Here is a 131,598-nt window from a genome sequence, read left to right on the forward strand (position 1 = left end):
CTGGCTCCGCCCCGGAGCGCCCCGGGCCTCGCGCACCCCCCCCCAAGTGGGGGAAGGGACCCTTAGGTAGGGGACCCCGGAACACAGGTGCGACAGCCGGCCAAGGAGGGGACTGGGGATTCTAACCCCACCCCTGCACTGGAAAGCCGGGGAAACCTGACTTGAACGGAGAGGACGGGTCCCTTGTCGCCCCGTCCCCCAGCAAGCCAAGCACCGGCGCGGTGCGCACAGCACGCGCTCGATGCCTGCTGTAGGTGTCAGGGGAGGCCCGGGCCCAGGGTCGGGGAGACAGGCCTATGTGCAGGGCAAGACACTCTGGAGGCCCCAGGTCAGCGGAGATTTGAGACAGAAGCGGGTGAGATTTAGGAGGGCACGCACCTACAGCGGGGGTGCCCCCCAGCACCGACGCCCAACACCGACACACACACACGGCCCTCTCCGGGGTTATTCGGGGCCCTCCAGAACAGAGAGGGACATTTTGACGGGAATTGCGGCCTCCCAGCCGCGGTATCAAAGAAAAGCCGGTGAGCGCGACGTTCCATCCTGGGGATCCCCTTGTGCTAGCGGCCCGCCCTCGGTCTGCAGCGCGGGGCCAGCCGTGCAGGCCCAATCGGCGGGCTTCGGGCCCTGCGGCGCGGCGACGGCCCAGCCCCTCGGAAAACCCTGGCCTAGCCGCCGGCCCCTCCCCCCGGCCAGCTGGCTTGCGGCAGCTGCGGCTCCCTTATTTAGGCAAGGAGGCCTGAGGATGCTCAAGGGCAGGCAGGGTGTCTGTCTGCCTGTCGCCTGCCCGTTGCCTGCCTGGGTCTGAGTGAGGGTCTCCGGGCGCGGTGTCCCGGGCCTGAGCAGCCAGGCAGGGCCCCGGGAGGGCCAGGGCAGAGCAGCGAGTGTTGACAGCTGAGAGGGCAGCGGGGAGGAGTCGGCAGCTGAGCAGCCGGCGGGGTCCCCTCCCCTGCAGCCGGGATCAGAGACCGGGCTAGATGGATGGAGCCATGTGGGGGCCCCTGAGGGCTTGCAGCTGCCTCTGTCCTAGGAGCTAGGGGGTGGGTCTTGTCACCAGGGAAAACCGTCATGGGATGCGGGGGGAGGGGAGGAACAAAGGGCAAAGGAGGAAGCAGAGTCTGGAAGGAGAAAGGCCTCGAGGAAGAGGTCTCTCACGCAGACTCTCACCTTCCACCCAGGAGCAAAACAGATGCCAACACTGTGGCCAGACAGGGCCGCTGGCCAGCAGGTGACACCCTTCTTCATTTGCTGGTGGGTGGGCAGTGAGTCAGGGAGGCAGCCAGTGGGAGAGAAGGAGGTGGCCCTCCCAGCTGATGCTAAAAAAGACCAGCGGCTCCTGCCGGTATAGTCATCTCATCCCTTCGGCCCTCCCACCTCCGGCAGCTTCCTCCCTTGCATCTTTGCTTGCCCAAGAGTCCCAGAGTCTTCCGTGGCACAGACTCTCCTTCCTCTGTGACCTGCCATCTTGGGTGCTGGGCAAAACGCCCAGTCTGTGGCTGGCCCAGCACCTTCTCCTCCAGAGGCCACTCTCCGGACACCGGGTTGCCTACCCGAAGGCCAGGGCGATTCCCACCTGAGTGGGGCGCCTTCCCCTCCACATTGGAGGGTTTAGGGAGGGAGAAGGGGCCTGTGATAGGAACGGGTGTGGGGAAAGAGGACGAGAAAGAGACGTCTGCAGGCAGCTTCCCCTTCTCTCCAGACCCAGGGTGGGGGAGAGCAGGCGGGGCGGGGCGGGGCGGGGGGAGGGCAGCAGCTATCCCTCTGGCCCGGCCATCAGCTGTCCACACTTCAGTACCCACGTTCCCAGGATAGACCTCTGCTCTCATCCCGTGGGGGTATGAAGGGGTCAGAGGGGCCCTTGGGCCTCCCAAAAGAGAAGAGACAAGGCCCAAAGTAGCCCTCCCCTTGGACATAAAGGCAGGCAGGCAGGCAGGCAGGAGAGCCCGCTCTCTCTCTCTCTCCCTCTCTCTCCGTCTCTTACTTCCTGGAGGCGGAGGGGAGAGCCCGGAGGCAGTTTCCGTGAGCCACCCCCACAACCAAGAACTGGGACAAGGAAGAGAGGCTGTCAGATGGGGACCAGCTCTCCCCAAAGGCATCCTTCCTGGTCCAGTAGGTGCCAGGCACCAAAAGGTAAAGGGCAACAGATGAGCTGAAGCCTCCCTGCCCACCATCTCCCCACGTCCACTCCCCCCAGGCCCAGGGGAAAGAGGCAAGAGCCCAACCCTAATATCCAGCGCAACCGGAGTCCGCTGCACCCCAGCTTCAGCTCACAGAGCTGTCCCCCAGGGAGAGCTGTCCCTGCCCTGCCAGCGGCCGAGGGACCCTCGCTGTATAGACAGTGAGACACTAGTCTCCTCCCAGCTCCCAGAGACAATTTAAGGAGGGAAGTCTATGAAAAACATCCTGCCCACCACACCCCCTGCTCCTGCTCTGTCTGAAGGAGTCAAGCCAGGACACCCTGGGTGGGGGAAAAGAAAGCACAGCCTCCCCGCTGAGAACCCCCGAGGAGCGGGCCAGGCTAGGCAGCCAAAATTGAGCCAGGGGAGCCCAGGGCAACCACAGGGGACAGGGAGGCAGCCTGGGGAGCAACGGCTCCTGGGAAACCCTGGGAAGGAGGAGCCCACTGAAGCCTCCCAAATGCAAAGTGCTCGGGGGTGGGGGGGGGGGTCTCCACTCCAGGGACTCCGGCTACCGAGGCTGAGAGAGGCAATGGGCAGGCAGAGCTGGGCCATCTGAGCTGATGGCCACGGGGTTGCCGGGAGGGGTTGATTATGTTCAGCTAGAGGAGCGTTCGGAGCAGGTCCCCGAAAGTCGAGATGGGGCGGGTCAGAAGCTTGACAGGTGGAGGGGACGCCATGAGCAAAGGTAGAGAGACTGGAGGATGGAGACCAAGTCTGGGGACAAAACAGTCTGGGGTAATGTCTGTGGAGCCATAGGCTGGAGCCATGTGTGAAGGGCTGAGGAGTCTGGTGTTTATTGTGTGCGCAAAGGCACAGTGGCGCCCTGACCGGTGTGGCTCAGTGGGTTGGGCATCGTTCTGCAAAGCCAAAGGTGGCCGGTTCAATTCCTGGTTCATGCCTAGGTTTCGGGTTGGATCCCCACTCAGGGCGCATACAAGAAGCAGCCGATGGGTGTTTCTTTCTCACAACGATGTTGCCTTCCCTCTCTCTCTCCCTCCCTTCCCCTCTCTCTGAAACTAAGTAAGTACACAAATAAATAAATAAAATCAGCCATGCCAAACACCGTGACTTAAATCAGTGGCAGCATTTACTCCGCTCGCAGGTCTGCCATTGGGGAGGGTTCAGCCAGAACCAGTAGCGTCTGCACCACTCAGCTCAGGACTGAAAGGCTCACTCACTCATCCAGTCTGTGCCGGGTGATGCCGGCTGTCAGCTGGGACCGAGCTAGGACGGGGGCCAGAACACCTACACACAGACTTTCCTCGTGGCTGCCCGGCTTCCTCGGGGCAGGGTGGCCAGGTTCCAAGGGCAAGTAATCCCAAGAGAGCTCCAGGCAGCAGCTGCACCACCTTTAATAGCTCAGCCTCGAAAGTCACAGAAAATAACTTCTGCCGCAAGCATGGCCAACCTGATTCGAAGAGGGGAATGCAGACGCCACCTCTCTGTGGAGGAGTGTGACTAACACAGTGTAAGAAATGCACGTGTGAGAGGACCTATTGGGAAAGTATGAGCTGCCGCACGGGGCCATGCAGTTATCCAGGAGAAGGATGCCCAAGTCTCGAACCAGGTCAGAGGTGATGGGAAGGGACCGGCCTTTTGTGCAACTTCATGAGGCTCACTAAACACTTTTCCTTACACCTATAAACTGAGGAGAGCCAACAGGCTGGTCTCTGAGATCCCTCCTAGCCCCAACAGCGAGCGATCTCTGAATGCTCCACAATCACACTCCACGCCCATCAGTGCCTCCCTCAGTGCACATCTCCACCTCCACCTCCGGTCTCCGCTCTGGGATCCTCCTCGGTGCCCGTGAGGCCGGTGGTCACTCCACAGAGAGCACCCTGGTCCAGCCTCCGGGCTGACTTCAGAACTTTAAACGTGGAGTGGGATGAACCTTTAACGCGGGTGAGAAGACCCTCAGACGCAGCCGTCTCCCACTCCACGCTGCTGTCTGCCCATCACTGGAAGAAGACATGTCGCATGGAGTCCACCTGAAAGGGGCCCATAATCAGGCTGGGAAGAGGGAATGGATGGGCATGAAATGTCCCGAGAACAATCTGGCCAGACACCGTGTAACTGACCATCCCGGCAGGGGGTCCAGGGTTGGTGGGGCGCTGGGTGGGTTGGGGCAGCCAGGTTGGCCTCCTGGGAAAGCTGGCCCCTCCTGGGTGGTAAGGGTTTTCTCAGGCACAGAGGAAGGGAGTGAACATCTTCCTAAAGCAAGATCCCCGGGGGTGAGGGAGGGGGTCAGGTGTGGCACCCTCCCACTGACTACCACATACCGCCAAATGAGAAGGTGGGGCAGTTTCAATTTCCTCTTCCCCAGAGCTCAACAGCCACCTGTTCCTTAGGTTTAGGGAAGGGTCTCAGCCTCCTCAGACACAGGAAGGGGCCTAAGTCAGGCTCCAGAACTTCGCTGAAGCCCCAGAATTACTCTGAAGCGGGCACTGATGAGGAGCAGAAACCTGAGTGTAAGGGAGGGTAGAATGCCTCGTGTCAGGGGTTTTTGAGAGTCTGAAAAAATATTAAGGAGAGAACCACGCTTTGGTGCCAACCGCCAGGGAAGCTGGCCCAGAAGGAGATCCCAGGCTCTTGGCCGCTCGGGTCCTGCGGGTCGGGAGCTCCGTCCCTGTCCAAGGTGCTGAAAGCCCTTCTTGCCAAGCTCGGCGGGAAACCAGGAAGAGCAGGCTGCGCCGGTGATCAAGACAGGGGCCGTCCTTGGGACACAATTGCATGAGAGAGCCACTCCAACCCCTGAACATGCTTTTGCCACTGGGCAGTAGCTTCAGGAAGCAGCTTATGACCAAGCAAGGGCTGGCTTTGCCAATCGTCACTAAGAAGCCTAAGGTCTCAATTTTGAATGTCCAGAACGCACCTTCCCCACCACCCGCTCCCAAGTCATCGAGGAAAAGACACGGCTCCTTCTCTGAACTTCGCTCTTGTAAGTCATGGGCTTCCCCTTGGGGGGGGGGTTCTGTTGCTTTATGGGATGGTAAAGCCAGAAGGAAACACTTTCACACACTAGATGAGGGAAAAAGTTTCAGAACCCTGCAGACCCAGAGACCTCTAGATACAGAGGCGGCCCCCACAGCTCCCCAGAACTATGCCTTTCTCGTTCCTCTGAACTCACCAGGCGGAATTCAGAGCCTGCCACAGCCTGGGTTGGGGGGTCACCACCCGACGCTGGTTCCACAGCCAGCAGGCAGCCATCCCACCCCACGATTCACCAGCCAACATGATGAACCAAAAAGGAGAACTGAGGTCCACCCACACGCTGAGTCGATCATCTCCCCAATCTGCTCGCAAACAGTTGCCCATCATCTTCCATGTGCCCCAAGCTGGGTGGGACCCCTGGGGAGGTATAAGGCATACAACTCAGCCCCTGGGCATTAAAAGGTTTTCAATAAGTTGGGAAGAAAAGATGCTCACTCGTGAATAGACAGTATTGCAAGAGCCAGCTATGAGTAATGGCAGCCAAGAGAGAAGTGCCTAAATCCCAAGTACCAAGAAGTGGTGCAGACCATGAATGCTTTGACTTGCAGAGTAGGAAGAAAGATCCTTTCAAGGCTGGAAGGGGTGGCGTCTTTTCAAAGGAGCAGGGTTCAGGGAGAGTTTGGCTGAGAGCAGAGGCCTGGACACCTCACCTCTGTCCCTCTGGAGAACAGCAGCCCAGGCTTGAGCCTTCCCGCAGGAAGGTAAAGGTGGTGAGAGTGTGAAGGTGACAGCAGAAGCCGGTCACCATGTGGGAGCCCAGGATGTCCCGAAAGAGAAGAATCTTTTACCTCTGAAAAAAAGAAGGGTTTGGAGAGCTCCCCCTTCTGGATCCGTGAGGCAGAACACCATCTAAATCAGGATCGTCTAGGAACTGGGGTCCTAGGCTGGGGGTGGAAACCCAGACAACAGAACTGAGGGGAGCCCAGGAAAGGTCAAGATCACCATCAGCAGCAAATATACCAGGGACATCTCACTGGCTGGTCCTTGGGAGTCAAGGGGCTTGTAATCCACCTGGGAGAACAGGGAAAAGGCCACACAATGACTACCATTTTACATCAAGGTTTGGGACTGGGGTCTCCATATCTCACAAACCAGTGCAGGGATCTAAGGGCGTCCCCTCCCACCCTGCTTTGGAGAGGGACTCTCACCCCTCCCAGGGTCCCTAAGAGGCTGGGGGTGGGTGTCTGCCTAGTTGATCCCAGTAATGGTTGCTACGGAATTTCCAGGCCGGGAACACTGGTTGCTCAAAGGCCTGGTTCCCAAGAGACCCAGCAGCCACAGCAGAGGCTGAGCCAGCTGGAGGGGCCGCAACAGAGAAGAGGGGGAGGGGCAGGGAGGAGGGGGCAGGGCCTGTGAGACTGATCCCTGACTGTTGTGGCCTTCTGTGTAGGACCCTTGAAGCCTGAGACAGGGGTCCCCCATGGTCGTCACTCAGGAGACCTTCATCTGACCCTAAACACTCCTTGTTTTCACTCCGGATCCCAGGAGCAAAGGACAATTTCATCTCCCATGGATGTGAAAATACTCATGTCCACACCAGTGTTCTCGGTCCAAATTAGTTTTGGAGGGAAAGCAGGTGAGGAGCCAGGTCAAGGAGTGAGCCCCAGAACACACTGCCCAAGGGCACTTGCGCATGTGTGTTTACACGCACATATGTACTCACACACAAATACATACCTGCACACTCACACATGCATGCATACTGTCACACTCACACATACATATGTATATACTCCAACATACACATAAACACACACCTGTGCACACGCACACACTCCCACCCAGCAGACACAGGGCCCACTCTGGATGCGGTTCAGCAGGCAGAGCCTAACTCTCAGCACCATCGAGACAGGAGACACCGGGTTTCCCTCAGGAAGTCAGTGCAAGCCCCCACGAGCCCCCATGAGCCCCCACAGGTGCAGGCACCGTCATACCCGAGCAAGGAGTAAGGGTCCACCAAGGCCGCTGGGCCCCAGGACTTTCCCACCAGCCTGAGGACCAGGCGGCAGAAGAGTGTCCAGAACAGGGGCCGTCTGTCCTCGGCAGCCGCCCTGTGGGACGAGGGGCCCCTGTTCCCTCCTCCCTGTGCAGCCTCCCCAGCAGCTGCTGCCCTGTGCTGTGTTGGACAGATGCCTTGGGTCCCCCCGGAGTCTTCAGTTCACGCCACCTGCACGGTCTGTGCAGGAGCAGGGGAAGGGGTTGCTCACAGAGTCACCATCAGGAAACCACTTCAGAGACCCGGAGGTCTAGGGTTGACCCACCACCCCACGGGGCTCAGAGGCACACGCGGACCCTCACTCATTCGAGGTCTCCCTGTCTGTCTCTGGGTGTTGGAGCCCAGCCCTCCGCTCCAGTCTCTTCTCTTTGGCTCTCTGCTGCCCCCATGCGGATTCCTCAAGAAAAGCCTGGGCTGCTTGATGGCTACGCAGTGCCAGCCAGAGGGCTGGTGCACCAGTGCAGCCGGTACCTTTCGGAAGGGCAGCGCCTCCCCTGCCTGAGCCATGAACACCCCAGACCCTGCCCGAAGCCCCTCCCCAGCCCTCCTGCCCCGCCTTGCAATCTGGAAGCCGAGCAAACCTCTCCACTCCGACGTGCCAATACAGCATGAGTTATATCCTGAGCAGAAGACGGCTGTTCCCCTCCCTTCTGCCCACTTCCCGCCTTCCTTCCCTCCTGTCCCCTCGGCTCCCCACCCAGGCCTTGCCAGCAGGCAGGAAGGAAGCTCTTCATAGTGGGGAGGGTGGGGCACTTCCAGCTCACACTGAACAACCCCGGGTTGAGCTATAAAGAGTCAGGGCCTTCCGCTCCCGTCACTCACCACCCTCCACCGCCTGGCAGCCCCGCACACACCCCTGGGGCCAAGGCCGCCCTGCCCCCAGGGTCTGGGCAGCCCACCTAAGGCCCTGCACTGCTCTGTGCTCCTGGAGGGAGGCCTGGGCAAGGTTTGCCACCCTCTGGGGGGTGGGGAGGAGCCAGGGGCCAAGCCACTCACCCACAGGAGGGTTTCTCACCCTCACCGACCAGGGCCGATGGGGGCTGGGGTCCAAGCCAATCTCCCAAGCCACTGCCAGGAGCTAAGGGACAAGGCTCCTAATCAGATCCTCTCCAAAGCCCTTGAAATCCCGCCCTTTAAAATCAAAGCTCTGCCGTGGCTGGCGTGGCCCAGTGGATTGAGCTCTGTCCTGCATACCAAAGGGTCACCAGTTTGATTCCCAGTCAGGACACGAGCCTGGGTTGTGGGCCAGGTTCCCATTGTGGGGGAGGAGGTGTGAGAGGCAACCACACGTTGATGTTACTCTCCCTCCCTCTCTCTCTCCCTTCCCCTCTGTCTAAAAGTAAATCGATAAAATCTTAAAAATAAAAATAAAATAAAGTCAACGTTCTCTCCTATTAGTGGGAGGTCAAGTCTGCAGGTGTTGAAGATTTCATTTTTTTCAGAAATTACTCTTTAAAATGCAATTGCCGATAAGACCAGTCAGCCACTGAGATGCAGGAGCCTTGATGCCCCAGCAGGACGGCTGGCAAAGAGCGGGCTGGCAGAGGGCACTGGGCTGGCCGCGAGGGAGGGAAGGCCCGCTTCAGAGGCGGCAGGATCCAAAACTGCCTTTCCGCCCCTGAGCATGCGCAGGACACGTGGGGCGCTGTGGTGCCGGCAGCCGCAGGACCTTGCGGAAAGTAAAAATCCTGGCGGTGAAAACTGCCACGTCCAACTTTCTCCGTCTCCATTTTGACTTTTTCCTCCTCTTCTGAAAACACAGGCTGTGGCTCAGATCAACTCCAGTTCAGGCCCAGCTAGTTCCTGCCATCAGTGTGGCTGTGCTGAATTGTCCCCAGCCTCCCTGTGGCCGGAGAATGCCCCCTCTTTGATCGCTCCCCTTCACCAACCTGACCCCCCCTCTCTGCCCACACAGACCCATCCAGTCTCGGCCAGGTGCCCCCTGTCTGCTGCCTCCAGAACACATGTTTGTGGCAAACCAAGCCAGTGTTCACGAAGCACCTACTCAGTGCAGCATCCTGGGGCTGCGCAAAGTCCCAAGTGAGCAGGGCTTCTTGACCTGTTCTTCCAGAGCACATTCGTTCATTGGGGAGAGAAATCGCAGACATAGAGCAAACTGCCCCAAAACTACCCTAGGAGGAACCAAGTGAGAAATGCTCTGTGGCCTGGGGAGCGTGGAGAAGGGGCACTGAGCGAGGGCCCCCAGGGGAGGCGGGCCGGGGCGTCTGGAAACACACCAAGGAGTTAGAAGCATAACAGACTAACTGGGGTGATGCCTGAGAAAGATACCAGGAGGGCAGGGAAGGCCTCCGGGTCGGAATGCCGGTCTGGCACCGATGAAAGGAGGACGGGAAGGAGGAAGGTCAGGCGGGCGGGGAGAGTCTGAGAAGCTCTCTGCCAGGCCAACAGGAGCCGTGCAGAAAGACTGCTGCAGAGGAGTCCCAGCGGAACAGGCACTGTGAGCCCCTGGGCCTCCCAGGGCTCGGCGACCCTCTGAAGCTGCCTGGGAAGCACGTGTCCTTGGGTTGCACGCTGGGCAGCCTCTGAACGCATTGCAGCTGGGCGGTGTCTGCCACCTGCTGCAACAGGTTCTCTCTTGAAGGGAGAGCTGGGCAGGACACTTCCTGAGTTGCCAAGGCTGAGCCACAAGGAAGGGGAAGAAAGCTTTCCTTTTGTCAGAGGGCAAAGGGGAAGGTCGTTATAGGCAAGGGCCCAGAGGCAGGGAAACACAAGGACTCTTTGAGAATCCGTGAGGAAGCCCATGAGTCTAAAACAGAGGCTATGATTAGCACACTTGCAAAACTGAGGGCCAGGCCAGTGTGTTGGAGTGGCCTCGGCCTTGGATTAAAGAGAGAGCCCAAGGAGGAGGTAAGCCCTGCTTTTGAGATGACTCTGACAGCAGTGTGGCACATGGAGGGGAGGGGAGCCGAAGGTCAGGAGACCACGGGAGGGGCAGTGGTCAGTGGTGCAAGGAGGAGGTCAGGCGTGTGACACTTGTCATCATCTTGTCCCCGAGGAGCCCAGCCACAGCTCCATTAACTGGAGCCTGGAAAAAGTCATGCCACTTAGGTGGTGGATGAATGGGGACAAGAAATGGGGTCTGTTTCCTCAGCCAGCGTGGGTGAAAATGTCAGTGATGTTAGGCCTAGAAGCTATCTCCTGCCTCCAGGGAAAGCGGGCAGAGCAAGGTGGGGCCGCGGAGCCAGCTTGGGGCTGAGCACGGACCTCGCATTTCTGCCTCTCACCTGCCGGTTGGTGGAGAGACCGGCAGCAAAGCATTCTGGGCATCCAGGAGCTCAGGTTTGTCTGTGTCTATAAGGCCCCCCACACCCGCCTCCCTCCACAGACCCTCCCCCCTTGGTGTGACCCCAGAGCTCACAGCACAGCCCATTCCTTCCGCTGATCCACCAGCCACCCCCCACCCAGGCCCACCCCAATCTTATCCTCCGCTGCTTTCCAAAGGAGTCCAGCCAACACAAATCTACTTGTTTGTTTGTCTGCCTGGCTGCCCCTCCTAGTCTCTGCCTGTCCCGTCTCTCAGCTTCCGTTTCTTGCTTGCTGTTTCTCTCGGTCTCTGTGGTCTCAAATCCATGAGGCTTGACCCCTGCAGATCCAGGTGCCCCCCAGCTTGTGGCCTTTCTCCAGCCCCCTAGATGGCTTGGAACTACAAACCCCAGCATGCACTACTCTCTGAGGTGCTGGAAGAGGGCTGGTGAGTGCCACCTGCATTCTGGGAGTCGTAGTTTCCCTATCCCCATGCTCTGGCTGGGGCTCTAAGCTCTCCCCAGTGAGCTATCCCTGCCCCAGCCCTGACTGCCGACCTACCACCCCCAGGGAAGCAGACGTCACTGGATGACAGGATGGGGGGTGGAGGCCCTGGATGACAGCTTCCTGCAATTTTGTATCCCCCACTTGAGTCACAGGGGGTGGGGGTTCCAGGAAATTGGGGCCGGGAAGGGAAGGGATGCCCTAATGCCAGGCTCAAGGACAAAAGGTCACTGCATCCCTGCTGGGCCTGTATCCCTAAGAATCCAAAAGGACTTAAAGGTGGGGTCAGGGGCGCTCAGATGGTGAAGAAGAGCACCTGAGAGGACCCTAGAGGCCCCCGTGGTCACTGAGAGTCTGGGACTCACCTGTTGTCACTGACACAGTGCTCACCTTCCGAAGGACCCTTCAGGGCACAGCCAGCAAGGGCCGGGGGAAGGCCTTCTGTGGTCACACATCACAGAAGGGAATTCGTGGCCCTCCAGGTGTCCACCCTGCCATTCTCCTGCACCCCCCCACACACACCCCAGCTTCTGCACTCTGGCCCCAGAACTCCGCGGGACACCTGGGCTCCCGCTTATCAGCCCTAGTTCTTGGAGCGGAACCCCGGCGTCCGCTCCCCACCCTGTGGGCCTGTGGGCAGGGAGCCGAGGCTTCAGAGCCTCCCAGCAGCCTCGTTCCTGTCCCATTGTGTGTGGGACGGGGCGGGGCGAGGGCCAGCACCGGAGAGCCCCCTCCCCTTCCTAAGGAAAAGGCCGGGCTCTGCTCAGAGCGGCAGAGCTGAAGCCAAGTCGACATGGGCAACTTGAAGAGCGTGGGCCAGGAGCCGGGGCCACCCTGCGGCCTGGGGCTGGGGCTGGGCCTCGGCCTGTGTGGCAAGCAGGGCCCAGCCTCCCCGACCTCTGAGCTCAGCTGGACACCAGCACCTGCACCCGCACCTGCACCCCCGCCTGCGCCAGACCCCAGGTGAGGGCCACAGCAGCTAGGACCAGGTGACCAGAGGGCAGGTGTCCAGGCCTGAAGTCTGGAGCTTGGAAGGGCTGGAGCGGGCAACCCAGCCAGGAGGGCCAGGCTGCCAAGGCAAGAGGGCTGTCAGTATGGACAGGATAGGACAGTCAAGGGGCTCTAACGAGAGACCAGGGTCAGGGCCAGAAGGCAGCAGATGAAAGTCGGAGGTAAGGGTGACAGCTCACCAGGTCTGAATGCTGCTCTGTCGCCAAGAGCTGTTTGACTTTGAGCAAGTTACTTAACCTCTCTGAGCCTTCATTTATATAATATAGGGGCATAGTACACTTACTCCACAGGGTTGTTGTAAGTTTCTAGCTCACATCGAGCCTTCCACAAACAGTGATAACCATTTAACAGAAGAAAGTTGCTGGAGGAGAGTTATGGGCGAGAGAGACGACAGGTCCCATGGAAAGGGGAGAAGCAGGACGCAGGTTGGGAGGGAGGCTGAGAAGACAGAGCCACTGGGCCCCTTCCCCCTGCTCCAGGTCCTTCCTCCCAGTGGCCGCCAACCCAGAACTAGCGGGGCAGCCCCAGCTCCCAGAAAGGCCTCCCTGGGGCAGAGGTCCCTGGGAGAGGAAAGCCGGAGGCCAGGTGGCGTGCCAGGCTGGGAGGGTGGCTGGGGCCGCCGCGGGCAGCTCTGACTCGGGCCAGGCTCCGCACTGGCGCACCCGAGGCCCCAGGCCCTCCCTTCCTCCCGGAGGCCGGCCTGGCGGCTCTGGGAGGAAGTGATAAGGCCTCGGAGGCTTCCCTTCACACGATGGCTCCTGTCAGGAGGGGTGTGAGTGAGGAGGGGAATCAGGGCTGAGAGTTCCTGTGGGCACAGGCCTCTACCCCTCAAGTAGGGCTCATTGAAACCTCGGGGGGCAGGGGTGGGACACCCCATGTCCAGAATAGGCCAGGGGGGCCCAGGGTGGGGATGAAGGCCCAGCCTCGGGCCAAGGGCTTGAGGGCCCAGCGCTGGGGCCCTGCAGCCTGCAGTCAAGGGTGCTGGGTACGGACGCAGCTGGGTGCTGCTCTGCTTGTGGGGCCTCTGCAAAGACGCTTCGCTTCTCTGAGTCTCGGGCCCCTCATCAGTGAAGGGGGTGCAGACACTGTTCATCCCCTAGGGTTTTCAGGAAGGGAGAGAAAATTTAAGGAAGCAGGTGGCAGGCGAGAGGCAAATCCACAGGGCTGGCAGCGCCGTCAGTGGGTTCTCGGGCACATCCGATAAGAAACTCTCCACCTGCTTCCAACAGCCCCCCGCACACCCGGTCCCCGGAGGGGCCCAAGTTCCCTCGAGTGAAGAACTGGGAGGTGGGGAGCATCACCTACGACACCCTGAGTGCCCAGGCGCAGCAGGTAAGGGGGAGCCCCATCCCAAGGCCTAAAGTGGCCAGGAGGCAAGACTGGAAAGGACGAGAGGAGCTAAGGGACAGGCAGGGGACTTTGGTGACTCTCAGCCTCCAGCCCCTGCCCCAACCCACCCAACCTCACCCCAATTTCCAGTCTCAGCCCCGACCTTGAACCTGTACCTCCCTCTGCCACCTCATACCTGACCCCTGCACCCTGACCTGGTCCTGACCCCTCTGCTCCCCGCTCTCTCCACCTCTGCTCCCCACTCTGACCCAGGATGGGCCCTGCACCCCGAGACGCTGCCTGGGCTCCCTGGTATTTCCACGGAAACTGCAGAGCCGGCCAGGCCAGGGCCCCCCAGCCACTGAGCAGCTGCTGAGCCAGGCCAGGGACTTCATCGACCAGTACTACCGCTCCATCAAGAGGTGTGGCCTTGACCCAACACCACCGTCCACCCCATCCTTTCCCAGGGCCCACTCCCATCCCATCCTGATACCACCCACACGAGGCCTGAGCTCAGCACCCACGGGCCTCCCCAATACCCACATGGCCTTGGGCACCCCCCACCCCACTAGACCTCCTTCTGCTCCCCTCTCCTCCGCAGGGGTGACTCCCAGGCCCACAAGCAGAGGCTTCAGGAGGTGGAAGCTGAGGTGGCAGCCACCGGGACCTACCAGCTTCGGGAGAGCGAGCTGGTGTTCGGGGCCAAGCAGGCCTGGCGCAATGCCCCCCGCTGCGTGGGCCGGATCCAGTGGGGGAAGCTGCAGGTGTGTCTGGCCAGCAAGCACCCAGAGTGGGGCCTGAGGGACATAAAATGGGACAGGAGAGGTGCAGGTAGCTCCTGACACTTCCCCAAAAGGTCCCAAGCAGTGGGGAGATCCCTGCCCGCTCCCTCTGAGCCCGGCACCCCTGGGAGCTCTCACCCAGCAGCTAACGCCTGGCTGTGGGGCCCCACAGCGTCGCCAGAGCAGAGAAGCACCCAGACCAACAGTGCAGGTGGGACAGCAGAGCCTCGACCTGTGGGGGGTATTATCAGAGCGAAGTCTTCCAGAAAAGCCCCCGACTGCTTTTTTCGTGTCGGCCTCACTTGCCCAGTCCAGTCCTCTCACCCCAACACCCTGCTCCCTTCCAGCCCCCCCAGTGTCTCAGCCCCCACCCCACCCCCCACCAATCACGGCCCCAGCAGGTGACTCAGAGCCGGCCTGGGCTACCCCGACAGGCCCTGGTACTCAGAGAAGCAAGCTGACCCACAGGGCAACTAAATCCTTGACCTTTGGCCTCCTCACTCTTACTGAGCACAGAAGCATCCGGAACGAAGCCCCGTGCTCAGTCAATCCCGAAGGAGTCTCAGATAAAATAAGAACCATCCTAATACTTGCAGAGCGCTTGAAATCGGTCAACATTCCAGCTCCATTTCGACCCCATCCGAGCTTTTGTATTTGACCCCACTCACGGCTACATCCCTCCCTTGGCCCCAGGCCAGGTCCCTGTCTCTAAGGGACCAGGCTGCAGATGAGATTGCTGCCCCCTCCTCTGCCTCCAAACCCTCTCCTAGGGCTGCCCTCCAGACCGGCTCTCCCTCCTGTCCCCCCCTCCCCCCGCCTCCCCCGCCAGGTATTTGACGCCCGGGACTGCAGCTCTGCCCAGGAGATGTTCACCTACATCTGCAGCCACATCAAGTACGCCACCAACCGCGGCAACCTCCGGTGAGCGCCCGGAGCCGGCCAGGCCCGCCCCTCTCCCCGGCGGCGGGGGAAGCTGGGGCTCTGACCGGCTCTCTCCCACGCCAGCTCGGCCATCACAGTGTTCCCCCAGCGCACCCCGGGCCGCGGAGACTTCCGGATCTGGAACAGCCAACTGGTGCGCTACGCCGGCTACAGGCAGCAGGACGGCTCCGTGCGGGGCGACCCGGCCAACGTGGAGATCACCGAGGTGAGCGCGGAGACGCCATCCAGCGAGGGCTCTGGGGAGACGCGCGGGGGCGCCAAAGAGGAGCCCGTGAAGGAGGGAGGGGACCTCACAGAGTTGAGGGATGAGTGGCGACAAAGGAGGGGCTCCTGGGTGCGCGCGGGGATCCAGCCACTGAGGGGTCCCGGGGCACAGGACAGGAGTTGGCTCATGCGGGGGGGTCCCTGCTCCCACAGCTCTGCATCCAGCACGGCTGGACCCCAGGCAACGGCCGCTTCGACGTTCTGCCCCTGCTGCTCCAGGCCCCAGATGAGCCCCCAGAACTCTTCACTGTGCCCCCCGAGCTAGTCCTCGAGGTGCCGCTGGAGCACCCGACGTGAGCAAGAGAGGGACTGGGTCAGGTGGGGGAGGGGGCTGCCCGGGGGTGGCAAGGCGGGCCAGGCTCCCCCGGGCCCTGACCCATATCCCCCGCCCCCCGCCGCCCCCAGGCTGGAGTGGTTCGCGGCCTTGGGCCTGCGCTGGTACGCCCTCCCCGCCGTGTCCAACATGCTGTTGGAAATTGGGGGCCTGGAGTTCCCTGCGGCCCCTTTCAGCGGCTGGTACATGAGCTCGGAGATCGGCATGCGGAACCTGTGTGACCCTCACCGCTACAACATCCTGGAGGTGAGCTCCTGCGGGCGCAGGGGCGGGAGCCTGGACTCCGAAGCCAGAACTGCGGGAAAGGGCGCGGGAGCCCCAGGGCTGGGCGTGCCCGCGAGCGTGCCGCCCGCGCGCAGGAATATAGCTGATCTTTGAACAGCGAGGGTCAGTGGGGGAAACTCGTGTGTAAGTGGGCGTTTTTTAACTCCTTTTTATTTAAAAAATATTTTATTTTATTTATTTTTAGAGAGAGGGGAAAGGAGGGAGAAAGAGGGAGAGAAACATCAATGTGTGGTGGCCTCTGTGCACCCCCCACTGGGGACCTGGCCCACAACCAAGGCTTGTGCTCTGACTGGAGAACAAACCCTCCACCCTTTGGTTTGCAGGCCTGTGCTCAGTCCACTGAGCCACAACAGCCAGGGCAGCTTTCACCAGATTCTCAAAGTGACCCTTGCCCCCAAAAGTGTTGAGACCCATTCTAGAGATGAGAAGTGAAGGCCCGAGGCAGAGAAGTGACTGGCCCAGGGTCCCTCTGCCCTGCAGTGTGCCCCCCAAGCAAAAACCTGAACCAGCCCCAAACCTGGAGGTCAGGCCACCCACCCACCCTGACTCCTTCCTCCCGTGAGTCCGAGACAAAGATGCTCTCTGACAACTCCCTGCCACCCCGTCCCCACCCGCTCCCAGGACGTGGCCGTCTGCATGGACCTGGACACCCGGACCACCTCGTCCCTGTGGAAGGACAAGGCCGCGGTGGAGATCAACCTCGCTGTGCTGTACAGCTACCAGGTCCGGGACCAGACGGGCCCTGGGGCCGGGGCCTGGGCCGGGAGGGAGGGAGGTGCTTAGAAGCTGGGGCAGGAGTTGGAGACAGCCAGGAGTTCCACAGTTCAAGAGTCATGGAGTGCTCTGCATTTTAGGGACCTAGCACATACTATAGCAGGTGCTGCAAGGTTGGGGGGGCCTGCGCATCCTGGGAGCCTGGCTGACTTGTGCACGCCCCATAATTCTGGTTCCTGGGGCACATTGGGTGTTGAAGTTTGTGGGACCCACTGGATTCTGGAAACTCTAATTCCAGGATCGAGAGCACACTGAGCATTGTGATTTGGGGAGACCAGGACTTGCTGAGTACTTCTCTGGGGTCTCAGAAGTTTAGGATATTGGGGGGCGGGGGCAGGGCTTCTGTTGTTTGCTTCAAGCTCGACCAGGCATGCTGCAGGTAGGGGTCACATGTGGTTGGGGGGACACAGTGTGTGTTAGGTTTGGGGTGACCCAGAGCGCAGTAGGTTTGGGGGTGACAAGGGCTGAGGCCTGCCTGTAGGCGGAGACTGAGCCCGAGCCCATCCCCTCCCTTCCCGCCTCGCCTCAGCTGGCCAAAGTGACCATCGTGGACCACCACGCCGCCACCTCCTCCTTCATGAAGCACCTGGAGAACGAGCAGAAGGCGAGGGGGGGCTGCCCTGCCGACTGGGCCTGGATTGTGCCCCCCATCTCGGGCAGCCTCACCCCTGTCTTCCATCAGGAGATGGTCAACTATTTTCTGTCCCCTGCCTTCCGCTACCAGGTGACCACCCCACTGGCTTTGCCCACCAGGGTGGCTCTAACTAAGCAGCCCCAGGGGCCTCCAAACTTCTGTTTTCTGTACTCACTTTCCCCTCCCCTCCCCCACACCCCTGCAGCCAGACCCCTGGAAGGGGAGTGCAGCCAAAGGCGCCGGCATCACCAGGAAAAAGACCTTTAAGGAAGTGGCCAAGTAGGTGCCCCAGGACCGCTGCCCTTCACCCCACACCTGGGGGCCATCCCAGCAATGCCCTAGGCTCTACCCCCAACCCACCACTCGGTGCCCCCGCGACCTTACTTGGACCGTGTGCCTGGAAGCCCTCACCCCACCCTCCCCCTCAGCGCGGTGAAGATCTCCGCGTCACTCATGGGCACGGTGATGGCCAAGCGCGTGAAGGCGACCATCCTGTACGGCTCCGAGACCGGCCGGGCCCAGGGCTACGCGCAGCAGCTGGGCAGGCTCTTCCGGAAGGCGTTTGACCCCCGGGTAGGACTAAACACAGAGAGGCGGGGATCTGGGAAGGAAGGGGGGATGTGTGCCCGAATCTTCAGCTGTGCCCCGGAGGACAGGAGCGGGTGACAAGCCAGGGCCCATGCAGCTCCTGGGGATCCACCAGGAATCGGGGCCTGAGTCTTGTCCTGCCACAGGGAGGACCAGAGTGGGAAGGACCGGGCAGCGATGACATCTGTCTTCTCCTCACCCACAGGTCCTGTGCATGGATGAGTACGACGTGGTGTCCCTCGAGCACGAGGCACTGGTATTGGTGGTGACCAGCACATTTGGGAACGGGGATCCCCCAGAGAATGGAGAGGTGAGGCCTGCAGGCAAAGGGGCCCTGGGCACGAGGGGAGAGCCCGTGCTGGAGCCAGGGTGGGAAGGGGGGCAGGCTCTGCCCCATGATGTCAAGTGGGCAGGCGCGACAGTCCCCCAAGTCCCCGGCCCATCCCGAGCTGCCCGACACACGCTGTCTCACTGTGCCCCCAAGTCCTTTCCACTCCTAGTATGAGCACGGAACACGCTACAGTCACTCCTATTGGACAGGCACTCGGGGACACTGACAAATGAGAAAAACAGGAATTCGCCACTTAATACGCAACTTCAGCTTTTTCTCTTAACCAACGGAAAGAGCGGTGCTCAGATGTCCACAGAGATTAGGCACCTTCACTTTCTGAACAAATGTTAGAAGAAACAAACAGACCTGAGCACCGCCATTCAGTCCTTCCTGGTGAGCTGTTATCTTCAAGCTCCTCCGGCTCCATCGGCTCCCTGAGCCCCGGGGGCTCGGCTTCCAGGGATTAAAGGCCCTGCCGCACCCGCAGCGTGAGGCAGACCTCAACTTCTCCCCACCTCGCTGCCCGTTTTTAGCCTTTTGAAAGAAAAATAGACTCGCTGACTTTTGCTAGTGTAGAAGAATGCACACCCCTGCGACCTAAAAAGCCCTCGGAAGATCTAGATCATGTGTGTCACCCTAGAAAGTCCCCTGGTCAATCGCCCCCATCCACAGCCTCCCATGTCACTCTCCCCTCCAGAGGCAGCTGCTGTGCTGCCCTGTGTGTCCGGTGTTAGTTTCACACACTCTAGGGAGGCACAGGAAGGGGGACATATGGTGTCCTGGCTTCTGTCACTAGCCCACTTCCAAGGGTCATCTCGAGGTTGGGTGGCTCAGTCGTACGCTCCTGTCCACGGCTGAGCAGCCTCGCCGTGGGAATCCACTCCCCTGTGGACGGACACTTGGGCCGCTTCCAGGGTTTGGCTATTATGAATAAAGCTGTTATAAACATTCTTATGGGAGGCTTTTGTGGGCCGATGTTTTTGTTTCTCTTAGAAAAACACCTCGGAGTGGAAATGCTGAGCCATTGGGTAGATGTATGTTTAACTTTTGTGGGGGGTTTTTGGGTTTTTTTCAAAGATTTTATTTATTTATTTCCAGAGAGGGAGAGGGAGGGAGAAAGGGAGAGAGAGAGACATCAATATGTGGTTGACTCTCACGCCCCCTACTGGGGACCTGGCCTGCAACCCAGTCATGTGCCCTGACTGGGAATCGAACTTGCTGCTCTGTAGTTTGCAGGCTTGCGCTCAACACACTGAGCCACACCAGCCAGGGCTAACTCTTGTTTTTTTTTTTAAGTGGCCAAACAACCAAACAGATTATTGAACTGCACCCTTAAGCTCTGTGCATTTCAATGTATGCAAAGTTTACCCCAAATTTTTAAAAATGGAGCAAACCCAGGAATATATCCCATGGGAAATGGCATATACTCACTAAAAGCATGAATGAGAATATTTTTAACAGCCTTGTTCATAACACCCCCCACTGGCAACAACCGCAGTGACTACCAACGGGAGACTGGAGAGATAATCACGGTATATTCCAACGCCACAGGGTGACGAGGCTGCACCCGTTACAACTGCACAGCCTGAGAGATGAGACTCAGAACATAATGTGGAGGGAAAGAAGCCAGGCGCAAAAGAACACGCACTGTGGGGTTCACTTAGTATGAAGTTCAGAAGGAGGCAGAAATGGATCCATGGTGTTTTAATCAGGAGAGCGGTTGGCACAAGTGTTTGGTTCCCGAAAACCTGGAAAACTGCATGTTTCTGACGTGGGCTTGTCTGTCTGTGCATTATACTTCAGCAAAATGTTTCAGAAATAAACTTAAGGTAGGACACGCTAGCTCTGGCGAACCTGGAAGACCCACTGCCCAAGTGCATCCCCAGTTAACGCTGCAATGCGATGGCCTGGCCGCATCCCGGTGTTTCCGGTGTGAAGGTTGCTCCGTGTGGTTCCCAGCGGTTTTCACGGCAGCGCCGGCAGTGATCAGGGCAGTGCAGGGGGACTGGGCACTGTTCTGCCTACCCGGCTGGTGGCGCAGTGCTGATCGCAGTGCCGAGCGCTGCTCTGTCCTGGTGCAGGGAGACCCCCCCACCCCCACCCCCAACCACCCCAGCAGAGCGGACAGGCGCAGCGGATGTCTGAGCCTCCGCCATGGACCACCCAGGCGCGCTCGGTGGGAGGGGAGACTCGCATGTGAGACGTAGTTCGTACGGGGGGAGACTGCGTAGCCGTCCAGTCTCTGTGTGCTGACCTGGGGGCGGGGTCAATGACAATAGTGATAAAAAGCAGGTAAATATAGTGTAGTCCCGTGTTTACTTTTTTAAAAAAAGATTTTATTCATTTACATTTTTTTGAGAGAGAGAGGAAGGTTGGGAGAGGGAGAGGAACATCAATCTGTGGTTGCTTCTCGTGAGCCCCCTACTGGGGGCCTGGCCCGCAACCCAGACACATGCCCTGACTGGAAATCGAACCCAGGACCCTTTGGTTCACAGGCCGGCGTTCAATCCACTGAGCCACACCAGCCAGGGCTCATGTCTACTTTAAAAAAAGCAACTATAAATGTAGATCTGTGTGTAAGGACAATGGAAAAGGACCAGAGTCAAGCCCCTGTCACTAGGACCCAGGCCTCATGGGTGAGACTGGCGGGTAGATACAAGCAAGTTTTCTCTTTTATTACCTTACGTGCTTCTGGAATGTTTCCAAAAAGCCAACCTGAGATTTTCAGAGAACACTAAAGTGAAAAGTTCCATGCAATAAGAAGGTCCAGCCTTCGGTACACTTTGAAATAAACCAAAGCTAACCGTGGCACCGGTACTTCCCTTGGCAGAGCTTTGCGGCGGCCCTGATGGAGATGTCCGGCCCCTACAACAGCTCCCCCCGGCCCGAGCAGCACAAGTGAGTGGGAAGGAGTTTGGGAGACACGTGGGCCGAAAGATGCTGGGAGACAGAGAAAAGGAGGGCGGATGGAGGAGGCGGGGGCCCATCACAGCCTCACACTGTCCTCCTTCCTGTGACCTGCCTGCCCACTGGCGGTCCCCTGACCTCTGAGAGGCCTGTCCATCCTGAGGTCTCCATCGGGTGAGGGGTGGGGTCAGGGGGTGGCAGAGCAGAGCCCCCAGGCCCAGAGACCCCTGGGATGCTGTCCCTCAGCCGCCATCCCAACACAGCTCCCCAGAGCAAAGCTTAGCCCAAGGCTGGGCCCTTCCTGTCCCCAGTGCGGAGACCCTGAAGCTGTCCCCTGGCCGTGCCGGGGCCTTAGCCTTGTCTCCAGTCCCCTGTGTCACCCTCGCTTTTGTCCTCTCCTGCCAGGAGCTACAAAATCCGCTTCAACAGCATTTCGTGCTCAGACCCACTGGTGTCCTCCTGGCGGCGGAAGAGGAAGGAGTCCAGCAACACAGACAGCGCGGGGGCCCTGGGGACTCTCAGGTCTGGGGGCCTCAGTGTGGGGAGGCCTGCGGGAGGGCTGGCTGCCTGGGCACAGGGGCCGGGCGGGCTGGGCTCCCGTGACGGCTCCCCACCCCCAGGTTCTGTGTGTTCGGGCTGGGCTCCCGGGCGTACCCCCACTTCTGCGCCTTTGCTCGTGCGGTGGACACACGGCTGGAGGAGCTGGGCGGGGAGCGGCTCCTGCCCCTGGGCCAGGGCGACGAGCTCTGCGGCCAGGAGGAGGCCTTCCGAGGCTGGGCCAAGGCTGCCTTCCAGGTGAGCCCCTGGGCTGTCCGGACGCCCACGCTGCTCCGGCCCCAGCTCTGATTCACTCTGGCCTGGGCATTTCCTCCCAAAAGCCACCCTCACTTTGGCTCAGTCCTGAGTGGTGGACACTGCAGACCATGCAGAAGACAATAGACAGGCCCTGGTGGGCTGGGCCTCAGTAGGTGCCCAAGGGCGGGGATCCAGGGCGGGCAAGGTGGAGGGACCCGAGGGGAAGCCAGAGGCCCGGCAGGCTTGTGGCAGCACCAGGGGTGGCTGCCAGGCCTGGGACTCTCCAAGCCGGGCTTCCTGCAGAGGCAGCTCTGCCTGGTCTGGGGATCCTGCCTGGGCCTGAAGGGGGCCCTTCCCAGTCCCAACAGGGTTCTGGGCAGTCCTGGCCCTGCCGGGGTTTCCCGGCTTGAGCTCGGCAGCTGTGGGCTGATGGAGAGAGAGCAGGGGGCACCCAGGTGGTGGGCTGGGGAAGCCACCTGGCTCAGGTGGGGGGGTGTGCTGGGGAGCAAGTCAAGCTGGAGAAACGGCTCAGACTGGAGGAGAGGCGGGGAACGGAGCAGGAGACAAAAGAATCCTGACGTAGGAAAGCGGCTGCCAGTCAGGAACGGGCTGGGAGAAGGAAGGGGCACGCACGAAGTTTCGGGGCCTCAGCTACAGGCACAGGGTCAGCTGGAAGCAGGAAGGCTCCGAGCTAACTGGGGTGGTAGCAGTGCGGGGTGGGGGGAGAGGAAGGAAGGGAGGGGGCCGAGGAAGGAAGGAAGAGATATAAGACCTCACACACACAAAAGAAAGATTAGCAGCACTGGCAACGTGGGGTGAGAGGGGAGGGAGAGACCCAGCTGGATGAGCCCGAGGTTCCAAGCCAGAGACTGGCCCTTCGGTTTGCCGGGCTTGGGCCTGAGCAGAAACAAGTGAAATCCGCACCCTCCCAGGGCTGGGCCGCAGGGACCCCCACCGGCCCCCATGTGCAGCACAGGGGAGGTCAGGCCCACCAGAGACCCCTCCACATCCCACGCCGGCATCTCCTAAGGGCATTACATAAAGTATTTCCTCTTTGGGGGACCTAATGAGGTGTAAAGACAGGGAAGCTGAGGCAGTTCGCGATGAGGGTGGGAGCAAGTCTGGACGCAGGGATCACTGGGTCCCTGCGGTTGCCATGCCCCAGCCACTGTCCTCCTTGGCACTCGAGGCTAAAACTGCAGGTTAAGAACCTAGCGGCTGTGACCTAAATCCGAGCACCGGCGCAGCTAGCACAGCAGCCGAGGCAGGACACGGGCTGAGGAACAAGGGGCCCAGCCCCAGCCTCCGTTTCAGGCCTGGTCTCCCTCCTGTCACCATGGCTGCCAACCCCACAGTCCTCTGTGAGCCTCAGACGGCACCTCCCGCTCCCGGGCCCCCTTTGCTCGCACAGTCCCAGGCAGGTGGCCCCTGGGGACCCAACAGGCCAGCTCCGCCTCCCTCATCAGCCCTCGACACCTTGGCCCTCAGGCCTCCTGTGAAACCTTCTGCGTGGGGGAGGATGCCAAGGCCGCCACCCGGGACATCTTCAGCCCCAAACGGAGCTGGAAGCGCCAGAGGTACCGGCTGAGTGTGCAGGCCGAGGGCCTCCAGCTGCTGCCAGGTGCGCCCTGACTCCCCCCCAGCCCGACCCTGCTGGCCCTCCAGACTCTCCAGGGGCCTGGGACTAACTCTCAGGCCCTGTCTCACGTGTGTCCCCCCCCCCGCCAGGCCTGATGCATGTGCACAGGAGAAAGATGTTCCAGGCCACAGTCCTCTCGGTGGAAAACCTGCAAAGCAGCAAGTCCACGTGAGGAAGACCCCCCTCAATGCCTGTCCCAGCCCCTCCTTCCCGGGACCCTGGCACCTTCCTCCTCCTCCTCCTCCCCCCACATTCTGCCTCCCACCCCCTGTAACTGCCCCCTCTCCTCACCTTCAGCCGGGCTACGATCCTGGTGCGCCTGGACACTGGAGGCCAGGAGGGGCTCCAGTATCAGCCAGGGGACCACATAGGCGTCTGCCCACCCAACCGGCCCGACCTTGTGGAGAAGCTGCTGAGCCGTGTGGAGGACCCGCCACCGCCGGGCGAGCCGGTGGCGGTGGAGCAGCTGGAGAAGGGCAGCCCTGGTGAGGGGGTGTGGTCTGAGGCATGACACGGAGAGCTTGCCCCGTCTCCATAGCCCCAGGGTCCCCTGGCAGAGGGTGGCCACATCCGCTCAGCTGGGCAGTCCACAGAGTGTGGCTCGTTTCTCTGAACCTGCCCCCGCCAAAGGGCTGTCTCCTTCCTGTGGGTGCCGCCTCAAAGGCTAACCCTGGCCACCCAGCCTGCTCTGCAGCCGGCGTGGGGTCTACCTTCTGCCTCACCAGAGCCGGGGGTGAAAACAGAGGAGCCCAGACCAACCCAACCCAACCGGGGGCCCTGAAAGAGACGAGCATGTACAGATAGGCCAGCCCTGCTGCTCAAGGGCAAGGTCACCGATAAAACAAGCTGTGGTCAGTCCCCGTGTACTCTCCAAGAAGCAGCCTTCACCCCAGACAGTGCAGTTCTGGCTTGGCCCCTTCCTCAAAGGCCCCCCTGTGCACCACCCCCAGGTGGCCCTCCCCCCGGCTGGGTCCGGGACCCCCGGCTGCCCCCCTGCACGCTGCGCCAGGCCCTCACCTTCTTCCTGGACATCACTTCCCCACCCAGCCCTCAGCTCCTTCGACTGCTCAGCACCCTGGCTGAAGAGCCCAGTGAACAGCAGGAGCTCGAGACCCTCAGCCAGGTTGGGGGCCACCCAGGGTGGGGAGCAGGGGCTACTGAGGCCGGCTGGCCTGGAAGTGGGGAGCCCGCCTGGCCAGCGGGACTTTACGACCCAGCTCCAGACTTGCTAATTCATCGCAGAATTCTCAAGGTCTGGGAGAGCTGGGCACCGAGAGAGCTGTGCTCCAGAAGACTGGGCTCGGGTGGGGTTGGGAAGGGAGCTGAGGGTGCAGGGCTGGGAGGTTCCACGAGCACCGCACCCTGACCCCACCCCCTGCAGGACCCCCGGCGCTACGAGGAGTGGAAGTGGTTCCGCTGCCCCACGCTGCTGGAGGTGCTGGAGCAGTTTCCATCGGTGGCGCTGCCCGCCCCCCTGCTCCTCACCCAGCTGCCCCTGCTCCAGCCCCGGTACTACTCGGTCAGCTCAGCACCCAGCGCCCACCCGGGGGAGATCCACCTCACGGTGGCCGTGCTGGCATACAGGACCCAGGGTGAGGCTGGGGAGGTGGGGCAGGGCGAGGGCCACGTAGTGACCCCAGAATGGGCCCCTCACTGGCCTCTTCTCCTCCCGCACTAGATGGGCTAGGTCCCCTGCACTACGGAGTCTGCTCCACATGGCTGAGCCAGCTCAAGGCCGGGAACCCTGTACCCTGCTTCATCCGAGGGTAAGTGAGCACTTGGGGGCCAAGAAAGTGACACTCTGATGGCTGGGACAGATGGAGGACTCTGGCAGTTGCACGGGGTGAGGGTGAAGTTCTGGTGAGAGATGGGCTTGGAAGCAGGGAAGACCCTCTTCACATATCAGGGGAATGCATGTCCAGTGAAGCCACAGCAGAACTGGGCCAAGCTGAGGGCCTTTCGCCGGGTTGGATGTAGGGCCCTTCACTGGAACCGCGGCTCCCAGACATGGGGCTGGGGTCCACCAGCAGGCCCTGTTGCTTTTAGAAGGTGTGCTGTGCCCCTTGCTGCATCTGTGGGGTCTGTCTGATGTTGGAAGGCGTGGCACCTAGGAACTGGGCCCAGTCAAGCACAAGCCCCCACTCAGCTGGGAGAAACTGGTCAGGGTACCATGGGGTCGATGAGGACTCAGCATACCCTTCCCTTGTGCTGTGTTCCGAGGCCTTGCCCCATCCAGCAGCCAGGAGCTGAAAGTCTCAGCCAGGGGGGTGGGAGCGTGGTGATGAAGAGTCCCCAGGATGGCACCAGCCAGGCCCAGTGACCCCGCCCATCCAGGGGCTAACTTCCAAATCAGCTGAATGAGTACAAACCACACACCAATACGAAGGCTATGATTTAAAATAAACACACTCAGTGAATTCGTTAGAAACCAAGAGACTGCCCTTGCCTTCCCCTCATTTCTACATTTCCTCAACTGAGACAGCAAACTGTTCTGCAGTTCAGATTTGAACCGTGTGTCCTTTGCCCCGTCTTCTAGAAACCAGAGGCCCCGGGCACTTCTGCCTGCTGGCAGAGTTCTTTTCATAGCCACGGTGTCCTTACTGTGAACTAGCCAAGTGCTTACTGTCATAAGCATTTGAAGGGACAGAAGCTGAGTTCTCCTCTCTCCACCCCTCCAGGGGTTGGGAAGAGCGGAAGCCGGGGAAGCAGAGGGGGCCTGAGCAGGTGTCTCTCTGCCCTAGGGCGCCCTCCTTCCGGCTGCCGCCCGACCCCAGCCTGCCCTGCATCCTGGTGGGCCCGGGCACCGGCATTGCCCCCTTCCGGGGCTTTTGGCAAGAGCGGCTGCACAACATTGAGAGCAAAGGTGAGGCTGGGGGCCAAGGGAAGGACTGGAAGGCAGGAGGGAGTCACACCATCTAGGGACAGACGGGTGGGGGCTGGAATGCAGGAACCAGGTAGGAAAGAGGGCAAGGAACGGGCCACAAAGGTGAAGAGAAGCTCATCAGACTGAGGGGAGAGGGGGGCCGGGAGGCCAGGGCAGTGCCCTGCAGGCCTGGCTTCCTGGTGCTGGGCACAAAGTCGGGGTTGCACTGGATGAAGGACAAAGGGAAGTGGAAGTCCGGAGGGATGGGGATGAGGCTCGGAAGGCAGAAATGCCTCAGGAAGACTCTGGTCGGTGCCAGAGCTCCCCTATGTGGGTCCAGGACCCCGAGCCTCACGTGTTCAGGCTGGGCACAGGGTGCCCAGGGTCGCTGGTAAGTCACAGGAAGAGGGGGGCGGTGACTGAGAGGGAGGCAGGAACTGTGGGAGGTGAAGGTGCCTAGAATATGGGGTTGGAGGAGGGAAGGAGCCAGAGAGTCCCAGAGCTGAGCGACAGACGGTGCAAAGGCAATTCTGAGTCGGAAGCCCCGTGTTCTAGCGCCACCACCTGCCGGTCCACGAGGAAAGGTACCACCGGCTGTGAGCTCAGGCTTCTCCCGAGTCCTGATCGAGTACCCTCCTAGAGGCTGCGCAGCGGAGAGTGGTTGTTTCTGCCCAGAGGGCGCAGGACGTCCGCCTGGGCAGAGCAGACGATAGGAGGGCCTCTCCCAAACCGCCGTCCTGCTTGCAGGGCTGCAGCCCGCCCCCATGACCTTGGTGTTTGGCTGCCGGTGCTCCCAGCTCGATCATCTCTACCGCGACGAGGTGCAAGATGCCCAGCAGCGCGGGGTGTTTGGCTGCGTCCTCACCGCCTTCTCCCGGGAACCCGACAGCCCTAAGGTGCGGGACCCTAAGGGCACAGGATAACCTGAACCTTGGGGCTTGGGAAGGACCCATGCGCACTCCGGCGGTGGACACTGGCCCAGGCCCCAGCCTCCGCCCATCCGTCGGCTCCCACCCGGCCCTACGGTGTGCCCAATGCCCCTTTGAGTCTCACCCGCCCTCGCCCCAGCCCCGCCCCTGATTCATGCACCTCTCTAGACCCCTCCCCCGCTCACTGTGGTCCCTTTGGCTCTCCCGAAACTCTACCCGCCCGCAGACCTACGTGCAGGACATCCTTCGGACGGAGCTGGCTGCTGAGGTGCACCGCGTGCTGTGCCTGGAACGGGGCCACATGTTTGTCTGCGGCGATGTCACCATGGCAACCAGCGTCCTGCAGACGGTGCAGCGCATCCTGGCGACAGAGGGCAACATGGAGCTGGAGGAGGCGGGCGACGTCATTGGCGTGCTGCGGGTGCCCAGGGGCGGGACCTTGGCGGGGCGGGGCAGGGCGGGGCCCTGGAGGGGCGCGGTCCCCCGGCAGCTGCCCCGCAGAACAGAGTACACGTAGGGGCGGGGCACGCTCTGGTGTTGATCTCCCGCTCGGGTTCCAATCTGGTTTTTTTTCACTGCAGGATCAGCAACGCTATCATGAGGACATTTTCGGGCTCACGCTGCGCACCCAGGAGGTGACAAGCCGCATACGCACCCAGAGCTTTTCCTTGCAGGAGCGGCATCTGCGGGGCGCCGTGCCCTGGGCTTTCGACAGGCCCGGCTCAGACACCCCCGCTCCCTGAGTGCCCTTTTCCTGTCTTTCCACCTGGAGAGGGGCCGTCAGTCCACACTGGTGCTGCCGCTCTCCTGCCGGCCTGCCCGGGACCAGCCACCTCTCCCTCCCCTCCCGAGGTGCCTTCCTTCCACGTCTGTCTGCGTCTCGCTTAACTCTGGGGAAGGAGGAGCGAGGTATCCTCTCCCCCGGCCTGGTTCCCAGCCCGGGTCTAAATCTGGAAGGCCCCTCCCAACAACGGCATTCCAGGACCTCCTGTCACCCCTTCCGTGTTCTCTAGGTGAATTTCAGATTCCCCTTAACTCTCTTAGGAGTATCTCATCTTGAAACCTAATCTCCAAATCATTCAAATATTTATTATTGAAGGTTCACCGTAAGAGACTGGACCAGGTGTTGTGAGAGCTACTGAGAGGCCTAAGCCAGCCCCGTGCATTAAAGTAACAGCACGACACACTCTCTGTCCTTTCATGTGCGCAGCTGTGGGGTGGCAGCCCTCTGAGAGGAGTCTGTCCCACGCACTCCACTCGGACCCCGCACTCCAGTAAAGTGGCGCCGGGCCAGCCGCAGGCAGTTCTGCGGCGCGGCTCCCTGGCTCTGGGTGGAGCACCAAGTACTGCCCTCTGCTGCCAGGAATGGGGATGGCCGAGACCCGGGTCACAAAGATGGTGGTGCAAAGCGGCCGGGAGCAAGCTTTACTGCTTGTTTCAGACAGGATGAGGAGCCACACCCACTTCCTCCGACGTCACGCCGATGCCGAACTCCAAAAACATCAGCCCCACGTTAATCTTTCCACTCCCAAGTCCCCAGGGCCCCCCTCCACCAATCCCAGGGGGACCCGGAGAACCAACTGCCGCTCAGTCGCCTTCCTCACTGTTTCCCTTACACTTAGCTTGGCCTCCGCCCTGGCCCTGGTTCCCCACCCCCATCTTGAAGATACTCGGGGACTTCTTCCCAGGCAAACGGCTCCAGAACAGCTAGTTGTTGGAGGGTGTGTGTGTGGGGGGGGGGAGTGTGTCCCCTTCTCCCCTCCGTGTGGGGATTGTCTCTCAGACTTGTTTCCAGACACTTTTGCGTCTGCTCTGCTAGCACTTCTCTGCTCTCTGGGGCGAGTTCGTCTGTCCTTAACCCTCAGATCTTGCCCAACTAAAGCATCTGTGGGGCGGTCCCTCAAAAGGACTCGGCTCGTGCTTCTACTCCACCTCTTCCGATCTCCTGGGGAATCTAAGGGAGAAAAAGGCCCTTGGCAAGCAGCCCAGGGGGTCAGGTTCCAGAGATGACCATCACACACACACACACACACACACACACACACACACCTCAAATGCCCCCACAGTCTTCATCCCTCTGGCTTCACCTAATCTCTCAGGCAGCCCCTCCCCACCCCCACCGCAGTGAGACAGCACTGACCCTAAGGAGGCCCCTCAGTCAGTGCCAGGGGCCTGGCCAGGCTCCTTTGGAGCCTCCGCGGTTTGCTGGAAGCCTCCAAGGAAGAGAGGCTGGGTCCTCTGGGGTCTCCACTGCTGCCTGGGGCTGGAGGCAGGGCTGGAGCCTGAGTAGAAGAGCGGTCAGTGGGACGGTGCCCTGCGCCTGCTACCCCGCCCGCCCCGCCCCCAGGGCCGTCTCATCACCACTCGACCAGGATGGCTTCTCCTCATCAGGCGAGAGTGTCTGCGAGGGGCTGGACCAGGGCCTGGACAGCGGGGAGGCTGAGGCCTCGCCCCACGGTTCCTGCTGCTGCTGTTGCTGCTGGTGGAGCTAAAGGGAAGGGAGAGGAATGAGGGTCCCCTCCTGCCCCGCAGCACAAGGCTCCGGCCCTGGGCTGGGTGCAGAGGGCTTTGAGGCCTCCTCCCCAGCTCCTGTCGGGTGCGTCCCTCCCTCTCCTCTGCTCTGCAAAAGGGCAGGTGTTTTCTCCCCACTTGTCTCTCCCCCCCACCCCGCACCTTTCTACTCACCTGGTGCAGGTAGATGGCATGGAGACTCATCTCAGCAGAGGCAAGCTCAGGTAGCTGGGCCACCTTCTGGCCCCCAATGCCTCCTGGGGACACACAGCTGGAACAGAGGATTCGGTAGATCAAAGACAAGCCCTTCCCCCTGCAGCCCCCAGGGAGGGCCAGGCTCGACCTCCCTTTCCTAATCACGCCTGGTGGCCCTACCCTCCTGGAGGGTCTGCCCCACCACCCCTGCTCCCCTGCACCTCAGGCCCCCACCCCTCACCTGGGGTCCTGGGCCATTCTAGAAATGGAGGCCAGGAGGCTGGCAGTGGCTGCAGCTGGGCAGGGGGCTGTGGGGCTCAGGTCCCTCGGGGGCAGAAGGGGGTGCACCAGGAGGTTGGCCAGGAAGGTCTCCGGCTGGGAGCAAGAGAAGACACAGATCAAAAGAGCACAGAAGGGGAGCGGGGAGGTCTCGTCAAGGCAGGGGAGAAGACTGAACCAGTGAGCAAGCAGGTTCACTCAAAAGGTGAGGTGGAGGGAAGAGAAAGGGGCAGGGTCACTGGTGAAGGCAGGGGCTGGCCAGGCTGGGGCTCACCAGAGGCGAGGAAGAGTCGCTGAGCACCCTGGAGGTGGGGGGGCTGCGAACCGAGGCAGCACCCAACGTGGCTGCATCCTGTTGTACCCGGCCGCGGAGCTGCCCCAGGAACTTGGAGCTGTGCCCTGGGGGGCGCCATTGTGGGTGCACCAGGGAGAACCTCATCAGGGAGAGCTCGGTCTTTCCATCCTCCGCGCGCTGAGACTGTGAAGCCTCTGTGTGTCCTGCCGAGAGCCACTGAGGAAAAAAAGTCAAAAGCTCCAGACACTGCTTTTAGGGCCTCAGTGGGAGCCTGGTGGGGTTGGCGGGACAGGAAATATGAGCCCCAGTCTCCAGGTGGAAGAAGGAGGCCACGACGGGCACTTGCTCGGGGTCACCCCCAAAACAGGGCAGCAGGGCAGGACCTGGGCCCAGGCCCAGCACTAGAAGCAGGCAGGGGCTCTGTGCTTTGCCAGACTGCTCACACCAGACACTGAGGTTGGCCTTAGGTCTTGCTGGGGGAGGCAGGTCTACTTCAGCCCCATGCACCTTCCCGCCCATCCCTCAGCCTCCCTGGTGGTCTTCACTCCATTTACTGGTGCTGTGTGATTATACACATGTCGTGTCGAGTAACCGCACACGGCCCTGTGTTGGCTACAGTCATTGTCCTGAAGGACACTAAGGCTCAGGGAAGGGAAGTGGTGAGCTCAAGGTCACAGGTGGCAACCAAGGGAGCTGCAAGGCACACCCCTTTCTAACTACCACCACGCACACATCCAGGGAAGGATTCTAACCTGAGGGTGGCCGTGGCGCTTCACATCCATAAGAGCAAAGGAACAGATGTCACCAACCCCAGCCACATCCACAGTGAAATGACGAAAAAAGTCAATAATCTCCAGGGCGCGAGGGCGAAACCAAAAGAGCAGAAACAGCGGGGCGAATAGAGGTGACAGGAGCTCCTCCAGGAGGGAGACCTGGGGAGGCAGGGGCGAGGCTGAGGGGCTGCTGAGGGCGAACAGGACCAAGAGGCCCCCGGGGATGCTGGCCAGGGCAGGGAACCTCCAACCCAGTCATTCCCCGACTGCCAGGGTGGCCAGCCCTGCGTCCACTTGTTCCACGCCCTTTCCCAGACCAGGAGGCTGCACAGGTTCCCGCGGGAACAGCCCCGCCCCCGACTCGACCCTCACCGCTCTGTATTGCAACAGCCGCGCCATCTGCTGGTAAGCGCTGGCCCTACTGGCAGCACCCGGCTCCTCCGGGAGGTAATGCATGTGGGCCAAGGCCGACTGCAACAGGAGCTGCGGTGAGCGGCCCTGGCTCTGCTCTTCCGGAATGAAAGACCTGGTGGGCAGGACAGGGTAAGGCAGGTGCCCGTGGTTAGAAGGACCTGCGGATGCCGGAGGCAGGGCTGGGAGAGGCTGGCGGTGAGAGGGGTCGGGGATAAGGGTGGAACTCAGCCCCAGGTCGGAGGAATGACCCGCTCCCTGGGCAGCTCCCCTCGCACCTGGCCACGGTAGCCGTGACCCCGAGCGCGGTCATGGCGGTGAGCACGTGCTCTACGGCGAGCACGTCCTCGTCATAGACGGTGAGTGCGAGCAGCGCGGCAAAGAGCGCGCCGGCAAAGAAGACCAGCTGGCGGGCCAGCAGCGCGAATACGGGCGCGGGGGGTGCTGCGGCGCGCAGGAAAGCAGTGGCGGGGCGGTAGGCGCGGGCCAGGCGCGCGCGCAGCTCGTGCGGCAGTTCGTTGAAGTGGCGCAGCTGCAGGCGGGCCAGGCGGGACCAGCGGCGCGCCCCCAGCGAGCCCGGCTCTCGCCGCAGCAGCTCGACGTGGCTGTAGAAGGCGTGCAGCACCTGCCAGGCCAGCACCAGCGGGCTCAGTGCCAGGTTCACGACGGCCAGCAGCAGTACCGTGCGCCGCCAGCGCGCGGCCAGGGCGCCCCGCTGGTCATTGCGCTTGTAGGCGTCTGGCAGCTCCCAGCCGCCGCGGAAGAGCGAGAAGGGCCCTCGGAAGAGAAGCAGGTCGACGTTGAGAGCCAGGCCGCGGCTGAGGAAGGCCATACTGCCCCCGCAGGGCAGCGAGCAGCGGGCCGGCAGCAGGCCCTTGTTGGCCAGCGCCACCTGGTAGTTGGTGTAGCGCAGGATGCGGTGGTGCACGTCCAGCTCCGTCAGCGGCCGCGGCTGCACGCACAGTCCCCCGCTCCGCTGCAGCGCCAGGAGGCGCGACTGCACCTCCGCCCAGGGCACCGAGCTGAGCTCCTCCTGAGGACACAGGATGCGTGAGCGCCAGCAACCCGGGCTCCCCTGCACCGCGGTGCCCAAATGCACCGCGGCCAGAGAGCTACATCCCTAGCGCCTTCTCCCCACTCTCCTTACCAGTGTCCCTTAGGTGGGAAACCTGTCACCACTTTCTGTCCTCCTCGTCCTTCCCTAACCGTGTCACAAACAGGGGCACTTCCTGCTTCCTTTCATCTCTCCTGAATTGTTCCTCCTGGCCGGCCATTCCTGAGGCCATGAGTCATGTGCTTCCCAGCGACACCTCGTAAGTTAAATTCTTCAGATATTTTACCTCAGCTCCTTCAGAGCAGAGTTTCCTGAGCCACCCGCAGTCCCACACGCAGAAGACACTGAGCGGCCGCAGTTCCTAGGGTGCCTGACAGCGTGGGTCCAGGAGCCTCATGGCCTCTCACCCCCTCAGGCTGAGATGGCCATCCCCCGCAGTGATCTTACTAAGACACTGGCTGAGTGCACGGCTGGGGTGGGGTGTCAGATCTCAGGCGGATCTGCCCTGCAAGCCTCATTTTAGCCCAGTTTCACCCCGCTGCCCCAGTCCAGCCCAGTCACGTCCCTCTGGGTCTGTCTCTGCAGGCCGTCCCAGGGTCTCCCCTTCCCCTGGAGGGAACGAGGAGGGAAGTGAAAGGAGAAGGAGGATGAGGAGGGCAAGCAGCCTCCTGAAGAGCCTGCTCTACGCTGCCTCTGCTTCCCTGGCCTCCCAGATCTGTCCTGTGCTGTGCCCAGTGTTCCCCTCAAGGTGACTTTCCAGAACCTCTCCCTGGGCTGTGCAGGAGGACATGCCAAAGGCTCTCGACTTCTAAGGGGAGTAAGGGGAGCCAGCTGCAGAAGGTGCCGTGTTTGCCTGTGTATAATGCCCACCCGCAGTTTGTCCGCATTATACACGGGATTACTCTGCCCGCCTATAGTGCACATCCTTATTTTCCTGTCAAAAACTTGGGCAAAAAATGCATGTTATACACAGCAAAATACATTAGCCTTGGAGCAGTGCCTTAAAGGATGGACTTAGATACAGAGCAAGGAGCATGAGCAAGATGGGGAGGGAGGAAAGGGCAAAGCAGGACCTGGGGACAGGGAAGAGGTCCATGCAGTGGCTGACTGCCATAGGGGCAAAGCCAGGAAGGGAAGTGGGGTCACCCAGTGAGGCCTCCGCACTGAGTCGTGGGCCGTTGGGTCGACCTCCTCCCACAGATGATCACTGACTCCCTGTTTCCTCAGCTCCGGTCCTTCCCAGCCCCACCCCAGGTTCTCCTCCGTAAAGCTAGGGGACCCCCCTCCTCTTCTGTAACCCGTCTAAACCCACTGAGCCCCACTAGGATGAGGACCATGTGGTATACGTGGTGGTACCTCCTGACATTACTCGGGGCCCAGGGTGGCTGTCAGTGCGGACTCTGCCTGCTCCCCAGTGGGCCCTTCCGTCTGTACAGCCCCCACGCCTCCCCTGTTCTCTGCCGCCCGACACGGTGCCGCTCCACACAGCCACACCCACCCAGCTCACCGGGGGGATGTGCAGGGCCTCCCTGTAAAACGCCTGGATGTCCCAGTAGCTGAAGAGGTTGCAGACTGAGCGAAGCAGCTGGATCAGCCAGAAGGCTGCCGCCAGGATCAGAAGGAAGACCAGCAGGGGGCTGGAGCGGATCCTGGGGGCGGAGGTCAGGGAGCGAGACAATGGGACCCCCACGGAGAGGGAGACAGCACTTGGGGAGTGATGGTCAGATCGTGGCGAGGATCTAGCAAGACCAGCAGTTCTCGAAGTGTGGGGTGTCTGGGGGTCCTCAAGACCCTTGCAGGTGTCTGCAAGGTCAAAACTTTTCTTTCACGTAATACTAATGCTTCTGCCGTTTTTATTCTCATTCTCTCGTGGACGTACAGTTGAGTGGTCCGGAGGCCACGTGATGTCACGTTGACAGTGGACGGAATGTGCACTCTCGGGTCTTCCCGCTGCCCTGTGCTTTACTCTCCGATAAGGTAAGATTCTCATGAGCAAAAGCTCTTGGGTTCTCAAGCAATTTTAAGTGTGTGAAAGCTGTCCGGAGACCCAACCCTCGGAGAACCGATGATCTAGCCCAGGGACAAAAGGTGGGCGGCTCTTGTCTGCTAGTCTCCCCCACCAGCTCTGCTCCCCCCACCAGTTGTCACTCACCGCTGGGCACACTGGGAAGACGACAGGATGGCGTCTGACAGCGTCACTTTGCTGTGCGGCAGCCCAGGTCTTGTCCGGTTATTTGGTTGGTTGGCAAAGAGAATGTCGTAATCCACGCAGCGAAGGAGGAAGGTCGTGAAGGTGATGATGAAAACAAATTGTCTGGCGAGCCGGGAGTTCAGGGATCAGGTCTGAGAGCTGGGAGGGCTGCCGCCCGGCCTCCAGGCCAGCTCCGTCCTCCTCCCCACCCAGGGAGCCCCTGGCTGCCTGGCTGGACTAGGAGCAGCAGGCACCGCCAGGACAAGCATCTCACCCCAGCTGGAAGACGCCCTCCAGCAGGATACAGGCAAAGCCGTTCTGCTGGTGGTAGCTGTAGATGTAGCGGGTGCGTCAAGAAATAAACCTGGGCAGGACGGACCTTTCATAAGCATGCCGCCCCTCACTCCACCGACACCTCCCCTGACGCCACTGCATCCTCAGAGGCACCCCTGCCGTGAATAATGCCAGCCCAAGGGGCCCTCCTGTGCCACTGCCGCCAGGCACAGCACAAAGGATATCTTGGTGAAGAAGCTGTCCAGGTTCTGGATGTGGTGCCAGGAGCCTGGGCACAGAAGGGAGAGTGGGGACTCAGCTGTCGTCAGCGCGAGCTCTCCATGCCCTCAACCTGCTGCCGCAGCCCCTGGCGCTCCCCCGTGGGTCCACACCCACGCGCTTACCTCGGAGCCCTTCGGGCACATGGAGCAGGGGCTGCTGTTCCTCCCCGTGGAGGGCTGAATCTTGGGACCCCTCAGGGTCACAGTCCTCCAGCCGCTCATAACCCTGCTCAGGGATCAGAGGGCCTATCCGCAGCCCAGGACTGCCCTGGGGGCATCGTCGTGAAGGAGGGGGAGTCACTGAGGCCAGGGGTGGGGTGGAATGGGAACCCCCGGAGCGGGGAGCAGAGATGGGTGTCATCACAGGCCCTACCTGTTTTGGGGGTGTGGCTGGGGTGGGGAGGGCACTGTGTCGAGGCTGAGAAGCCCCGGAGGCCTGCACAGCTGGGCAGGGGGGCCCCGGAGCCGAAGGAGGAAGTAAGGAAGGCATACTTCTTGTGCGAGGGGCAGGGGACAGAGAGAAGACAGAGACCCTCCCTCCCCCAGGCCCCCGACATGGAGGAGGCAGGAGAGGAGGCAGTGGCATGGGGAGGAGGGGCACTGATCCAGGCCCCAGGTCTCCCCACCGCCCCAGCTGCCCTCTGCTCCCCCCCCAGCCCGTTCGCCTCACCATCAGGTTGGCGGCTTCTCCTGAGAGTTTGGAAGGTCGGGAGTTTGCGGCTGTTTCCCCAGAGGTTCAAGGCGCTGAGCAGGGACTTCGACAGAACAGTGACAACAACAACACCGTGACTCAGTTGGGGCAGGCCCCAGGCGTCCCAGCTCCCGGTCCGTCACCTGTCTAAGCACGCACGCCCCTTTCCCGGGCAACCTGCAGCCAAAGCTCTCAGGCCCCTCCCCCTCGCCTGGGAGGGGTGCCAACAGGAGAGGCAGAAGCTGAAGAACAGACCAGAGGAGACACCTATCGTTCCATCGGCAGCCCTCGAGTGGATCTGAAGGGGAGCCAGGAGACTAGTAGCCAAAATAACAAAAGCCAAAAGAAAACTCTGTCAAAGGATTGTAGGACTATGGCCCAAGATGTTACCTCTTTGATTTCTTATAATCTTGTCTTCCCTACACACACACACACACACACACACACACACACGCACACACACACACAGAATCATCAACGGAGAAATGCTTTAAGACCAAAAACAGGAGGAGAAAGAAAGAAAGGGAGAGGCTGTTCATTTTGTCTGTCTGGCAGTACTCAAGAGGGCAGGCGGGGAGACGGGGAGCGGAAGGAAGAGAAGAAAGGAGAGCCCGTTCTCTTGGATGTGAAATGTGGGGTATGGAGCTTCCAGTAGAAAAACAGGGTTCCCTGGATATTCCTTTATGGTTACTTCCTTGTCTTCCTGAACCCTGAAACCCTGTCCCGCAAGTCCTGATCGAGCCTTTGGAGGCCACTCAGAAGCATCGGGACTGAATCAGCAGAGAGCAGCTGGGGGTCAGAGGGACTGAATGATCCTTTCAGTGGCCAGAGGTGAACTGACTGAGTTGAGTTCCTTGTTGTCACATCAATGAGGAGGAGGAGGAGGCCCAGGCAGCAGGTCCAGTGGCTTGTCTGACACCATTCCTGAGGCTCTGATTCACCAGGTTTCCTGTTGAAGGCCATGCCACCCAGGTGTCAGGCCTCCTGGGCTTTGGCCAAGGGCTCAGGTAGGGGCCAGTATCCATAAACTGAAGAGAGGAACAGAGTGCTTCCTAGATTGGCCACTGGAGGAATGTGGAGGCCATCACAGAATTGCCCACAAAACCTGGGTCTGGATATGCCTGTATCTCTCCTCCTTCCTGGGAGGAGAACTGCCAGCCTAGCTGAGGACTCGCATAGTTTTGTCCCTGATGGGAGGCAGAGCAATGAAAACAAGACTCGTCCCTTCTAGACACGTCACTCTTGTGCCCAAAGTGGAATGCCGCATTGTAGAGGGGCTAGGAATTTCTCACGAACTCTCTCCGGGTGGGTTAGGTGGGGTTTCGTCTGGTCTCTCCTCAGTCTCACTCGCCTCAATATTCTACCTCACTTTGGGACCCCTCCCACCCTCCCCTCCCGTATACCCAGCCCAACCTCAAACTGATCCTGCCATCCTTCCTCGCCCATTTCCACCCCCACATACAGTCATTTTCGGCCTCCCTAACACCAACCCCAGTTCAAGTCAATTTATTATAAAGGACACTTTTTCCTGCCAGGCATTTGAAGGGATGGGGAACAGATGGATGAGATAGAGCCACTACCTGAAAAAGAAGTTGGGGCCCCAGCTGAGGAGGCAGCTCCGCAAACAATTGCAGGGACGGGGTAAGCGCTGAGCAGAGGGGTAAGCTGTGCTAAGGTGAGAGTCTTAGTCAGTCTGCGGATGGGTCTGAGGTCGAAGTGATGAGCTACTACTGGACCTCTATTCTGTATCAGTGGGTGAGTGCTGGCAGCATATCGCAATCACCTAGGGAGGTTTTTAAAACTTTTAAAAAAAGATTTATTTATTTATTAGAGTTAGAAAGGAAGAGAGGGAGAGAAACATCAATGTGTGGTTGCCTCTCACACGCCCCCTACTGGGGACCTGGCTTGTAACCCAGGCTTGTGCACTGACTGGGAATCAAACCCAGGGCCCTTTAGTTTACAGGCCAGTGCTCAATCCACTGAGCCACACCAGCCAAGTCAGTTATACGTGGTTGCCGTCCCGGAACGCTGACCCGCTTGTAGAGCGGGGTGAGTAGCAAGGTATGGGCACTTTTAAAAAAACAAAAAACGCCGCAGCCGATTTTGTCCATTCTTTCCCCAGAACCAGCGCTCTACACTCCCTGGAGACCCCGGGACCTCTAGAGTCCGCCAGTAGCACCGATAGAGCTGCAGGGAGGTCCACGGCGTTACTATGGATGCCCCGGGGTAGGGGTCGGACTTTGCACATGCAAAACGTCCACTCAGAGCCAGGTCAAGCAGCGGCCGCAGGTCACTGCCCGGTCCTGCTCGGCAGCACCCAGAGCCCGGGCAGATGGGCAGGTGGCTCTCTCCAATCACAGTTCCTGAGGGGGGAGCGTGGGCAAGGTTTTCTCCAATCACAACCTGCAGGATGTTCAAGAGCCTTTCCTCCAATCCTCGCCGAGGCGCGAAGGGGTTGTCGGGATGTGGGCCAGAGCCAACATGGAACCCTCAATGGGATAAGGGTGAAACTCCCGGTGCCGGCTGTTCCTTTCTCCCGCCCAGTCATGTTGGTGCACTTATTTCGGGTCGGGATTCGGGGAAGCTCTGTCCCAAGCAGACCGCTACTCCCCCTCAGCTTCCAGACATTCTCGGCTGTCAGGTAAAAAGGGACAAATAAACTGCGAGCGCAGGGCCATTTGACCGGCTAGCCTGGCGTGGGGACCGCTGGGAGATGGAGTCCGGGGCTAGCGCGAGGCCTGCTGGGAGTTGTAGGCCGACCGACGTCGGGGGTGGAATGTCACTCCCCCGGCAATTGGCCTCAATTATTTATAGCGAAGAGCCAGGTGCCAGCAGGAGGCTCCGAGTACCTGTGTGGGCTTGTGGGTGGGCTGAAGGAAAGCTGTGGGTGGGTGACCACGCCTGGTCCGTACTCCTTCCCCACCAGGGGGCGTCGAGTCCCATAGGCTTCCTCCCTTCGGTCGTAGTTCCGGCCCCATCCTCTCTCTTGGAATTGGTCTGGCGATTTGGATAAAAATTATTCGTGTCCAGAGATACTTAGTGTTAGTTGTGCTCCCAGGATTCCAAATGAGCTGAACAAAAATGGTTCCTAGATAGGAATATTTTGAGCAGAGATAGTCAATCTAGTAAATTGCCCGTGTGTGTTCCGTGTTCACGTTGCGCACGTTGGTGTTTAGAGTGGGAGCGGGGCGGGGAATGGGTGGGAAACGAAGGGGACTCGGAACTGAGACTTCAGTATAAATGCTTTATGAGAAGGTACTGACTCCCTACTGATCTTGGGTTGAATGACCTGAGGGCCAGGCAGGCAACAGATTCGGAGGGTGGGTGGATTGGGCTTGTGTCATTTGGAAGGTTCATCTGATTGATAGAGGGCAAGAGCTGGGTGGACCTGGAGCCGAAGTACCGGTGCTGGGAAGTAATCCACCAATTCTTCGCAGTGAGCTAGCCCTGCTTGAGCCTCAGTTGGGAGAAGATGAGAAAAGATGGAAAGTGTCCATGCTAAATTATTTAAAAGTTCGAACAGTCCTCAGGAAAAGAGTAAGGGTGTTAATATTATTTACACCAGAAAGAAACCCAAGGAAAGAAATCCAATAATATTCAAGTATTTGTGTGTTCATTTGTGCAGTTTTTCAGATGTTCAAGTCATAGCACAATAGGTCATAAAATGAACTTGTGGGTTGGGACCATTTAAAAATTAATATAACAGTGCCCTGGTCGGTGTGGCTCAGTTGGTTGAAGTACAGTCCCATAAACTAAAAGGTTGTGGGTTCAGTTCCTGGTCAGGGCACATGCCTGAGTTGCAGTTTGGTCCCATGTCGTGCATATCAGGCAGCCAGTCGATGTTTCCCTCTCTCTCTGCCTCTCTCAAAAATTAGCAAGCATCTCCTCAGGTGGGGATTAAAAAATAAATAAATCATTTTCAAAAGTGAATGTAATTAAAAAAATAGAATACACATTTAAAAATAGAGAAAGTATCATCTTGTGAAGGCTCTCAACTTTGTGTGCCGTACATATATGTTCCTCGTACTGGGTTACAATGTACAAATGTATTCTTTACTATTGGCCTCAGGAAATTCAAAACTTTGCAGACACCGCAGCAGTGTGTCAGTTCAGATTGTTCTGCATTTCTCATGCGGGCGTGCACTGAGCAAACATCATCATTTTTTAAATGTGTTATAGTCCAGAGCACTGCTGAGCACTGAGGATACAATGGTGAGCGAGATAGAATTTCCTGCTCTTAAGGAACAGATGGTCTCATGGGGAAGTTGGGCAGTTACACAGGGCAGAAGGAGTCAGCTTCTCTATTTGAAACTATGTGTTTTAGGACAGACGTAAAGTATACAGTGGAAAACACGACAAAAACCAGGCATGTGGCCCTGACTGCTGTGGCTCCGTGCGTTAGGCAATCCTCCCGCAGACCAAAGGGTCACCGGTTCAGTTCCCAGTCAGGGCACATACCTGGGTTGCAGGCCAGGTCCCTGGTTGGGGGCGTGCGAGAGGCAACTGATGAATGTTTCTCTTGAACATCCATGCTTCTCTCTTTTTTCCTTCCTTCCCCCCTCTCTAAAAATAAATAATTTTTAAAAATATTTTTTTAAATAATGTTGTCCAGGCATAACATAGAGGGGGCAAGAAACACGGTCCCCCTGAAAGAAGGGAAGGATGAGGTGAAGCCTGCGGTTAGGAGGGCCAGGGAGTGTAAAACACCATCACAGTAAAGCAAGAACCTCTCGCTAATTTCATTCTTTCTTTAAAAGCCTTTCCCCATCAAGACTCTCCTTTGGATCTGTGAGCATCCCGCCATGTACTCTAGGCTGGATAACTTCTCCTAATGGGCCTCTGTAGCCAGTCTTGACCTCTTCCGGTCACTCCCCTCTGCTGTGACCTTTAACATGCAAAGCTGGCCCTGGCTGGTGTGGCTCAGTGGACTGAGTGCCAGGCCTGCGAATGGAAAGATCACCTGTTTGATAAAATCTTTTAAAAAGAAAGAAAATGCAAATCTGATTATGTGACACCCCAGCCTAAAAACCAGAAACGGTCTTTCTTGCCCTCCCAAGTCCAACTGTTTTGTAAGGATTGTGATGAATCGCCCCCCCACCCCCGTCACCCCTCCTGATCCCCTGAGACAGAGGAGGGGGAGCCCCTGCGCTGCTCTCCGAGGCCGTGGCTCCCCTATCCCCACACTCTGCAAGCTTTGTCATGAGCTGTTGGTCACCCGCCACTGAAGTGCGAGCACCAGGAGGGTGTTTATTTGGCCTGTTCAGCTCCTGCTCCCTGTGCCGCGCAGTAGGCACACAGCCCTCCGTTGCTGTCTGTAGGCCTGGACACTGCAGGAAAGAGGGGCAGTCGTGATTTATCTGAGATGACGAGATATGCTACTTGGATGTCTACTTCATTTCCTTCCTTCAGCTCGTGGAGAAGGAGCGTGTCACCCTTCGCCTCCGTACATTGTCACGTGTGCACTTGAGACCTGGGAGGAGCTGGGTGATGGGGGGCCATAAGCACCAACCGTAGTCAGAAGACCTGGGCCCTGGCCCTGCCACGCATGACCCTGGGCACATCGCACAGGGCAGAGTGGAACGAGCCAGCATTCTGGATGCACACACGTGTCAGGATTCCCTTCCGGTCTCAGTGCTGCTGCCTGGGAACAAACGATTAGCTCTCCAAGCCCCACACGAGTTTGCCAACAGGCCAGTGAGAAAAAAAACAGCATCTCCCTCCCAGGGGTTCGGGATCAAACTTGCAGAACATTAACGCTCCGCGTGCCGGCCCCTCCTCTCTGAGCCGTGTGCACACAGGACTGCTCCGTCCTCAACTGGAAGGGAGTGATGCGGACTAACTGCCATGCAGGGCACCCTCCAGTTCCGACGTCCTGGGATCCCAGCCTGTGGGTTGGGGCTGGCCACTAGCCCAGAGGGGCCTCCCTGGGCAGAGAGGGCCTGGCTGGCTGAGTGACCGCCCAGGGAACACCTATAAGACTTATTACATGCACCCGTGTCATTCCTCAGCTGCTTTGCAAGTGTGTGTTTCTCTCAGAAACTGAGGATGCTAACTGAAAGGTCGCCGGTTTGATTCCCAGTCAGGGCACGTGCCCGGGTTGCAGGCCAGGTTCCCCAGTTGGGGGGCGCACAAGAGGCAACCGATCGCAGTATCTCACACATCGGCGTTTCTCTCCCTCTCTTTCTCTGTCCCTTCCCCTTTCCCTAAAAAGTAAATAAATAAAATCTTTTTAAAAATGAATGAAAGCCTGTTTTAAAAAGAAACAGGATGCTTAAGAGCAGCCTGAGCTAGGCATGGACCAGCCTGGCAGGAGGGAAGTGCTCCCCCCAGAGGGCCCCCCTCAGGGCTCGCCTGCTTCATGGTCGGCTGAAGGACAGCCGCGCCAGGAGCCTGCCAACCCGACTCTCTCCCTGCAGGCACTCCGATGTCCGCCACGGCTCCCACCTCCTCAGGGCCGCGGCTCAGCTGCGGTGTCAGCTCCGGGCTCGCCTCTTTCGAGCACCCCCAGCTCCCCGCCGAAGCCCCTCTGCCTGGCACTGGGTTGGGGGAGCCCTGCTGGGCCCCGTGGTACTGAGTAAGTGCCCCCGCCTCTGCCTCGTGGCCCTGTGTGAGGCAGAAGAGGCCCCTCCTGCCTGCCCCAGGCCCTATGTTACGGAGTCCCACTTTAACTGGAAGCTCTTCTGGCAGTTTCTGCGCCCCCACCTGCTGGTCCTGGGGGCAGCGATCCTGGTGAGATCTTCCCCCGCACCCCTAAAACCAGGGATAGGGAAAGGCCCAGCCAGAGCTGTGCAGGGACAGCCTGCCTGCCTCGTGGAGCCTTCGAGGGGACTTTAGGAAGCGGCAAGGGCTGGCCTGAGGGCAGGGCCAAGGGATACCCGGAGGGCCTGTGCAGGGGGGCTGGGTGTGCAGGGCTCAGAGGTCCCCAGGGCCAGGTAGCCTGAGCTCTAACTCAGAGGCACCGGAGCAGCCAAAGCACGGGCAGCGGCCAGAGAGGAAGGGCCAGGGTCAGGGGTGAAGGTGGGGAAGATGGCCCCCTCTAAATGTCTGTGTGCCCCCCTCCAAGCTGGCACTGGGTGCGGCTCTGGTGAATGTGCGGATCCCCCTGCTCCTGGGCCAGCTGGTGGAGATCGTGGCCAAGTACACGAGGGACCACGTGGGGAGCTTCCTGCATGAGTCCCGGAACCTCAGCACCCACCTGCTCATCCTGTATGGCCTCCAGGTACAGCAGGTGGGAGGGCCTGGGGCAGACAGAGGGGCTGCCCGGGCCCTGCTGAGTGCCCGGCCTCTCTCCCAGGGACTGCTGACCTTCGGGTACCTGGTGCTGCTGTCCCGCATCGGCGAGCGCATGGCCGTGGACATGCGGAAGGCCCTCTTCAGCAGCCTGCTCCAGTACGCCAGCCACAGGGGGCGGGCTGCGGGCAGGGGTGGCTAACGGGCCCCACAGGGGTGCAGGTGAGCGTCTGGGGGTGGGCCATCATCCTGAAGTAACGTCTCCCTCCTTCCCCAAACCGTGGCCCTGTGTCCCACGCCAGACAAGACATTGCTTTCTTTGATGTGAAGAGGACGGGACAGCTGGTAAGCCGGTTGACGGCCGATGTGCAGGAGTTCAAGTCATCCTTCAAACTTGTCATCTCTCAGGTCAGTGCCCCAGGCTCCCCCACCCACCCACCCACACACCCCCTGACCCCCCCATGCCCTCCAGATTAGCCACACAGGGCCAGCCCCGCCCTGCCTGTGGGGCCCCAAGCCTGGCAAGGGTGTGGGTGAAGGACGGGGAAAGTTCACAGAAGGGAGGCGCCAGGGCAGTGTCCAAGGTCAGGATAAGCTGTTTCTCTCCTGTCCTGAAATCCTACCTCCCCAGAAAACCTTCCCAAGGACTCAGGCAAGAGCCTTTCCGGGCCCGCTTGCCAAGAGCAGAATCACCCTGGCCTGCCTTGCCCCCAGAACGCCTGGCACGCTGACAAGCGTGAGGAGGAGCTGTGGTTTGTCCTGTGTCACCGCGGGCCTCTCCTCGTCCACCCTGTCGGCCCCGTGGCTGCTGGGTCACAGCGGACAGCAGCCCACAGCACCCACCCGTGACTTTTTGCTCAGTGTGTGAAGCAGAGAGAGAAGCAAACTGGGATCTCTTGGGAAGGCTGCCACGTCCACAGACGCTCCATCTGGTCCCTTCTGCCGGCTGGGCCATAGAGGGTGGTGTCTGCCCCGGCCGCCGCGGCTCAGTGGCGAACTGAAAGGTCACCGGTTCGATTCCCTGTCAGGGCACAGGCCCCAGGCCCCAGGTTGCCGGCGTGCAAGAGGCAACTGATCAGTGTTTCTCATCGAACACTGATGTTCTCTTTCACTTTTTCTCCCTCCTTTCCCCTCTCTCTCAAAGAAAATAAATATTAAGAAAAAGAAACAGAAAGAAAAGAAAGTGTAGACGGCACCTGCCCACCCGCCTCCCCGCCTTTCCTCTCCCCAGGGGCTGCGGAGCTGCACCCAGGTGGCCGGCTGCCTCGTGTCCTTGTCCATGCTGTCCCCGCGCCTCACCCTGCTGCTGACGGTGGCCACGCCCATCCTGATGGCAGTGGGCACCCTGATGGGCTCAGCTCTCCGAAAATTGTCACGCCAGTGTCAGGAGCAGGTCGCAGAACTCCTGCCCATCCTCCTCACCCCCACCCCGCACCCCTGTTCTCTCCACCCTGTCATTCCGCCCCACCCCCAGCCTGACTCCCGTTCGTTCTCCTGGACACCTTGCAGGTCGCCAGGGCGACAGGTGTGGCTGATGAGGCCCTGAGTAATGTCCGGACTGTGAGAGCTTTCGCCATGGAGCAGCGGGAGGAGGAGTGAGTCCTGGGCGGGGGGCGGAACCCAAAGCCAGGGGGCTCCCCAGGGCACTCCCCCCACACCCACCCTGCACCCTGGCTGGGCTGCGTCCTGAGGGCTGGCCTCGGCCTCTGTCCCCAGACGCTACGGAGCAGAGCTGGAGAAGTCCCGCCATAAGGCGGAGACCCTGGGCAGAGGCATCGCCTTGTTCCAGGGGCTCTCCAACATCGCCTTCAACTGTGAGTGAGCAGAGGCCTGGGTAGGGGGGGGGGAGCGCAGGACAGGCCCCGGCAGGGCCGCTCTCGCCGTTTGATGTCCTTCGGTGCCAGGAGCCCCCATCACTGCAGTGATGCGGGCAGGCTGTGGGCAGGTGGGCTGATGTCACCGCTGAGGTACGTGTAGCATGTTGCCTGCTGCCCAGGAGGAAGCCATGTGGGTGGCCCCTCCCCACACTTGTTTCCAAAAGAGGAAACAAAGACAGACCGTGCAGGTGACTCACTGAAGTTTCAAGTCGGTCTCGGTCAGAGGCAGGGCAGGGTCAGAGGCAGGGCAGGGCCGGGCAGGCCCAGCTCTCTCCTCACTTCCAGCCGCCCCCTCCCTCACCACCTGTCTCTCTGCCCTGCAGGCATGGTGCTGGGCACCCTGTTCATCGGGGGTTCCCTCGTGGCAGGCCAGCAGCTGAGAGGGGGAGACCTCATGTCCTTCCTGGTGGCCTCCCAGACCGTGCAGAGGTGAGTGTGGGACGGTCCCAGTCCCTCAGGAGCCCTGGGGGCTGAAGGACCGGGTGCCAGCCTGCGAGCACAGTGAAGCCCCTCGCTGGGGAGCGGGCCCGTGCCCCCTCGAGGCCCCCTGGCCTGATCCGCTGCCGGAACTCAGAATTGCAGCGGTCAGTTCAGCTGTAGCGGAACACACGTAGCGTGAAATGGACCGTCCTAACCGGGCTGCGGGCTGCACTCGGGCAGCATTACACACGCTCACTGCACCGTGCGGCTGCCACCACGGTCGTCCCCTGAGCTTCCTCACCGTGCATCCTTCGCAGATGCCCCTGGCCCCGAGAAACAGTGACCCCCGCCCCCACCACCCGCCACGCCCCCTTCTGTCTCTGAATCCCGCTGCTCTGGGCACCCCTGGAAGTGGGGTCATAGAGTGTTTGTCCTTTGTCGCTGGCTCGTCTCACTCGGCACAACGTCGTCCAGGTTCAGTGTACGTCAGAGTTCCTTCCTCTTTAGGGCTGCGTAAGACTCTGGGTACGGAGACACCATCTTTGCCCCTCTCTCTAAGAGCTGGCCCACCATCCCCCGCCTCCACCCTGGGGCCTCCTCGTGCTAATTGCTCTGAAATACACCCACTGCTCTGGGCCCCGCCTGCCCACGGGCAGCCCAGAGCTCGGCCAGCTTTGCCACAGACGGCCGGACGGGACCAGGCCCCCCGGCAGACTCCTGCAGTGCCTCCTGCCGCCCCTCCTCACCTTGTCTCCCCCACCACGCACAGCCTGTGGACACTAAAGTGCACGAGACATAAATACACGTTACAGGACGTAATGGAAGAGCGATATGCTCTTAAGTTGTGAAGAGAGGCCTGTGTTACCACCAGCCACAGAAAGAAGCAGAGCACCACCCCGCTGATCCCCGCACCCTGTGTCCCTCCCCACTGCTCCCCTGTCTGATGGCACTGGGGGCCTGGCTTTGCTGTATGTCTTCCCACCCCTTGCCCATAGAATCCCCCGCCATCGGCCCCATCAGGCGGGTGGGAAAGACTCCCACCCTCAGCGCCGTGTCTGCCTGCTGCTTCCTGGCCCGGGGTGGCCTCATCCTTCCTCCATCCCAGGGGTGTGGGGGCAGGGCCTCTGACCATCACAGCGAAGGGACGAGGCCTCCCCCAGCCCACCTTTGGCTTCGTTTCAGTTCTGAGGACCCTTAGGAACCCACCAGCTCCCTTTGCGCCGGCACTCTCGGCCTTCCATGGGCAACAGCAGGGAAGTCTTGTGGGGGGCAGCTGTGCCCCCCCCCTTTCAGCCTGAGTACAGACCCTCTCAGACTCTCCTCCCCCCACCTGTCCGCAGCGTTCAGGACAGACACTGCGTCCACCAGCTCCTGCAGCCACAGGCCCTGGGCCTGTTCTGTTGGGCACCCCTCACCTCGTGGGGATATTTCACCGCCCGGCCGTGGAGGAATTGGGTCTCCTACTAAAAAAAGCTGGTGCGCTTCCTCCTGGGGCCCAGCAGAGGGGAGGGGATGTGCTGCCCCTCCTCCGCAGCCCCAGCCTTTGGGCCCCACCCCAGTGCTCTTCTGTGGCGGCACTGGGGCCCCTGGGGAGACAGGGCGGCGCCTGGACAGACCTGGTCGGCCTGGCCCCTTGGTCCACGTCCCGGCCTGGGCCCTCCCGGGAGTGCGCCCTGCCAGGCAGGCCTCCGGGGAGAGCCGGGGCAGCCTTCCGAGCCACCTCTGAGAGCAGGGCCGGCGCTCACCAGCAGGTCATGTGCATTTGGTTTTCGGTTGCTCCCTGGCGCCTCTGCCAGGCACTAATGGCTTCCAGATCTCCCTCCGCATCCACAAATAACCGCTGCCCTGGCACTCCCTTGCTCCTTGCTCCCCGCTCCCTGCACCCTGCGCCTGCCACAGCCACTTCCCCACAGGCCCCCGCCCGCCCCCTCGGTTCTGGAAGACGTGGATTCCTCTCCTCAGGAAGGCTCTGCGCCCAGCCAGACTCCCGAACTGTCACGGCCGAGGGTCGGAACCCAGTGACTAAGGAGCAGTGACTCACCCTCCCCCCAAGCCAGCTGCCCCACCTGGTGGAGGTGACCAGCTGTCTAGACAGATGCGGACTTGCGACATACCCCTCGCAGAGGGTAAATGTCTCCAGGGGCTTTGGAGACATTTGCCTCAGGGGCGTCCCCAGAGTCTCCCCTGTGGTCCAGTGTCTCGTGCGTTCTTTCTCTGAGAGGACTAACACCCATTTCCCCCCTTAATTAGCCCTTGCTTCCCCCTTGGTGGACAGCACTAGGTCTGACCCACCCTGGGGGCCTCACCACCCTGACCGTGGTTGCTGGCGTCGGAGCCACCCCTGCTTGGGAGCCAGCCTCTGCCCCGCAGCCGGCAGGCCCTCGCAGGGTCCAGCCCCCAGAGCCCTGGAACGCTCAGTGCTGAGGCAGATGGTTGTCCGGCTCCTCCCACCGAGGAGAGGATGCGTCTTCAGAAGGAGGAGTGCCCTGCCCTGTGACCTGTCCAGGCCCAGGAGTGTCCTCTGCATTCGGCTCCAGGCCATCTGTGTCCTCAGCCCAGGTGCCCGACACACCTGAGCCCCAGGCCTGCCCCCTGGGGCTGGCTTCCTCTCAGCCTTTCTCTTCTACTCCTCACAGGTCCATGGCCAACCTCTCTGTCCTGTTTGGTCAGGTGAGTGCCAGAGTCGGGTCTGGGTCTGCTCAGCCACCAAGGTCACCTGTATGCTTCAGGAACCAGGTGCTGGGTGGAGGGGATGCCGTACCTGCCCGTGCGTGGGGGTCCAGGCCACGCGGCTGTCGGGCCCACTGTGCCCAGGCCCACCCCCACCACCATGTACTGAACCCTTCCAGGTGGTTCGGGGGCTCAGCGCGGGCGCCCGGGTGTTCGAGTACATGACCCTGAGCCCCTGCATCCCGCTTTCCGGGGGCTGCTGCGTGCCCAGGGAGCAGCTGTGCGGGTCCATCACGTTCCACAACGTCAGCTTCAGGTCAGTGTCGGCAGGTGGGCTCAGAGGTCACGCCTCTGGGCTGGGGGCCGGCAGGCCCAAACCCGCTCTCAACGAGGCCCGTCAGGGGTGCAGTGGGACGGCATGGGGGACCAGGAGCCTGGTCTCACTGAGAGTGTCCTGGCCCCCCAGTTACCCCGGCCGCCCTGGCTTCCCGGTGCTCGAGGACTTCAACCTCACACTGCCCCCTGGCAGGATCGTGGCCCTGGTGGGCCAGTCGGGTGGAGGTGAGAGGAACCCACCCCCACCGGGACGTCCCCCCTTGGTGGTGGTCACTTAGTGGAGCCCCTTCCCTGCCACCATGGCCCCTCTCCTGGCCCCATCCCCAGAAACCTGGACCCTCCCTGACGGCCCCATCTCCCCAACCCCACATCCCAGGAAAGACCACCGTGGCTTCCCTGCTGGAGCGCTTCTACGACCCCACGGCAGGCACAGTGACCCTGGACGGGCGGGACCTGCGCACCCTCGACCCCTCCTGGCTCCGGGGCCAGGTCATCGGCTTCATCAGCCAGGTGTGGAGAGGAGAGGCTTTCCTCACCCCCGGGGCACCAGGAAAGGGCGTTTCTGATGCCCAGCCCATCTCCTTCCTCCCGCGGCCCTGCCCTGGGGGTCGCTGGCCTCCTTCCCTCGTTCCCTGGCATTCCCTGGGGTCCCACACTCTTCGGTCCTGGGCCACCGCAGCCTGCCCTCTCTCACTGGGGCAGGACGGCTGCTCCTCCATGAAAGCTGACCGGCCAGGTGGGGCTGGGATGGCTGTTTCAGGACCCCTGGGCTCTGCGACAGGTCCCTGGTGTCTGGGGTCTAGAGACAGCCACATGGTGCAGCTGGGGACTGCTGGCCACCACTTACCCGCTACTCGAGGGCCTGACACTGCCTTCGCATGGGGCGGTGCTGCCCAGGGAAGGTCCACCTTCCTGCTGGTTTTTACTGAAGGGCACCTGCTGACCCGGGGGCTGCCCCATGGCTACACCCCTTCCCCCATCCCTCCAGAGAGGCAGGGGCTCTGCTGGGTGCTCAGCCTCCCCCCATTAGAGGGGCCTGTTCTCATTTGACCCGAGAGTGAACTGTCCCTGCCTCCCGTGCAAGGCATCCTGGTTTGACCAAAATAGCCTCTTCTGACAAAGCCCTCCAGGGTTTGGGGCAAAGTCTGAGCATTTCCTGTGGGCCGCCCCCCACGTCACCCCACCGCAGGAGCCGGTCCTCTTTGGAACGACAATCATGGAGAACATCCGTTTTGGGAAGCCGGGTGCCTCGGACGAAGAGGTGTATGCCGCTGCCCGGGAGGCCAACGCGCATGCGTTCATCTCCCGATTCCCTGACGGCTACAACACCATCGTCGGTGAGTACCCGGGACAACGTCACGCCGGGGTCTGCAGGGCCCTCGTGAGAGGCTGGGACCAGGGCACAGGGGTGCCGGCGTTGCATCGGGACGACCAGCCCAGAACTGGGCTGTGGGGACGGGGCAGACTGGGCACAAGCAGGCCCCAGGGACAGACACACAGCAGGCCCACAGCCCCAGTCTGGGCTGCGTGACGACATTCCCGTCGATGAGGGGCTACACGCAGGAAGGGACGGCGGCGCATGCGTAGCCTCAGCGAGTCTCGGATGGAACGGTCAGTGAGCGCACAGTGCCGCACTTCTTGCAGTGTATTCTGTCGTCTTGTAATGTGTGAGTGTACAGGTGCGGCCAGGGACACAGTGACCCGGGTGTTGGGGACCCACAGAGCTCACCAGGGGCCTCTGCGTCCTGAGGCCCAGCCAGAAGCAATGGGTAGGGTCTGCACATAGTCGTCCATCTTCCCAGCTCCTGTGCAGTTCCTGCCCTGCTCTTTAACTTACAGAGGTTTCCTGGCCATCCTGGCGTTGAGGGAGGTTTGCAGGTCTCTGTCTGCCCCGCCCAGGAGGGGCTCTGGTGGTCCTGGAAGGCCCACCAGGCTGGCACCGTGCGGCACAGCCTGCTGCATGTTCATCCCGGAGGTCTCTCCAACCTCTGGGGCCATGTTTACCGCCCAGCCTCTGGGCTCTGTTGCTGATGTCCCCACACACCACCGCAAGGCACAGGCATCGCTGGGGCTCTCAACCGCTCTGGACCTTTGGCCTCAGTCTGGCTGGGCTTCCTCCCACCTCCCGAGTGGTGCCCCCGTCTGTAGCCACCCTGACCCAGCTGGCCGACTCACTGCTCGCTCTCCAGAGCTCTCTTGGGGGGCACTTGCCTTGCTCCTCTGACCCAGTGCGCTTCCGGGCTTCCCTGGGCCTTCAGTCTGCCCCTCCCTGCCGTGTGACTGTCATCACTTTGAGACGCTTTTTGGCTCCTAGGCTGCCACCCCTGCAGCTCTCCCCAAATGTCTCCCTAGAATGCCTGGGTGATGGGCTTCAAATCCCGCTCTGCCTGCACACCCTGGGACCATGCACCTGAGCCCTGGGTGTCCCAGCTCTAATACCCCGAACCCCACCACGCACACTGTGCACACGTGTGTGTGCATGTGCCTGGGGACGTGGCAGCTGATGCGGACGGGTGCTGACCAGTACCGCCCTTGCAGAGGCCAAGGGAGGACCCCGAGGGGCCGACAGGACATCCCCAGTAGGCCCAGTGCCCTTTTGCAGGGCCTCTGCAGTGCAGAGCTGAGGGGTGCTTCCTCCCCAGGGGAGCGGGGCGCCACCCTGTCCGGCGGCCAGAAGCAGCGCCTGGCCATCGCCCGCGCCCTCATCAAGCAGCCCGCGGTGCTGATCCTGGACGAGGCAACCAGCGCCCTGGACGCGGAGTCCGAGCGGGTCGTGCAGGAGGCCCTGGACCGTGCCAGCGCGGGCCGCACCGTGCTGGTCATCGCCCACCGGCTCAGCACCGTGCGCGGGGCCCACCACATCGTGGTCATGGCCCACGGCCGTGTCTGTGAGGTCAGCCTGGGCCCGGGGCTGGCGGGGTGGCTTAGACAGCTTGAGCCACAGACACAGTGGAACTCTGTGCCGGGCTGGGGGAGGGTCTGGCCTGGCCCTGGGGGCTGGGGGCCACCTGCTGGAAGCAGCACCCCCTGCAGATGCAGGACTTTCCGCCCTTAGATAGGACCTAGCCTCTCAAGACCCCAGCGTCCCCTGTTCTCTGGGGCAGTGGAGCCCCAGGGCCACGGGGGGTATAGTGTGACGGGTTAGCAGGGGGCGGTGGGGCCTGGCTCCAAGCCCCCAGCCACCTGTTTGGGCAAAAGCTGAAGGGTTTGTGAGGGACACCGGGGCCTGTGGCTGTGTAAAGGGGTCAGAGAACAGCAGGGAGGTGGTATTTGCAAACACAGATGTGCCAGCGGCTGTAACCCGTTGTGCTTTGGTTTCATAGGGTCCCCGGCAGGGACACTGGCTTTGGTGACAGTGAGCCTGATGGCTAATATGAAGCCAGCTCCCCTAGGGCCCCGAACTCTGAGCTGGGCTGGGTGGCCATCTGCCCCTCCTCCCTCTCCAGGCAGGGACCCATGATGAGCTCCTGAAGAAAGGCGGGCTCTACGCAGACCTCATCCGGAGACAGGCGCTGGCCTCCCCGCCCCCCGAGGTGCCCAGGGGCCCTGAGTCCTGAGAGTGCTGCCCAGCACAGCCCCCAGGGCTGAGGACTGAGCCCCAGAGGGCCAGTGTGCTGGCCGCAGGCTGCCCCCCATGCACAGCGAAACCCAGAACAGGCCCGGGGCTGGGGGGAGCCTGGGCCCCAGCTCTAAGGAAACCACGGGCAGGGTCAGGGAGTGGCAGAGAGTTCACACCGGGCCCGGCCCTGCCCAGGCCAGACCTCACCTGCCTCAGCTGACTCCCTATGGCCCTTAGTCCCCACCACCTCCCGGGGCCTGGGGAGGAGGCCCCCCACCCTGCTCCCCAGCCAACCCTTTGACCCCGCAGTCCTCACTTCTAAAGCTTGCCCTTCCCCATCTGAATGGGGCAGGGGCCCGACAGGCCCTTGGGAGGCAGGGGAGGCAGTCTTGGACCAGCCTGGCCAGGCCCGCCTCCAATCTTTCACCTGGTGAGACTGTGGACAGCCCCCTCTACCTGAGGACACCAGCTTGGAAGGGGACAGAGCAGGAGCCGACACACCCGGAACTGCAGTCGGGGACACGTAGCACCAGCTGCCACCAACCATGAGGGCCACGGTGATGCTGAGCCCTTGAGCTGACAGATACAAAACCTGGCTGGGGAGGGGCAGCCCCCGCCAAACCAGGCGAAGACAAGACTGGAGCCCCCCCTCAGAAAAGGACTGTCCAAGCCCCTGCGCGCCTGGGCCTGTGGCCCTGCAGCTGTGAGTGAGGACCTACGAGTGGCCACTATCTCCCAGCCGCCCTCCTGACTGGCTCTGCCCTCATCACCCCCACCAGGCACACCTCCCCCTTCACGGAGCTCCCCACGGAGCCCTGCCCTTGATCGGGCAGGGGAATTGCCTGTGCCAGGCCTCCCAGGCTGACCGGGCATTTCAGGGGTCTTCTGTGGACTGGACGGCAAGGCCACGGAGCAGGGGCAGCAGCAGTGACAGGAGGCGCAGAGCTGCCTACTTCTGGAGGCCAGCCCAGAAGAGGCAGCAGTGGCTCGGGGTGCGTGCAGGAGCCGAGTGAGAGACTCCACAGCCTCTTCCAGGTGTGACTCAGGACCAGACACCACCCCAGACGTCCCAGGGCCACAGCTGTCCTGCTTTGCTGCTCCGGTGGGTGAGAGGTCACATCCCAGGGCAGCCTCGGCCCAGGACATGGAGCGTGGGGCTGGCTGTGGGTTGTTTCACCGTTCAATGGCCAGTACAGCGAGAGCAGGTGCACTGCTCCAACCCACTGGCAGGTGGCTCAGTGGGTCAGAGCATCGTCCTGACACCTCAAGGTGCCAAGTGCAGTCCCAGGTCGGCACATCCAAGAAACAACCAATGAATGAATAAGCAGAACGACAAATCAATGTTTCTCCGTCTCTCTCTAAAGCCAGTTTAAGAAAACTTTTTTTAAAAGTTAGAGTGGGGTAATCTCTGGTAAACTACGAAAAACCCACAATGCTGCGGCCTCCAAACGAGGTCACGTTGGGGCAATAAACCACGTCACCCACTCACTCTCCGAAAAGTGTTCGTTAAGCGCCCATGGTGTCCTGCATCCCTGACGGGCTGGGTAGTCCCTGCGTCCTGCCTGATAAAGCCTGCCGTCTCACCTGGATGGACAGGTGGCTGTCGCACAGCATCATTGTGCTGTGTCTTCTGCTCCTGGCCAGGAACCCACCAGCATGAGCCCTGCGGCCTCAAGTGCTTTGTGGAAAGAGATGGAGCAGAAGTTGAGTCAGTCAGTGGAGACCATCCCTTTCTCTCAGGCCCACAGTGCAGTGTCTGTCTGCATTCTGCTGCCCCGGAGGGGAGTGGGGGGGCCGGGTCCCGACACCACCCGTCACGGGCTGTCCGGGCCGGCTCCTGTGCCCCCCAGCTGCCCGGCCCTCCTGCTGCTGTCCCTTGTCCCCTGCACCTGGAGTCCACAAGACTCCCTCATCCCTCCCCAGAGGCACCTGCTCCAGCTGCTGGGAGGCACCCCCAGGGCCCCACCACAGCCAGGGGCACCCAGCAGGCACAGTGTCTTCCTTTTCAAAAGCCCCTCACAGAACAGACACACTCCTGTGTTACCGCTGGGAACACACAGTGTCACCTTTACGACCGGGGATTTTGTGGCACCAAATGACCCGGCCACACACTGCCATCCATAATGGAAGACTGGAAACCCCCAGGGTTCCTCAGGGGCCTGGTGACATGCACGAGGGTGTGTCCACAGAACAGCAGGGCATGCAGCCGATCAAACGTGGGGAAGTTTCCCAGCTGCTGGGAACTGCATGCGTATGTTAGTAAAACAAGATGTGATATCATAGGGCACCCAGGGTGGACTATGGAAGCTGGACTATGTTACCTGGGAGGGGAGAGCATGAGCCCGCCATCTTTGTGGTGGGGGCCAACTTCCCAGACAGGAGGGCCTGAAGAGGGGGTTGCTCAGGAGACAGCCCCCCAGGACATGGGCCCTGCAGAGGCCCCAGCCAGGCTATCCCAAGTGGCTGGAACGCCGAGGGACTCAGCAGGAGGAGGCAGCCGACGCCAGGCACCCCACCACCCTCCAGCCTGGTCAACAGCCAGCTCCACTCCAATGATGAGGTTAGTTTAGTGGGAAGAGAGGAGACAGGGAGGAGCCAGGCCTAGGGATAGTGACTGACTCTCAGCCCCACATACAGGGACTGCAGCTGGGACACCAGAGACCCCAAGGGCTCCCTGACTACCTCTGGGCTCCCCGACTACCTCTGGGATCCCCTCAGGCCCAAGCAGAGTCGCTGTGGTTTCCAGCTGGCGCCTCTGGCTTCCCCAGCCACGGTGCCCCCCCACCACCACGCTGCACTAATGGCTCAGCCTGGGGCCCCAGGGACCTCCCCGCCCCCCAGGCTGCTCTGCCAGGCCCCTTGCCCCCTCACTGCTGAAACCCAATCCTTTGCAGCAGCCCTGGCTCAGCAGAGCTGCAAACCAGCCCTGCTTGCCACACCGGCTGGGCTGCGCCCTACCTGCTCTCTGCCTTTGCCCGGCCCAGCGCTGAGTCTGAGGAGCCGCAGCCTGCTCCTGGGCAAGGCCAGCTGGACCCGCTAGGTCACCACATCCAACCCAGCCAGGCCAGTGCCCCCCTGCCTCACTCTCGGCCTCGACGCCTCGCCTGCACTCTCCGCTGCCTGGCCAGCCCCCCTGTTCTCGAACTGACCCTCTCTTCCTTCCAAGCCTCTGTAGCCTGGTCACCAGCCCTCTCCGTCCCCTCTCCGTGACTCCTGCCATGAAGCCCCCCTCAGGGCTGGAGGAGGCTCGGCGGCCGGCCTCGGACATCCGCGTGTTCGCCAGCAGCTGCACGCTGCACGGGCTGGGCCACGTCTTCGGCCCCGGGAGGCTGACCCCTCGCCGGGGGCTGTGGGCCCTGGCCATTCTCCTGTCGCTGGCCACCTTCCTCTACCAGGTGGCAGAGAGGGTGCGCTACTATGGTGAGTTCCACCACGAGACGGCCCTGGACGAGCGCGAAAGCCACCGGCTCACCTTCCCAGCCGTCACCCTGTGCAACATCAACCCCCTGCGACGCTCGCGCCTCACACCCAACGACCTGCACTGGGCCGGGCCGGCGCTGCTGGGCCTGGAGCCCTCCGAGCACGCGGCCTTCCTGCGCACCCTGGGTCGGCCCCCCGCGCCGCCCGGCTTCATGCCCAGTCCCACCTTCGACATGGCCCGACTCTACGCCCGGGCCGGGCACTCCCTGGAGGACATGCTGCTGGACTGTCGCTACTGTGGCCAACCGTGCGGGCCTGAGAACTTCACTTCGGTGAGCTGGCCACCCGACCTGTCCTGCCAGAGACCTAGGAGTGCCGGCCATCCCAGCCTTGGCAGGCAGACTCCCCCAAAGCTAGGGGACCTTAACACCCACGATCTGGGACCCTCTGGTTCCCAGCCAGGCTGCAGTGCCTTTCTGTTCAGCCCAGGAAGCTGTCCTCCGTGGGGCCCCCTCTGTCACTCAGCTGGACCGCAGTGTGCAAGGTCACACCTCCCAGCTTGGGACCTCGCCCCAGCTGGCTCTGGGCCCAGCTCTGGTCTGCGGAGACCCTGCTCCTGGGGGTGGGGGACCACAAGTGGGACTGCTCCAGGGCTGGAGACCCCGCTCGCGGCCGAGGGAGGGGCTGGCATTCCCTCTGCCTCCTCAAAGTTCTGCCGGCCCCGGAGGAGGGCAGCGGGGACCCCCTGCCCTGTGGCCTGTGTGCTTGGCTGGGGATAGAGGGGTGAGGAGGAGGTGAAGCGATGGAAGCGTGTGAGGGTCTGACTACATGTGCCTGTGAGAGGGAGGGGCTGGGGGTTCCCAGAAGACACCAAGTAGAGGACGGGGAGGGGAGTGGTCCCTCGGCCCTGCATGGGCCTGGCCGGGCCTCTTGCACCACAGTGAAGTCCTCCCCGGGGTGCCCACCTCCAGATCTTCACCCGGATGGGTCAGTGCTACACCTTCAACTCTGGTGCAGACGGGGCAGAGCTTCTCACCACCCCCAAGGGCGGCGCGGGCAGTGGGCTGGAGGTCATGCTGGACGTGCAGCAGGATGAGTACCTGCCCGTGTGGAAGGACGTGGGTGCGGGAGCCTGCGCGAATGAGGCTGGGGGCACAGGGCTGGGGTGCGACAGCTCTGGGAAGGCGAGGAGGAGGAGGGGGCGGGCAGGGGGGGGCCCACCACAGCCCAGGGGAGAAAGGGCTGCAGCCAGGGTCTCCCGGAACCCAGGCCTCAGCGCCCCTTCCCCCACAGAGGAGACCCCGTTTGAGGCGGGGGTCCGAGTGCAGATTCACACACAGGAGGAGCCGCCCATCATCGACCAGCTGGGCTTTGGCGCCGCCCCCGGCTACCAGGTGTTCGTGTCTTGCCAGCAGCAGCAAGTATCCTCCCCGGAGCCTCCCAGCCCCTCCCCTGCCAAAGCCCCAGACCTCAGCCCCCACCCCGCCACTCTTCAGACAAGTCCCTGGGGCCTCGGCCACCCCCGCCCCGCCCCAGTGCCTGCGGCTCGCATTCTCCCGGGGTGTTCTCCTCTCCCCAAACCCTCCTTAACCAGTGTCTTTGCAGCTGAGCTTCTTGCCCCCGCCCTGGGGTGACTGCAGCTCAGTATCTCTAGACCCTGACTTTGAGCCGGAACCCTCTGGTCCCCTGGGTCCCCCCAGCCCCAGTCCAGGTCCCAGCCTTCCCTATAGTCTAACGGGCTGTCGCCTGGCCTGTGAGACCCGCTATGTGGCTCGGAAGTGCGGCTGCCGAATGATGCATATGCCTGGTGAGGGGCTGGAGAGCAGAGGAGGGGTCCAGTGGGGAGGGGCCGGAGCCTGGGGTGGGGGTGGGGCGTCCTGAAGCTGTCACTCATACACAAACACCCCTCACCCGCCCCACCTCCCGCCAGGTGGCGCACCGGTGTGCAGCCCCCAGCAGTACAAAGACTGCGCCAACCCGACGCTGGGTAAGGGGCACACATCCCCGCCACCCGTCCCTACCCCGCTCGGCTTGGGACCCCCACCCCACAGCGGGGGTCAGGGACGGCCGTGATCCAGATCTCTGTGGCCCGCAGACGCCATGCTGCGGAAGGACGCGTGCGTCTGCCCCAACCCTTGCGCCACCACGCGCTACGCCAAGGAGCTCTCCATGGTGCGGATGCCCAGCCGCGCCGCTGCCCGCTACCTGGCCCGAAAACACAACCGCAGCGAAGCATACATCGCGTGAGCCCGCGGAGCCGGGGACAGGGGGCGTGGGACCTGAGAGGGGCAGGTGCCCTCCTCCAGCTAAGGGCGCACATCCGGGTGGGACACCAGTTTGCATGTCATCAAGGGGCTCCGGGACTCTGGAGAAGCTGCCTAACCTTTCTGCCACTGCGCCTTCTGCAAACGGGGGCGGTGCCGCCCCTCTCCGGCCTCTTCAAAGGAGTCATTGACCTGAGAACGTGCACCTGTTTCTTGTCAGCAAGGGGGTGCGCAGCGAACATTCCCGCCTCTTTTCCTCCAGGGAGAACGTGCTGGTGCTGGACATCTTCTTCGAGGCCCTCAACTACGAGACGGTGGAGCAGAAGAAGGCCTATGAGGTGTCGGAGCTGCTCGGTATGTGCGCGGTGCCTGGGGGTGGCGCTCGGGAGGGCCGGGTAGGACAGGTAGCTGTGAGCTGACCAGCGACCCGGTCTCCGCAGGTGACATTGGGGGCCAGATGGGGCTGTTCATCGGAGCCAGCCTGCTCACCATCCTGGAGATCCTGGACTACCTCTGTGAGGTGGGCGTGGGACCCCGGCTCAGGGAGAGGGAAGGAAGCAAGCTGAGGGACACAGGTGAGGGCGTGCGCGGGCCACCTTCCCCCTGCTTGCCCCCAGGTGTTCCGAGACAGGGTCCTGGGGTACTTCCGGAACCAGAAGCGCTCCCCAAAGCACTCCGCCACCAACCTGGTAAACAGCCTCCTCCTCCCCCTCCCTGACACCTCTGCCTGGATTCTCTGCCTGTCCCTGAACCCTGGAACGCCCTCCCTTCCCAGCTGGGCAGAAACAGGGGCAGGGAGGGGCATGCAGTGGCCCGGGCTGGGAGGACCCCTCCCCTCCTCTGACCCTCTCCCTCCTCCCACAGCTTCGGGAAGGGCTGGGCGGCCATGGAAACCAAGTGTCCCATCTCAGCTTGGGCCCCAGGTAACAGGAAATGTCCCTGCAAGGTCAAGGGAGGAGGGACAGATGCAGTCTAGAACACAGGTGGCACACACAAGGCCTGTGGGCCCGGCCCGGCACCGTGTTTCCGCCCAGTGACAGCACGGACCTCTCGCTTAACTGTTAAGGAGTAGTTATATTTACACAATCCTAAAATTACATTCGGCCCTTCGAAGGCAACTGCGAGGCTGATGTGGTCCCCGGTGAAAATGAGTTTGACACCCCTGCTCTAGAAGGTGAAGTTCAGGCCCAGAAGGGCAGGAGCAGGGTGGCGGCTTCGAGGCCTCCCACCCTAGCACCGCAATCCGTGTCTCCACAGGTCTCCCACCCCTCCCTGTGCCGTCACCAGGACGCTTTCCGCCTCCCACCGCACCTGCTACCTCGTCACACGGCTCTAGACCCGGTGCCTGTGTCATCTGAGCTGAGCCCTGACATCTCGGACAAGCTCCTGCCTGCATATCGCTGTCATTTCATCCCAAATAAAGTTCTAGTGCATCGGCCTGAGCTGCTCCTCCTACAGACAGGCTGGTTAGGCCAAGGTCAGCCAGCCGTCCTCAGTCACGAGACCTCTGCCAGCCACCATCTAGAGGACACGTGGCGGGTGGGGGGCTTCCCAATTAACCTCCAGAAGCCTCTCTGGGACAGAAGAGTGAGGTGTCATCCATGTGCACCTCGGAGGGAATGAGTTTGTCAGGGTGCCACCTCAGAGACAACGGTCCCCCGGTTCAGGGGACTGTGAGGGAGTGGCTGGGACAGGGCTCTGACCGGGAGCCTGGTGAGAAGTGGGGAGCAGGCAGGGAGAAGACAGAGACTCCCCCACTTTTAAGAACTCAGGCCCCAGACTAGACTCTTGTTCTCACGTCCAGGACCGAGCTCCAGCATGTGCCGTCGCCATGGGAACAGCTCTTGCTTCCCCCAAATCCCCACAACTGCAGAGCCCCCAGCTTGAGATGGTGAGGGGGTCCCCCTCCCCACTTCTACCAGTAAGGGCACGCCCAGGCCCCAGCCCACTCTCCCTGTTCTCTGCCTCTATACCCCAAATATTATGACAGTTAAGGGGGCACAGAGGGGTGTCCCTGATCCGACCACGTCTTTGGGTCTTTCCGGTCCCAGCCTGCAGGCCTAGGAATGGGGAGGATGAGGACAGAAGGGACAGGGAGAACCACAAGGAAGCGCCGGCCCTTTTCTCCTGTTCAGATCCCGGCCGCCTGTTCCCTCAGGAGAGTCTCAGGCCCTCGTGGGCAGAGAGAGGGGTGTGCATGGCACATAAGCACGTGTGTGGGCACAGCACTGCCCTGAGCCCGGCCTTATGGGGTGGGGGTCAGAGCCGCCGGCCCCCAGCCTCAGGCCACAGCGGGATGGGACGACTGGGCAGCATCCCAGCCGGAAGCGGCGTTGCACGGGGCCGTGGAGCACAGACCCTGGCCCAAGCCCACCGCCCCTCAGAGCCACCCACGACCACACCAGCCAGACTGTGGGAAAGGAGCCAATTTATGAAATTAAATAAAGTCTGTGGAGGGAGACCGAACCCAGGTAAGGGCGCCTCCACCCCAGTGGGCCCAGCACAGCTGGGGCTCAGCGCACCGTGTGTCCTTGCTTCTCTGCCCCTCCGGGAAGGGGGCTGAAAGAGGCCAGGCACTGGCCTGGTGGCCAGGGTCCGGGAGCCTAGGGCGGGCAGAAGTCAGAGAAGTAGGGGTGCTGCAGGGCCTCCTCTGCCGAGATGCGCTGGACGGGGTTGCACTTCAGCAGGTTCTGGAGCAGGGAAGGAAGGCGGGCCAGGGTCAGGCAGGGCCAGGCAGGGCCAGCTGCCTGAGTCCCACCCTCCCCCAGGCCCTCCCCCTGCCCTTGGTCACCTGCAGCAGGTCCCTGCCTGTGGCGTTGAGCTTGGGAACGACGTTCACCAGAGACGTTGTGGCTGGGTACATCGGGTAGGGCTGTGAGGACAGAGCCAGTCAGACCGGGGGTGTGCAGCAGGGGGGCTGTTAGGGCTGAGAAGTAAGAGGGTCTGCCAATGAGTGTGAGCCCCCCATGCCCGTCACACCTTATAGTCCGGCAGCTTGGTCATGGCGGGCCACTGCTCCTCCGTGGGTGTCCCCAGCAGTGTGTCCAGAGGGTCAAGGGTCACTCAGTAGTGCAAAGGGTCAGGGGGAGGGGCTCTTCTCCCAGGAAGGAGTCCTCAGTTTATCCCCCAGGTCCCAACAGAAGCAGCCCCAGCACAGGGGACCCTCCTTTGCAGTCCCACCAGCGTGGCGTTAACCACAGGTGCCGCGCTACAGACACACCCGTGAACTGCAGTGGCCTATACCGTAATGTCTGTGGCCTGAAGGGCTGGCCAGCCTTCCTCGACCCCCACAGATCCTCCCGCTGACCCTTTTGGCTCCTTGCTCCTAAGGAGTCACCTCCCGGCTGGAGGAGCACCCTCTTGGCTTCTTCCCCAAGGGGTCCCTCCTTGTCCACATGTCACACACTCCCCAGCCTGCTGCCGCACTGCAACAACCAGGGGTATCCGCCCCCCTCTGCCCTCCGCCCCCTGACCCTCAGAAGCTTGCCACAGCCCCTCACGTGCTGGCCCAGCCCCTCGCCACCCTTCCTTCCTGCACTCTGAGCGCCTTCAGGGCTCATGACTCCCCTTGCAGAGGACTCGAGGCAAAGGATATCGGAAGATCCTCTTCAACTGGTCGTCTACGTCATTGCCAGGGAACAGGGGCCGCCCCGCGTTGGCCAGCTCTGGGTGGGAGAAAGAGGAGGGGGAGAGGAGCTGATGCGTGAAGAACCCCTCATTCCAGCAACACCCCATCCCTCAGGGCCCGGCTCCTTGCCCTGGAGGGGACCCTCCCGACCCTATCTGTCAGCTCAAATGGGAGGGAAGGTCCTCTGCCGACCCCCAGCACGTCACCTGCAAAGATGCAGCCGGCTGACCACATGTCAATGGACGTGGAGTACAGCTTGGCCCCAAAGAGGACGTCTGGTGGGCGGTACCACAGTGTGACCACCTGGAAGAGACCCCACCCGCAGGGACCCCCCACTTAGAGGGCTGGGAGGAGGAGGCTCAGAGAGGAGAATAGAATGTTCTGGGTCCTGCAGTAGGAGCTGAGAGATGCTCACTGGGGGTGTCCCCCTCACTCCAATACCCCCCCACCCCCAACTTACCTCAGCCGAGTAACAGCGGACAGGGATCCCGAAGGCTCGAGCCAGCCCAAAATCAGCCAGTTTCAGCTCCCCGTTCTGCAGGGGATGGAAGAGACAGTGTGAGGGCTGGCTCCACGCACCCACGTTCCCACCCAGCACCCGCATCGTTCGGCTGATGGCCCAGCCTCCCCCGTCTCCCTCCTTCTCCCTGAGAAGTACCCTGTTTATGAGCAGGTTCTGAGGCTTCAGGTCCCTGTGCAACACGTTGCGGCTATGACAGAATCCCAGGCCTTTCAGCAGCTGGAAGAGGAATGACTGGGGGGGGGGCGTCAGACCGAGGGATCGTCAGCTGTGCCCAGCCGTGGCTCACACTCCCCTCTTCACCTTCTGCTTTGCCTCGCACCCACCTGTCTTTCAGCACCTAGCTCCGAGATACATCCTTTGTGAATTATCAAGAACTTAGTCTATATTATGCTAGGTATGAGAAGTGACCAGTGAATGGGAGTCCTGGTCCCCCACCTTTCTGGAACTTGTATTAGAAGTGACCAGTGAATGGGGGTCCTGGTCCCTACCTTTCTGGAACGTATGACCTACTGGGCCTTCCTACCTTCCCAGCCCACACTGACCTCCCCTCTACCTGGCTTCATTTGAACACACATCAAACCGTCCACATGCACCTATATCATGCTGTATTATCATTTAGCATTTTTTTCCCCTGGAACCTGGGACAAGGCGCTTGGTCTCGGGCCCAGAACAGCGCGTGGTGCCCAGCAAAGCATTCAGTAAATATTTGTTGAGTGAGTAACCTATCTCTCCAAATCTCCTTTTCTCATCTCTCAAGCGTAAGTCATTATCGCTGGGACCAGAACATTGCCGTCAGGTCAGAGAGATCACGGGCAAATGCTTCTGGAGAGCAGAAGCGGGACTCTCTCAGTCCCGACACCCAGTGCGTCCCTGTTCAGGCCTGCCCTTGGTACCCAGAGAGCAGACGCGCTGGGCACAGGCTGCAACCCCGGCCTCAGTGGGGCCCCCAAGCTCCAGTCTCCTCACCTTCACAATTTCAGGGTCTAGGTCACCATTGCAGCTGTCAAAGTATTTCTTAAGGTCCTAAAAAAGTGATGGGGGTGGGGGAATGAGGCAGAGTTTAACCTCAGTCTGGGCCCCTCCCATGCCCACCTAAGGCAACTGTCCCCAGGGTCCTCCTTGTACCTGGTCACAGAACTCAAAAACCAAAGTCAGCTTCTTGTCGCTATGCAGGACGTCATGAAGCCTAGGGGAAAGGGAGGGCTTAGCCAGGCAGACCCACAGGTGTGCTCCTAATATCCACTGTCAGCCCAGCCCACCTCGGGGCCCCCGCCTCCTCCAACTGGCCACCTAAGCAAGGAGGACCCTGCCCATCGTCTACACACCTGACGATGTTCTTGTGCTTCAGCTCTTTGAGTAGGCAGATTTCCCGCAGGGCAGAACTCGGCACTCCCTGCACGTGGGAGGGGGCCGGGTGGGCAACAGTCACATCCCACCCAGGCTGGGCCCTCACTCACCCCCCCACCCCCAGATGCCCCAGTCCTACCTCATCATCGTCATCCAGCCTCACTCGTTTCAGAGCCACTATCTCATGAGTCTCCCGGTTTTTGGCCTTGAACACTGTCCCATAGGTACCTGGGAAGAGGAGGTTACAGGTGACAGAAAGGATGGGGAACCCTTCCCCCCCCCCTCCCAAGAAGCCCTTCCCCGAGGGGAGGCATCATGGGAGTGCATTATTTCTGATTCCTGGAGAAGTAAGGGAAGAGGATCAGGGTAAAGGCCGGGTGTGGCAGAGCTTTGTGGATGGGGATGTGGCAGAGAAAGGGGCCTGCAGAGGCGTAAGGGGGTCGCCAGCAGGGAGAGACTGTGGCTGCCAGGTAGGATCTAAAACGAGGGCGGTGCTTTGCGGGGCCGGGAATAGTGAGCAGGGGTCTCGGAAAGGGATGAGGACTGGCAGGAATGTTGAGGTTGGACGTCTGCTGCCAGAACCGAGGCTGGGGGTGGCTGGGGTTCTGCAAGCGGTGATGAGGCTGGGGGCAGGGCATGCAGGAAGTGCTGCGGTTCAGAGATCGGGCCTACAGGGAGTGCTAAGTCTGGGAGGGGACTCTGCAGGAAATGCTAATGGCAGGATTGGTGTCAGCACCGGGTGCTGAGCTCGGGGCGGGGGCCGTAGCAAGTGCTGAGGTCGGAGTCTGTGGGCATTGCTGATGGTAGAGGAGCCAGAGATACAAGGAATGCAAAAGAAGATCTTGCAAGAACATCTCGTGGTCCCATTACCTTCCCCAATCTTCTCCAGTTTCTCGTATTTCTGCATCGCAGCAGCCGCGGGGACCCCTGCGGGCCCTCCGTTCTAATACTCTGGCCCCGGAGATGCAGAGGAGGCGGCACCCCAGCTCCGGCCCTGCCCCGCCCTCCTGCCTGCGCATGAGCTTCTGGAGCTTGTAGTCCTGAGACTCCCAGGTTTCCCGATAATGCCTGGGACCCTAGACAACAAGAGGACTACAACGCCCAGCAGGCTGCGCTCAGGCTCTCTGCAGCAGTCGCTTCCCGGGACTCCGGTTCCACCACGGAGGCAAACCCTGGACTTCAAGTCCCAGGAAGCATCACGTGTCCGCTTTCTGGGCGCCGGGGCTTGGCGCCAGGGCTCCCAGTGTGCTCCGCTCTGATTACTTTCTTTGACCACCACCTTCTTATGAAAAAGGCCCCTCCAGGACTACACATTCCAGATTGCGGCAGGGGTGGGGGTTGGGCGCTCTCTCAGGTTTGGGATTAGGTGGCCTACATCCTGGGCCCAGGTGGCGGCTCTGACCAGGTTGATGGTGTTGAGGCCCCAACGACCCCCTGACACTCTCAGAACGGCTCTCTAGCCCTCCCCAGGCTGACCCCAGGGTTGATTAGGGAATGACTCCGGGCCATGTCTTCCTGATAATGACTTTTACGGGGACCAGCTGAACACAAGGCTGGGCAGGGAGGCAGGTGCTCTGTTTGAAACTGTATTTAACACATGCCAGAGACCATTCTTTTCTCTGGGCCCCGTTTGTCGGCTTGGACGCTCCAGTGGCTGGCTTCACTCTGACATCCTGAGGAAAAGTGGCCACAGCGCTGTGAGTCGCACCCCCCCCCCCCCCCCGCCCCTGGCCCCACAATCCCAGGCCAGTCTCCAGAATCCAAGCCTACTAGAGCCAGGGTGTGGCCGAGGGCTGGCAGGTTGGTTACCGCCCTTAGCAGACAGAAGCACAGACAGATGGCTACACTTGCAGCAGCCTTGACCTCATCCCTTAAGGAGTTGATTATAGATTTGCTTGCACTGCTCTCTAATTGTCTTATGATTGCATTTCTGAGGGCTGTGAAGTGGACGAAAAACGGTCCCAAACAGCACATGGCGCAGGAAGCAGAGTTGATGCTAACTATTTGTTAATCAACTCCTTGATACCTGAACGTTTTCTGCGTTCACAATTCTGTCCTTCACCCAATGGCAGACGATAGAAAAGAAGGGAAAAGGCCCTGGCTGATGTAGCTCAGTGGATTGAGCGCGGGCCTGTGAACCAGACAATCATGGTTCCATTCCCAGTCAGGGCCCATACTGGGGTTGCAGGCAGGTTCCCTGCAGGCCAGTTCCCAGCAGGGGACGCATGAAAGGCAACCATACATTGATGTTTCTCTCCCTCTCTCCTTCCCTTCCCCTCTAAAGATAAATAAATAAAATCTTTAAAAAAAAAAAAGAAGGGAAAAGTATTATCCTTATCCAGAAGAATTCATATTTTAGTTGGGAAAACCAGAAATGCACAGATTTTTTAATGACAGGTGATGACAATGAGTCGGGTTCAAGGAGAGAGGGAGGTCACCGCAGGAATCTTACTGAGGCAGAAGTACCCCCTCACCCCATGACCCCCGCCACATTTGGCAAGTCGAGGTCAGCTCAGGGTAGTGGGCACCCAACCTCCAGCCAGCATCACCTCTCACTGTCCCCCTAGGCAAAGACGGGCTTTTTTGGAGGTACCGGGGTTATTGGAGAGGGTGGGGACTGGGGGCAAAAGAGAATCCTGTCCCCTGCGAACCAAAGGGTCGCCAGTTCCATTCCCAGTCAGGGCACCTGCCTGGGTTGTGGGCCAGGTCCCCAGAGGGGGCACATGAGAGGCAACCACACATTGATGTTTCTCCCCTCTCTTCTACCCTTTCCCCTCTGTAAAAATAAAGACATAAAATCTTTTAAAAAGAGAGAATATTGTTCCTGATACATTTGTATTTCAACTTCCTCCGTCCAGAATTTTCTGATCATCTCTGAGCCTCCGTTTTTTATTCCTGGGATTCCCCCCAGGGTAAGTTGGGCTCATTTCCGCCCAGAGGTGCCTAAATGGGCCAAGAGACAGCGTCCCCGGGGCGCCCGAGTCCCATGCGGGGAAGCCAGGGCGGCGGCTACTCCGGAGACCAGGGGCTGCCTCCTGGACCGGGGCGCTGGTGCCTGGCGGTGCCTGGAAACGCGCTTCCGCTCGCGGGTCTGGGCCGCGGCTCCCCGCCTCCCCACCCTCCGGGGCCGCGCACGGTGCGCCCGGGGGGCGCGCACGCAGGGGGCTGGCCTGCCCGCGGCGCGGGGGAAAGTTGAGTTGGGAGAAGTTGGGAGCGGCGGGGGCGCGCCCCGAGGTGGGCACTGGGGAGTCGTCGGGAGCGCACAAAGGCGCCGCAGAAGGGGGAGAAACCCCAAGACCCCCGGGACACGAAGTCTAGAGCAAGCGGGTGAGCGGGGAGGGCCAGGGCCGCGGAGGGAGGAAGGGAGGGGAAAGGAGGGGGGAACGCGGGACTTGGTGTCGGGAGGGAGTGGAAGTGGAGGGAAGGGCGGAGACTGGGGCTCGGGAAAGCGAGATCTAGGGGAAAGGATGGGGAAGCAAGGGAAGTACTGGTCCGGAGCGGAATCCAGGGTCTGCTTCTTAGAATTCCCTAAAGCGAGGGTGCCGCGCCCCCTGCCACCAGGAGGGGGTAGTCTCCGGAGGCGCCGCGGGCCCTCCCAACTCCTGAGCGGGCACCAAACGGCACCTCTTCCTGTGCTGGGCGTCCAGCCTGGGGGTTGCCCGGGGCCTTCTCCGCCCACCTCCGGGTTGGGAGGAAGAGCGGAGCAGGGGGTTGGGTGGCGAGTCAGGTAAGGACAAGGGGTCGGGCAGAAGAGGGAGCAGCTCGGTGGGTGTGGAGAGAGGAGCCCTGAAAGTTGGACCTGACTCCTGGGGGGCTGGCTTCTTTGGGAGGGGAGTTCCGTGCGGGGGGGGGGGGGGGGGCGGGGGCGGGCGGTGCTGCCTGAAATCCAGGGTCCACTTGCGCTGTCTCCTTCCGCGCTTCACTGCAGCCTACCCCACCGCGAAGAGCTGTGGAATGTGCTACTGCACTTGGTGAATGCCCAAGTGGCGGTCCGGGGGGCTAATCCCTTGGGCAGGGGGAAAGATGCTAATCCCCCGGGCCGGTCGGGGCTGGTCCCCGGAATGTATTCCCACCCCGGATTATCGGCACCGATGCTCTGGACAGAAGCTGCTTTGTGTTCTAGGATGGCGGGGGAGGGGGCGCGGGGGGGGGGGTTAAAGTGAAGATGGGGGAACACACGCAGGGCTCAGCCCCGCACAGCCCGGAGGCAAAAGCCCACACCTGCAGGCTCTCTGGGCACTTCGCAGGCTTTCCATACCAGGGTCCCACCCCCAGGGCCCTCCTCTCCCCCACGCTGGACATACCCTGGCTGAAAGGCCTGCTGGGGGATGTGAAGGGAGACGTCAGCCGAGTTGGAGAGCTTGCCAGGAATGTGTCGCTCCAGGCTCCCCCATCTTGGACTGTCCCCTACCCCCAGAACTATATCGGTTGCCCTTCCACTGGCTTGTCTTACTCTCAAGGTAGCCCTAAGTCGGGCAAGCGTGTGTCCCTCCCAACCACACACTGGGGAGTTTCAGTACTTTTACCTTCGGAGAGCTTTGGGTGCCCCCCAGTGCTTCCCCCACTGTTAATGGGCACCCCGATTTGCACTGTTTAGGTTCTGTAACTGCAACTCACCCACCAGACACCCCGTGTTTCCCCCCAGACACCCCTATAGTCACAGTCAGGCGGGCGTCAGCTCAGCCACTCAGATTTTCCTGGTCCAAGGGGAGGGGAGGGGTCAGGCTGCCCCTCAAGGCAGAACCTCAGGGTTTGTGTGCTCAGCCTCCAAGTTCGCCACGAGCCCCTCCCCCATTATAAAGCTGTGCCCAGCCTGTGCCCGGAGTCCTCATTCCCTCCGGTCCACTGAGTGAGTGGAGCTGGGCTCCTGCCCCTCCCCCAGGGAGCCTGCATTCTCCCCCCCAGCCCCCAAGCACCGCCCCCAGCCCCTGCCGGGGGAGGGAGTGCCGTCATGCTCCCCTCCCTGTCCTGGTCCGTCTCCTCTGACTCCTTTGCTGGCCCTGTTGGACTCTCTCCAGAGTTCTTCTCTCTCCCTTCCTTCCTCCCCACGTCCCTGCTCCAGAGGGCATCTCACTCCCCCCAGCACACCCCTCCCCGGTCTCAGCCCACCACTCGGTCACTGCTCCTGTTTCTGGCTCAGCCTCTCCTTCCCCTCTCCCCCTCCTCTATCTACCCGCCCCACCCGCGCGCGCGCGCGCACACACACATCCACCTTGCAGCTTTCTCTCCAGGTCTGAGCCCCTCCTCCTCCTCTTGCTGCCTCTCCGTAGTCCCTTGGCCCTGTGTGGCCCCAGTCCTCACTGGTCTTTCTCTTTATTCATCTCCTTTCTTCCTATAAATAACTTCTCTTTGGTCTTGGCGCCTCTACGGGCCACCCTGAGGCCCTTCATCTGGGCCGGAGGGTCCTGCGCTGCTGGGAGACTCCTGGTGGCCAGCCGGCGGAACGCCCCGCATCCTGTCTTCCCCTGGGCTAGGTGAAGGGCTGCAAAATGCCCCGGGCGCCCCCACTGGCCTGGCCCTGCTCTCACCGGTGATCGGCCCTCTCCCCTGCTCAGGTTATGCCGCCGCCTTGTTGTCCTGAAAGCCGCAGCGACAGTGAAAAGGGCTAAGATTTGGCCATGACCAGCGCCCCCCGACGCCCGGCCTCGGGCGCAGATTCCTTCCGAACTGTGAGTATTGTCAGCGAGGCGGCCGCCCTCTGTCCCTCTTCACGCCACAGGTGCTCTGAGGATTCCCTCATGGGTGTGTGCGTGTGTGTCTGTGTGTATGTGTGCGCGCACGCCTGCAGAGGCTTGGGAACGAGGGGAACCTGCGAGGTATCCCCGAGGAGCGCTGCCATCCCTATCCTGGCCTTGCCTGGCTCCAGGGGTCTGAGACAGGTATTGGTAGTGGCGGTGAGCAGTTCGTCGGGCTTCTAGCTCCAGGGACGGAGTTGAGGCTGTTTTACTGAAGACCTGGTGGTAGCCTAAGTGAAAGAGGAACTTGGGGACTCTAGATCTCCCACCTGGCGGTGCCCACCCTCCATCCTCCACCCCCGGATTTAGACACAGCGTCAGTCTGTGCTCAGTGGCTCTGGGCGGAGCTCGCTAGCCAGAGACCACCCCCAGCCCCGCCCCTCACCCCACGTGCTCCTCAGGTTCGCCCCTCCCACCCCCACGTGGTTTCTACCCCACGTGGCCCCCTCCGGATTTTCCTGGGAAGTGTAATGATTAACCCCGAGTGCCACAATCAGCCCGTTATTGGTCACTTAGGCCCAGTGGGCACGTGACTGAGAAGGGGCGCCGGCCGGTCCCTTCCCCCTCCTTCCCAAGTTCACCCCTGCCTGCCATGGACTTCCTCCTGCGCCCTCAGGTGCGAGAGGTTCTTGATCGCCCCCTTCCAGGCTACCTCCCCGCTCTCCGTCTCGCTTCAGCACCTCCCTCTGCCTTCCTCCCTGCCAGCCAGCGAGCTCATTCTGGTGGGGGAGGGCAAGCGCTTGGGGGTTGAGGGGCTAGAGCTGCAGAGATGGGCTGGGAGGAAGCAACCCCTGACCCCTGTCTCTCTTCGTATCCAGTGTTCCTGCCACCCCAGCGGCTCCTGTCCCCACCTCGGGGTCTCCCCGGCACCTGCCCTTCTTCCCAGCTCCCTCTTGCTCTTCCTCGTTCTTTCTTGCTCTAGCCGTGCGCTAGCACCGGTGCCGCCACGGAGGGGACTCCATACTCCGCCCTTTGAAATCTTGATGCCCTTCAGGTCCAGAAGCTCTTGAGCAAATATTTGGCGCGCTTGGAGCGGAGACCAGCAGGGGGTGGGTGGGGGGCTGGACCAAGGCCACTGGCTAGAGCAGGCCGTTAGCTGAGCGCTCCAAAACACCACCGCAGTCTGGGCTGCTCGGCTCCCGCAGCATGACTCAGGTGGGGGGTGGGGTGGGGGTGGGGCCAGGAAGCCGCGCGGGGGACCCCAGGGCTGCGGAGGGGTGGTGAGTGGGGGGCTCCCCTGAGGAGGCGAGGCCACCGCATTCCTTTCCAGGGGCTGGTTTCCATGTGACTCAGACTCCAGTCCAGGTCAGTTAGTTCGGGCGCCTCCAGAAGTTACTTTTCAGGCTGGTCTCTACCAAGCGGAAGTGTGTGTTCCCTCTCAGCCACATGAGCTTCCCAGTTCACACACCGGGCAGGCGGGCTGGACGCACGGGGTTTGTGTCCAGACTTCCCGAGCCCCCCTTTTCCCCCGCCCTAGCTGGGCCGGTGGGCACAGCCAGGTTCCAGATCCCTCCCCACCCCCACCTAGGGGATGGGCTGCTGGGTGCCGGGCGAGGCCCCAGCGTTTGCGCGGGCAGGCTTCTGGGGGTACCTCTCTCTCCAGTACTGGGCAGGGTGGCGTTTCGGGGTGAGCTCCTAGTGAGCCGCTGTGTCTTCTCTCTACTCCTTCCTCCTCACAGCCAGAGCCAGAGCGCTTGGGCCCCGCGGCCCCTGGCTTCCCCGAGCAGGAGGAAGACGAACTTCACCGGACCCTGGGTGTGGAGCGGTTCGAGGAGATCCTTCAGGAGGCAGGGTCTCGAGGAGGGGAGGAGCCCAGCCGAAGCTATGGGGAGGAAGACTTTGAATGTGAGGGGGAGACCCTGAGGAGGGGGCGGGGTCCTTCTGGCTGGACTGCCCAGCAGGGAAGGGGCAGGAGCTGGGGCCCGGGGGCCCGGAGCGAGGCTGTGCCTGCCAGCCACGGTGTCCTCTTCTCCCTGCAGACCACCGCCAGTCCTCCCACCATATCCATCACCCGCTGTCCACCCACCTGCCTCCAGACACCCGCCGCCGCAAGACTCCCCAGGGCCCCGGACGGAAGCCTCGGAGGCGCCCTGGGGCCACCCCCACTGGGGAGACCCCCACCATTGAGGAGGGGGAGGAAGATGAGGATGAGACCGGTGAGGCTGAGGGTGCCCGGGCCACCCAGCCGTCTCCTGCCTCCACTCCCTCTTCTGTGCAGGTGCGTGGGGACAGGGTTCCTGGGGGACCCCCCCTCCCCGGAAGTCCTGGCCTGGCCTCATCTGCCTACGTGGGTCCCTTTTCCAGTTCTTTCTTCAGGAGGATGAAGTTACTGACAGGAAGGCAGAAAGGACCAGTCCCTCCCCCCCTCCGCCGCTGCCCCACCAGGAGGCAGCTCCCCAGGCCACCAAAGGGGCCCAGGCTGGGTGAGTGTCCCCAGGCGGGGATCCTCCCTGCTGGTATCGTGTGTCGGGCGGGAAAAGCAGCAGAGCCTCCGGGTCTTCAGGTCCCAGTCCTGCTCCTCACTAGCTCTCGGGGCGAGGAACCTCCCTGAGCCTGCTTTCCCATCTGTAAGCCAAGAATAATACAACCTTTCTTCAGGGCGGTTGAAGGGATTAAGGGGTGAGGGAGTTAAGGTTTGGGAACGGTTTAGCCTGGCGCGGAACAGATGTGACATCGAAGCCGCCCCCCGTCCCAGTCCCCCTGCCACATCCCCTCTCCCCAGGCTTCAGATGGAAGCATCAGGCCCTGGGTCAGGGGCCGGTCTAGTGACCCCCAAGCACCCCTGGGGCCCTCTGGGCACGAGAGAAATAGAAGACCTCCCCCTTTCACTTGGGGAGCTGCCAGCCCCCCCTGGTTGTTGCGTCAGAACAAGTTACTAAGCCAGGTAGCTTGGTACCAGACTGGCAGGCGGTCAGAGTTTGGGGGTGTTAGCCAGGGAAGGCTACGGAGAGGAAATCACTTTGAATGAGTTCTCAAGGTCACTACTATCACGGACTTGTTTTGTGGGTGCCAGGCAGTGTGAAGGGCTGCGGGGAAGTGAAGGGCGCGGCGCCCCTCCAGGGCGCATACAGGCTCGCACCCTGGGGAGACAGGTGGGTTGTGTGAGTGGCACTGGTCCCCAGCTGCGTCTAGGGTGTGGACACGCGCCTGCGGGCAGCTGGATGGCCAGTAGCAGCTGGGGGAGCCTCAGAGAAAGCCTGGCCTTGGAAAAGTGGGTCCGATTGTGAGCAAGGGTGCGAAGCAGAACCAAGGGCACTGAGGGTAGGGATAGGCTGAGAAAGTCTGGTGGGGGGGTTTGTGGTCATGGCCTTGACTCAATGCGAGGTGCTAGACAGCAGGACGTGATGGGGACCAGGACACACAAGCAATGGCAAGAGAGAAAGGAGACACCGGGTTGGAGGACAGGAATGGGAGTTGGAACCTGTGCAGGTTAGGGGTCACGTGTTCCTCGTGACCTCAGGGGGCTGTCTGCGGTCTCAAAGCCCAGGTCCATGTCCTTCACCCTGCTGGGTCAGAAACGGGGGACCCTGCGGTCCTGGGAGGGCAGAAGGCGACTGGTGCTGCTCAGAGTGGCGGCTGCAGGCATCCCCCGCCCCCCGCCCCGGGAGCAGCCTGCCCTCAGCCCAGCTGCACTGCCGGGAAGTTTGTCGTGAACGAGCTGGCTGATGTGATGCTCCTGGACACCGTCGCAGAGGGGAGGGCAGGTTTAAACACCTGCGTCTGGAGTGGGGTGATCAGAGCGTGTGGTCCTCTTGCGTGGCTCCTGGCTGAGGAGGGGCCCCGCCTCCCCAGGCTCACGCCGGCTCTGTCCCTCCATCCAGAGCCGCCGTGGAGCAGGCAGTGGCCGTGGCCTGTGGCGCAGCGGGAGGTGACGATGGTGGCGCCTCGGGGCGCCCCCTGAGCAAAGCGCAGCCCGGGCACCGCAGCTACAACCTGCAGGAGCGGAGGCGCATCGGGAGCATGACGGGGGTGGAGCAGGCCCTGTTGCCCCGCGTCCCCACGGACGAGAGCGAGGCCCAGACGCTGGCCACCGCGGACCTGGACCTCATGAAGAGTGAGTGCTGGGCCTGGGGCCGGGGTGGGGAACGGGGCTGGGAGAAAGGGGGAGCCTGATGCTGCCCTTCCCCCTCCCAGGTCACCGGTTTGAGGATGTCCCTGGGGTGCGGCGGCACCTGGTGCGGAAGAATGCCAAATCTGGGCAGAGTGGCCGGGAGGGACGAGAGCCTGGCCCCACGCCTCGGGCTCGGCCCCGGGTCCCCCACAAGCCCCACGAGGTATGTTTGTTCCTCAGCTTCTCACGCTTCCTTCCTCTCCCCGTGGCCGCCTCCCCTGCCACGGGGGCCAGCGGTGACCTCCCTGAGCCCCAGGGGCACCACCCGTGGTTACGAACATCCTCTCCAGTGTCGGCGCCTGGCATGGCCATTGTCTGGCAGCTGGCAGTGGGGTATCTGTGGACCCTAGAGGCAGCTCTGCAGAGCCATGAACTTCATTTTCCGGAATCTGGTTACCTCTGACTCATGTGATCCTCCCACAGCCTGTGGAGATGATGGCCCAGCTGTGAATCAGGGACGGTGACCAGCCAAGGTCGCTCAGTGACTTAGTTATTTTGCCCCTCTTAGGCTCCAAGGCTCTGGTCTTGAACCCTGACCCTTGCTGTGGGTTTTTAAAACTCTTCTAGTGAGGTCTAATAGGCATACGGTGAAGTGCACTTGGGCCGAGTGCTTAGCGGCTCTGGGCACAGCCGGATGGCCCTGTGAGACACGAGCCATTTCCTGCTCAGAAGGTGCCTCAGCCCAGTCGGCACCCTCAGAGGCACCTGCCCTTCTATTCTCAGTCCTGCCCAATTGTGTGTGTGCGCAGCAACTGCTCATCAAGGACTCGCTGCAAGCCCTGTATGGGGCTGTGTTTGGGTGCTTCTCCTTTCAGTCCCCTCCAAGGGCTCTGGGAGGTGGATGGCATTGCTCCCATTTTACAGACGAGGAAAAGAAAGTCTCCGATTTAGTCACGACTCACCCGGACTCTATGCCTGTGCCCCGTGCTGTCCAGAGGCACATGCCCCAACCTCGACACCGCTCGAGCAGTCCCTGGGAACCCCTGGTGGCTCTGACCCTGTCCTGCCCTCTCACCTCTCCCCCAGGTGTTTGTGGAGCTGAATGAGCTCCTGCTGGACAAAAACCAGGAGCCTCAGTGGCGAGAGACAGCGCGCTGGATCAAATTTGAAGAGGACGTGGAGGAGGAGACCGAGCGTTGGGGGAAGCCCCACGTGGCCTCCCTGTCTTTCCGCAGCCTCCTGGAGCTCCGCCGGACCCTGGCCCACGGTAACCTCTTCTCTCCCCGACCCCCCCATTCTGGCCCCAGGACACAGCCTTCTCTTGAGCCACTTCTCTGAGGGCAAAATAGCCCCCACGTGTGTCTTGGGCAACACTGGGATCAAGGTCACTGGAGCCTGTGGGAAGCCTCTTCTCGTGATCCTTGGGATCACCTCTCTCCCTGGGTGGTGGCAGGAAACGACGCTGCTTTGTCTAAGGGACATTTTTAAAGAACCGAAGCTGGCGCATTTGGGGACTGACGTGGTTTTAGACAGTTTTGCTGGGAAGCTCCCTGAACTGGTCCCACCTGCAGGACTGGGTGGACCTCCCCGAGTGTCCGCAGGTGCAGGCCCCTCGAGCTCTGTGTGTGATGTTTCTGCTCGGTCGTTGCGTGTTTCCTCCTTCCTGCCGGAGGAGGGGGGGGGCGTCACGCCCAGCGGTTGTCAGGAGGCCTGTTTCCGAGCTGCCGAGGACGGAGGCACCTGCTGGCAGAATCGTTTCCGAACTCGGAGTAAATGGGCCGTGAGTGAGGCTCGAGGGCTTTGGGTGAGGCGCCAAAGGGCGGGCGCTTCAGCGCCAGGCTTTGCCAGCTCTGTTTTCGTCACTTGGGGGTTTTTGGTTCTGTTTGTTCTTAGTTCTGTGTTTTGAAAGTTGCCCTTGACAGAAAAATGACCTGATGACTCTTGAAAGAACTTTTATTTCCCGAACAGTCACTTGTGGGGAGAGGTCTGGAGAGTGTCTTGTGAGCTCCAGCCAGTGTGGCTTGCTTAGTGGGGCATCGCCCCGCAAGCTGAGGGGTCGCAGGTTCGATGACTGGTTCAGAGCACATGCCTGGGTTGTGGGTTCGGTCCCAGGTTGGGGTACAGAAGTTGACCAATCAGTGTTTCTCTTCTGCATTGATATTTCTCTCACTCTCTTTCTCCTTCCCTTCCCCTCTTCCTAAAAATAAGTAAAGTGTTTAGCCCTGGCTGCTGTGGCTCAGTGGATTGAGTGCTGGCCTGCGAACCAAAAGGTTGCCAGTTGGATTCCCAGTCGGGCCACAGGCCTGGGTTGTGGGCTGTTGGGGGTGTGCAAAAGGCAATTGATCAATGTATCTCTCACGTGGATGTTTCTCTCCCTCTTTTATTTTTCCTTCCTTTCCCCTGTCTCTAAAAATAAATGAATTAATTGAAGACAAACAAAAAGAAAGCGCCCCTGCTGTATGTAGGGAAGCGGAGCCGGGTTGAGGGGGAGGTTTGCGGATGGACGAGGGCCCCCCCAGCACCGTCCTGCTGCAGAGGCGGAGCTCAAACCCCGGGGCAGATGTTGGGAGGCACCATGCCACTCGCTGAGAGGGACTTTCTAACAACGGAGAGCGGCTCTGCCCGAGTGTGCGGCCGGGGCCCCCAGCGGAGGCTGCCTGCTTCCTGCAGGGTGTGTCCGGCCACTTCCCGGCCCCAGCGCCCACTGGGGCCTCTAATGGCCAGTTCTGCAGCCTCTGATGAGCCCCGCAATATTCCTGCAGGGAGGGGGTGGGGAGGAAGAGGACCTAGAGGCAATGGGACTCGGGTCTCAGGCCCTGCTTGCTGCCCCCTGTACTGGCCTCGCCCGGCTGCGCCCTCATCTGCAGCTCTTGTCTGGCCCTGCACTTTCTGGCCTGGGGATGAGGGTCCCCCTAAGTCCTCCTCCTTCCAGGGGCGGTGCTCTTGGACCTGGACCAGCAGACACTGCCCGGCGTGGCCCACCAGGTGGTGGAGCAGATGGTCATCTCCGACCAGATCAAGGCCGAGGACAGAGCCAATGTGCTGCGGGCCCTACTGCTGAAACACAGGTGAGGCGCCGCCCGCAGCTCCTGGACCGCCTGTCCCTAGTCCCTGTCATCACCCTTCTTACACGCCGCCCTCTGCCCCACCAGCCACCCGAGTGATGAGAAGGAATTCTCCTTCCCCCGGAATATCTCCGCCGGCTCCCTGGGCTCCCTGCTGGGGCATCACCACGGCCAGGGGGCGGAGAGCGACCCCCACGTCACCGAGCCTCTCATCGGCGGAGTTCCGGAGACCAGGCTGGATGTGGAGCGAGAGGTGAGCGGAGAAGGCAGCCTGGACTGGGTCGGGGCTGGCGCGGCGGCGTGGCTGCGGCGTGGCTGTGAGTGGCCGGGCTGAGCTCCACCCTCTCCCACCCGCAGCGCGAGCTGCCGCCCCCAGCCCCGCCGGCAGGCATCACTCGCTCCAAGTCCAAGCACGAGCTGAAGCTGCTGGAGAAGATCCCGGAGAACGCAGAGGCTACCGTGGTCCTTGTGGGTACGTGGGGGGGCGGGGCACGTCTTGGGGGCGGGGGTCCCGGTGGCCGGTGCTGCCCCCGGGCTGGGGGATGGGTGGCGGCTGGTGCCCTGTTCTCGCCCACAACGGCCACGCGCCCCCAGGCTGCGTGGAGTTCCTCTCCCGGCCCACCATGGCTTTCGTGCGGCTGCGGGAGGCGGTGGAGCTGGACGCGGTGCTGGAGGTGCCCGTGCCCGTGCGCTTCCTCTTCCTGCTGCTGGGCCCGAGCAGCGCCAACATGGACTACCACGAGATCGGCCGCTCGATCTCCACCCTCATGTCCGACAAGGTCAGCCCCGGTGCGGAGCCCAGCCCGGCCCCAGGCCCCAGGCCCCTTGGCCTGTGTCCTCACCGGCCCCGCTTCTGCTCCGGCAGCAATTCCACGAGGCAGCCTACCTGGCGGACGAGAGGGAGGACCTGCTGACCGCCATCAACGCCTTCCTGGACTGCAGCGTGGTGCTGCCACCCTCCGAGGTGCAGGGCGAGGAGCTGCTGCGGTCCGTCGCGCACTTCCAGCGCCAGATGCTCAAGAAGCGGGAGGAGCAGGGCCGGCTGCTGCCCCCAGGGGCAGGGCTAGAGCCCAAGTCGGCCCAAGACAAGGGTACGGGCCAGTGCAGGCGGGGCTGCCTGGGGCAGGAGTCGGGCGGTCTGTAACTGTTCCTGGGAGAGCAGGGTGGGCGGGGCGCCGTGGCGGGCGCCCTGACGGAGGCCTGGGTTGCAGCGCTCCTGCAGATGGTAGAGGCAACGGGGGCAGTGGAAGACGATCCCCTCCGGCGGACCGGCCGGCCCTTCGGGGGGCTGATCCGCGACGTGCGGCGCCGCTACCCCCACTACCTGAGTGACTTCCGGGATGCGCTCAACCCCCAGTGCCTGGCCGCGGTCATCTTCATCTACTTCGCAGCCCTGTCGCCGGCCATCACTTTCGGGGGGCTGCTGGGTAAGGAGAGGCTCCAGGGTAGGGGAGGGCGGGGAGCCCACGAGGCCCGGCTGCCAGCCCCTGAGCCGCTGCCGCCCCAGGAGAGAAGACGGAGAACCTCATCGGGGTGTCGGAGCTGATCGTGTCCACGGCGCTCCAGGGCATGCTCTTTTGCCTGCTGGGCGCCCAGCCGCTGCTGGTGATCGGCTTCTCGGGGCCCCTGCTGGTGTTCGAGGAGGCCTTCTTCTCGGTGAGGGTCCACAGGCCCCCTGGGGTGCCCCTCCTCTCCTTGGAGCAACCCCACCCAGTCAGCCCGAGCTCTCTGGGCCTGACTGGACCTTTCTCCACCCCCGCCCCTCAGTTCTGCCAGCACAACGGGCTGGAGTACCTGGTGGGCCGGGTGTGGATCGGCTTCTGGCTGGTGCTTCTGGCCCTGCTCATGGTGGCCCTGGAGGGGAGCTTCCTGGTGCGTTTCGTTTCCCGTTTCACCCAGGAGATCTTTGCCTTCCTCATCTCTCTCATCTTCATCTACGAGACCTTCTACAAGTTGGTTAAGGTGAGCAGGTCACTCAGAGCACTGGGCTGGGAGGGGGTGAGGCTGTGGGCCGGGGGCAGTGTGCCCCTCTCTTGCTCTCTCCCCTGGGTAGGAAGCCAGGCTGGCCCTGAGATGCCCGCCGCCCCCTCCACTCCCCTTATAGACCATGTATCCTACAGAGAGCGGGCAGGTTCTTCCTCCTGCCTCCCCACCCCCTAACCCTGCCAGGTCAACCGGGGCTTGAAAACATACTTTTAATAGCAAGGGTAATACACTTTTGTTAAAGTGGCAAATGACCCAGAGATGTAGAAAGGAGAAGACTTGCGAGGGGCAGGCGCAGCCACAGCTGGCACATGTGCCCCACGCTCCAGGCCCGGCTCCCCACCCCCTTCCTCGGGAAGACCAGCCTCCCTGCTCATCCTCAGTTGCCCTGCGCTCACACCTGGTCCTCTGGGTCCTTTTCTTTCTTTCTTTCTTTTTTTTTTTTTTTTTAAGATTTTATTTGTTTAGAGAGGGAGGGAAAGGAGGGAGCCAGGAGGCAAAGAGACACTGACGTGTAAGAAATATCGATTGGTTGCCTCTTGCATGCCCCCAACCCAGGCATGTGCCCTGACTGGGAATGGAACCTGTGACCTTTCGGTTCACAGGCCCGCACTCAGTCCACTGAGCCACACCAGTCAAGGCTGGGTCATTTTCTTAATCCACAAGAGAAGCTCTTTGTGGCCACCCCCGCCCCACCTGTCCCGTTCAGAGTCCCCTGAGCCTGGAAGTCACACCTGTCTTGCTGATGGAACACTCTGTCCTCTCCTCAGATTTTCCAGGAACATCCCCTCCATGGCTGTTCTGTCGCCAACAACTCTGAGCCAGCCCGTGATGAGGCAGATGGTGGCGAGAATACCACGTGGGCTGGGGCGAGGGCCACGCCAGGGCCGGGGAACATGAGTGTGGCCGAGCCCCCTGTGCAGGGAAGGCCCCGGGGCCAGCCCAATACGGCCCTGCTCTCCCTGGTGCTCATGGCCGGCACCTTCTTCATTGCCTTCTTCCTGCGCAAATTCAAGAACAGCCGATTCTTCCCTGGCCGGGTGTGTGGGGTGAAGGCCTCAGGGAGGCGGAAGCTGCGGATGATGAACAGTCGGGTCTGGAGCAGGGCAGGGGCCTCCGGTCTGAGCATGCTGCTTGCCCATAGGTTCGGCGGGTGATTGGGGACTTCGGGGTGCCTATCGCGATCCTCGTCATGGTGCTTGTGGATTACAGTATCGAGGACACCTATACCCAGGTAAGGCCAATTACACGCAGCAGCAAGAGCGCGCTGCCTGGCATCAGACTCCAGATGGTCCTCTGCCACAGAGGCTCCAGAGCCGCCTCTTTGGAGCGGGCGAGGGCCTTTTCCCCAGCACACCCTTAGCACTCGCCCCACCTGGGGCAGCTAGGGGCTCCCCCTCCAAGTCCCACCCGTCCGGCCCTCTGCTCTGCAGAAGCTGAATGTGCCCAGTGGATTCTCCGTGACGGCCCCTGACAAGCGGGGCTGGGTCATCAACCCTCTGGGCGAGAAAAGCGCCTTCCCCGTGTGGATGATGGTGGCCAGTCTGCTGCCTGCCCTCCTGGTCTTCATCCTCATCTTCATGGAGACGCAAATCACCACGTGAGTGGTCCTAGCCGAGGGGGTTGCTGTGCAGATGGGTGGGTCAGAGCTCGGCCAGGGGCGGCATCAGGTGTTGGAGTGCAGCATGCCAAACTTGGCCGCTGGAGTTTACTTTGTAGGCAGAAGGAGATCCCTGTGATGTTTGCTGGGGGGGAGGAGCCCAGTGCAAGCTGGGAGCTGACCTAGAGGGCGGGAGGCAGAGCTTTATCATGGAACTCTCATTTTGGTTGGAATGGGTCAGGACCAAATTCAGGTTCCAAATACAGAGGCCACAAGCGGGGCGCCCTGGAGAGCCCAGGAAAGACCCGGCTGTCTGCCGAGCTGGCCCGAGGCCTCAGTGAGCCCTGTCCCCGTGCAGGCTGATCATCTCCAAGAAGGAGCGCATGCTGCAGAAGGGCTCCGGCTTCCACCTGGACCTGCTGCTCATTGTGGGCATGGGCGGCATCTGTGCCCTCTTCGGCCTGCCCTGGCTGGCTGCTGCCACTGTCCGCTCTGTCACACATGCCAATGCGCTCACCGTCATGAGCAAGGCTGTGGCACCCGGGGACAAGCCCAAGATCCAGGAGGTCAAGGAGCAGCGGGTGACAGGGCTGCTGGTTGCCCTGCTTGTGGGTACGTTCGCCCCCCCCCCCACTCGTCCGGGCTGGGTGTCAGAGTGGGCAGCCCTGGAGACGACCACTTCTCCCCCTGCCCCCCAGGCCTCTCCATCGTGATCGGGGACCTGCTCCGGCAGATACCCCTGGCCGTGCTCTTTGGGATTTTCCTGTACATGGGAGTCACCTCCCTGAACGGGATCCAGTTCTACGAGCGGCTGCACCTGCTGCTCATGCCTCCCAAGCACCACCCGGACGTCACCTATGTCAAGAAGGTGAGATGCCACCCGGAAGGGCCCCATGCCCCTGCCCCTCCTGGGCTGCATGGGTCACCTGCCAGCCCCCACCCCCAACCCCTGGACCTACTCTGGCCAGTTCAGTCTGTGTAGACCTGGCTGTGGTGAGCATGGAGAAGGCACCTCTGTCCTCACCCCCACGGAGGGGAAAGGCGTCGTCGGTCCTCCGTGGCTGGGGAGAAGCCTGGGCTCCCCATCTCACCCCACCCCACCCGCCTTCAGGTCCGGACCCTGCGGATGCACCTATTCACAGCCCTGCAGCTGCTCTGCCTGGCCCTGCTGTGGGCTGTCATGTCCACAGCCGCCTCCCTGGCCTTCCCCTTCATCCTCATCCTCACAGTGCCGCTGCGCATGGTGGTGCTCACCCGCATCTTCACCGAGCGAGAGATGAAATGCGTAAGGCTGCCCGCCCTCTCCCCTCAGCAACCCCACCCGGCCCTGTGTTGTGCCTGCCCAAGTCCTGGTCGGCCCGCCCTCCTGACCCCTGCCTCCCCCACAGCTGGATGCCAACGAGGCGGAGCCTGTGTTCGACGAGAGGGAGGGCGTGGATGAGTACAATGAGATGCCCATGCCTGTGTAGCTGCTGCTGGCCGGACAGAGGGGACGGGCTGGGGGTGCCCTCCCATCCCCTTCCCTCCTCATTTTTATTTAAGTGAATAATTTAATGGCCCCTTCCCTCTACCCCCGCAGTAAAGCGCTTCTGCTCCCACCTGCCCTGGCCTCCTGTATCTCTGAGGTGGTGGGGCATGGATGGGAGGGAGGTGAGCAGCCCAGAAACAAGAAACGAGATGTGTGATGGGGAAGAAAGGGACTTTAATGAAAAATAAAACAGGGTGGAGCCAAAGTGCAAGTCGCCCACCCCCTACAGGGGGGCCATCATGAACCCCACGTGCACCCCTCAGCCTCCTTCAGGCCCCCAACGCAGACCCAAGGCTTGGAGCTTCTGCCTCAGGTAGCTCTTGAGCTGGGGCAGGCCTCTCTGTGACTCCAGTTCCTCAAAGGACAGCTGTGAGCACAGGGCAGCGGATCACCCACCAGCCTGGGGGTTGGGGTGGGGGTACACACAGAGTCTCTCTCACCAGGGGCGGGGGAGGCTCTCACCGGCAGGAGCTGGTAGCCCATCAGGCCCAGGTGCCGCTCCCGCAGGGCCCTCGAGCCCAGCAGCACCCTGCCATCCCGGCAGAAATGCCAGCGCTCACGCAGCATCAGCACCACCCTGGATGACAGAATGGACCATGGCTCAGGGTCGCTGTCTGAGAAGGCAGGGAGGCCTTCCCACCATCCTTCCTTACCTTTGGGCAGTGTCTCCGGTAGTGGGCTGAGAGGCAGCCCGGCCCTGGGGAGGGGACCTGGGGGGGTACGGTAGGAAGGGGTCTTGGGTCCTCACGGGAAGCACAGCACCAGAGCTGCTGACACACAGCAGGAAGTCTGGAAGGGGTTGGGGGTAGAGAGAGGGCCGCTGGCTTTTAGCCAAGGCTCCATGTAACCCAGCGCAGTGCGGGCCCACCCACCTGGAGCTCACCTGTGCAGTAGCCTGGAGGCACGGTCAGGTCCTGGCGGTACTTGTCTTCCCCCAGCAGCTGGCGTAGCCCCTCTGCCACTATATCCTTGTGACTGGAAGGGGAGAGGAACACTGCTGGAGGGAAGGCCCAGGAGTCTCCTCCCAGCTGCGTGACCCTTGGCAAATGCCTTCACTGCCTGTGTGGTGGTGTTTTTTTTTTAAGATTTACTTATTTTCAGAGACAGGGCAATGGAGAAACAAACATCAATGTGTGGTTGCCTCTCATGTGCCTCCTGCTGGGGACCTGGGCCACAGCCCAGGCAAGTGCCCTTACTGGGAATCACACTGGTGACCCTTTGGTTCACAGGCTGCACTCAATCCACTGAGCCACACCAGCCAGAGCTCAAGGCCCATTTCTTTGACTCCTGACAGTGCATCAAGCTTAAACAGGTCCAGGTTCTTTAGCTTTTCTACTCTTCTTCCAGGCTGCTCCCCTCCCTCCCCAAGATGCCCCATCCACCTGTACTTGCAGCGGGCACGGTCAGTGATGAGTGGCTGGGGGAAGATGGGCACTTGCAGCCTCCGGGGAAGGCGGGGACCCCGGTATCCTGGGAGCTCCAACTCCACGGCTGTGTCCAGCAGGGAGAGGTAGCGCCGCACAATCAGGGCATGAGGGGTGCCTGTGGGCAAGGGGACTGACTCACGGGGCTGCAGAGCCCCACCCCGCTCTCCCCTGCCTGCCAGCCCTCAGGGACCCAGCCAGCCTTCCCATCTGCGCACCACTGATGTGGTTGATGAAACCTGGGGAAAAGACAAAGTGCAGGGCTCGGAAGGGCAGGTACTGCAGCTGGCACAGTGACATCAGGATGTTGACAGTGGCTAGGGGGGCCACCCCTGCTTCCCGAGCCAGGATCCTTTCAAGGCAGGGCATAAACTGTTGTTCCAGGGGGAAGTAGTTCAGCCGCCCAAAGGGCAGGACCAACTTCTGTACTGCCTGTGGAGGGAGAGCAGCCATCACCTGGCACGAAACAGTGCTCCAGAACCCTTGGCCTGAAGGCTTAGAACGTCATCACAGAGGCAGAACCATCCCTCTACCTGACACACACCAGGACGCCATGGCATAAGCAGTGTCCTGAGCCCCATGCAATCAATCACCAAACAAGTGGAGGCAGTGCCGTGGGACCTGGCCCTGAGGGCCAAGAGGAGTGGGATCAGTGACGCTAATGGCTGAGTGCTTGGGGAACTGCACAGGACCATGAGTGTGCTGGGGCTGGAAAAGCCAGGGCACAAGGCCCGGCTGAGCGGTTCGCTCGAGGATGCGGCAATCAAGCAGGACAGGGGCTGGGCCTGATGGGTGGCTGAGAAACGTGGGAGGCAATCCCACCTTGCTGTTGAGCTGGCCTTCCTGGACCACCAGGAAGTGGGCAATGGCTTCCAAAAGCCGAGGCTCCCGCAATCGGTGTCGTGCCAGGTGCTGGGCCAGGAGCACCATCACGTGGGGTGTCAGTTCCTCTGGCCTGGCCTCTGTGAAGGACAGCCTATCACACTGGACCCTCGGGCCCGATCTCCATGGTACACACCTTAGCCATTCCCCACCACCTGCCTCAACAACCCCTGACCTCCAAGCTGCCTTTAACCCCCTCCAGCACCTGTCAGGCTCCGGATGAGGTGCTGCTGTGGATGCTGCAGGAAGTGGGGGCAGCTCAGAGCAGCTTCCAACCTTTGCCCACCTCGAAGAACAGGTTGTAGAGGGGGAGGCGGCTTCGGAGGGAGGCGGAACCTTCGCTCCCGCTCCAGGGCACACACCAGGGGCCCGTCTGATGGGAAGCCTGGGAGAGAGAAGGCCAGAGGAGGCAGTTCTGGTAACAGGGAGCTGCTCTGCTCTGCTCCAGTGTTGGGGCTGTTAGTGGGTCCCCAACCTTTCTCATTTGTCTTCTGGGTTGGAAGGTTTGCTGTAGTGTAGTGTGAAGTACCATGTCAACTGGGGGATCAGAACAGCCTGTGGGGAAGATCTTAAAAAAAATGGCAAATACGTTCTCATCTCGTGCAAATGGTGACAAATTGTAGTGGCTCCCATTGCACTGAGGTAGCAGCAACCTGGGGTAGCACCCTAGCTCAGCGGCAACAAATGCTGCTTGACTCCTGATGTTGGGGGTGGATGTGGGGGAGCAGCAGTGTCTCGGGGTATGGCCATGCGTGGCAAGGCCTGAGAGGTGAATTCTATCAGTGATCTTGGGTCCTCCACTGCTCTTCTCTATTCTGTTAACACCCATCCCCCAGGCACCCTCCTCACCAAGTAAGACTGCAAGGTGCAGACATGCGTGGATGGTGTGAACGTCAAAGGAGGGGCAGTTTCGGATGATGAGCTGACTCAAGTCCTGCAGCGTGGCCTGCTCCACAGAAGGGGGCTGTGGCCGAGGCCCCAGGAGCTGGCCCAGACGACGTAGTGCCACGGGGTAGTGGTGGGCGCGCACCTTGTTAGGGTTCTGGCCCAGCCAGCGCAGCAGCTCCCCAGGGCTCCTCGCCTGTTCCAGAAGCCGCTGCAGCCCCTGCACGGGAGCTGCAGGGGGGGCTCCTCCCGGAAGCCGGTCCCCCCACTTGCTGGGCCCCAGACAGAAGGGCTGCACAGGTGGGAGCAGCAGCAGGCCAGACAGCCTCGCAGCAGAGGCCTGGGCAGAGAGCAGGACTCGAAGCATGGAGTTGGGTGATGGAGACCCTGAGGGGCGGCCCAGAAAAGGGGGTGAGGTTTTCTCCAAAGGGGAGAAAAGCTTGCTCTCTACTCCTCACCTCAACTCCCCATCCAGAGGGGCCTGGGATCAGAGCAAGCCAGAGTCACGTTCACCCTTCTTTGGGACTGCTCTGCTCTGGTCCTCTTCCCCACCAGCCCCCTTCTCTGCCTCCTTCCACACTTTGACACCCCGATCAATCCTTCAGTGGTCTCAGCGCAGGAATATTTACAAAGCAATTCCACATGCATTATCTCCTCTGATCTTCCTTACACGCCTATGAGGACGTAGGCAAGGCTTGGCATTACCTCGACTTCACAGGTGTAAAAACCAAAACCCAGAGAGATGAAGGGGTAAACTTAAGCCCGAGGTCACGAATCTGGTTAGTGGTCGCGCCCAGCCTGGAGCCCAGCTCGGCCCGGCGACACGCTCCCCACCCCTGACCACCTCCCGCTCCCGCAGGAGGAGGCGGCGGCGGCACGGGGGGGGGGGGCGGCACGGGGGCTCCGCAGCCGGACGGTCCTGGGTTCCATGCTGGGTGCTCCCACTTACCAGCTGCGTGACCTTGGACCAGTGGCTTCGTCTCTCTGCCTAAGCCTCCTCGCCTGTGAAACAAGAACGCAGCGCCCACCTCGGAAGGCGCCCGTGGAAGCCGAGGGCGCAGGGGGAAAGCGGCAGCGCGGAGTCGGCGATATCAGAGGCCCCCACACCCACCCAGCCCGGGGACGCTGGGAGACCGTGGTCACAGTCGCCAACACCAACTCCCACCACCCTCCCGCGGCCCGCTCCGCAGATGCCCGCCCCCTACATGACTCCCCAGGCCCCGCGCAGATCGCTCCCTCAGTGGGTCTCGGGGCCCGGAGGCCGGGCTCCCCCCGCGGCCTCCTCATCCGCCGGCCACCGAGTCCGCCATCTTCCCAGCAGCCCCCGGACGCCAATCGCCTCCCAGCCCAGGGCCAGCAGAGACGTGGCTCCCGTCAACCCCCGCGCGCTGGGGAGCCGCAAGCCCCGCCCCTGGCTTTCGGATAGCACGCACGCGCGCCGGCGACGCAGGGGGCGGGGCCGAGGATCCGGGCGAGAGGCGGAGGAAAGGTGAGGGCGGTTCGGGCTTGGCCCCGGAGGGATGCGCCCGGCAGAGGGCCCGGCCGGTGCCCCGCGCTTCTTCTCTTCCAGTCGGCAAGGGCTCCGTGCCCCCGTGGGGCTGCATGCTCAGACACACACCAGAAGTGAAAACTTCACAGTTGTTTAATCTGCACAAGTTCCAGGGGACGCCCTCGGCCCCTCCCACCTCGCCACGGTCCTTAGGTCCCCAAATCTGCATGAGGCGAAATTAGGGACTAGAGGTGGTTGGGTCCTCAGGCAGAAGAACGCTAAGCCGGGCCCAGGGGCGTGGCCCCGCTCTGTCCAGGGCCAAGGCAGCGACAGCAGCTGGTTGACCCGGAGGAGCTGACTGTCAGGGGCGGCTGAGGGCCAGCAGCCCCGGGAGACGGCTCGGAGCCGCAGAGGTCGCAGGGCGGGGCCTCCACCTGCCCCCGGAGGGCTCTGCGGCGCAGAGCTGGGCTCCAGGGTAGCGGGAAGAGGCAGGCCCAGGCCGGAGAGGGGGGCCTGGGCAGACAGCAGCTCCTGCCCTGTGGTCGGGAGCCAGGTCCGGAGGCGCCAGCCACACCGCTGAGAGCCCGTGGAGGCACTACGGGCGGTACATGGCAAAAGCCAGGAGACTGAGGAGCAGGGTGAAGCCGGCCAGACCCAGAGTGGCCGTCAGGGGAAAGAAAGGCCGGTACTGGATCTGGCAGTACCAGAGCAGCAGCAGAAGTAGAAGAAGCAGGGGTAGTAGCAGGCTGCCTATTTCCAGCCCGGAGGGGCCTGGCTCTGACCCCGGTGGGCAGGGCGGGTGCGGGGGACCGACCCGCGTGGACACGTGGCAGTGGAGAACGCAGTTGGGAGGGAGGTGAAGGCTGCCCAGCGTCTGGGCGTCGTCTCCCAGCAGCTGCCCTTGGTAGATGAGCCGTACTTGCTGCTCCCGGCCGGGAAACTGGCTCCTGAGGAGAGAGGGACCTGGGTAATAGAGCAGGCCTCAGGCAATCCTCGTCCCTTGCCCAGAACAATGCTCCCACCCTTCAGCGGTGCCCTCCCGCCACCCCGACCCAGGTCACGGCCCCAAAGGAGGTCCCTCCTGCTACAGGGGAACAATATACGGTGTGTGACTGGGGCATCTCAGTGCCCTCATCTGTAAAATGAGGGGTGAGCCTCAGGTGTCTGCGGTGGCTTTTCCGGGTCTGTGATCACTCCCACCCGCTCCTTAGCATTTCATTCCTTCCCTCATCCCAATTTACCTTTTCAGGGAGCCAATGGTGTCGTGGGGCCAGGCCCTGGCCACCTGCTCTGAGTCGTTGAGGAATTTCAGCCGGAGGACTAGAGGCTCCTGGGTGGAGTCCAGGGGTGGCGGCGTTGCTGGGAGCCCGGTGCCAGGCTCTGGGTGCGCGGCCTGACCTCGATGCCTCAGGCTGGGGGTCTCAGCTTCTAGGGCCTCCCCTCGGACACTTTCGGTGACTGCCATGGCTTCACTGGGCTGCGCTGGCGCTGGGGTCCCTGACGGCTGGGGCAGTGGGTCAGCGCCCTCCGATGTGTGTGTTGAGACCCAGGCGAGAGCCAGCACCAGAAGGCAGGCAAGCACCGCGAAAAGGACAGTCACCTCATCACCCACCCCTTCAATCAGGGCCATGGCACCTGCCTTGCCCGCCGCGCTACTGAGCTGGAGAGGCACAAAGAACCCATGAGGGGTTGAGGGGCTGGCTCTCAGGGGCCAACAGCTCTCTGAACTTCAGCAGGCTCCTGAGCCCTCTGACCCCTGACCCAAGCCCCAGCCCAGGGCACAGACTGCCAACTCTTAGTTGCCCCAAACTTGCCCTGAGTGCCCTTCCCATCACCAAATTCCAAGTCCTAACTTTTGTAACTTGAATTCTAGACCTTCAGCCAGCTCCTCACTTCCCTGAACCCTATCCCCCGATAAGGGCCTTGACCTTCTGAGCAACCTCTCCCCTAAAGTCGGCCCCACCAAGTTTCACCCTAAAGCCTACCTATTCTTCCGTCTACTTCATCCCGAAGTTTATGCCTTCACCAATCCCACCCCAAAGCTGCTTGGCTACCCCAAAGCTTATCTCCTTCTCCGTCGCTAAAGTTTCTCTGAGGGGGAAGAAAAGGGCCTCTATGCCGCCCCCCTACCCCTTACCATCCACCCAAACCCCACCCGCCCACACGGACGGCTTTCCAAGGCTTCCCTAAGATCAAACGTCAAACTCCGCCCTTTGACAACCTGGAATCTCCTAGTGTTGCTGCCCCGCACCCCACTCGGCCCCACCCCGCGGCGGCCTGACCCCGCGCCTCCTCTGGAAGCCTCTCCAAACCCAGCGTCCGGCTAGACCCCAGGATCCGCCCGGGAAGCCGGGACTTCGTCCTCCCTATCTCCAACTCCTCCATCACCCCTCCCATCTTCCCGCCCCCCCCCTACGTGGGAGGGCACGGGAGGTTCCGGGACAGGGTGAGCGGTGACCGCCAGGGCTCGGGGAGGCGGGGTGGGCGCGGTCACGGCGCGGGGACTCACCGCCGGGCTCCGCCAGCTCCATAGCGGACCCTCGGGCACTTCCGGGCGGGAGGCGCCGAGGTCGCAGACACCTGAGGGCACCCCTCCTTCGCCGCCGCTGTCCAGAGCATTGTGGGACTTGTAGTCCGGGCCAGACACAGTCCCCTCCCTCAGCCCTGCGGACCCACGTGCGGGGTTCCGCGAACTGGTTCCGGAGCTCTAGGGTTCCAGAGGGTCGGGCGGGGCAGATTTGGAAGTTGTGACAGCCCTCAAAGTCTGGGCTGCAGCAGGATCCGTCCCCCCTACCGCCCCCTCCCTGGGCCTGCAGCCAGGGCACCTGTCACTGCAGAAACCAACGTCAGCTGGAGCACGTCAGAGCACCCGTGTTTCCAGACGCGGGCTCTGATGAACTCGGGTGGCTCTTTCAACTCCTACGTCAGGTGAACGCCAGAAGGCACCTTGGGTCCCCCAAGTTGACTCTGCAGCCCGGAGCCCAGTTGCCACGGGCCGCACTATCAGTCTGGCCGAGTGTACTCCTCCTCTCCAGGGCTGGTCATGGTGCCCTGGGCTGTCCTTGTTCCTTGGTCCCCTCTCCCACCTTGATCCCGCAAGACTGTGTGGAAAGCATCGACTTTGGAACCTGACACAATGCTGATCCCTTATCCCTTAATGACCTTAAGTTCGTAGGTAGTTGAACTTCTTTGAATCTAAATTTCTTCATTCCTAAGACCTCCCTCAGAAGGAAGAAATAGGTGTTTTGTTAAATAAGTGTGAAAACTATGTACTGTTGAGATATTTGCTCACCTAGCATTAGCACACTCCCTCCCCTCGAATCTGCACTTGGAAACTGGGTCCTTGGCATGTCATTGTGTAGAGGATGTTGATTTGAGCCCCAGCCGGCCTCAGCCAGCTCATTTCTGTGGGTTTTCCCTCCTTCCTCTGGGTTCCCATAGCCACAGAGATCTCACATTCTGGATTTCACAGGCCAATCTTGATTTATAAAGTAAGGTACCCGTGTGTTCCTATAGCACATGCCTACTTGTCGGAGCAAGCATTCAAGTGTTGCCTTGGCCTTTCAGTTTAGGTTTATAACACACAGGACCAACTTATCTCTAGCTTCCTCCCTCCTTCCAATTAGTTCACCGACTCTACAAACACGTGTTAAATGTGTACTATATCCCGGGCATGTGTAAGATGCTGTCCCTTGCCCTCAAGGGGCTTACACACTACAGCAAGACACGCATGCAAAAACACACCTGTGCCACAGCAGGTGCGTGCGGGCTGTGGGGAACCCACTGCAAAAGCCCTGCAGCCTCAGTGTCTCCTGTGGGAGCTACCTGGTCACAACTTTGTGCTGTGGATTCTAATTAAGCATCTAAACGAGATATTAGATAATGCTTTTAAAATTATAGGTGCTCTGTCCAAACACTATATTTTGCAGACGATGACCAGAGAGTGTAGAAGACATTCTGAAGGTCAAACAGGTAGATGGAATGCACCTGTTTCCAAATCTCTCAGGAGCTGGGGAGACCCCCCCCCCAGCTGCACCCGGTTCTTTGGAAGGTACATGAAATGGAGGGATGGTGATCAGGTCGGTGCTGGGACAGTTGTGTGGGGAGACAAGTGGAGAGCGCCTTTACACTGGGAAAAGACCCCGCTGGACCTGGGGAGTGGAAGTGTGCACCAAAAGGATGGCATGTGTCAACTGCGCCAGAGGACATGGGGGGAGGCAGCCCTGGCAGGCTGGCTGGCTGGGCCAGGGTCCTGGGTCCACTGCCTCGTGTGGGTGTCAGGGAAGGTTGATGAGATAGATGGGTGGCTGGCAGAACTGCAGACAGCTTTGACAGTGGGTATGCAGAGGACTGGGACAGTGAAGGGAGCTCTCTGATCCTCAGAGGAGTGGACGGGAACACTGGATGAACTAAGGGGTAAGGACAAGGAGGACTGAGACAGTTATGTGGGTTCTGGTGTCTCTTGAATGGGGTAAGTTGAGGAAGAAGATGTAATATTTGATTCCTCCCTCTTCCTTCTATGTACCTGTGGGGTCTGGTCATGGTCAGCAAGCCTTCCCCAGTTCGGCAGAAGGGTCTTTAAGGGGAAGCTGGAAGATGGAGTGGGAATGTTTGTTGTTCTAAGTGCCATTTCCAAGGCCGCTTGTCAATGAAGCTCTCAAAGAGAACTGGAAAATTGCAGCCTCTGTGCTGCAGCTGGCCCTGGAGAGTTCAGGGGAGGCTAGAGAGAAAACCCCAGGGGAGGGGTGGTCTCTAGGGATGACCTCGAGGTCGGCACAGGGGCTCCTGTGCCACACTGAAGGCAGGGCCATGGAAGGGAGGCGCAGCAGGGCCTGGGCTGGTGGCCCTCTTTGGCCAATCAACCGCATTCATCAGCACCCACAGGCATAGGACAGTGTTGGGGCAGTGCCCGGAGATCGTACACCCCACCCAGACCAGCGGAGAGGCGAAAATGACAGCGGGGCCGGAGGAGGTCAGGGCCACTGTCCCCACCGAGCGGTGGCCCCACGGCGGTGGGGGCAGGAGAAGAGACGGAAGGGCCGAGGCGAGGTGGGAGGGGCCGGAGCGCCAAGGCTGGGGCGCGCGGCTCGGGGGTGGAGGCTGCAGAGCCTACGAGCGAGGGGCGGGGGCGCTGGCGCCCGCACGCAGGAGGGGCGGGGGCGGCTGCGAGGGGGGCTTGGGCTGCGTGTGCCGGGGCCGGCGGGGGCGGCGGTGCGTGCGCATGACGCGGGGGGAGGGCCAGGGCCGCGCGCTCCCGGTCCCGTTGTTGTTGCCGCTGGAGGCAGTTCCGAGGCAGCGGGATCGCGGCGCTGGGAAGCGCCCGGCAGCGGCGGCCACAGCGTGCGCGGCGGCGCCTCTCGGCCCCCGGCCCCATGCACTAGCCCCGCGCCGCCGGCTCTGTACTCCTAGCCCGGCCAGCCCCGCGCGGCCGCCCGTCGCCGCCGCCCCTGCAGCGCCGCCCCGGCCTCGGCCGGGCCCGCCTCGGGCCCCGCGATCCCGGAGCCATGAACTTCCAGGCGGGCGGGGGGCAGAGCCCGCAACAGCAGCCGAGCCTGGCGGCGCCGGGGGGCGGTGGCGGCGGCGGCGGAGGCGCGGGGGGCGGCGGGCAGTTCGGCGGCGCGGGGCCGGGGTCCGGGGGCGGCGGCCCCTCGCCCCAGCTGGCCGGCGGGCCCCCCCAGCAGTTCGCGCTATCCAACTCGGCGGCCATCCGGGCCGAGATCCAGCGCTTTGAGTCCGTGCATCCCAATATCTACGCCATCTACGACCTGATCGAGCGCATGGAGGACTTGGCGCTGCAGAACCAGATCCGGGAGCACGTCATCTCCATCGAGGGTGAGCAGAGCTGGGGCTGCGGGAGCCGGGGGGCGGCGGCCCCTTCAGCGACGGCTGCCGGGGACTCTGCGAGTCCGGCCTGGCCACGCTATCCCCGTCTGAGGTCCCTGCGCGCCTCAGTCTGGGCCACGCGGTTTGTTGAACGCCCGCGCTGCAGAGCCGGCGTCCAGGCTTCGCCATATCTTGTCTGGGGACACTCTGGGGCTGAGGGCCGGTCCCGTGCTTGTGGGTATATGTTTTCTGCCCTTAATGCTGCAGGGCTCGAGGGTAGTGTCTCTCTGGGGAGGGGACGCTCGGAGTAGCTGAGATTCCTGGGGGGCTGGGCCAGATCTGGTCTGGCAGGACCCCGGAGGGTGGGCGCGGCGGAGGGCCTTCGCGGTCTGGGAGGTGGGGCCGCTGCGAGAGAGGCGTCTAAGCCGCTGCCCGAGCTCTGCCCCGCGGCGGGGCGGGGGAATCGGAGCCTCCCGTTAGTGGATGGCACCTTTCCCGGTCGGTCCCAGCGCCATTGGGCTGGGGAGGGTGGCGCTCACCGCGGCGCCCTCTCCCGACGCACATCCCGCCTGCTGCCGAGGCCCCGGCGGGCCAGGCCTGGCTCGGGGCTTGGGCAATGCGACCGCATTGGAGGCGCTGGACGGTCCATCCCCGCCTTCGCTGGGGTCCCACGCGAGCTGGACCCGCCACGGCTTTCTAGGGAGCCTCTTGCGAGGTGGGCGGGGGACTGTGGGGCGCTGATCGACTTCCAGGGACATGGTGCCGGCGTCAGGAACTGAAACCCCGCGCCCCTGCACTGCTCGGTGCTACTTTCTCTAGGCTCTTGGGCCCTGGGCTTCAGCTACCGAGGGGCAGAGGAAGCGGGCGGGCGCAAACTGCTGGCAGATGCCCCTCCTTCCACCTCTGGTGCGGTGGGGGGCAGGCACCGCCCACAGGCATCCCTGCGGCATGGTGACCTTTGAGTGCCCAGTGGGCAGATGGGCCTCGCCCTGGGCCATCTGCTTCCTCCTCTGGTTTCGTTTGAAGGGGGACGCCCACCAGCAGGTGGTGGGTTCAGCCTCCGTGGAAATGCAGGGAGATGGCACGGTCTCTGGCTGAGGACACAGAATGGTGGGCAGAGGCCTGTCCACTACTTGAGCCTCACAGTTAGGGCCCCACTCTCACGATCACCTCTTTGCACGTGGCTCTGGGGGCTCCTCACCTGAAAACCCCTTTTCTGCTTTCAGAGGCCCCTGTAGCTGGGGAGGAGCACCCCGTCTTCTGGGAGTGAAGGACCCCATTAGACCTGGGGTCCTGCCCTTTTGTTGTGACACCCTTTCCGTCCTTTTCTCCAGCCCTCTCCTGTTCCTTTCCTCTCAGGGCTGAGTTCATTTTGAACTAATTAGGTGACAGGGAAAAAAAAATTCATTAATATGGATCTGAGTAAATGGCCTGAATCACTGTTGTGGCTGGGGACCTGGAGGTGGCATTTGTGTGGGTCTGGAACCCCAAAGCAGGGACATGACCAATTTCTTCTCCTGGAGCTGAAGGGGGTGGGCAGGGCAGGGCAGGGCAGGGCAGGGCGGGAAGAACAGCCATTCCCTGCAGCTGCAGTGTCCGCAGGAGGAAGTAAGAGAAATCCCAGATCAGCTCCAAGATCCCACCCCACCCCCGCCCCTCTTGGTGTAGAGACTTGGAGGGGTAACCACAGAAGCGGTGAGGGAAGACATCTGTCGCAGAGCCTTTCCCAGAGCAGGGAGAGCAGGAATCTCGGCTTCCTCTAACGTGATGAGCCCTCCCCCACCCCCCAGCCCAGGAAGCCTCTGGCCGCTTCTCCTTGTGGTGTGAAGGCCCTGATTACCGGAAGCACTTGGGCTTTCTCAGCCTTATGGTTCAGCACAACAAGCAGGTCCCCTGTGGCCAGCTTCTCCCCTGTGGTTGGGAAGTGCCCCATGTTCCTGCTTAGCCTGGGAGCTTGGTGTCGCCCCTGTGAACCCTGGGACCCGATGTCTCATTGTCACCCGGCCCAGCCACTCCTCACACCCGCTCCCAGCTCTTCTGGTCTCTGCCTCCCTGTTCTTTCTTGGCAGGGCCTCCCAGCTTTCTTTCTCCCCTCTTTTTTCCACCCTCTTTCCAGGAACCCATCTTTCTTCTCCACTTCACCTCAGCTTTCCCACTCCTATCTCCCCAGCTTTTCTGCTGTAGGCAGGCATCAAAAAAAAAAAAAAAGAGAGAGAGAGAGAGAGAAAGAAAGAAAAAGAAAACTCCTTCTCCAATTTCTGCCCTGTATCCTTCCTCTCCCCATCTGCCAAACCATATTGTTGCTGTCCTGCAAAGCAGCATCTCCACTTTCTGTCTTGGTGGAGGGAGGGGGCAGCTTCTTGGGGGGGTTCCCTGCTCACTCTGGGCCTGACTGGTGCCCCCCCCCCCCCCAGGGCCCAGCAGACCTGGGTTGCGGCTGTTACATAAACACACTCCTGGCCTGGGAAGCAGATGCTGTGTTTACTAGGGATGAGCCTCAGAGTGGGAAGGGATGGCATTTTCCTGGTGTGTGATCAGCCTCGCTCCGGTAACACACGGGTGAAGGTGACCCGAGAGACGCAGTTGGGAGCTGTCTGCGACTGAGGCAGCGCAGTGGCCTCTCGCCCTCTTGTCTTCTCTCTGCTTCTTCTCTTGGTCAACTCTGACCCCTTGGTTGGGGCAGGAGGAAGCCGAGGAACATTCAGCTTTGCGGGGTTTCAGAGGGACAGCATTGGAGGGGAGATGGGTTGTTTTGAAAAGTTCCTTTTCCCACCAAAGGCCAAAGAGAGAAAGCACGTCTACTCCAGGGTCTTAAGGATGGAAAGAAGTATAACTCGGAGCTGGGACGGGCTGGAAGGCTCACCTTGTACAGGATCTCTGAGCTGCTCTCACCTCCCCGCTGGGGAAACTGAGGCCCAGGGAAGCGAGGGATCCAAGCTGATCTGCCAGGGATTGGGCTGGGCCTGAGAGGGGGCCTTCGTCTGGACCCTGCAGGGAAAGGAGCTCCAGGGGCTTGCTTGGGTCCCCTGCTGTGCCTTAGCAGGCTGCGGAGGACCTGGGCCCCAGGCCACATGGGGTTGGCCTCGGCGCCTGGAAGGAGGGGAGCAGGAGCCCCGTGAGCTCCTGGGAGAAGCAGCCCTCGGGGTCCGAGCAGGTGGCCTGGAAAGGCAGGCGTGACCCTGAGAAGATGTGTCCCTCCACCCCAGACTCGCCTGAGTGTAGGGCAAGCGGGCGTGGGCTCTGCAGGTCCCCAGGGAGGGGCTGGAGGTGGGCTGTGGCCAGGGGTGTGTCCCGCAACTGCTACTGCAAAACCAGGCTTTGTCAACTGGGGGACTGGTGTCTGTTCACCTTGTTTCCCCCTAGGTGTTTTGGTTTGGTTTGGTTTGGGTTTTTTCGGGGACCAGGGGAAGGGAGGGAGAAAGTGAGGAAGAGAAACATCAGTGTGTGGTTGCTTCTGGTGCTGCTCCTCCTGCAGACCTGGCCCGCAGCCCAGGCATGTGCCCGGACTGGGAATCGAACCGGCGACCCTTGAGTTCGCAGACTGGCACTCAATTCACAGAGCCACGCCAGCCAGGGCCAGGGTATTTTTTTTTACGTAAAGTTCCTTGGAGCGTTCCAGAGACAGGCTGGCTTGTTCTTGGTGTTTCGGGCACTTTCTTTCAGCCTCCGTGGGCTCAGGCCTGGTTCCATTCTAAAGAAGGTTTCCTGGTTGGTTCGTACTGGAGGGGGCAGCACTGAGCTGTGGCCGAGCACTTTGGGGTAGGGGCTCATGGGGGGCTCAGCAGCCACACTCTTCCCAGAAGCCCTGCTTGGGGCTTTAGAGTTTGTCCCCTGACCCTCTGTGTCCTGTCACTAGGTCCCGGCAGGAGCCCTGTGATGCAGAGAGAACCGCATCCATTTGGGAGACAGAGACCCTGTTTCCTGGGTGCTGGTCCTGGGTGGGGGGGTGTCCTCTACCCTGGCACAGATGCTCACTTGTGGGACCCACTAAGTGCAGATTTCTGAGGCTCCTCCAAGGCACAAGGCACGTGGTTTGGATGTTGGGGGTCGGAATCTTCACTTGGAACTTCTCAGGGCCGTCCCAGTAATTAGCTGGTAGAGGGAGGGTGTGCCTGGTGGGGGGCCAGCTGCCTATTTAGGACGTGACACAAAGGAGATCTAGGAATTCTGAAAAAGAGAATGCCCGTGTGGGTGCTGGTGGCCCGGGAGAGCCGCACTTGTTCCAGATACATTTAGTTACTCAGGTAGCTCCTACTGTGTGGCCCAGTTGCACCTAACTACCTGGAAGGCAGAAAGGGGGGGGAGGAAGGGAAGGGAGGGCTGTGGTTTCTCTCTCCACTTGTGGGTGAATGGATTGGCCTATAGGAGGGGCCAGACGGCATTGGGAGCGGCAGGAATAAGCTCAGATTAAAAAAAAAAATCAGGGTGAAAGTTAGAGACTGGAGAAGACTCCTCAAGACCCCTTTCTTTAAGGTCAGGAGAGAGGGAAGGAAAACCTGCCTCAGCCTGACCTCAGGCGGCAGGGAGGGGCCCCCCCCCTTTGTTGCCAAGTGGGAGACACCATCCTGATAAGGCGGCCCTTCGCTCTTGAGTACCCAGTGGGAGGCGGGCGGGGGGGGGGCGCCCAGAGAAGGAACGGGTTTGCAGAGGTGGCAGGGGAGGGTGCGCGTACAACGTGGTGTCCAAGGAGCCGTCGTCCGGGGCACCGAGTCCATGGGGGACGGGCAGGAGGGCCCTGGCTTGGGAGCTGGAATACCTTATCCTGTGTTATCCGTTTGCACCGTGTCCGTTCCAGGAGGACACTTGAGATGGCACTTAATCCTGCAGGATATGGGCCGTCCCGGGAGCGCTGGATTGGAGAGCATGCACTCTTGGCCACAGCCTGCTGGGCTGGGCTGGGCTGGATCAGGCAGAGTTAGAAGCAATTAGTGGGCTCTTAATGCCTTCACCGTGCTTTTGCACTGTGAGCCCTCAGAACCTCAGGAGGGGAGGAAGCAAAGGTGCCCTTCCTGAGAAGCTGGACTTGCTCTGGGGAGCTGAGCCCGGGGGAGGGGAAGGTGGACAGGGCCCTGAGAGGTTCTGGGAGGCTGTTCAGCATCTCCCAAACACCCACCTGGACTTTCTGCCTGGTCCTCGTTTTCTTTTTACTGTACAGGTGACTCAGAATCAGTTTAACCTGATTGCAATCCTCCTGACCCTAGCTGACCTGCTCTGTGCAGGCCAGGGGGTCAGGCACGGACAGCTGGTTGTGGAGCATGGGGCTGAGCACCAGCCTGTGGAAGTGGGGAAGGGAGGTGGCCTGGGACACCTGCTTGGCGGATGGAGACATTGCTCGGTGTGGAATCACACTGATTAGCATTCTTCCGCCCGTTTGCCTGCCAGAGGTCATCATGAGGCCTTTGCAGCATTGCTGGTGACGATTTCTTCTCCCATAGACTCTTGAAGTGTGCCTGCGTCACCCCCACTTTGCAAACGAGGTAGCCTAGGTCTCGGGGACCTCTGCCAGGCCAGACGAGGAGCGGCAGAACCGGGGGCTTCCCCTGGGTTTCCAGCCCCGGGTCTCACGCTCTTCCCCTTCTCAGATGGACCAATGAGCTTTGGGGGGCCGTGCGGACCCTGGCCAGCCCTTTTTAGGTGGCTCTCAAAGATGCTTTTGACCTTGAGTTTACCTTTTGGGAACGTTTAGACTATAACTCCAGGACGGTTCTTTCCTCCTGTAACTGTCAGCTGAGGTCTCCATTCCCCAACAGGTCGGTGACTCTGGGAGCAGCCACTCCCTTCCCTGCGCGCTCATAGGGGACGCTTGATTAAGGAACACTTCAAAGTATTTAAACATTGTTAGAGTGTAAATGTATGTTCAAATGACCAGAATAATGCATGCTTGTCGTAACAGATTCACATGTACAGGGAAAGAGAGGAAATGTGTGTGTGCCCCGCCCCCCTCCAGGGGTCCCGCGCTGGCTGCCATGTGCCTGCTCCCCGTAATCGACCTGAGGTTGCTGGCGGTTCACAGGAAGAGGGGTGCGGGTTTGTGGAAAGCGCTGGCCAGAGATGGGGAACCAGAGAACCACAGGTTCGTGAGAGGCTGATGGGGAGTCAGGATTCCTGCGTTCTCGCTTCTGTTCTGCCGTTGACCGACTGCGAGAACCTGGGCAAGACGCGCATGTGCATGCGCACGTCAGCCTCTGACCCGTCTTCCTCAATGAGCCTTCTGGTCCTACCTGCGCAGCTGCGGGTCACCCGGCCCTGCCCCACAGCGCCCGAATCGGCTCAGTTTCTCTCTGCTCTTGGCTCCCCCTTGTCCAGGGAGCGCATGCTCCCATCACTACCATGTTCTGCGCCTGGCTTCTTGCACGGAGCCTGGCTTTTGTGACACGTGCGGCCTGGGGTCCCTCAAAGAGTAGAGAGGGGACAGCTCCTGTGCCCCAGTTTCCTCATATGAGAAAGAGGGGTAATAACGTCACCTATCTGTGGGGTGTGCCCAGGTGTGTGGGGGTCATGCATGCCAGGGACTCCCAGCAGCACCTGGTGAATGAATGCTCGTCATTTTGGGAGGCTGCGTGGTGCCCTGTGTCAGGGATTGGCACGCATCTCCTTGGACACAGATCTTCCCACACTCGTCCAGTTATTTCCTTCGGACAGAGTCCCAGGAAGAAGAAAACCGTGCGACTTTCCGCTGTGCCCGTTCTGAGGGCCACACTGCCCTCCTGGAAGTCCCTCCCGGTTCCAGGGGGCGGAGACCCCCTGTGGTCTGCCTTTTTGTTGAATTTTGTTTATGTTCTTTGTTCATGGTTTGTTCCCCTTTTTCTTATTATGAGTGAAGCAGTTTGAATCTCCCAGGATTGATTTTTCTAAAGCCTACATTTCTGTGTGTTGGAGGGAAGTGCCGGCTTGGGTGGCTCTTCTCCGGGCCCCACCCCGCCCGGTCCCAGAGGGAGGGGCCTGTGCTGGTTCTTGGCCCGTTTACAGTGTGTGTCTTTATTCCTCTTGCTTTTCTGTCTGCGCCCGTCTTTGCCACCGTAGGTGTGCCTGCTGCCTACAGCAGTTTCTCTTTTGCTTGTAATTCGGTGTTTTGCTGGCTTGCACGCCTGGAGGCAAAGCTCTGGAGTGGGATGTGAGTCCAACCACAGCCTCTCGGGTGCGAGTGTGTGTGCACATGTTGGGGGCCGGGGCTCCTGCGTGCTCCTGGGGCTGCCGCCAGCCCTCCTCTGCCTGGCCTCTTCCAGAGAGGGACTTGTGAGGATTGACTTTTTGTTGTTAAATTGCCCCTAAGGAAGTCACAAAAGCCTTTGGTTAAAAGCTGTGAAGGTTTGGCGCCTTTCTGTCACTCCAAAGCCCAGCCTCTCCCCCACCATCTGCTTGGTGGTTGCTTCTGGACTATTCTAGACGGTTCTACATTGGGTGCTGTGGTGGAACGCAGTTTGGGCATCGTTCGTCCTCTGTCGGAGCCTGCGTGGGGTCGTGGTCACAGTCCCAGCTCTGGAGCCAGGCTCCCTGGGTCTGAACTCCAGCTCTACCGCTTGGAGCAACATGTTGGACCCTAGCCTCTCTGTGTCTTGGCTTCCTGGTTGCTAAAATGAGGTTCACAAGCACTCCTTTCGTGGTGTAGATGAGAGAAGGAAGGAAGTTAATGCTCCCCTAAGCCTATACACCAGCGCCAGCCCTTAGGAAGTGCTCACAGGTGGCAGCTGTGGTTTCCCATTCATAAACTAGCTGCCCTTGCAGCTTGCCGGATGGCAGGGAGCACACAGTGAGGGCGCATGCGCGGGGGCAGGGGGTGGGGGGCGGTGCCTCGTGTGGGTGGCTCCTCCTCGGAGCTTCAGCTGTTTCCTGAACCCCGGCCAGCACCCCGGCGGGCACCCGGGGCGGGCAGAGTTTGGGGTCAGTTGGCATAGCGCGGCAGGCCCCAGGACAGGAGTGCCAAGTCAGGAATTGCCCCAGGTTTCAGCTGATGGGCTGGACCCTGAACCACGCGGTGTCATCAGGGTGTGTCACACACGGGTGTGTCTCACAGACACCAGGAGTGCCTTAATTAGATCGCTTGCCTGTTGATTAAAATGTTTCCTCTCAGCACAGACAGGGCGGGGCAAAAGTAGGTTTACAGTTGTTCCTGCGGAAAATAGTGCAGTAGTTAATAAGTAATAATACAGGAATAAACCGTGTCGTGTACTCACAACTGTAAGGGCAAATTTAAATGTTTAAAGAGCCACATGAACAAATTTTTTAAAAGGTGACATTGATTTTTTTAATATATATTTTTAAAGATTTTATTTATTTTTAGACAGAGGGGAAGGGAGAGAGACCGAGGGAGAGTAACATCAGTGTGTGGTTGCCTCTCGCGCGCCCCCCACTGGGGACCCGGCCTGGCCCACAACCCCGGCGTGTGCCCTCACTGGAAATCGAATCGGTGACCCTTTGGTTGTCAGGTTAGTGCTCAATCCACTGAGCTACACCAGCCAGAGCAAATGCACTTTCTTAAAGGTTTTATTTATTTATTTTAGAGAGACAGGAAGGGAGAGAGAGAGGGAGAGACACACGGATGTGTGAGATATACATAGATTAGTTGCCTCTTGCACACCCCCAACTGGGGATGTGGCCCACAACCGTGGCATGTGCTCTGACTGGGAATCGAACTGGTGACCCTTTGGTTCGCCAGCACTTAGTTCACTGAACCACACCAGCCAGGGCTGATTTTAATATTGTATTTTATTTAATCCATGTACCTGACATACTATTTCTGCATGTAATCAACACAAACATTTTTGATGAGATATTTTACCTTTTTTTTCATACAAAGTCTTCCAGTTCCTCCCTGGGTTTCACACCCGAACACCTCTCCACTTGGAGTGTCTGCGTTGCAGCTGCCCAGGAGCCCCCGTGGCCATGGCCGTGACATTGGAGGAGCAGCTCTCGTCCTGGCCCTGTAACAGGAGAGGACCTGTTTGTTGCTAAACTAGATACAGGAGTATTCGCCTCTTGGACTCAGCTTTCTAGAGTAGTGTATTTAAAAGACTGTGCCTTCCACAGTGTGCTGCCATTTTCTTTTCCTTCCTTTTAAAAATATTTAATTTCTTTTTAGAGAGAGGGGAAGGGAGGGAGAAAGAGAGGGAGAGAAATATCAACGTGTGGTTGCCTCGCACATGCCCCCACCCCCACAAGGAACCTGGTCTGCAACCCAGGCATGTGCCCTGACTGGGAATCGAACCTGCGACCCTTTGGTCTATAGGCTGGGACTCAACCCACTGAGCTACACCAGCCAGGGCATGAACCTGTGTTAATAGGCTCTCTCATCCCTTCCTGGTTGCCCATCCCCCTACTGGCTATGGCCCTTGGGCCCTGCACATCTCTCCATGGGCCCTGAGATACTCTGCAAGCTGGGATCGGAACCTGGCTCTGTTTGGCTCCAGTACCCACCTGTCCGGTTCAAAGCTCTGGTCTGTTGGGTGCTCCCTACCCCAGCCTTCCCTGGCCTGGTACCTCGTGGGGTCTGGAGCAGGCTGTGCTCTTGCCCCAGCTAGCATTTGTCATGGGCTGGTGTCTGCTTTACTCACTGCTTCTGCTCTGGATGCTGAGCCCAAGGCCCCAGCCCAGGCCCAGCCTGGCAGGTGAAGCCTGATCGATGGTGGAGGGGTCTGTCTGCTCTGCACCCAGCCCTGCTGGGGACTGGTGGTCACTCAGAGAGCCTCCCTGCTCATATCATGGTGCTGTGTCCTGCTCCAGGGCCACAGTGCCGCCACAGGGGCCCCCTCCCAGCCAGGGGAGGGGCCCCTGCCTTCGCAGAGGAGGAGGGGGCAGGTAGGGCTGTAGGCTGTCAGAGGAGCTTTGCGTCCCGCCAGCACAGGTGCTCCTGGGCCGCAGGTGCTTCTGGGCCACAGGTGCTCCTGGGCCGGCGGGGAGGCCGTTCACAGTGGGGCCAGATGCTCCTTGTGAGCCCGTGTCTTCCCTCTGGCGGGAGGGTGGGGAGGTGCCTCCTGCCTGAGTCTCCGAAACAGGCTGGCTCTCTGTCTGGCTCGGGCCCAGCTGCTGGCACTGGAAGCGGGTGGCAGCGTGTCAAGTTCTCTGTCCTCCCAGTCGGAGTTCCCATTGCTCCTCGAGGGGTCAGAGCCGGGTCAGAGCCGGGCACTCACCGAAAACACGGGGAGTCCTGCTTTTTGGCTCAGGCTTCTGACAGGTCAGCTGGCTCCAGCCTTAAAAACCACTGCCTGTCTGCTGAGCAGGCTTCCCTGGGCAGCGTGCACGGCCTTCCCTCTGCCAGGGCCTGGGGAGATGGGCGAAGGTTCTGGTCCAAACTGTGCGGCCTTGGCCATGGGGGTGGGACAAGAGGGGGACGGTGGGTGTCAGGATCCGAGGGAGCCTTCCCGCCTCTCTGTGTAGGGCAGGGAGGTACAGGCCCCTTGCTGGCTGGTGGTGGTCAGTTGAGTCCGGGTTGGGGACAACAGTGGCCTGGGTACAGCGACCCTGACCCAAGTCTAAAGAGTGTAACAGAGACCCACCGAGGGGCCAAGGAGCAGCTGTCCGTTAGACATGCCCTGTGTGTGGTACTGTCTTCCCCAAAGATGTGCGGGGAAAACAAACAGATTTCCTCGTGATGGTAAAAGAAAACCCGTCCGCACTTGAGTGAGGGGCTGGGACACGCCGGTCCTTTTGTCTTGAAAGTGAGGGTGGACTGGGTGTGGTCCAGGTAGAGGGAGCTGAGTGTCCTCACCTAAGGGCACGTTTTCACTTTTAGAGGGAGGAAGGGAGAGAAAGAAGCATCAATGCCAGAGAGGAGCATTTGATTGTACGCTCTCGGTCCTGGATCGAACCTGGAACCCTTTGGTTATGGGCAGTGCTCTAACGAACTGAGTCACACCGGCCAGGGCAGGCGAGGCCCTTCTAAATTCTGGTCACAGAATTCCGGGGGCAGTGGTCACAACCGGGCTTGCTACAGCCTGCTGCAAGCCTTTCCTTCCCTGGTTGCTCCCAAAACTTGATCAAGGGTAGATTGATTTCTGCTGTGAGGGCCTGGAGTCACAGCACTGCCGGATGCAGCGGAGGGCCCAGAGGTGTGGCCCCTCTCTCTGAGCAGGAGACCCAGGACTGGGTAACATTGAGCTGATACCAAAGAAACACCACACTGACCGAAAGAGCATGTCGGGAACCAGGGGCCAAAGTCTGGCTCACGCACGCTGACCCAGTGTGGCCGCCGGCCGTGGGAAGGAACGCTCGGCGGCTTTGACGGGCCTGTGAGACGCCGCTTTACTGGAGTTGTGATTTCATTATGGAAATTGCCGGCATAGTGTGTTTTTAAACTCTGCAAATGTGCCACCCCACACTCTAGTACTTGGTGTTTGTGCTGCAAATGTCACCAGCTCTTGATTGACAGCTCTTGCAGTGACAGGGCTCTGAGCTGAGGGTGCCGGGGGGGGGGGGGGGGGGCAGGATCAGATTTGGAACCGCAGAAAGAAGAGTACTGAAAAGAGGCGCTTCCGGTCGGTGCTCCTCCGCGCTGGGCCCTGCCTTGCGTGCTTGCCTGTAACTCACAGGACTTGCCTGCAGGGGGAGTGTTGTCCCATTTTGCAGATGAGGAGACTGAGGTATGGACATGTAAAGGTGTTGCCCAAGCTGCCCGCTAGTTGTGCCAGAGGCAGGACCTGAACCCATAAGTCTGGTCTCAGAGCCCATGTTCTCAGCTGGCATGTACTATTGGACTAGGAAAAAAAAAAAGAATTCTTTTCTAAAGATTTATTTATTTTTTAGAGAGAAGAAGGAAGAGGGGAAAGAGGGAGAGAAACATCAATGTGTGTTTGCCTCTCCTACGCCCCCTACTGGGGATCTAGATGGCTGGCAACCCAGGCATGTGCCCTGACTTGGGACCAGGCCGGCGCTCAACCCGCTGAGCCACACCATCCAGGGAGGTTTTATTTCTTAAGTGCACATGTCCCGTGGGCCCCACTGCTGGTCCCTCCTTGCAGCCGTGGCGTGAGAGTGGGGGACGGACTGTGGTGGCTGGAGTCCTGGCAGGACAGGCATTTAGAAGGTTTCTGCCCCTCTTTGACTGTGCTCCTTGAAAGGCGTGCTGGGGAAACTGTAACCAAACATTCCCAGCTCCTTCCCATAGGCAACCATACATTGATGTTTCTCTCCCTCTCTCCTTCCCTTCCCCTCTAAAGATAAATAAATAAAGGGGGAATGATGCTTCCAGAAAAATCTCAAACAAAAGTATTGCAAGGCAACTGTAAAAGCTGGTGGGTTGAGGTCCAGGGGAACGGGTGGAGAGATTCAACCAGTCAGCATGAAAATTGTGGGTAAAGTTCTTCCAGAATGGGGAGGAACCCAAGCGGTTCTAGACGACAAGGGTTGTTATTTTATTTAGAGATGGTGCCATTCTTGGAAAGTATGTGGACTGAAGGAAATCGCTATTGAAATGGCATCGTGTGATGCAGTCTGTTCCTTTGAAGTACTGAAATCTTTCGTCATGTAAATAATTTCCATGTCTCTTTTATAATAAACTAATGACACCCCCCAAAAATAAATTAAAAAGGAGTTTATTTCTTTATTTTTAGAGGGGAAGGAGAAAGAGGGAAACACCAATGTGTGGTTGCTCTTGTGCGCCCCCTACTGGGGACGTGGCCTGCATGTCAGGCATGTGCCCTGACTGGGGATCCAATGGCAACCCTTTGGTTTGCAGGCCTGCACTCAATCCACTGAGCCACACCAGCCAGGATAAAAAACAAAAAAACTTTTTAAAATATGAGGAGGAAATTAGAAGAATATATTTTTAAAAGATTTTACTTATTTTTAGACACAGGAGAAGGGAGGACAGAGGGAGAGAAACATCAATGTGTGGTTGCCTCTCCAGCGCCCTCTACTGGGGACTTGGCCTGTAAGCCAGGCACGTGCCCTAGACTGGGAATTGAACCGGCAGCAACACTCTGGTTTGGAGGCCAGCACACAATCCACAGAGCCACGCCTGCCAGGGCTAGAAGAATATCAGCAGCTGTAGACACGGAGCTCTTCCCCCTGAGCACTTTGGGAGGCGTTTCCAAAGAACAGGCGCCCGCCTTCTGCACAACATAATTCCAGTATCACACCTAAGAAAATGAACAGGATCTGTCACCTGGGGGGCCCGGCACACGTCAGTTTCTGTTGGCAGGAGATTGTGCAGGTGAACCAGCCGCACCTGCGGTAGCCCTGTGCCCTGGAGGGCTCAGCTAAGCTCCCCCCCCCCCCCCGCCCCAGTCCTTTGTGTCCTCAATTCAGGAGGGTGGTCTGACTTGTCCATGCCTCCCCTCCCTGACTGGGGGCCTGCCCTGCGTGCTCTGTGGCTCTGTCTACGTGGCGTGAACCCATCAGCCCCTCGATAGGTCGGTCCCTTGCGCTAACAGAGGTAGTCTTTGAGGCTGCTTTCTCCTTTGGGAGGGCTGCAGCTGCCTGGGTGGGTAGCCTGGACCTGTGTGAAACCCCGTACTGATGTGGGCCTGAGAAAGCAGGGCTGGGGGCAGGAGTTTGGAAGGTGGGTGAGGAGGAACCCTGGGGAAGGTATTTTTGGAAGGAGGGCCCCTGCTGGGCAGGCCATCTGGGCTGCCCCGGTGTGGGTACCAGGGAAAGGAAGACAGGTGGGGGCCTTCTGCAGGATGGCATTTGGGCTGCCCTGTGTCAGCAGGAGCCTTGCCAGGCCAGGGAGGCCCCAGGGCTCGGGGCCAGCCAGGCAGCCTCGCTTGGAAGGCAGCTTCTGCCACTTACTAGCTGGAGACTTGAGGCAATTTACGTGGTGTCTCTGCTTCGGTTTCCTCATCCGTAAAATGGGTTATTCTGAGGGTCAGTGGGTCAGTATGTGTTGTAAAGTGCCCAGCATGGGGCCTGTTGTGTTCAGGAAGTGGCTGTTACTCTCAGGTGACCAGCAGTGTCCCATGTGGCCGCCGCCTTGGTTGTGTGGGCACCAGACGGGGCCCTGCTTTCCTTGGGGATGCTGGAGGTGGCTCCGAGCAGCAGGGGCAGGTGTCTGGTGTCCTGCGTGCACCCAGGCACCTGGACAGGGGAGAGCAGACTCGATCATAGCTTCTACAGCAAAGATAAGAGGAGGCTGGCAGGTTTGAGAGACCCCGTCTGCCCTGCCCCCCGCCCCCGGGGACTTTGCTTGGATCTCAGGCAGAAGCCAGGGCTGACCGAGGATTGCTGCAGAGCCGCCAGGGCAAGGGGAGGCGGCCTCCCAGGCCTGGGTCTGCGGGTGGGACGCTGGTGGCAGCGGGTAGGCTTGGGCCCGATGGTGGCCTCTCCCGCTGGGGAAATGGCTGCCTGTTTCCAAAATCTGTAGTGAGAGTTCAGACGATTTTAAACTCTCGTGCATTAAGACTCTCAACCCCCCTGAATCTTTTATTTGTAATTGTGTGCACTGACCTCCGGCCCCCTTTACGTGAGACCCTAGCGTGAGCGTCTGTACTTGAGCTCTCGTGGGAGGGGGTGGGGGGGCACCTGGCAGCAGCTTCACTGCTGTAGCAACTCTGTCCCCAAGCAAAATTAGTGCAATTATTTGATTCAAATAGTTTACTTTTGTAAAAACAGGATGAAAATAAATGAGAGCACTGATATAGGGCTGAGGAATGAAGATCCATCCCAGGGCTGGAGAAGCAGATTTGTAGCTCATAGGACGTAAGACCATTTAAAAATGTGACGTGCAGGAAACGTGTCAAAATTGGGGTGAAGAGGCAGAGTACCCACTCTTTACACTGAGTCTGCCCCCCCCCCGAGGGCGGCAGTGTACAGCCTCACCCCGCTGTGCCCTTCGGGGTCACAGAGGATGTGCACACACCGGCTTCCTTTCCTCTTGGGGACAGACAGTTGAAAAGTGGTGGACTTTCTGGTGGAGTCCGGCAGGCGCAGGGCCTGAGGTCCTCAGGGGGCCCTGTGTACGGTTTCCGGTCGAGGCAGGGAGCAGTGTGTCAGTGTGGATCGAGGTCAGGAGGCCAGTGGAGACGCACAGAGGGAGGGACTGAGTCTTCCTCTGGGACGGTCTTGTTCTGTCCACCAACGTACTAACAGAGTTTGTGGACAGAAAGAAAAACGAGACTGTTAGTAGCTAGTTCCGGGGCAGAAGGCTATTTCTGGGTTGGGGTGACGCGGCTTCCTCCCTTTGTCCGCTCCCCACCTGGCCTCCTGGACTCCCTCAGCTGTGCTGAGGGAGGGGGGCGGGGGAGCTCCCTGACCCTCTGAGCTTGGGAGATGAAGGGCAGAATTCCCAGCTCCTCTGAGCGGCCCTGGGGGATGATCTGGGGTGGGGTTTGGGGCTGTGGTTTCTGCATAGTCATACCTGCTGGCCCCCCGGGAGCCCACCCCCTCGAGTCTATAGTAGCTTCTGTGCATTTCTGTGCAAGACGAGGTAGGGTGTCTTAAAACAACAGAAATCGATGCTCTGGAGCCTGAAAGTCTGAAGGTCAGGTGTCTGCAGGGCAAGCCGCCTCTGAGGGCTGTGAGGGAGGGTCTGTCCCGGGCCTCTGTCCTTGGCTTGTAGACAGCCACCTTTCCTCTGCGTGTGGTGGTCTCAGTGTCCAAATTGCTCCTTTGTATGAGGACACCCATCAAGGGATTCGGGATCCACCCTAGTTCGGTGAATTCCATTTGCAGCCATGCTCTTTCCAAGTGAGGCCACATTCTAAGGCCCCCAGGGGTCTTAGGACTTCACGAGAGGAAGGCGTGCTCTATGGGGCCCCGGGGACTCTGAGGCCCAGCCCTGCAGTCCCTTGGGGAAGAGACAGAGGGACCAGCCGCTGAAAGGCCTGAGCAGACGTGCACGTGCTGAGGGGTCTACTTGATGTCTGATTTAAAGAGTGCTGGCACTGGTGTGACTTTGTGTCCCTGACACTTTCTTGCCCAGCGGCAGTGGCTCCTTTGATTGATCATCTGCTGTGGGCTGGACCTGTCTGTGGCTGTGTGGCTTCAGCAGGCAAAATTTACAGGCTGACCCCAGGCCTCAGTGGGGCAAAGGCGACCACCCCAGGATTGGCGCCCAGCTGGCAGGGCCTGGGTCGAGCTTGAAGCTCTCGGTCTCAAGTCCAGAGCACGCGGGCATCTCTCCTGCACCGCTGCGCCTCTTGACTCGGGGTCTGTGCCGATGGTGTTGCCCGTGGTTTTTATCCTCAACAGACTGTCTCAACCAGGGCCCATCTGTCTGGAGCCTGCCTCCCTGCCCGCAAGGAGAACAAAAACCTGGGTGCACAGTTCACGCTCAGCAGAGATACTCATTCACTCACACACGGGGAATCCTTACACGTCTCCCGTGAGCCCAGCAGGGTCCAGAGGGGAGCACAAAGCAGCAGAACGATACTCGAGAGTGATGAGTGTTAGGTGACCGTGGCAATGGAGAGTGGCCAGGCAGGAGGGGGTTCGGATGAGCTGAAGCACCGGCCAGCGTGGAGGCTCCGTGGCTGGCAGAGGTGGGGAGGAGGCGAGTTCCAGGAGGTGAGCTCACAGAGGCGAGGCGGCCGGGGCATTCAAAGGTGGAAAGGAGTTTGGTGTGGCTCTGTGCCAAGGGGACACTTGGAGGCGAGAGTGTGGGATGTGCCCAGGTCACTTCCGGATTGGCAGTGGGTGCTTCGGGCGGGGAGGGTGGCGGCTCGCCTAGGCCGTACAAAGGAGGGGGTGTACAGAGTGGACTTGGGACACACTGAGGACTTGGAGCCAACGGCACTGACCTCGGATTGGAGGGATTGGGTGTGGGGGCGTGGTGAGGAGGGGGCAATGGAGGCTCTCACCTGGAGGGTTCCTGGCTGTGCAGTAGTTAAGACGGAGAACATGGGGTGAGTGATTTGGGGGATGGAATTTGGAGGTTTGCTGCTGCTGCTGCTTCTGCATCAAACCGTCTTGTTCGGCAGCTCCTGACACTTTAAAGACTCAAGGATCTCGCAGGCCTCCAGTGTGCGTGGCTTTGCGGAGGCTTTGGGCCTTCGGAAGTGGGGTGGGGCAGCCCAGGGGCTCCGCTCTCTTCTTGGACCACAGACCTGCTGCTGGGGTCCCCTGCTTCCGCTGCCTCGGTGGCCAGGGCTGCAGGAAGATGCTTTGCTGCCACCTTGTGGGCAAGAGGAACCTGTGCGATGTCGGGGCCCCATGTACCTCAGGGACCATCCCTGCTGCAGGGAGAAGGGTAAAGCCTTTCCCTGCCCTGCCCACATACACCTCGGGATCAGCAGGAGGCCAGCCCTCCCCATGTTGGAGAAGGTCACCCGCAGCTCCCTGTGGGTTGTGTGACCTCAGCTGGGCACACCTCACCTTATCAACGGATCGTCCAGCAAATACGTGAGTGGAGACACCAGGGCAGGTTCTGCTGGATTCCTGGGCCCGAGGCCTCCTCTGCTCTGCTTGGGGCCAGCGTTCTGTTCCCGCGGTGCCTGCATGGCGTGGCAGGCCCTCGTACCCAGGCTGCCCTGATGCAGTCAGCAGTGCCTTCCTGCTGTCCCCAGACACACAGTGACGCACCCGAACAGGATGGCTTTGACCTAGAGTAGAGTCTTCCCAGTCGCCGGCACTCAGAGCAGAGGGGCTGCACGCACAGTGCTCCGTCCTCACCCGAGACGCGCGCCTCAGGCTTTGCGATATGTTGCATCTGAGTCCCTCAGAAACGTCGGCACCCACGCTTGCCTCCAGCCAGTGGGTGTAGCTTGGGGATTCTGATGACCGACCGTGGACTGCCGTGTTCAGTGGAACGGTGTCGGCTGCTTCTCTTTGCAGCAGTGTTGTCCTGCAGAACTGAGACCCCGTCCCCAACGGGGGCTGCTGCAAGTGAGGAGGCACTGTGCGTCTGCCCTGCTCTCCTTTCCTGGCTCGATGTCCTGGGACATTGGTGGGCACGTGGGCTGGTGCCCTCCTCCACGCCTGTCTGCCCCCCAGGAGTGGTTTCTGGGAAGCAGGGGTGGGCAGGGGGCAGCTCGCTGAGGAAGAGAAAGCCGTCGGGTTTGGCGACTGGCCAGTGGGCCTGGGCCGACCCCACAGTGGGAGTGGGAGCGCGGAGCTGGTGTGTTCTCTGAGAACGGGGACATCCTTTCGTGCTGGGACCGGGCACTGCCACCTGTCTTCCCTGCACCGGCAAGGGTGCACGCCCTGGGGGTGGGGGAGGCTTCCCCCTCCAGGCTCATCCTGCCACCCCCACCCAGAGAGCCAGTTGGAGTCCCCTCTTGGGCACCTTGTTCCCGATCCCCCCTCTGTCCCGGAGGGCTCCCAGACTGCCGTCCTGGGCTTGCGTTTTCACTGGCTTGAGAAAAGGGTCGGCGATGAGCAGTTTTATCCTTGGGGGGATTCCCTGGGTGTGTGAGAGACAGACACACAGATGTGCCGATAGGGAAGTCGAGTGTGGGAGTTTTAAACTTGGAACCGTGAGTCAGGATTCCCGGGTTGAGTTTTAGTCTCCGCGCCTGAAGGTGCTCGGGAAAGGCCCTTCAGCGGAAACACCTGCTATGAGACCACGCACCGAGAGAGGAAGCCGGGGTGTCACTGTTCACAATGAGTCCCGAGAGAACACTTTGCCACCCCCAGGGTCTCTTCCGTGATCCGGCCCGGGATTCGGCAGCGCAGAGGATGGAGAGGCCCTGCCCTCCTCAGGCACTGCCCCACTCCAGCCCCCTCTGGAATGTGCTGCTGTCCCCTTGCGCTTTGCATCTGGCCAGGAGCGTGGGGTTCTGAAGCTGAGAGGGAGGTCGGGAGTAGGGTTGGACTGGGGGTGGAGGAAACCTGGGAGCATTGTCTCTTTAAAGGAAAGTACAAGCCCCTCATGCTGGCCGCTACCACAGCTGGCTTCTCCTGCTCTGCCCAGGGTCCTTGTGGATTGGGGTGACCTGGCCCTGGCTCCTGTCCAGGGCCTTAGGGGAGGACCGGGGAGAACCCTGCATTTAGTGACTGTCTGGTGCAGCCCTCACTGGTGAAATTCCAAGGGGCCTGAAGAGAGTGAGCGCCAGACTCCAGCCGGTACCGCAAGCTAACACTTCACCTCTGCGCGGCCAGTCAGCCTCCGGACACCTCTGCACAGGAGGCGAGACCCGAGAGCAGCGGACCAGGGGCTTCAGGGACTCCCAAGTTCAGTCTCTTACCCAGAACTGTATGGTCCAGGTCCAGGGCTTGCCTTTGGCTTTTCTGCTGCCCAGAGGAAGGACAACACTTTACCCAGTCTAGAGGACTTTACAATCAAGGACGAAGGCCTCAGTCATCAGCACAACAGCCGGCTCCCCTATAGCATCCAGCAACCCCCCGTTTTTTGAGCGTCCCAGCCTCAGGACGCCTGAGCCTCAGTAAAACCAAGACAGGACCGCCCTGCTCAGGCTACCCATTTTACAGATTAGAAGACCGAGGCCCAGAGAGGGCGATGAGTTACCTTCTGATTCCTAGTTTACACTTTCATTGATTCCGGTCCCGGGGTTCCCCCTTCGGTTCCTTCCTTTGGAGAGAGCCCACTTCTGTCCAAAGCTGGCCCCAGCGTGTGGCGTGCGGAGAACTGTTATTTATTTGGCCTGCTCTTAATGACGGCGCCTCACCTACCTGCCCCAATCCGAGGAGGAGCCCTGGGCTGGAATTTCCTGTTTTCTGAGGGTTCTGGGGGCTGCCCCAGCAGGCTGGTTCCCTGGCGCCGCCGTTCCTGGGTGTTCCAGGCCAGGCTTGCTGCCTCTCTCTCCTTGCTGGGCTGGCTTCCCGGCCTCTCCAGGTCTGGGCTTGCCCCTGCGCCGCGGAGGAGTTGTGCGACTCAGTCGACTGACGCCAGGTGCTCAGAGGCCCAGAGGCCGGAGGTCCGTGCGCTCCGGCCGCGGCCCCGGCCCGGGCCCCGCCCCGCGCCCCTCGCCATGGGCCTGGCCCTTGCCCGCGGGCCCTGACCATGGAGCAGGGCTGGCCGCTGGGGGACACCTACAGCCGGGAGCGGCCCGCCGTATGCCGCCGCGCCCTCAGCGTCTGCGACTCACTGGACCTGCAAGGCGCCCCGGCCAGCCGCGCCGCCCCCGCCCTGCAGGCTGCCGTGTATGCGGGGCGCGAGCAGACTGCAAGGCCGCGGAGCGTGTGTTCGGGAGGCCCGGCGCCTCCGCCCACCGGCGCCCGCAGCCTGCTGCTTGGCTTCCTGCGCCCGCGCCTCGGCCGCCGGGGCCCCTCCGACGGCCGTCCACCGGCCCCTGGGCCTGCACCCTCGGAGCGCCTGGGCTCGGCTGCACCCAGCCCTGTGCCCAGCCCCAAGCCGGCCCTGCGCGGCCACTCCCGGGGCAGCCAGGCGCCGCGGCCACGGCCCACGAGCATGACGTTCCTGGAGGTGAACCGCCTGGAGCTGGCCGAGGCCGAGGCCGCGGGCGCCGGGCTGGGCCGCGCTGGCAGCGCCGGCTTCCTGCGGGGCGCCTCCTTGTGGAGCAGCCAGCGCTGGCAGGTGCTGCGCGGCGGTAGCGGGCGCGCCACCCCGGGCCCCCGGCGCGGCCTGTCGGCCCTGAGGAAGAGCTTCAGCTTCCGCCTGCGCCGCGGCCAGGAGATCAGGCGCGCGGAGTCCGGGCTGCTGCCCCGGGCGCGCACCCGCAGCGACGGCGACGCCAGCTCCCTGGGCACCTTCCCCAGCCGCCGCGACTTGCTGCTGGGCGCCGAGGCCCCTCGCGGCGCCCCAGAGTCCGGCCGACCTCGCTCCGCCGCGGGCCTCTGGAAGCTGCTCACCAGCCGCTTCCGCCGGAGGGACCCCCCGCCGGAGCCCGCACCCGCAGAGCCGTTGTGGAGCCGCCGGGCGGCCATGGCCCCTGGGCTCCTGGGCGCGCCAAGCGGTAAGGGAACCAGTCCGGCCTGGGGATCCTTTCTGGTTGGAGTCTGCGCTGAGAGCTGGTGGGAAATCTGGAACCCACCTGGGAGAGGTGGGCGTGCGGTGGGGTCAAGGGGACAGCAGGGCTGCCCAAGTAAGGTTGGTGATGCGTCCTGGAGGGTGGCCGTGGCAGAGGGAGGGCTTGCAGGTGGTCCCTGTGCTTGCCCTGCCCCGGGGCCTGGAGGAATGGGAGGATGGAGCGGAAGGCCTCTCTCTGGCTTTTGGCACATGCAGCACGGAGGCCTGGGGGGTGAGGCTGCAGGCGCAGGCTGGCTCTAGGTGGGGCTGCGACTCATTTCTAGCTCCCGGGCGGCCCGAGCCCTCCTCTCTAGCCGTGAGCTTAGTAACTTCTTGTGGACCTGGTCCCTCTGTGTGCTAACATCTTGGGGACAGCCTGGGGTCGGGAAGAAGGATGGCCCGGCCAGTGTGTGGGATGGCTGTCACAACCTAGACATAAGGAAGGTGGTGCAGGCCCTCAGAGGGCTTGGGTGGCATGGAGCTCCCCATCTTGGGGACAGTGCCAGGGTCAGACCAGCTGCCCTGGTTTGAGAGCAGACTGAGCAGCAGGGAGCCTGGGAGGCGGGTCTCTGGGGAAGAAAGGGTGGCGACCTCCCAACAGGGAGGAGCTGAGGGCGGAGTGCCAGTTGGGTGGGGCAGATATCTCCCCATTGGACCCACCTCCCCGGCCCAGAACCCGGCAGGTGAGGGCTCCTCCCTCTTCACCCTGGCAGGAATGTGGTGGGTGGCCCCACCCTGCACAGGGCAGCTGTCCCTACTTGCTGTAGGAGGTTGGCCCCCCAGCTGCCAAACGCCCAGCCTGGCTTGGGACTGGGCTGAGACCTGCCGGGACTGCCTCTCCTCTGGGGCTGCCGTCCGGGCCCAGAGGGTGCCAGGCCGGGTCTGGCTCTAGGTGGGAGCTCCTTAGCTCACTGGGGCAGTGAGAGGAGGGACCCAGGTCCAGGCCAGGGGAACGAGCCTGCGTCTCTCAGGGACCTCTTCCTGAGACCATCTTCACTCCGTTCCACTTTCCTGCTGCTCCCTGGGGGACAAGGGGTGAGAGTCGGGGTCCCCTCAGGACAGCACTGTCCTCTGGCCTTGGCCTAGGAAGGGGCAGTGTAGCAGACAGCTGGTCGCAGATGGCACAGGTTCGGGGGCCACCCAGCCCTGATAGGCAGCCTTCTATCCCACAGACTCGTTTGTGAACAGCCAGGAGTGGACCCTGAGCCGCTCGGTGCCGGAGCTTAAAGTGGTGAGTGAGGCAGAAGAGGGCCGCCCCAGCCCCCTCTCTCCTCCGGGCCTCCCCCGGCAGCCCTCCTGCTGGTCCTTCTCAGTCCTTGCTGGGTTTTTTTTGCCTTTCCTGCCCCATCACCTCTCTGGTGCCCTCTGACCATGCTGTCGCCCCTCCTCTCCCGCAGGGCATTGTGGGGAACCTGTCTAGTGGGAAGTCGGCCCTTGTGCACCGCTACCTGACAGGGACCTATGTGCAGGAGGAGTCCCCCGAAGGTGAGCGTCACAGGCCGGCCGCCGCTCTCCTTCCCTCCTGTCCTCTGTGCGCTGTGCACAGGGCTCCAGCCCCTCTCCCGGCTCTGTCCCGGCCCCCCCCTGGGAGGCTGTGCCTGCCCTGTCTGCGAAGCCCCGCAGGCGTTTCCCCGCTGTGGGCCTGACCGCTCACTCTGTCCTAGGGGGTCGGTTTAAGAAGGAGATTGTGGTGGATGGCCAGAGCTACCTGCTGCTGATCCGAGATGAAGGCGGCCCGCCTGAGCTCCAGGTGAGGCCCCCGCCCAGCCCTGGCCCTTCGCGTGTGTTGGGAGAGAGGCGCGGAGCTCCCCCGTGACCAGGCGAGGCTAGTCATTGTGCGCGGTTCCCCCTAGTTTGCCGCCTGGGTGGACGCGGTGGTGTTTGTGTTCAGCCTGGAGGATGAGATCAGCTTCCAGACCGTGTACAACTACTTCCTGCGCCTCTGCAGCTTCCGCAATGCCAGCGAGGTGCCCATGGTGCTGGTGGGCACGCAGGGTGAGTGGGCTTGTGGGGCTGGAACCCCCGAGGGCAGGTCTGAGGAAGCCCCGCCCCCTTCCCCCCTTTCCTGGCGCCACACCCACCGCTCTTCCCCAGTTACTTCCTGCCATCCACGTGATGATCGGTCCGCGTTTTTGAGATGAATTAGCTGAGAGTCTGGCTGGTTCTCACTCAGTGAGTCGGGGCAGAGCTGGAACAAGGCAAACGCCCGTGTCCTCGGGCTCCCTGCCCTCTGCCTAGAGGGCCTCCCGCCCGGCGCCCTGACGGCTCTCAGGGCTCGGCTCTCAGGGCTCCGGGGGCCGTGTCGACCACCCCCTCCCGCCTCCACAGACGCCATCAGCGCCGCCAACCCTCGGGTCATCGACGACAGCAGGGCCCGCAAGCTGTCCACCGACCTGAAACGCTGCACCTACTACGAGACGTGCGCGACCTACGGGCTCAATGTGGAGCGCGTCTTCCAGGACGGTAACTCGGGCGCCAGGCGGGCCCTCTGGCCAGCGAGTGGAGCTTTGTGCTCTGGGGAGGGTGGCCCCGCGCGGGGCCTCTCCGTCCTCCCCAGAGGGGTGACTGACTCTGCTGTCCCCTGCAGTGGCCCAGAAGGTAGTGGCTTTGCGGAAGAAGCAGCAGCTGGCCATCGGGCCCTGCAAGTCACTGCCCAACTCCCCCAGCCACTCGGCAGTGTCCGCCGCCTCCATTCCCGCCGTGCACATTAACCAGGTGCGGCCCGCCTCCCCGCTCCCCGCGCGCCCGCCTCACCTCAGCCCTGCCTCACCATACTGTCTGTCTGCCTGCGTGTGCCCCCTCATCTGGTCTCCCACCGCGCGGACGGTTTGAAAGCCCTGGCTCGAGTTTCATGCAGCCTGTGCGGCTGGCCTGGCCTCATCTGCAGCCCTGTGGTGACTTCTTGCTAGTGCCCACCCCGCTCGCCCCCCCTCACCCTGCAGCCCCTGCAGCTGAGGCGGCAGAACATTTGCTCTGGTCAGTGCTGGCCGGGCTGTGTCAGGAGCCGCTGCCCATGGAGGGGACCCAGGAGGCACAGGGGCATTCTTGGAGGCCTGCAGGGGACCAGCCCCTGGCAAAACAGGGAAGTGTGGGTAGGCCCTTCTCATGGTCAGTGTTTGCATTCAGAAGGGCAACGCTTGCCTCCAGGGGACCAGGGGCTTTTGTGCTGTGTGGGGTATCGGGGTGCCTCTGAGCCTGGTCCTGCCAGCATTGCCCCCATAATTCCACTTGGACACCCCTCCAGTTCCTGGCCTAGCGCCTGGCTATTTTTCAGGACACGGACCGGAGCGTCCTTCTAGAAGTGCGGTCCTCCTTTCTGTCCCCTGCTCTGTAGGAAGCCCGGGGCTGTCCCAGGGGGGCCCGATGGCGTGGCCTGGCAAACAGCCACCCCTTTACTTCTGCCAAGGGCCTGCCCTGGCCATCGCGTCCTGTCGACAGTCTTGCTGCTTTTTCAGAGATGCCTCCCCTTAGCATTTTAGAAGGCAGCCAGGTTTGCCCTATAAGTGTCCCAGGTGGAGAAGAAGAGGAGGGACTTAGACACAGGTCTTCTTTTGCTGCCGGGGCACAGCCCCTTCGCCCCTTGTGCAGGTTAGGGTCTGCGTGTGTGTTCCCAGCCCCGGGTCGGGCACTGGCGTGCACTCTCCCCACCCCACCATCCTGTCTTCCCTTCCTCGGCCAGCTCAGTCCCTATCCGTCACCGCCTCTGATAGCGGACAGAGCTCTGCTCTCTGCTCAGCCTCAGCTGTGCCACGTCCCTTCCCCCGTCACACACAGGCCTCACTGGCTAACCTCACCCTCCCCAGCCCCTGAGCCCTGCACCAGCCTCCTGCATCCTTGACATACGTCACTGACTTTGGGGCACCCAGCCAGACTGCCCCATGCCACACTCACCTGTTAGCCAAGACCCCACAGTCGTCCAGCTTCTGCCGCTGATTCTGACTTGCTGGCCATTGCCTCTGATGAGCTCCCTGGTGAGCACCATTGGCAGCCCCGTGCAGTGACCCCTGAACTGCACCGGCCTCTAGGCCTTGCTGCCTGTCCCCTCAGCCCCGTCTTTGGGAGCCAGTGGCCCCTCTGCTGCTCCGTGAGCCCCAGGCCAGGGAACCCCACCTGCTGCCTGCTCTGCACCCCACCCCCGAGCCGCCCTCAGTAGCCCTCTCTGTCCTTAGGCCACGAATGGCGGCGGCAGCGCCTTCGGCGACTACTCGTCCTCAGTCCCCTCCACCCCCAGCGTCAGCCAGCGGGAGCTGCGCATCGAGACCATCGCCGCCTCCTCCACCCCCACACCCATCCGCAAGCAGTCCAAGCGGCGTTCCAACATCTTCACGGTATGTGCCCGTGCCCGCCCCCCACTGAGCAGCCGCCTCTCCCCTGCAGGCAGGGTCCAGCCAGGAGCAGAGCCAGCCACGCTCTTCGTCCACACAGACACCCAGCTCAGGAGGCTCTCCTGGTGCCCGGGCCCACAGCCAGGCCCTTCCAGACGGTTCCCCCGGGCCCACCGCCGCGGCCCTCAGCACATCCACACGGCCCACCTGCCCCCCCACGCCCCAGGGCTTCCAGCCAGGGCTTTGAGGGATCTTTGGAGGCATCTGCCCTCGCCGCCCCGACTCCTGTCATATCGAAGTCGTGCACCGACACAAAGCGCTAGCAGCAGAGGGGGAACCAGGGCCCAGGCTCCCCGTCCACATTCTACTCTTTCCCGTTACCCCACGCTTCCTCCCCCTGCTGGGGTCGGTCTAGTAAAGCATTAGACACCTTCTCCAGGCCTGCGGCCTGTGCCTTGCCACCCCGCCCTCAAGCCCCCTAGGCCAGTTCTCCCCCTTTGCTGTAGACCTCACAGGGGCCCATGTGCCGCCCACCGCTCGGGGCCCCGCCCCTGAGCCCTTAGGTGTCCTGAGCCTCCCGCCTGTCATGCCCAGCATCTGGCCTCTGACACAGTGTCCACCCCCAATGCTCCCCCTCCAGCTGGGACTTGGCTGGACCATTCCAGGATCTTGGGTCACAGGTGGGTGAGCTGCCGCGTGTGTTCTCAGGAGACCGCCCTGTCCTTCTGCGTCACTCCATGTGCCTCTTGTGGGCGGCCAGGCCGGGCTCTCGGCCTGGCCTTGTGTCCTGCCCTCCCGGCCAGGCCCCGGCCAGGCTCTCAGGGACCAGCCCAGCAGATCCAGCGTCCCCAGGCCTCGCCCAGTCATTCGCGCCTCTGCCCCGCCCGGCACACTTCTGCCCGGTCTGCCTGCTTCCGTCCCCTGTGCCTGCCACGCGTCCCCTCCCTGTCCATGCTGACCGACCCTCTTTCTGCTGACAGCTGCTGCCACGCCTTGCACTTCCCAGTCCCCAACCATGCCTAGAAGCTTCTCATTTCTTTCTGTTCACGCCCCTTGAGACTCACAGGGCCTTGGGCTGCCTGCTTATACCCGCACCTGCTGCTTCCGCTGCCGCTGCCGCCGCTGCCGCCGAGCCCTTGGGTGCCCATGTTTGCGGTGACCGCACCTGCTCCCTCGACACCATTCTTAACCCCCCACCTTCCTCTGCTGCTTGTCCCTCACCCTCTGGACACGCTGTCCTCCTCCTTCCGCGCCACGCTCAGCTCCCGGCCTCCTCGCCGCGGCCCCTACGCACTCCCCGCCTCGAGCCCTCCGCTGCCTGCCGCGCTGTGCTGCGTCCTCCCGCTGTCCTCCCGCGGCCCCTTCCATCCGCTCCATCTTCCCGGTGGCGACCTTATTTTTCCCTTCCATTATTTCCATGGTGACCTCACGTGCGCCATTGTCCCCAAGGCGGCCTCAAGACATGTCTCCCGTCTCTAAGGGTGCATCTGGGGACCTCCCCTCCCCTCCCCTCCTCGCTGGTGGGGCCGCCCCATCCCCCTCATCGCCTGCCCGGTAGAGCCGCGCCTGCTCTGGGGATGGCGCCCTTGTGGCCCCCCCACCGACACGGCTGTGGACATCCCCAGCCACCCCCATGACGTCATGCACCTGTTTTGTTGCCACTCTTGCTGCGTTTCCTGCCCTGGGGGTTCCCGGGGATCCTCTGGTGATGGGGGGCCTTTTGGCTCCCAAGTCTGCCTGGGGCAGGCTGCACCCGACCCCTCCCTGCAGTGGCAGTCCTACCCACCGTCCTCCCCAGCTCGGAGGGGCAGAGGCTGTGGTGTCCAGTGGAGACCTGGGGCAGGCGCTGCCGGCGGAGCTGCGGGCTGGGACCCTGGGCCCAGTGCTCCCGGCTCCTCGGCTGAGGTCCCCCCCCAGTGCTGTAGCCCTTTGCCCCCTCCCTGTGCCCCCAGCTCCTGGCAGCCTGGGTGCACAGGAGGGATGTGGCGCCCGAATATTCCCCACCGGCTGAGATGGCCTGCCGGCCGCCCTGCCACCTCCTCTGCCTCCTCCTCCTCCTCCTCCTCCTCTTCCTCTTCACCTCACTGCTGCCTCTCCCCAGGCACCTGGGGCTCTGCCCTCACCAGTGCTGACCAACTTATGCGGGGCTTGAGTATAACTTGCCAAAATCTTTATTCTTTCGATATTTGCAGATATGTGCCACTGTTTCCAACTTTTCATCAACAAAAAGGCCTTTCCAACTCCTTCCAAATTAGAAGACCAGGTGGTGACACACAGCACCTCTGGACACTGTCCCCTGTGCGGGGCCGGAGGCGGGCCGGGCCCTGGGACTGCTCTCAGATGAGACGCGGCCGCCGTGCTCCCCACTCCAGAGACCCACGGGAACCTTTGTCACTAACCCCCACCCCCAGGGAAGGCTAGGAAGCTGGAGCCCAAGGCCGGGGGCTGCCGGGGACCAGGCCCGGCTGGACGCTGCGCCAGGCTCGCTGCATGGACAAGAAGGGAGCTCGGCCCCACGCCTGCCCGGCAACGAGGCCCAGAGGGGCGGGGCGTCCGAGCGCCCGTGGCCCAGCTACTCCTGGGGGAGCTTTCCCGCCCCTCCCCTCCTCTGCTCCTTCCTGCATGGACTTCTGCGTTCCTGCTCCGCTCTGGACGCCAGCACCGCCTCGCGCTTGCCTTTCCCCCTCTTGGCCTCCCCGTTTCCTAGGATCCGCACTGGGGCGGCTCTGCCCCAGGAGCCTGGCAGGGGCTCGGGGCCTTTCCTGGCCTCTCTCCTCTCTCTCTCCATCCACTGTGCCCCTCGGGCCACGCCGATGAGCTCGGCGCAACGTGCCATGTGGTGTCTGTGCCGCAGGCGGGCCACTGCCCGCGCACTTCTGGACTTGGCTGTCCCTGGTTGTCGTGCCCTGTGCTCCCAGCCGTCCCTCAGTCCCACTGTCCACCTCTCCTGGCCCCTTGCCTTCTCTTACACCCCAGCCCCTTGGGCTGCGCGCCTCTCACGCCCTTGGTATTTCGTGTCCTTGCTCTTTTGTAAGGGGCCGTCCCAGCTCAGTGACCTGTGCTGCTCTGTATGGTGCCGTGTGTAAGAATAAACCCATTGGAATACTCTCGGTCTCCGTTCCTTCCCGGTCCCGCCGCCCCGGCCCTGCCCTGTTGCTAGGGCCTGTCCAGGCCGAGGGAGGGTGGGTGGGCTGGGGATTGCAGGTGGGCAGCTGTCCCTGCACCGGCCCTGGGCCCCTTTAACATGCCTCTTCTTTTCTCTTTCAGTCTCGGAAGGGTGCCGACTTGGACCGGGAGAAAAAGGCTGCTGAGTGCAAGGTGGACAGCATCGGCAGTGGCCGGGCCATCCCCATTAAACAGGTCAGCACCCCCTTCTCCCCTGCTGAGGGAGAGGAGCCGATAAGGCCCTGGAAATGCTAGAGGATGCTTCTTTTCTGAGCCTCTGTGACAGGGGTCTTGGTGGCAGCAGCGGGCGCCCCTCCTGTCAGGTCTGAGGTTCTGCCAGGAAGGAGGAGACTCTGGGAAGGGTGGTCAGAGTGGTTATTGCCCGTTTAGTTGGGCGACGGGAGCGTCCTGCTCTCCTGGCTTTGCCTGTACTGCTTCTCCACCACCAGGGGGCAGCAGAGAGCCGCCCGCTGTCCTCCGGCGCTCTCGGGAGACCTGGAGGGGAGACCTGCTCTGCCAGAGTGCTGGGTCTGGGCTGTCTGGCCCAGAACAGGAAGAGAATTCGCAAGAGAACCCTGAGTACCCGCTGATGGGCAGACCGAGGGCTGGTCTTCCCCTGGGTTCTGTGACAGCCTCATCCCTGTAAGCCTCTGTTTATTTGTAAAGAAAAAATTTGGTCCAGGTGTCTCTCCCGGATTCCTGTCCGAGTCACTGCTTGGCAGGGCTGGCGACTGGTGACTCGGATGCCCCCAGGCCTCGCGATGTGGGTCCCCTTGTGGGAGAAGACATTGAAGGATGGGGGCGCCCGTGTGCAGAGGTGGTGGTGTGCCGGGCAGGGCTCTCGAATTGCTGGCTGGGCAAGGGCAGCGCCAGGAGGTGTCCCCTGGACCTTGGGCAGGAGGCAGCGGGCTGAGGTGCCCGTGAGGCTGGGTCTGTGGCCCGGTGGTCAGTGTGCTGTGCCCACAGGATGCTGGGCTTGGCAAAGACCTTCTTGGGAGCTGGGGGAGGACGTGTCAGGTTCTGACCAGAACCCCAGAGATTGGTGTGGCCCGGGCCCAGCTGTGGTCAGGCTGGGGCTGGGCCCCATGAGCAGTGTGACTGGAGCTCATGGGTGAAGGTCCACTTAGAATGGACAGCCTAACACACCTGTCAGGTCCCAGGAGGCAGAATGGGGACACCGAGTGGCTCTGCGTCCTTTGTTTCTGCTTCAGCCCTCCCCGAGACGTCCCCACACTCCTGTCTGGCAGGCTCAGCTCTAGCTGGGCCAGGGTGCGGACGGGGGTGGGTGGGGGGGGGCTGAGCAAGAGACCTGAGCACAGCGGCAGCAGCCAGTCTCCCATTGGTTCCCACACACCTGTTGATTGGTGCCTGATCAATCACCTGTCTCTGGGACTGAGCAAACCCACCACCTCCTAGTGGGGTCGGGGATGGCTGTTGGTAGGTGGGGTGGATGTGCTCACAGAGAGGACTGTCTCTCCCTGCCTGGGGGACAGGTGTTTCCGGAGTGCGTGCGCACATGAAAACCGTTAATAAAAAGGGTATCCCCAAACCCTCCCCATCTGGCGTAGAGGTGCCCGGTCTTGCGTCTGGGTGATGTATCCGTTGCCTGATCCCCCGTGTGGACGGAGGCAGGAGCTGTGGGAGCGGAAGCCCAGTGCAGGGGCACCTGTGGCTCTGGGCTGGGCCAGGGGCAGTCAGCTAGGTCGCCTGGGTGCTGCAGGTCGCTAACCTTCAGGGCTCCTGAGTACACTGGGAAGGATACTGCGGGCAGAAGCTCAGCACAGTCCTGGGCCCTGGGTCTCCCTGCCCGCTGCAGGCAGGAACCTCAGGCCGGAACACCAAGGGATCATGACTCAGGGGCATTGGCTTCTCCCAGCCCGTGGCCATTCCTTCTGGTCCCACCTCCCTCTGCCCAGGGCCGTCCACCCTTCTCCCGCCTGGTGTCCCGTTCTGCCGACGCCGCTCCTTCCCCTCCCCCCTGCTCCTGCTGGGAGTGGAGATTGCATTTCAGTTGCCATTTGCATTCCCAATCAATCCGGACTCCGCAATTAAGCCGGCTGGCGGAGCTGGGAGGGAGGCGGCGGCGGGAACGGGTCCTCTGGGGGCTGTCGCCTCCGCACCGCTCCCATTCCGCCCCAGATTGCTTCCTGCTCCGCCGTGCGCAGCCGGCCGGCCGGGGAGGGAGCGGGAACCCCCGGAGCTCCTTCTCCCTACTTGGAACGCCCGGTGCGCGCCAGGCTCGGGCCGGCAGGCCGGCCCTTCTGGCCCAGCAGGCCGGCCCTTCTGGCCCAGCGTGGCCTCCGTCCTCCCAGCGCCGAGCGGCCAGGGGGCGGGGAATGGGCGGTGGTGGGGCCGCTCTGCCCCGCCTCTCCGCGAGCTCAGCCACGCGTTGCTCCTAGGCCCGGGTTGCGGGCTCCTCGGCGCACCACCGCCCTTCCTCTCCCCCCAGCCCAGGTGAAGAGGGCGGGCTTGGGGCAGGAAAGTGCCCTGCTCCCCCCCCCCCCGGGGCAGGACTGCCCTCGGTGAGACCGGACACTGAGGCCCACGGACACGAGTTGTTGGATGATAAAGACTAGTTGGTGGCAGAAGGGGGAGGTGAGCCTGGCTTCCCTTTCTCCTGAAGGAATCGGGGCAGGACCCAGGAGGGAGGGCCTGGTGAATCTAAGGGTTTGAGAGCGGAGGCCACTGTGGCATCCCCCGTGGAGGGGGAGGTGGGGGGGGCAGATGCGGAGCTGCGGGGGAGCGGAGGCCATTTCCTGGCGCACCTGGGGCGTGTCTCGGCCTCGCTTATGGGAGGGGCCCCAGGCAGCCATTCCTGGCCTGTGAGGGGTAGGTGCCGCACCCAGAAGCTCCCTGTGATGGTAGAATCTCTCAGGCTGATGAGGGGCCAGGACATGGACGGGTCCTCAGAATGACAGTCCCCCACACCCGTTCTCAGGTGGGTTCACGTGGGGCGGCAGGAGGAGAGGAGGGAGGGAGGAAGAAGGGGTAGCAAGGATGTGAACTCTATCGAAAGGTGGGAGAAAGATGGGAGGCAGGTGTGGAGGGCTCTTACAGCCACCTGGGTGCCTGCCTGGGGAAGGGGGAGATGGGGCGGGAAATCCCAAACGACCTGTTGGCTAATCTCCTTGCTCTGAGCCTCCTTTTGAACTTGGAGGGAAGGTGTGATGGAATCTGGGCCCATCGCCACCTCAGGCCACAGCCACCCACCTTCTCATGCCTGAGCCTCTCTGTTTCTTGTAATTTATTGATTTTTTAGAGAGAGGCACACCCATCATTTTGTCCCACCTATCCATGCATTCATTGGTTGGTTCCTGTATGTGCCCTGACCAGGGATCGAACCCGCAATCCTGTAATATCAGGACAACGTTCTAACCCACTGGGCTACCTGGCCAGGGTATAAATGTCTTTAAAAAAACATTTTTTTTTCAGTTACAGCTGAAATTCAGTAATATTCAGGGCTCAGCACAAATAATGCCCCTTTTATTACAAAATCACAGGTATGTAATTCTGTGATGTAGCAATATCACACTCAGGCACACCATATGACATTTCAGGAGGTGAAACGTTCGAATTGCTGTCCGTCTCACGCGAGAATTCGCGTGTCCTACCGACCCCACTCCAGCAAGCCTTCTGCTGGACCCTGAATGGTTTTCAGGTGTATAGCACAGCTGTTAGGTATTTATATACCTGACAAGTATATACCACGTGTAATTATACCATTATTGACCATGTTTCCTATGCTACATTTTTACATCTCTGTGACTGTTTTTATGAACCACCTCATCTTTTTCATCCATTCCCTCCAACGTCCACCCACCTGGTAAGCACTAATTTGTTCTCTGTATCTCTAAGTTTGTTCGTTTATTTTTTTTCAAGATTTTACTTGTTTTTAGAAAGAGGGGAAGGGAGGGAGAAAGAGAGGGAAACATCAATGTGTGAGAAATAATTGGTTGCCTCTCACACATCCCCAGCCGGGGACCTGGCCCATCAACCCAGGCATGTGCGGTGACTGGGAATTGAACTGGCGACCTTTCAGTTTATAGGCTGACGCGCAAGCCACTGAGCCACATCAGCCAGGGCTTAGTCTACTTTCTTTTGTTAGATTTCCCTTTAAGTGAAATCATCACACCTGAATCTCTTAATCCCTAGTTTTCTATCTTAGGGCAGGGCCCTCGCTTCCTGGAGTAGAAGCTGTTACAGTGTCTCCTCCTTTCTGACACTCACCGGGATGGACTCAGGGTGCTTCCCTGCTCTCCCAGCCGATGTGAGCCCTAATCCGTCCCTGTTTGCCCCCAGTCTGTGGCTCTGTGTGGCTGTCCCCATGCAGTTTTGTCCTGGCATCTGCAGGAGCATGGTCTCAGCCGTCCCGAGGGGGCAGTTGGGAGGGAATGCTGGTCCTGCGGGGTCTGCCACCTGTATACCATCATGGCCATCCTTGTCCCCCCAAGTGCAGCTTTTGTCCTCACCCGCGCTCTCTCGCAGTCTGTTTGAGGGAGAGAGTCAGAGGCAGGGGAGGGTGTCTTCAGGGGCCGTCACTGGAGGAAGGCAGCAAAGGCTGTCCCTGGGTATGGTCGAGTTTTGTCTTCCGTCTTTCAGCCAGTCCTGGCTGGCTGCTCCCCACCCTGGCTGTTTCCTGGGTGTCTGGTGTGTTCCAGGCACTGTCACAGTGCCGAGGGCATCCACGAACAAAACACACCACCGTTACTGCTCTCGTGAGCTCTAATCCATCCCCAGGCCACAGGGGAAGTCTGGTTGCTGGACTCAGTGGCCGGGGGTCCCCGCTGTCTACCTTGTGGAGTTGGGCATTCTGGGGACAGTGAGGGGATTTTCTGCCCTCATCTAGGGCCATCGTTGGGGGTAGAGGGCCAGGGCCCTCCTGAGGTCTCTGTGCACCTGGAGAGGCCCAGGCAGGAGGAAGGGGAGGAAGACAGCCCCTGGCGAGGCGGCCCTGGGGGTTGGCACCGGTCCCTGATCCAGCCTCTGTCCGCAGGGCATCCTGCTGAAGCGGAGCGGCAAGTCCCTGAACAAGGAGTGGAAGAAGAAGTACGTGACGCTCTGTGACAATGGTCTGCTCACCTACCACCCCAGCCTGCACGTGAGTCTGGGGCCAGGGCCGGCCCTGGGGGAGGCCGAGGGCAGAGGCAACAGGGACAGAGCGGAGGGGCTGACTCCGGGGCGGAAGGGGAGCAGATCTCAGTGAGCTCAAGTGGACTCTCACTTGAGCTGAGGAAGGACCGCACTTTGGTGGCTTGGGAACTACACAGACCCCAAGACCCAGGCCCGGGCTGAACGTCACACTCAAGCTCTGATCGTGGCCACGCCTGCTGGAGAGAACTCTCCCTCCGGGACGGTGACCCGGGCTAGGCTGGTGTGGGCAGTCGGGCTCTACGTCCTGTGTCCTGCCTGTTTGAAGAGCTTAGTGGGTCCCACGTACCCAGAACTGCTACAGCTGGGGGCGCTGATGGTGCCAGCCAGGTGTCTTCAGGGCAGTCAGGCTGGTGGGGGCACCCTGGGCCTGGGATGCTGGAGAGCTGGGGGGCAGTGACACCGGGTCTGTGGAGAATGGCGCGGGGACTTGGATGGGCCCCCTAGGGAGGAGGAGAGTGGGGTGGCGATGTGGTGGGTGCCTGGCCTTTGGCTGGGGTGGGGGGTTTGCAGTGGTTGTGGAGTGAGGCTCCCCGACCCTTCCTTCCCCCCCTCCCCTCACTGCGTGGCTCCAGCACACAGCTGTCACCAGAATTCATCTCTGTCACCACCCCACTGTGGGGCTAATGAGTTCTCCTGTGAAGCCCCTCAAGCACAGCACGTGGGCCAGCCCCACCCCCGGCCCAGAGGCCCAGGGCCTGCCTCAGAGGGCCCCTTGCCTGCCTTTGAATCCACACAAGGCGTCCAGGAGGCCCCAGCCCAGAGGTGCTGGGGTCCACGGTCCTGGCCAGACGAGGTGCTGAGGGTGCCACCCAGTCAGCCCTGCCCTGCACACGCAGAGGAAGCCTGGCCTGGGGGGAGCCGCAGGCAGCCGCTTTCCAGCCCGGCCAGCGCCCAGCTTGGCCCGTATTTGATTCCTTGGGCACCGACCCTTGTTCCCCTCGGCCTAGGGCACAGTACTGGTTAGACTGTCTGCTCCTGGCCTCCCTTATTCCACAGGGTGGGAGCTGTGCTGGGATACCTGGCAGTTGGAGGGGCCACACTCGGGTGACCTTGGATACTTAGTATGAGGGCTTCCCGAGCGCTGTCCTCTCCCCAACTCCGGCCTCCGCCTGACACTCAGACCTGGTCCCACTGCTGAGGCAGTGACACCATGAGAGGCGCAGGTTCCTAGGAAAAGCGCTGACACAGAGGCACAGGTGTCTCCAAGTCGGGGGCAGCCTGTGGGTACAGTCTGTCCCAGACAGGCATTGGAACCGCAGGGTCCCCCAACCGAGAAGGGCCTGGGGGCACTGTGCCCACGCCCAGGCTGGGGCTGAGCCCCCACCGGCTCGTCCTAGCCGCCCCCCAGCCCCTGGCAGGAGCCACCTGCTCTTTGTGGAGGCACCATCTTGCCGCTGAGCTGAAAGTGGTGTTTCTGAAGCTTCCCGTGTGTGGGGTTGGGGCGGGGCCGTAGCCTTTCCCCTTTGCTTCCTTCCTTCCTTCTTTGTGTTGCCTTTGGTGGGCGCTGCACTCCGCCCTCTGTTCTTGTCCCCAGGCCCCGGATTGTGGGGAGGGCCGGGGGAGGGGAGGGGCGGGGATGGGGGTCTCAGACACGGGAGGAGGTGCAGCTTTGGTTCCGAGTTTGGGTTTGGGTTGGGGGGCGGTGAAGGCGGGACAGAGTGCTGTCTTCACACAGACTTAGCAGGCTGCCGAGCCAAGGCAACAAAGACTGGGCCATCAAAGTCACCTGGCCCGGGGCTGGCTCTGAGCAGTCCCTGGAGTTTTCTGCACTCGCCAGGAGTGCCTCGGTTCACACCACTGCACTTGGGGGGCTGAGAAAGTCGCTGGAGAGTTAGCACCGGGGGCATGCGTTGCCCAGACTTCCTGTCACTCAGGGAGGTGGGCCGGGCTGGGTGTCTGGGCTCCTGCGAGCCCCCAAGCCCCTTCAGCACCACGCTCTCTGAACTGTGTGTTGCTCTGTGTGTTCGGGAGCCTGGGACAGGCTCACAGGTGGCTGGCTCAGGCCCCAGCTGGCCGGCCGGGCCCGCTCTCACTCTCCTGGGTGCAGGACGAGGTTGAGTGGGCAGCTCCTTTGAGCACCAGGGCTCCCCGCCTGTCAGCTCTTCTCACTGTCTGCCCTTTGGCTCTGGGGTCACAGTGCATGTCCTTCCCACATACTGGATGCCAGGAGGAATTGGCACACGCAGACGGTGGTGTTAGGCACACGTGCCCTGTAGATGCTTCGTCTCATTCAGGAGACACGGACCAGATTCTGAACCGCGGTAATGGAGGAGGCCACAGGAAGGCGAGGCCAAGGGCCCCCCACGTGCGGCTGTGTGAACGGGGCTGAGTGGGCTCCTCGCAGAGGCTGCTTCCCTTGGGACTCCCCACGTGCGTCTTGCTTTTCTTCCTTGCTTGCGGCTGGGCTCAGGTGTTGCTGGCTTACCTGCCTCCATCTCTCCTTTTCCAACTTGAGCAGTAAGCTTCTCACGTGCCCGCAGTGAGCAGGCAATCTGCCTCCTGGTGAGCCGCCCCTTTCGGGTGCCAAGCAGTGGAAGGACTCTTGGGAACTCCAGCGGTGTGCACAGAACTCTCGGCCTGCCTGGGTCGACGGCTCTTGCCTGAGACTCACCTGCCGGTGACTCACTGGCCGATGGAGGTCGGCCGGGCTGGAGGGGCTGGCGGGGCTGGCGGGGGAAGGGCCGGTGGGCAGGCCTCGCGCCCGGTTCTCGCCTGGCCCAAGAGAGCCCGCCACAGCCTCCCCCATTTTGCAGCCAGCGGAGCCATTCGCACAATCACCTTCTGTTAATTCTATCTGCAACATCAATTAAATTGTTTGTAGAAACTAATTGAATGTGGCTTAATCACACATCTTAATAGCTTTCCACGCTCTGAACTCGTTGTTAATTCCAGTAATAAAACGAGATGAGAACGCTGGCTGGGTAATTAGCGAGGAGGCTGGGGAAGAAATTGCTGTTTGATGGTGGGTAATAAAGGCAGCCGTGGTGACCGCTCTCCGGAGCAGCCGCCACTGCCGCCGCCGCTCCCCGTTCTGCTGACGGAGGGAAACGCCGCTGCCGCCGCTCCTCGCGCTCCTCGCCACGCTCCTCGGGGCTGGACTCCGTGTCTTGGCGGCGTGGCCCTGGACCTGGCCTGGCACTGGGCACGCGGCAGAGAGCCTGTGTCTGCCAGGTCAGAGGTGCCAGCAGGGCCAGTCCTTCCCCTTCTGTCCGGGTCTGGCTCCTTGGCCCCGAGTGGGGTCCCTCTGTGTAGCTCTTGGCGTCGGGTCAGCTTTCCCTGCCATGTCCCAGCCCAGTCATCCCAGGGCTGTCATGGGTCCTGAAAACTGGCAGCTGCTGTGACCTCCTTGTGAACTAGAGCAGCCCAAGTCCCTCCCCAAGGAGAGGGACGGCAGTTGGGCTTTGGCCCAGCCAGCTGTTGGTGGTTGTGTGCAGGGACCCAAGACGAGTACGTACAGGGACTTGGGGTAGGTGTGTACTGAAGCTGGGTCAGTGGGGCGTCGGGGCTTGAGGTGGGGAGGGCAGAGACAGTGAAGTCACACGTGGGACGCTGGCCTGAGAGCGGGACCAGCGGGCCAGCGGTGACTGGGCGGAGTAGGCTGAGTTTGTGGGAGAAGGGACAGAGGTGATGGGCACTGGGCAGGCAGCAGAAGGGCTCCTGGGTTCGTTTCCATCCCTGCCACCGTGGGAGGGATCAGCGCTGGAGACAGAGGCCTGGCTGCTCTCAGCAGAGCTGGGTGCAAAGGGTGCCCAAGGGGCGTTCCTGTGGGTGGAGACTGCTCAGGGACATCTCAGTGACATTCTTCTCTGGTTCTGAGGCATGAAGCAAACACCCTTAGAGCAGTGTGTGCCGGAGGCCAGGCACCTGGCACGGTCCTCACAGCGGTCTAGGCGGTGGCAGGGAAGGGCGGGTGTCTCTTTGGACACCCACTTCTGGGAGCTCTTTCTCCCTCGGCTGGCCAGACCCCTCCGGCCCTTCTGAAGGGAGGCCCATCTGCCCCTGAGGGTGTCAGCTGCTTGGAGAATATAAGGCGACCACAGGCGCAGCCAGGCCTCCCTGGAGCTGGACTTGGGTGGTGGGGCCAACGTGCTGGCCTTGGTGGCACCCCTGCCTCCCCATGGTCCTCCCACTGGTCCCCATCCTTAGTGACATCCAGCCTCATGAGGAGGTGCAGGAGGGAGGCTGACGTTGGGTGCTGTTTCCACTTCTCGCTCCTCCTCTCAGCCCAACTGCCCCGTGGGAGGGAGGGGCTAGAAGGGGCCGGAGCTGCCTGGGGCCCACCTGGCAGACGTCCGCAGTCTGCAGGGACCAGGTGACCCCTTTCCACTTGATGTCCTCTCGGTCATTCCCAGAGTGATGGCAGCGCGTTCCCAGAGGCAGCATGTCCATCTGCTTTTATAAGCAGAGGACACTGTCACTCTTTCCTGAAGCTAACAGGTGTGAAGGTGGCAGAGCGCCAGGGTGACAGGAAGCCCAGTGCGCCCGAGTGGGTACAGGTAGCAGGCTCGGCCTGTAAGGACACGAGGCTGCGTCTGAGATGGTGCTGTGCTGCTGCTTGGGGACGCCATCCGGACCCAAAATGCCGCAGAGGTGCCCTGGAGCACGGGGGGTGACTCGGCATCTAATCCATGGGGTTCTGTGGGCCCGGCCTCTGCTCTCAGGGCCTCCGGCAGGAAGGGGTGTGGGGGAGAGTGGAGTTCGTGTCTGGAAGGAGAGACCAGCGCAGTGGGGAAAGCCGGGCCGGGGGGGACCCAGGGGCAGGGGTGTGGCTCCGCTCTGCCGCCCCAGTGGCCAAGCCTCTGTGGGGCGCTCAGGCCAAAGTGGCAACGGCGGGGGCAGTAGGGTCAGAGCACCAGGCAGCTCCCACTCTGGTCTCTCTGGTGCCGACTGGCAGGCACGGTGGAAGGAGTCGGCCTTCGGCGCACAGCCTCACGAGTCGGAAAAGCCCGCGCCTGAACCCGGCTCCACCGCCTTCCGCCTGAGTGACTGTGGGCAGCTTCAGCTTTGAAAGCCTCAGTTGTATCATCTGTAGAGTGGGTGGTGTGAAGGATACATGCGTGAGATGACATGCGCAGTAGAGACACACAGCTGTGGTACGGTGACGGCCTGGCCCCGAGTGGGAAGGGGGCGTGATGGCGGTAACGGTGGTGCTGTTACTGACTGTGGACAGGCTACCCTGACCCACTGGTACCTTTGACGCCATAAAGCCTGTCTCATAATTCCTCAGAACAGCAAAAGCAATCAGAGGCTTCCCCGTAACTGTTGAACAAATGTTTACTGTTAGGCCCTGTTCCGAGGACGGGCCAGGCTCTCCATGCTGAAGCGACGGGGCACGCGATTCTGCAGACGGGCTGACGTGCTGAGGGACCAGCGACCTAGGGCCCGGGGAACCCAGCCGCCCACACCCGTGGAGTCACCTCCTCTCTGCTGCTTGGGCCCTCTCTCCCTAAGTCCCTTCCTGTCCAGCACCTGGCCAGTGTGTTGTGTCCTGAGCCATGTCCCCTAAGGGAGGCCCGAGCCTCACGCAGCTCCTAGTTCCAGACCCTTCTCTTTTCCCTGACTCAACCTGCTCCTGGCTGAGTGCCCCCGAGCTGCATGTGGTCAGCGTGTAGACCTAGGTGTAATCCAGACTTGGGGATATTCTGTGGGCCTCGCAGTCCTGCTCTTAAACTTGAGCTCTCTGCCCTGGCTGGTGTGGTTCAGTGGACTGAGTGCTGGCCTCCGAACCAAAGGGTTGCTGCCGGTTCGATTCCCAGTCAGGGCACACACCCGGGTTGCGGGCCAGGTCTCCAGCAGGGGGCATGTGTGAGGCAACCACACACTTATGTTTTTCTCCTCTTCCTTCCTCCCTTCCCCTCTCTAAAAATAAATAATAAAAATGAAAAAAACCTTTGAACTTGGGCGTGCCCTCCCTACGCCGCCCCAGGCAGCTCAGCGGAGTCAGACCTGGGCGCTGAGAGGGGCAGTACTAGAGACTGTGCGGATGACCTGTCCTGACGAACCGTCTGTCTCACCCACACGGCCCTAGGATTACATGCAGAACATCCACGGCAAGGAGATTGACCTGCTGCGGACGACGGTGAAAGTGCCAGGGAAGCGCCTGCCCCGAGCCACGCCAGCCACAG

The 131,598-nt window shown here is 61.3% G+C and overlaps 9 protein-coding genes across 22 annotated transcripts in view; 5 read left to right on the plus strand and 4 right to left on the minus strand.

The window, feature by feature from the left end:
- Window positions 1-11,580: 11,580 nt before the first annotated feature.
- NOS3 (nitric oxide synthase 3) lies at window positions 11,581-29,155 on the plus strand. The gene is made up of 26 exons (XM_037131951.2): window positions 11,581-11,898; window positions 13,176-13,278; window positions 13,549-13,697; window positions 13,877-14,039; window positions 14,887-14,978; window positions 15,063-15,204; window positions 15,417-15,556; window positions 15,669-15,843; window positions 16,504-16,605; window positions 17,186-17,380; window positions 17,496-17,569; window positions 17,719-17,863; window positions 18,084-18,188; window positions 21,040-21,107; window positions 21,522-21,638; window positions 21,737-21,911; window positions 23,400-23,532; window positions 23,640-23,718; window positions 23,848-24,035; window positions 24,501-24,673; window positions 24,932-25,142; window positions 25,229-25,316; window positions 26,292-26,413; window positions 27,161-27,309; window positions 27,569-27,763; window positions 27,924-29,155. The coding sequence occupies exons 1-26, from the start codon at window positions 11,729-11,731 to the stop codon at window positions 28,083-28,085; spliced, it is 3,615 nt and encodes a 1,204-aa protein (XP_036987846.2). The 5' UTR covers window positions 11,581-11,728; the 3' UTR covers window positions 28,086-29,155.
- On the minus strand, window positions 29,098-36,278 carry ATG9B (autophagy related 9B). The gene is made up of 14 exons (XM_037131952.2): window positions 35,729-36,278; window positions 35,570-35,613; window positions 35,326-35,390; window positions 35,013-35,174; window positions 34,368-34,509; window positions 32,085-32,839; window positions 31,768-31,921; window positions 31,375-31,554; window positions 30,602-30,838; window positions 30,290-30,423; window positions 30,028-30,124; window positions 29,704-29,830; window positions 29,483-29,624; window positions 29,098-29,296 (listed from the first exon to the last, which is right to left on the minus strand). The coding sequence occupies exons 1-13, from the start codon at window positions 36,276-36,278 to the stop codon at window positions 29,497-29,499; spliced, it is 2,775 nt and encodes a 924-aa protein (XP_036987847.2). The 3' UTR covers window positions 29,098-29,296; window positions 29,483-29,496.
- Window positions 36,279-38,763: 2,485 nt separating this feature from the next.
- ABCB8 (ATP binding cassette subfamily B member 8) lies at window positions 38,764-53,887 on the plus strand. Of its 2 annotated transcripts, XM_037131957.2 has the most exons (16): window positions 38,764-38,937; window positions 42,713-43,025; window positions 43,360-43,515; window positions 43,591-43,685; window positions 43,829-43,934; window positions 44,758-44,919; window positions 45,036-45,121; window positions 45,243-45,340; window positions 45,727-45,832; window positions 48,460-48,493; window positions 48,673-48,809; window positions 48,960-49,054; window positions 49,206-49,339; window positions 50,019-50,166; window positions 51,472-51,722; window positions 52,276-53,887. In XM_037131957.2, exons 1-16 carry the CDS (start codon window positions 38,843-38,845, stop codon window positions 52,384-52,386), a joined length of 2,127 nt encoding a protein of 708 aa, XP_036987852.2. In that variant the 5' UTR covers window positions 38,764-38,842; the 3' UTR covers window positions 52,387-53,887. The 2 variants fall into 2 exon arrangements, with proteins under 2 accessions (XP_036987852.2, XP_036987853.2); XM_037131958.2 differs by lacking the exons at window positions 48,460-48,493; window positions 52,276-53,887 and adding an exon at window positions 48,099-48,382 and having other exon boundaries at window positions 38,765-38,937; window positions 51,472-51,561.
- Window positions 53,888-55,374: 1,487 nt separating this feature from the next.
- Window positions 55,375-59,504, plus strand: ASIC3 (acid sensing ion channel subunit 3). 2 transcript variants are annotated; one of them, XM_037131966.2, is made up of 11 exons: window positions 55,375-56,140; window positions 56,780-56,930; window positions 57,102-57,229; window positions 57,414-57,615; window positions 57,739-57,795; window positions 57,904-58,051; window positions 58,335-58,426; window positions 58,513-58,592; window positions 58,690-58,761; window positions 58,937-58,995; window positions 59,307-59,504. In XM_037131966.2, exons 1-11 carry the CDS (start codon window positions 55,607-55,609, stop codon window positions 59,428-59,430), a joined length of 1,647 nt encoding a protein of 548 aa, XP_036987861.2. In that variant the 5' UTR covers window positions 55,375-55,606; the 3' UTR covers window positions 59,431-59,504. The 2 variants fall into 2 exon arrangements, with proteins under 2 accessions (XP_036987861.2, XP_036987862.1); XM_037131967.2 differs by having other exon boundaries at window positions 59,330-59,504.
- A 979-nt stretch (window positions 59,505-60,483) lies between these two features.
- On the minus strand, window positions 60,484-64,569 carry CDK5 (cyclin dependent kinase 5). The gene is made up of 12 exons (XM_053671825.1): window positions 64,441-64,569; window positions 63,710-63,798; window positions 63,549-63,616; window positions 63,349-63,409; window positions 63,190-63,246; window positions 62,359-62,454; window positions 62,161-62,235; window positions 61,907-62,003; window positions 61,667-61,737; window positions 61,052-61,111; window positions 60,864-60,944; window positions 60,484-60,762 (listed from the first exon to the last, which is right to left on the minus strand). Exons 1-12 carry the CDS (start codon window positions 64,475-64,477, stop codon window positions 60,676-60,678), a joined length of 879 nt encoding a protein of 292 aa, XP_053527800.1. The 5' UTR covers window positions 64,478-64,569; the 3' UTR covers window positions 60,484-60,675.
- A 2,173-nt stretch (window positions 64,570-66,742) lies between these two features.
- On the plus strand, window positions 66,743-81,605 carry SLC4A2 (solute carrier family 4 member 2). Of its 3 annotated transcripts, XM_037131912.2 has the most exons (23): window positions 66,743-66,897; window positions 69,126-69,239; window positions 70,985-71,150; window positions 71,285-71,523; window positions 71,610-71,728; window positions 73,127-73,359; window positions 73,440-73,579; window positions 74,443-74,623; window positions 76,289-76,424; window positions 76,509-76,674; window positions 76,779-76,893; window positions 77,016-77,200; window positions 77,287-77,512; window positions 77,633-77,848; window positions 77,929-78,077; window positions 78,189-78,383; window positions 79,175-79,444; window positions 79,549-79,638; window positions 79,838-80,004; window positions 80,363-80,616; window positions 80,703-80,872; window positions 81,116-81,289; window positions 81,393-81,605. In XM_037131912.2, exons 2-23 carry the CDS (start codon window positions 69,189-69,191, stop codon window positions 81,471-81,473), a joined length of 3,723 nt encoding a protein of 1,240 aa, XP_036987807.2. In that variant the 5' UTR covers window positions 66,743-66,897; window positions 69,126-69,188; the 3' UTR covers window positions 81,474-81,605. The 3 variants fall into 3 exon arrangements, with proteins under 3 accessions (XP_036987807.2, XP_036987808.2, XP_053527843.1); XM_037131913.2 differs by lacking the exons at window positions 66,743-66,897; window positions 69,126-69,239 and adding an exon at window positions 69,819-69,921; XM_053671868.1 differs by lacking the exons at window positions 66,743-66,897; window positions 69,126-69,239 and adding an exon at window positions 70,373-70,460.
- Window positions 81,606-81,684: 79 nt separating this feature from the next.
- On the minus strand, window positions 81,685-86,079 carry FASTK (Fas activated serine/threonine kinase). 3 transcript variants are annotated; one of them, XM_053671869.1, is made up of 11 exons: window positions 85,929-86,018; window positions 85,673-85,725; window positions 84,688-85,110; window positions 84,044-84,223; window positions 83,779-83,918; window positions 83,175-83,388; window positions 82,915-83,074; window positions 82,416-82,507; window positions 82,186-82,321; window positions 81,995-82,109; window positions 81,685-81,899 (listed from the first exon to the last, which is right to left on the minus strand). In XM_053671869.1, coding segments are annotated over exons 1-11 (1,623 nt in total). In that variant the 5' UTR covers window positions 85,931-86,018; the 3' UTR covers window positions 81,685-81,791. The 3 variants fall into 3 exon arrangements, with proteins under 3 accessions (XP_053527844.1, XP_036987811.2, XP_053527845.1); XM_037131916.2 differs by lacking the exon at window positions 85,673-85,725 and having other exon boundaries at window positions 85,929-86,079; XM_053671870.1 differs by lacking the exon at window positions 85,929-86,018 and having other exon boundaries at window positions 85,673-85,897.
- Window positions 86,080-86,349: 270 nt separating this feature from the next.
- On the minus strand, window positions 86,350-88,848 carry TMUB1 (transmembrane and ubiquitin like domain containing 1). Its single transcript, XM_037131890.2, has 3 exons — window positions 88,722-88,848; window positions 87,454-87,872; window positions 86,350-87,159 (listed from the first exon to the last, which is right to left on the minus strand). The coding sequence occupies exons 2-3, from the start codon at window positions 87,840-87,842 to the stop codon at window positions 86,808-86,810; spliced, it is 741 nt and encodes a 246-aa protein (XP_036987785.2). The 5' UTR covers window positions 87,843-87,872; window positions 88,722-88,848; the 3' UTR covers window positions 86,350-86,807.
- Window positions 88,849-91,701: 2,853 nt separating this feature from the next.
- The window catches only part of AGAP3 (ArfGAP with GTPase domain, ankyrin repeat and PH domain 3), a 49,458-nt gene continuing 9,561 nt past the window's right edge, over window positions 91,702-131,598 (plus strand). For 2 of the 8 annotated variants that reach the window (XM_053671846.1, XM_037131888.2), the window contains exons 1-11: window positions 91,702-92,044; window positions 114,005-114,063; window positions 114,230-114,317; window positions 114,497-114,582; window positions 114,686-114,827; window positions 115,161-115,295; window positions 115,420-115,547; window positions 117,002-117,160; window positions 120,425-120,517; window positions 125,316-125,420; window positions 131,502-131,598. The exon at window positions 131,502-131,598 is cut by the window's right edge and continues 72 nt beyond it. In XM_053671846.1, coding sequence (XP_053527821.1) covers window positions 91,717-92,044; window positions 114,005-114,063; window positions 114,230-114,317; window positions 114,497-114,582; window positions 114,686-114,827; window positions 115,161-115,295; window positions 115,420-115,547; window positions 117,002-117,160; window positions 120,425-120,517; window positions 125,316-125,420; window positions 131,502-131,598 — 1,420 coding nt within the window. In that variant the 5' untranslated portion in view covers window positions 91,702-91,716. Of the gene's footprint in view, window positions 92,045-110,713; window positions 112,780-114,004; window positions 114,064-114,229; window positions 114,318-114,496; window positions 114,583-114,685; window positions 114,828-115,160; window positions 115,296-115,419; window positions 115,548-117,001; window positions 117,161-119,349; window positions 120,264-120,424; window positions 120,518-125,315; window positions 125,421-131,501 lie in introns of those variants that run through there. The other 6 variants (XM_037131887.2, XM_053671844.1, XM_053671845.1 and 3 more) reach the window with 6 other exon arrangements.

The sequence above is a fragment of the Artibeus jamaicensis genome, unplaced genomic scaffold (genome assembly GCF_021234435.1).
Source record: "Artibeus jamaicensis isolate MK-2021 breed Jamaican fruit bat unplaced genomic scaffold, CSHL_Jam_final contig_718, whole genome shotgun sequence".
NCBI lineage: Eukaryota > Metazoa > Chordata > Mammalia > Chiroptera > Phyllostomidae > Artibeus > Artibeus jamaicensis.

Bases quoted from the DNA above. Each gene is read 5' to 3' on its own strand.
- NOS3 (XM_037131951.2), top strand. From the start codon at position 11,729: ATGGGCAACTTGAAGAGCGTGGGCCAGGAGCCGGGGCCACCCTGCGGC. The intron at 24,036-24,500 runs GTGAGGGGGTGT...CACCACCCCCAG, and splicing joins GCTGGAGAAGGGCAGCCCTG to GTGGCCCTCCCCCCGGCTGG. The intron at 27,764-27,923 runs GTGCCCAGGGGC...TTTTCACTGCAG, and splicing joins ACGTCATTGGCGTGCTGCGG to GATCAGCAACGCTATCATGA.
- ATG9B (XM_037131952.2), bottom strand. From the start codon at position 36,278: ATGGTGAGGCGAACGGGCTGGGGGGGGAGCAGAGGGCAGCTGGGGCGG. The intron at 35,614-35,728 runs GTAAGCGCGTGG...TTCTGTGCCCAG, and splicing joins TGTGCCCGAAGGGCTCCGAG to GCTCCTGGCACCACATCCAG. The intron at 32,840-34,367 runs GTGAGCTGGGTG...CTGTGTCCTCAG, and splicing joins AGGCCCTGCACATCCCCCCG to GAGGAGCTCAGCTCGGTGCC.
- ABCB8 (XM_037131957.2), top strand. From the start codon at position 38,843: ATGTTGGTGCACTTATTTCGGGTCGGGATTCGGGGAAGCTCTGTCCCA. The intron at 43,686-43,828 runs GTACGCCAGCCA...GTCCCACGCCAG, and splicing joins CTCTTCAGCAGCCTGCTCCA to ACAAGACATTGCTTTCTTTG. The intron at 44,920-45,035 runs GTCGCAGAACTC...GACACCTTGCAG, and splicing joins CACGCCAGTGTCAGGAGCAG to GTCGCCAGGGCGACAGGTGT.
- ASIC3 (XM_037131966.2), top strand. From the start codon at position 55,607: ATGAAGCCCCCCTCAGGGCTGGAGGAGGCTCGGCGGCCGGCCTCGGAC. The intron at 56,141-56,779 runs GTGAGCTGGCCA...GCCCACCTCCAG, and splicing joins GGCCTGAGAACTTCACTTCG to ATCTTCACCCGGATGGGTCA. The intron at 58,762-58,936 runs GTAAACAGCCTC...CTCCTCCCACAG, and splicing joins AGCACTCCGCCACCAACCTG to CTTCGGGAAGGGCTGGGCGG.
- CDK5 (XM_053671825.1), bottom strand. From the start codon at position 64,477: ATGCAGAAATACGAGAAACTGGAGAAGATTGGGGAAG. The intron at 63,617-63,709 runs GTAGGACTGGGG...TCCCACGTGCAG, and splicing joins GGCTGGATGACGATGATGAG to GGAGTGCCGAGTTCTGCCCT. The intron at 63,247-63,348 runs GTACAAGGAGGA...TCACTTTTTTAG, and splicing joins TTTTTGAGTTCTGTGACCAG to GACCTTAAGAAATACTTTGA.
- SLC4A2 (XM_037131912.2), top strand. From the start codon at position 69,189: ATGACCAGCGCCCCCCGACGCCCGGCCTCGGGCGCAGATTCCTTCCGA. The intron at 76,425-76,508 runs GTGAGGCGCCGC...CTGCCCCACCAG, and splicing joins GCCCTACTGCTGAAACACAG to CCACCCGAGTGATGAGAAGG. The intron at 77,513-77,632 runs GTACGGGCCAGT...CCTGGGTTGCAG, and splicing joins CAAGTCGGCCCAAGACAAGG to CGCTCCTGCAGATGGTAGAG.
- FASTK (XM_037131916.2), bottom strand. From the start codon at position 86,010: ATGAGGAGGCCGCGGGGGGAGCCCGGCCTCCGGGCCCCGAGACCCACT. The intron at 85,111-85,928 runs GTAGGGGGCGGG...GCCGCCCCTCAG, and splicing joins CGCGGGGCCTGGGGAGTCAT to GGTCTCCATCACCCAACTCC. The intron at 82,508-82,914 runs GTGGATGGGGCA...CTCCCCTTCCAG, and splicing joins CGTGCCCGCTGCAAGTACAG to TCACAAGGATATAGTGGCAG.
- TMUB1 (XM_037131890.2), bottom strand. From the start codon at position 87,842: ATGGCCCTGATTGAAGGGGTGGGTGATGAGGTGACTGTCCTTTTCGCG. The intron at 87,160-87,453 runs GTAAATTGGGAT...CTCTCTCCTCAG, and splicing joins ACCATTGGCTCCCTGAAAAG to GAGCCAGTTTCCCGGCCGGG.